The following is a 144179-nucleotide window of genomic DNA, read 5'->3' on the forward strand; positions in this document are numbered from 1 at the left end:
GTGCCTGCCATGGAAGATCTGGTTTTCCTAGTACAGTAGTGGTTTTCGCCCACCTAAATGTCCCTGCCTATTTGGCAGCGTCTGGGCAGTTCGGGTTGTCACATCTGGGGGAAAGGCGGTGTTCTGGCGTCTAGTGGGCAGAGGCCGGGAATGTTGCCCCCTTTATCCTACAGTGCACAGGACAGCCTCCACCCTAAGAAATTAACAGGTCCAAAGTGTCAACAGTGGCGAGATCGACAAACTCCGGTACAGAGAAAACGTCAAGGACAGGATCAGCAAGGAGCTTGTTGGGCTTGGGCAACAAACGCAAAGCTGGTGTGACAGTGGATGAGGATGAGGTGGCAGAAGTAAACTGGGCTGGAGATGGAGTGCTTTCTTAGTACTCAGTGAGGGATTCGGAACCGTCCCCAGAGCAGCGGGCATCCCTTGGGGCGTGTTCAGCAGGGAGAAAGGCACCCATGTGAAGCGCTCAGCACACACAGGCGCTCGGTAACGCTGTCTATTATTTATTACCACCATTGTGTCTTCCCTACTCCGCCCAGCCCGACCCAGCCTCGGCGTGGCCGCAGTGACTCCTCCTGGCCAGCAGAGGGCGCCGGCCGACACTTGGCCCGCGGCCGCCCGGGGCGGGCCTCCTCTTGCCGTCCCCCTTCGTCGTCTTTTCCCTTCAGGAGAAGTCGGGAAGGTGGCGGCGGCGGCGGTTGTCCCGGCCCGGCCGGTTGGTGTGGCCCGTCAGCGCGCGCTCCGCAGCGTCCGCGCCGCGTCGAGCCCAGTCGAGCCGAGCAGCGCCGCGGCCGCCGGGTCCGGCGCGGGCGGCGCGCGCTGACGGAGGGCTGCGGCCGCGGCCAGGGCGGCCCGTGGGACCGCGGGCCCCCGGCGCAGCGCCGCCCGGCTCCCGGCCCTGCCGGCCTCCTCCCTCGGCGCCGCGGCCATGGCGGCCAGCGCGAAGCGGAAGCAGGAGGAGAAGCACCTGAAGATGCTGCGGGACATGACCGGCCTCCCGCACAACCGAAAGTGCTTCGACTGCGACCAGCGCGGCCCCACCTACGTGAACATGACGGTCGGCTCCTTCGTCTGTACCTCCTGCTCCGGCAGCCTGTGAGTGCCGGGCGGCGGGCGGCGGGCGGGGGTCCCGCCGGGCCGGGGGACGCGGCGCGGGAGGCCGTTGGGGCGCCGGCTGGGGCGGCGGCGGGACGCGGCCGCGGGGCCGGGCGGGGCGGGGCGGGGGAGGCGGCGGGCGGGATGCGCTCGGCCCCGGGGCCGGGCCGGGATGCGCTTTCGCTTCGGCCGGGCGAGGGTCCAGTCGCGGGGCAGCCTTCGTGGGTGGGGCGAGGGCAGCGGCGGGTCCCGGAGGCGGCGGCCGGGACGAGCATCCCCGGTTCCGCTGAGCGGCCCCCGGCTCGGCAGCGCGGGCCCGGCGGGGCTGTGGGAAGACGCGGGGAGGCCGCGGAGGCCCACGCGGGTCCTTTGTGTGCCCCGCCTCCCCGCCGTCGGCGCTGCGGGTCCCGGCCCGGCACCTGCCGGGCGCCGTGCGGGGCTGAGGGAGGTGGGGTGGGGCCTCTGCTCGCCGGGAGCGCAGGCACCGCGAGTGTCCCGGCCCCGCAGTCTCTGGACGGCGGCCTGTGTCCCGAGGGAGGCCGGGGGCTCCTCGCGGGAGCGGGAGGTGGAGAAGCGGGCCGCGGTTGTGAGTGTTGAGGAGTTTGGGGAAAGTTTTAATGGAAATCAGGCACTGGTGGGGAGTTGTGTGATTTCTAAATACGGTTGGCGGTGTCTGAGACTCCTGGATCGATACGCAGGTGTCCTGGCTGCACACGCCAGTGGGGAGAGATGGCAAGACAACATTGTTTCCAAAAATGTCATTGCCGTCTTGAATGAGATGGTTTGTATCTTTTCTCTTTTTTTCTTTTTTTGCTTCGTTAAGCTTTAGTTTGGTAAGGTCTTTTTCCCCCTCCTGTGAATTATTATTATTATTATTTTTGCTGTGAAGTTTGATTTAGAAAGTTGAATAATTTTGAAACTGGTAAGATGCTTTTATATACTGATGATCTTGGATTCAAAGTAAGTTACTAACGAAGTGGGAGTTCTCGAAATAATTCTCAAAATCTTTGTAAGATTAGTAACTGAGATAAATAAATAGGAAGACGGGTTTCCTAAAAGTTGGAAAATGCAGGACATTCCAGTTAGTGTACACTTTGCTTTAGTTTTTAAATTTTATTTGGGCAAAGTGACATTAGTTTTCCATATTATTACAGACATTTTTTGGGGGTGTGTACAAGGTTTTCTGTGAAGCCTTAGGGTGTACTGATGAATACAGCAAAGTCCATACTCTTTTGGCACTTACATGCTCATGGCGAAATGGTAATACATAAATAAGAAAAGTGTCAGGGGTAAGTACTGTGCTCAGCATTAAAATAGAGTGATAGAAGAATCCCTAAAGTAACTTTTTTGTTGTGTAGTCAGGGAAACAAGTTGCCAGAGGTAGGTGATATTTAGGAGATAGTCTGGTTCATGGTTTTCATTTATAAATGAAGTAAAGCCTGGGAGTTAAGTAACTTATATTGGCAGCTTTGGTTCAGATATTAAGCTAATAGTCTGTTTATTTAAAGTGTGCTTGACTTTTAAAATTTTAATTGTGTTTATTTCCTTTTTGTGTGTGGTACTAGCAGTTGAACCTATGGCCTCATACATGCTAGGCAAGCACTGAGCCTCTGAGCCACATCCCCCAACCTTTTGTGAAAGCATTTTTACTGTGAAATAGGGTTCTGCCAAGTTGCCCAGGCTCGCTTTGAATTTGCTGTCCTGCTGCCTCAGCCTACCCAGTAACTGGGATTACATCTGTGCTCTACCACCCTTAGCCTGTATATGACTTAATAGGAGCTTAAGAAGTACACCTTGCTGTTACTAAACACAAGGTCCTTTGATACATTTAAAGTATTTGGTTGGAAATGTATGTTTATTTTTCTGTTCTAGGTTTCCAACATTTGTGTGTAGTCCTTCAAAAGTACAGAAAGTACTTTCCTTCCAGGAAACATGTAATGTAAAAGAAATATTTCCAAATTTCATCTTAAACTGTATGCTTTAGAAACATTCTGTGTAAAAGGATATCTCAGTATAATGATAATTGCTTATTTTAGTGGAACTTAATCTGTAACAGGTAGGACTTCATTTCTCCATTCTGTTTCACCTTGCCTGTTACAAACACTGTGGGAAGCATTGGAATTATTTGGATCATACTCTCCTTACAGAGGTTACATTCTAAGCAACTAGACATATAGTTACAATGCATTGTAATATTTCCTTTCTATGAGTGTACTGTGAAATACATCAATGGATGCAGAAGTCTTCATAGAAGAGTTGATACCTGAGTATAGACCTTTAAAGATAAGTTCCACAGAGCAAGCAGCTTTCTGAGGTTAATGGATCAAGTGCTTATGAGCTAGTTAAACCTGCTTTTGAATTGTGCTTCCAAGTAGTAGCTATATGATATCGAGAATGGTGTTCAATACTTGAGTTTGTGTTTTCTCATATATGAAATGGTGAGGATAAAATTCCCTTTAATTTTGGATGTAGATTTGTTTTAAACATCTCATACAATGCCTTGTGTGTAATAGGTGCCCAACTGACGAGAAGCCTTGGAAAAGTCTTTGTATGTTAAGAAGCATCCTAATTAAAAATCTGAGTTCAGAGTTTTTTAGTATAACCTGAAACCTGACTCAAACTGATGTAAAAATCTGAAGGAGTTTATTCATTGGTGTAAAGTGAGACTTAATCCAGTATCTTAATGATATTGATTAGATTTCCCTCATCCATACATGTTTGCCCCAGCTCCTGGGGCCACATACTGTCTTAATTATGTTGTTGGTCTACATTTTCTGAAGTTCTACCTTTCAGTTTGATTGGATTAGCTTAGGTCTTGTGGCTAACTTGAACCAGTATTCTGGTTGGGCACACTACTTTGCCTTCACTGGAACAAGAATCTCTACTTAGAGTTCCCAGATCAGGAATTTCAGATTCTTGGAAGGATACAGGAATCTCAACCAGCAGATGTCTTCTGCAGAAGTTGGGTGTAGTGGCATTCACCTGTAATCCCAACTGCCCTTGAAACAGGCAGGAGATTGTGAGTTGGAGGCCAGCCTGGGCAACTTTCTGAAAATCCTTACAGTGGGGAAAAAAAAATTAAAACCCTCTTTTTATCTATTTAGTTTTAAGAAAAAGAAACTAGGGCTGGGGAGATAGCTGGTAGAGTGCTTGCCTTGCAAGCACAAGGCCCTGAGTTCCATCACCAGTACCGCAAAAAAAAAAAAAAAGAAAGAAAAGAAAAGAAAAAGAAACTAAAATTCTTAGAATAAAGATTTACTATGATAGAATGCCCACAAAATTAATAGAGAATAAATTATTGTCTTACTGTGAAATTCCAGGTTGCAGAATATTGGGGGTGGAGGGGAGAATCTGCTGCAGAATATTGAAGAGACTGTAGCTCCTGAGAATTTCTGTCTATAAAAAACAATAATGCCAAAAAATGACTTAGGAAGTATCACAACTACCGAGTTTAATAATTATTATGCATTTATTGTATAGATGACATGACATAGTTGAACGAATAGGAATTTTAATGTCAGATTTTGACACTGTTACTAGTTTTGTGACTTAGGGCAAGGTATTTAAGTGAGGCCACTGTGTGCAGGTTGACTTGGATCTATCTCCTTAGTTTCAGTTTTTAAATTCCTGTTAAGAGCTGGGTGCTGTGCTCGAGTAATCCCAGTTATTCGAGAGGTTGAGGTGAGAGGATCACATGGCCAGCCTGGGCAATTTAGCTAGATCATATTTTAAAATGGAAAATAAAATTAAAAAGGGCTGGGAATGTAGCTCAGTTGATAAGAGTATTTTGCTGGCATGGGTGAGGACCCTGGGTTCAAATCCCAAGTATTGCAAAACAACAACAAAGGACTGTATCAGTTGAATACATAATATATTCCAGGATGGAACTCAGGTATAAGTATGAAGTAAGGCATGTAAGAGTACCCCATTTAAAAATGATTCATAAAATTTTCAGTGAGGTGTAGATAAAATAAAAAATGATGTTTGCAAAAGTTTGCCATTCTTAGTGCCAGCTATTTTATTGGCCAGTGTGTTCCAACTTGGAATTTCATAGGTGGTAAATGTAGCCAGATAGTAACTTATTCTCTATTAATTTTGTGGGCATTTTGATTCTTAAGGTGAGTCTTTATTTCAAAAATTTTATTTTTTTAAATTAAAATTGAGTAGATAAAAGGCATTCAGTATTTTAAAGGATGGATTCTAATCAAATAGTCTTTTAGAGCTCTGTTTATATTTAGGACCTCATGAGGTCATAGTGGGTAGGGATTTATAGTCCTAATTACTTTTTTCACTTGTTTTGATTCTCTGATATGACTGCATTCAGTAAGGTGTTTTGACAGTGTAGTAAAATTTCAGTTTATAATAAGTGGCAGAATCATTTGACACCTTTTTTAAACATCAGGACTTTTTTACTGAGTGAAACACTAGCCCGTGTTTTAGGATATAAGAGTTAAATATTATCAAAATTAAAAAAAAACAATAATAATAATTGTACCATTTATTAAATGCTGGCAGCAGGCATTATTCTGCCGATAGCCATATGAAGAAGGTACTGTTATCTGCCTACAACTTTAAATTGTAAAACTAGTGTACATTCTTAATCCTTTGCTGCAATACCTTGCTTGATGTTGGAATGCAGAACTAAAGTTGATTTCACTTGTAAAGGATATATAATTTCCAGACTGACTGTGGTAGTGGTTCATGCCTATGATCCAAGAGCCTGGGGAAGCTGAGACAGGAAGATCACAAGTTCCAGACCAGCCTCAGCTAAGCAACTTAGTGAGTTAGTGAGACCCTGTCTCAAAAATTAAAAAGTCTGGGAATGTAATTCAGGGGTAAAGTGCCCCTGGGTTTGATCCTCAGTATCCCCCACCATCCCCCACCAAAAAAAAAAAAAAAAAAGAAAAGAAAAAGAAAAGATGTAATTTCCTTGTATTATAAATTGTTTTGATCCTTTAGGGAATTTAAATGGCAGAACAGGTAGTTTATGGATGTGCATCATACATGTTTGCGTCTTTTTTTTTTTGTTTTTTTTTTTTTTTAAAGAAACTTAGTTCCAATATATGAGTTCTTTGGATTTTATTCAGAAACTCCATTGTGTATTCTGGGATGTAGTGGGAATATGGTGTTGCCTGTTCAACAGCAATTCTTTTAAATTTGACATATTCATACTACCATGTACTATGATTCATTTTCTTTACTTACACTCTAAATAAAACCCCTCATTCTGTGCAGTCAGGAATGATAGATTTGTCTAAGAAAACAAACATAAAAGCATATCTCAAGTGTATATATAGATAAATTTATTTATCAAGCTTAGTTTTTATTTTAACATATAATTTGCCCATGCTTTTATGGAACATCACATGTGACTTCTTTGAATATGAATCTGCCAATTTGATGCTTACTCCTTTTTCTGTTTTTGAGACAGGGTCTTGCTCTCTTGTACAGGCTGGCCTGAAACTCTTGGGCTCAAGGGATCCTCCTGCCTTAGCCTCCAGAGTAGATGGGACTGTAGGCGCATGCCATTGCTCTTGGCTCTTAACTTGCCTTTAGTAATTTGAATATTGAATTGTTCTAGATTTTTATGATAATTGAAAAGTCTTTTTACAGTTTTTGTCCACAGTTAAATAACAGCTTTTCCTAGTAACTTAATATAGGTGTCTCTAACATACTTTGTTTAGTTTATAGAAACAATTTTTACTTAGATTATTATTTTATATACTATTTAGTTAAGTTTTATATTTTAGCTAGTACTGTAACAGACAAGTGTAAAATACAGTTGGAAGGATCAAGAGAGAGTGACTTTCTAGCCATGAGTGTTCAGTTGCAGTGGGCATTAGCTACTGAGTTTTTCAAAGGGAAGAAGCAGCATGATTTGTCCAGCAGATGGGTTAAGAAGGGGATTCTTCTGTATAGTGCTATGAGTACTGGGAAAGCTTTTTGGCATGCAAGGGGTGGTGACATCATTTGACTTTAACTTGCTACAATAGCATTTCCATATTACCTTTGTTCTTTAGTCATTTGTCCATGGTTTTTGGCATAGTGCAATTACAAACACTTGGGCCCTTAGTTCCAAAGTAAAGTATAGTATATCTAGTTTACATTTGTATTAAAATTTTAAGTATTAATGAATTGAATTCTAAATGCAAAGAGTTAAGAAACATTGTTTTAAGAAACTTACTGACTGCTGGATCTTAATTTGAAAATCATTGCCTCTGTTTCAGTAGCATTATTTGGAAAACAAGCAGATCTCCTTATACTGATACTTTTTTAAGTTAGAACATATTTTGTATAAAGACTTCTGAGTAAGGTATTAATCTGTTTGTTTGATAACTTTTTTTTTTTAACAGAGAGGGAGGTCATACTTACAACTTGCTTTTATTATGATTGCTTTTTTAAAAGAATTAACTGGAGATCGTAGTAAAGAGATTTGAAACCCTGTGAGAGAAACTTTTGCTGGAACCAGAACTGTTATTAGGTTAAGAGAGAAAAGACAGGGAAGGTGGGGAGCAGTACATAATGATCACTGTCTTTGGATAATGTAAAGCCTGTCATTGAAAGAGATAATAGGTTTATTTTGTATCACTTGAGGGGGAGATAAGGCACCAGTGTATGGAAGTTGTAGAGAAACATGTTGAGAAAAGGAAGAGAAATTTTCCTTGTAATTGTCAGATTCTAACTTGTCCTTTCCTTAATTTTTGTTAAATTTTGTAAGCTCTTTGATAGGGGAAGTATGAAAATTAGTAGAGCTAATAATGGAAGGAAATGTAAAAAGTTTTGCTCATTTTTTCTCTTGAGACCTTTTTACCTCTTGGTGACTCTTGGTGGTCCTGACTTTGAACAGTTGTGTTTAGTAGATACTTTTTGAAAAAGATTGCTAGTGTATAGTAAAGAAACTTGATGTTTTTGAAATTTAAAAAAGTTCCTAAAGTATTGTAGGAATGTATTTTCATCGGTTACAATAACCTATAAATACATATTGTTTGAGTTTAATTTTGAAAAGCAAGAACAACTCATTTTCTGTTCTTTTTAATATTTTACTTTTAATTCAATTTTAACTTTTAATCAAAGTATACATGCATATAAACAGCAGTAACCTATTCTTTCCCCTAATTTCTGATTAGCATTGAAAGAGACTTTGAACTAGGCTATCCTCCTTCTATATTTACCTTGTTGTTTCTAACTAACATAGTATTACTATTTAAATTTTTTTAAATTTTGGCTTTTATCTATTGAATTTTTTACTGTAGAAGGAAGAGGATAAGAATTTGGTCCTTCTTAATATTCTTCCCCACTCTTCACCTATGTAACCTTTCAAATTTATAACTGTTAGGTTTTCTTCATTTGATTTGATTTCCATGTATGCATTATTAATCTATCTGTAGATAAAATATCTCTGGCTGAGGTTTAAAGTTTCTCTCAGTATGATCAGACATATCAGGTACCTTTATATTTCGATACTTCTTTTATAATTCTGTGTTCTGGAAGTGCTGCTTTCTGAGCCTCTGTTGTAACTGTAAACATTGGAACTTCTATCTTCACTCCCAGCCCTGGACTCTCTTTCCTAGACCCATCGCATCTCTGATAGCCACTGGATTAAACGTGAATGGGAAGTCAGTTTTAGAGCTCAGAGGCTGAAAATGTCTTATTCTGCCCTTATTTAAAAATTTGTATTTTATCTACATATACAAAGATAAAAATACTTTATTCTTGGAACTTTATAGACATTGGTTGGTTGTCTTAACCTTTAGTGTTGCTGTTGAGAAATCTAGTCTTATTCCTATTACTGATTCTTCATGCTCCATTGTCCCCCCCCCCCCCCTTTTTTGTGAGTATGATTTTATCCCAACTCTTCTGGACCTCATGGAAGTATTTTGGTGTAGGTCTTTTGTTCAACGTAACAGACTTTTATTTGTGTTAGTTTGGACACTTTGTTTTGTTTTTTCTTCTAGTTCGGAGATATTTGTGCTAATCTTTGTGGGGAGATTAAAAAACAAAAACAAAAAAACCCTGGCTTCCACTATTCTGAAAGCCAAGTTCCGGGAGGTTGACTGAGGATGACATACAATCTGTCATTCCGTGTGAAGAGGCTCACATAATCTCCAGTTTTTAGCCTGACACACAACAGTCTTCAGCTGTGCTTGAGTCCAGAGTCTCATTTTTATAACTTTCTTCAGACTCTGCTTAGGGCCTGTTTGTTGCAGGAAGGCTTGTGGCTGTTGAGGAACTGGGAGTCTTATGATTCTTGGCCCTATGTGAGTCCCTAACTGCATCCAAATCCTTCAGTGAATCTTTTCACAGGTATTGTGGTGGGAATTAACTTCCATTTGACTTTCCACATTCTGCAGGATCTTCTGTTTTGGCTTTCTCTACAAAGTCAGTTATTGCTGGCATATTCATTTTTGTTTGTTTTGAGACAGGTTCTCACTGTGTTGCCCAGGCTGGTCCTGAACTCCTGGGATCAAGTGATCCTCCACTTCAGACTTCTGAGTAGCAGGGTTCACCAGTCATATCACAGTTTTAACTAGGCATGTATTTTTATCTTTTAAATGTTTTATTAGAAAACTGTAGTGTGCTTTTGGGCTCCTTCCTTGTTTTCTGTCCGTGTCTCTCATTGGTTAATACTTTTTTATTCCTTTGATGTTATTTCCTTAGGGGATTAGAGATGTAGTGAAGACATTTTTTTTTTTTTTTTTTTTTGTCTACCACTGTTACTTGGAATTAATTAGGTTTAAATCATTACTTGAATATTATTTCTTAGTTGCTTGCCCTAAGTATTACAAGGACCTTAATGGTGTGGTGTTTATGGCTTTCCAAAAAAAAAAAAAAAAAAAAAAAACCTCAAATAATAACTGTGACTTATGTCTCTCTGTGTATATGTATAAACTCATGTGTACATACGTATGTATGTATATATAAAATTTATATATAACCTATATGTAGCAATTATCAGTATTTTAAGATGTGCCCTGGATAGACGAAAACATTGAACACTTCAATATATAGTGTTTTGACATCAAGAGTTTATAATATCTCGATACCTTACTAAAGTCATCTTCTATCTGTTCTAGATGTTAAGTTGTGTAATTTTCACAATATGAAGCATAATATTTTACTGAATAACTAAGATTGGGATAGATCTAATGTCAAATTAACTTTATTACTTTCTGCCAGTAGAATTAGTAACCACATAAATTTCCACAGCTTATTAAAATATTTTAACCAGCTTCTACCCCAGCAGGAGAAAAACAATTAATAAAACTAAATGATATAAGCTTTCTTAATCATCCAGCACAGATTGTTATTTGAATTGAACAAATGGCTGTTTGCAAGATTGTTTGAGGCCTGGTTAAGAGCAGCATACTTGTGGACATATGGAATGAGTCATACCATCTGGTTACAGTCATACCTGGGTGGTGGTCATTAAATGAAAACTCCTGGGGATCTGCATATTACTTAATTATACTGCAAAAACATATTGGACTGTACCAGTAGGTTACTTTGGAACTTGGAACAAATTAACTGGCGAACATACTTTCAAAACATTAATACTGCAGTTATTTAATGAGTCAAAAATTTTTTTGGAAAAAACTGAAAACTTAAAATGTGTATTTTAGGATTTGGAATGGGTGGTACCTCAGTATTGGCCCTGTAAAAAATGATGTGGTTTACTTGCCCAACACTTCCATCAAATAGTTATGACTAATATTATTACAGTAAGTATTTGTAAAACACTGAATTCTCATGGTAGCTAGTTTAGGCTTAGCCATGAAAGGAAGTGTCATCAATTTTCAGGATACACATTAAAAATAAACGTTTCATTTTTATTCTATTAAGAATGTGGTTCATTTAAGTGATTAAATTTGGTAGGTGAGAAAATAGTCCTCAAATGAGAACAAACTTTTATTACTGTAAAAATTTTACTTATTTTAGATTGTCAGTAATATGAAATCTGTGCTTGTGTGTGGTATGTGTGTGTGTGTGTGTGTTTTAATTTTACAATTTTTATAGCTTTTTGTGGTACTATAAATTGAACCCAGGAGTGCTCTACTGCTGAGTTACATCCCCTGCCCTTTTTATTTTTTATTTTGAGACAAGGTCTCATGGAATTACTCAAATTGGTCTTAAACTTGTGATCCGGCTACTTCAGCTTCCCAAGTTGCTGGAATTACACATATGCACCACCAGGTTTTTATGTCTTAAATTAGCATACATTAAAATTAACTTTTTTGTGTATGAATCTTAATAGATTCATGAAATTACCACTACAATCAGAACATGACGCTGTTAATCACCCTGAAAAGCTTTGATAGCCTTTGTTTTTCAAACTCAATCCCTGACAAAAACTATGGTTCTTCCAACTGTAGGTTTTTTGTCTTTTTTTCTTTATAAATGGAATCAGCCTTTCTAGATTGCCTGCTTGTACTCTGCATGATAACTTTGAGATTGAGTTAGTTGTTATAACTCAAAGTTTGTTTTTTCTTATTGCTGACTGGTATTTCTTTGTTCGCTTTATCCGTTTCCCTTTTGAAGGGCAGTTAGACTGTTTTTAGTTTTTCGATGGCATTTCAGTGGTGTTGCTATAATTATTTAAGTGGAAGTTTTGGGGTAAATATAAATTTTCACTTCACTTGAGTGAATACCTTGGAGTGGAATTGCTAGGTTATATGGCAAATATATTTATTTTTATTAAAATACTGACAATTTCTTGTTTTCTCATTGTACTGGTTTGGAAGCTATACATTCCATATTCTTTTATAGTCATCATTTAAATAATATCCATACTAAAATTTTAGGATTCATTATTATTTTAATAGCATAAGAGAGTTCTTAAAATAGAGTACCCTGCCAGGCAGGGTAGCACATGCCTGTAATCCCAGCTCTGGGGATGCTGATAACAGGAGGATTGTGAGTTCAAGGCCAGTCTCAGCAAAAGCAAGGCACTAAGCAACTCAGTGAGACCCTGCCTCTAAATAAAATACCAAATAGGGCTGGGGATGTGGCTCAGTGGTTGAGTGCCCCTGAGTTCAATCCCCACCGCTCCCCTATGCTCCCCAAAATAGAGTACCCTAAGTGGTGGTGTTGAAAAAAAGAGTTCAGTTTCTTCATTTTTCCTCCTACAAAGTGGACATTATTGTAATCAGATAATTGTTTGTTTAGATTTGCCCTTTGTGTTCGTCAGTTTCTTTGCTCACCCTTTTATATCTTAAGAACTTCATAGATATTTTTTTCTTCTTAAGGTACATACAAAATATTTTCTTTAGTGAAGATCTTCTGGGGTAGGCTCGGGTTTTTAAAATCTGAGACATCAATATTTTGATCTCATACTTCAAAAATAGCTTTTCTGGAGTTATAACAGTTACTCATACCACTTGAAGTTAATATTCTTATGTTTCATTGAGAAGTATATTTAATCTGTCAAATTTTGTTTCTTCTGTCTTTTCTTTTTTGATTGCTTTTAAGATCTGTCTGAAGTTTTACCAGAATGCTTCTATGAATTTTATGTATTCTGATTTTGATAAACTATACCTGTAGATGATATGTGCCTTTTGTTGAGTTTGGAAAATCTGTCACTTTTCTTCAAATGTTTCCTCTCTTTCATTCTTTCACTACTTTCTCCTATTCAGAAAAGGAATTGATTAGATACATGTTAGACCTAATTTTATCCTCCTTTTTTGTCTGTCTTTGCATTATTTTGCCTTTGTATTTACTTTTTTCTTTTTGCCTTCCAATTCATTTTTTCTTACTTCAGATAGGTCTAATTTGCTCTTTAGCTGATTTGTTGAATTTCCAATTTCCACATTTATAATTTTCATGTCAGAAAATTCTTGAGTTTTAAATTAGTCTCTTTTTCCTTTTGGGAAGAGGTTGGTCCTTAGATATCACCCTTACTTTCTAAAAAATCCAGAAAGTGTTAGCAGGTTTTTTTTTTTTTTTTTTTTTTTTATATAATTCATGAAAAAGTAGAGAAGCATTTTTAGAATATCTAGTCTTCCATATTGCTGCTAAAAGTAGAATATGATTAAATATGCAAGGTGCCAGTTGAAGTACTTTATACATTTTCATTTTCTTCTACCCTAGAAATTTGTTTTTGCCAACCAGTTGCTTTACATCATATAGTCCATTCTTGGTTATTGTGAACACTTTTCCTCAGACTAGTTTCTAATTTATATTATGTGCACTTATATTTTAAACTTGCATATTTGTTTTGTTATTTATGATTTTAGAGAGATTCATTCTGTTTTCTTTTATTCTGGACATAAAAGTTATGGAAAGATTGGGGGTTTTTTGTTGACTTTGAAACAAAGTGTAGAATGTTCTGGAGAAGACTGAACCTTGGTAGAATTTATATCTTGATAGAGATGCATGGTAATTTTTTTAAGTTTTTTTTTTTTTTTTTTTTGGCATGGTAATTAACATACTTGTATTTAGAGTAGTGATTCTCAGTTGGCAGGCTTTTTCCCTCTAGAGATTTTGGCAGTGTCTGGAAATATTGGATTATTATTAATTGATGAAGAACACTATTGATATTTAGTGAGTAGAGACCAGGGATGCTGCTCAACATCCTACAATGCATAGGATAACCCCATAAAATTAATCTGATCCCAAATGTAAATAGTGCCAAGGTTAAGAAACTGATTTAGAGCAGATAAGATAAGGTGTTGATGCTGGTGGATGGGTTTATGGGATTTGGGAGCAGGAAGGTTTTCCTTTAGAAAAATCAAAAGAGGTCCTTAGAAAGAAAGACCATGTTCTCTTTCTCATGTTTTTTTTTCCTCTAATTATTCAGCAAAGACACTCACATCCATAAAGCCAAGCCTTAAAGACCAAATTATTTGACTGCCATTACTAGCCAATTAGACTTTCCAACATTTCTTCGCATTTTTTCTAGTTATAGAATAGTACATATTCATTGTGGAAAACTTGAAGAGAATAGAAAATTCAAAAAAGAAAAAAATTACTTAATCTCATCTTCTGTCTGCAAAGGACTTAACATTTTGGAATATTTGGTTGGTTTTCTTTGAAGAGTATTTTTTTTTTAATGTAGTTCTGAAAGCACTATTAATTTTATCTCAAAAAATTAAAGCTTCAGTGTTCATAATGTTACAAAATTTCATTAATCTACCCTTTTGGTATTGAAGTATTTCTAATGTTTTCCTAGTATGAATAGTGTTTGGACAGCTTGTCCATAATTATTTACATTTCAGATACCTCTTTTAGAATAGCTTCCCCAAACTGGTATTGTTGGGTCAAATGACACACATGAGGTGGTTGGTACAAATTGGTGCATTTATCAGTGTATGAGGTTATTCATTTTCACTGTAAACTCGTCACTCTCTTACTGAAGAGATTAATAAAGTCAGTCTTCAGTTTTTCACCACCCTGTTTTTATAAACATTTGATAACCATGTACAAAGCTTTTGGAGGCTAAAATAAGAAATCCTTTATATTCTTTAGTTGGGGGGATATAGTTGATCTGCCTGAATGAATGGAATATAAAAGAACAATTAGAGAAAACAACATGAATACACGTTAAATCTCCTTAGGATTACTCAATTTATGTAATAAATGGGGTCTTGCAAAATTGAGGCTGCCATTTTTGTAAATTGAGTTCTGTTTTAAGTGTACTGTGAGTACTCATTTAAAGAAATTCCGTAAATGAGTGTTCTTATTAAAAATGTCCTTTCATAGTTTGGTTATGAGTACATTTTGGTTGCATTCGTTTCCTAAGTTGTTTTGTTCATTTATTTAGGTAGTATGAAAACTTTCTGGTAGTGTTAGGAGATAAGTAAATATACTATACATTGTTCTGCATTCATGGGATTACATCTATGTAATAGAACTTTAAAATATCAGCGTTAGCTTTGTGAATTGCTCTCTCTTTATTGAACAATTTGAGAGTTACAGAGGAGTGTAATTCTTTGCTTTAAAATTCCCGAAACATAACACCTTTATAGTACTAGTGTTTGATCCTCAAAGAAAGTTTTTCTTTTTGCCTTTTCTGTTTTTATAAAAGGTGCTATTACAAAGGAAATGGAAAGGTAAAACCTTTTCTAGAATAAAGAAAAGATATTAGGGAATGAGGAGACCCTGAGCTGCAAAGTGAGAGGAAAGGAATAGACACATTTGAGAAAAAAATAGTAAGATAATTTCTTAAATTGTTTTGGGACAAGGTAAGGTATTAAAATATATATGTGTGTATACATATGTATATGCATATTACGTTTATGAAATGTACTAATAAACTTCCTCCAAAGTGGTAAATTTAATCTTGTTCTTACAATACAGCTAGATTGGAAAAGAGTATAATGTTTTAAGTTAATAATAATGACTTCACACTTTTAGAAATTTTATAAGAAATTTTGAAGTTTAAAAGTAATCTCTAGAGCCTTAATTTGTGATTACAAATTAATTGTAAAGGTATTTGAAAGTTATTCATATTGAAGCTGTTTCTTCACAGTTAAATTTGAAAGTTTTACTAGAATTGCTGCTGTTTAGTGTCTCCCCTGTTTAGTATTCATTTCTGTTATTTTATGACCTATCAGGAGCTGGAAGGAAAACAAATGTATTAGTTAAAATTTAAAACAAGGAAAGCAAAAATAATATGGAAATCCAAGTTAACTTTCTCACCTCAAAATGTGAAATAGATAAAGCGTAGCTTGTCTTAATTTAGATCTTGACCTGAAAGGTATGTTATTCATCACTGACAAATGGTGGGGGTGGGGGAGAAAGAAGAAACAGGATATGAAAATTGAGGGACTTCTGTTAATTCTGAACCTTAGTGTTTTGATTTAATATATTGTGCATTTCTAGAACGTTATACACCATATTTAATTATTCAAAAATATTTCCAGAAGAGTTTTGGAAGACCTTTGGTTCACTTACATAGTTAAATCTCATATTTAATTAGCATGGCTGATTGCAAGTTAACTGACAAATTCTGTGAAAATATTATTAATCTGCTGTAGAACCTAGGTACCAAATAAGGCCTTTATCAAAGGACATGACCCCAAAGTAATTTTATGCATGAATTTATTTAATCCTAGTTCTTGTGGGTGGATTAGCCACTTCTATTCAGTTCTTCATGTGCCTGATGAAAGATCATCAAGATGAAGTCTTTGTAAGGCTATCCATGTGGAAAGGCTTCTAGGTGTAAGGACCTTAAATGTTGACGAAACATATATCCAATTGTTTATCAAATCCCTTCTCTATGACCCTGCTGTTCCCTCTTGAACATTTACTATCCCCTGAGGTGATTGAATGTGTTCTTTATTATAAATCCTTACTTGAATTGATGGAGAGATGGGACTGTGTACATATTTGTTAATTACCTCAAGCAAGCTTTCTTTCCTTAGCTTTTGTACAGTTTTCTAAATTAGCCTCAAACTTGCTTAAAGCTAGTAGCTCAATCTTAACACATTATTGTCTTTTTTCTTAGGAAGCATGAAATATTTAAATAATTGAATTTTAAATTCTTTACCATAGTGCTCTTCATATAGTCTTTTCCCTCTATTGGAAATACTCTAAAGCAGTTTGTGACTTTTCTAGATACCACATGTGTTATAGGTGCTATGTGTTCCTAGGTAGTTAATTGAATTTATCTTCAAATATATTACTTAATATCAGTCTAACTGAACTTATTTTGATATCTTTTGTGAAGATTATTACTTTAAAATAATTTTTAAATACTTTTAGTTTATGGAATGAGAACACTTTCTGAATTTCAATGTGCTAATTAAAATGAATTATTAGATGTCTCGTTTTAAAAATATAATTTTGTGATATATTTTATTTTTTAGGCGAGGGCTAAATCCACCGCACAGGGTGAAATCTATCTCCATGACAACATTTACACAACAGGAAATTGAATTCCTGCAAAAACATGGAAATGAAGTAAGTGTTTTTACAATTTTCAACTTTTTTGTTGGCAGACATATCATTAAGATTTAATAACTTATTTAAAACGGTGAATTTTACTGTCAGAGTGTTATTTTTGTATTTTATATTTAGGTATTTTAGAATGTACTCATTAATGTCATTGAAATTATTGTTTACTGTATCAATACTTTCCCTTAAACCTGAGATGAAATATGTTTTACATTTTACAGTTCAGCAGTGTTGAATATTGCTGGTGTTCTCAGAGAACATCTAGTACTGAAATTACTATTATTCTTTACTTTAAAAGTCCACAGAAAAAAACGAAAAGGAAGAGAATTAGCTCTGTGATACTGTGTTAAGCTTGTTAGATTGTTTTGCAGTTGACTTTCAGTCAAGGTTCTTTCCTTCCTTTTCTCTAAATTTTTAACTTAAGTTTGTGATGTTTAATGTTCATCAGGTGATTAGTTTAAAAGGGAATGAGATCTGAGGAGCAGCCTAGTGTCATGGGGAACCAGAATAAAGATTTGGAGGGGAACTTTTCCTTTTTGCTTTTATTAGGTTTCCAGTAATTCCATTCTTTTTGCTTATTTATTTTGGTTGTGTTTTGCCGTTAGTAAAAGTAGTGATGTAGTACTTTAGTGATCAGTAAACTAAGGAAGAAAAGTGGGTTATTTTTATAATCTTGGTAAGGATGAGATGATCAGCCCAATTGATGAATAGTAGCATTTTTATTTCATGGGAAAGTCTTATTTTCTAGAAAGGGAAGTATACTTCATTTGAATTATTCTGGTTGCATATGTTTGAAATTCTTAGTAGACTTTAAAAGAGGTTAAATGTTAAGATTTTATTTTTTCAATCTTCTCTTTACCCTTACAAAATGTATAAAAGCATTTTGTACTCTCACCTTCCTTCCTAATACTTTGTTAATATTTAAGATTGTCTATTTGTGATGCAGATGTTTTTGGTGCTAAAATAGTGAAGAAGAAAGTATAAATTGACAATGATGAAATATTATACAATGCATGTTTCAGAGAAGAAAGCAAATTTTAAAAGTCTCCAAATTGTGCCAGTGACAATTATTTTGAGTTCCAGATTTCCAGAATGATGTGGGTACAATATAAGAAAATATAAAATTGTATGAAAGGATAAGTTTTAATGACAGTAAACTTAGAATAATATATTTACTGATTTATATACAATTGAACTATTTGTATAAAGTTTGGAATTAGCCTAGCAGTACAGATTTGGTGTTTCTTAGAATGTTGGCTTTATATGCAAGATTTTGAAAATTCAAACGCAGTCAGAAATAAAATAAATAATATTCTTATCTTATATTAGAAATATAATAACAATAGATAAGGTTATAGTTACAGACCTGGAAAGGAAACAGTCCATTGGCGACATTGTAGAAATAAGTAGAACGATGCTAATATGTTCATATTTAATGTATGGTGGAGACCGGTCTCAGAATATTAAGATTGAACTCGTAAGAACACTTATGTGAGATTTACCCTCTTAATAAATTTTTAAGTATACAATACATTGTTGTTAACTATGGGCAGGCACAATGTTGTATAGCAGATCTCCAGAACTTATCACAACTGAAACTTTATGCTTATTGAGCAACAATTCCCCATTTCTTCCGTAGTCCCTGGTGTCCACCATTCTACTTTCTGCCTTTATTATTTGGCTATTTTGTTTTTGTTGGAAACTGAACCCAGGGACTCTCCACCACTGAGCTACATCCCTACTCTGTAGTTTGCCTATTGTGCCAGGCTAGCTCAGACGCAGGTAAGGACGTGGAGTCAACTCCCACCCGGGAGTTGGGTGGAAGCAGGCTTGTGGAGAGCAGCCTGCAAACTCGTTTATTGCAGGACTAGCTATACATTTTATAGGTTTCTTGCCCAATCACAATGTGCCACGGGGGAATCAGACCACCAGGTTCCTATATGGGTTCCCTTGGTAACACTGAGTCAACTTGGGGTAGTTATTTACTTTCCTAGGTAGGAGAAGTGGAATGCTCCTCCCTGCATTTTTCCTTACACACTTGAGACGTTCACTGCTGCCAGCCAAGAACTAGTATTTCTCCCAACACTACTCCCTTTTAATTTTTCTGTTTTGACATAGGATCTTGCTGATTTGTTCAGACTGGCCTCAAACTTGAGATCCTCCTGCCTCAGTCTCTAGAGTAGCTGGGATTACAGTCATGTACCACAGTACTTGGCAGCTTGACTATTTTAGAAACCTCATTTAAGTGGAATTATACATTGTCCGGTTATTGACTTGTTTCACTTAGCATAATTTCTCAAGGTACATCTTGGTCATATCTGAAAGAACATTGTTTAATATCAACATTTAGTATATACAAAAAGATGGGTTTCAAACTCAGCAATTCCCCCTCCAAAAAAACGAAAGAATTAGCATGGGTGAATGAATGAATCTAAAATCATGCACAGAGGCATGCAAGTTGATAGACTGCTTAAAGCACCATTACGGTTACTGTGCTAGGCATTATGGATGCAGTTATAGTTGGGTCAAACAGACTTACCCAACAAAGGGTTTACAGTTGGTGAGACAGACAGATATGTAACAAATAGTTGCAATATGGTATTAGATAAATAATGGCAAGAATAAATTTCAGAAGTAATATGGAAAAGAGACTCAATCTGTTGTTGTGAAGGAAAGGATTGGGAAGATAGAAGAGGCAAATTGCTGGTTTTTGAGTGTGGTTAGGACTAAGTTGTCAGGGAGAAATGTAGAATTGGAGTAAACACAGTACACAGTGAAAAAGGGAAATTTGCAATAGGAAACTCGAAAGTCATAAATGTTAATTAAGAAAAAAACACTTTCATAGTATGACTTTGTACATTGTAGAACTTAAAATATTGGACTAAATATATTTAGTTCCTTATAGTATTATCAGTATCTGTGTTTTTAAACACTTAAGAGATGTGTAGAAGGTGAGGATGAATATTATGAAGTGCAGAATGGTTGGTGCAACTTCATAACCCAGACTTCATGGACTTGAAGTGCAAGTGTTTTATTATCAGTTTATCTTAAGCATTTAAATCTTAATTATCATATGCATAGATAATTTATTTCATAAATTTCTTTCTTTTTTTTCCCCCTTAACATTTTGTTTGAATCAGACTCCAAGTAAGGCTCACAAATTATGAGTGGGTTAATATGGGGTTTAAAGTTCTGTACTACTTTTAAAGCCTGGATATTTCACATTTCAAAACATATTGCCATGTTTCTACTGTTACCTTCAATAGTTTAGAAAGAACCATACTCATATATTTAGGATTAAAATGGCACTAGTATATGTCTTGTTCATGAATGAATTAATGCCTAAAGATGAGTGTTTCTGAATTTAAAAATCAGAAAGTGTATTGACTTTGGCAGCAGTCTTGAATCTTCTGCCCTCATAGGGGAGTTTTGGTCTGCTGGGGGACATGTTTGATTGTTGTCGCCCTTGGAAGATGTTGTTGACTTAAGCAGGAAAGCACCATGGATGATGGATGACTGACTGACATGCATGCAGTCATTAAATAATGACTTTAAAAATGTTTGTATGTATGTATTGTAAAGGGGATTGAACCCAGGGGTGCTTTACCACTGAGTAATATCCCTAGCCCTTTACATTTTTTTTTTATATATTTTTTTTATTTTGAGACATGCAGAAAATATGCAGAAATGTTTCATGAAATAAGTTACTTAAGGCCTTGCTAAGTTACTGAGATGACCTCAAATTTGCAATCCTGTCTCAGCCTCCGGAGTTGCTGGGATTATAGGCACGAGCCACTGCACCTGACTGATGGAAGATTTTTCATGTGTTGAACAAAATTAATCTGTATACCACATGCTTTGAATGTTTCTCTAGACATTTATTTATGGGAAACATTTGCATACAATTATCTGCATATAAAACTTAATCATGTCTTGTATACATTACAGTTGTGAACATCATATTGCCAAAGAAAGTCATGCTTCAAGCCCAAAATCAGAGTGAATTACCAAAATACAAGGCAAAGATACATGGAAACCATTAATTGAGACCGTCAGTGCAATGACTTATCATGTGTGTGTAGCTCGGGGAGATTTCACTTCTGAACTAATATTAAAAATAGTTCACTGTTGTGGAAAATTGCAAAGTTGATGGCAGTACTAAAGGTATTTTGAGTCATCCATAAAGTAACTCCAGATTGGTCTGTGTTAGTAGCTGTGATAAGCAAATACTTTTTATTTATGATTATGCTTCAAGGCCATACTTTTTACAGAATATGTCATTAGTGTCTACAGCTTTGGTTTTACAGATTATTTGAATATTATTTTAGCATTTTCAGACTTCACCACCATGCTGCAAATATTGCAACAAAGTACTTTATTTGCTGAATAAGGTTTTGATCTTTTTTTCCAAAAGCAAATTATTTCATGAAACATTTCTGCATATTTTCTGTATGTGTGTCAGACAGCTTTTGGTCACCATGACAAAATAGTTGAGATAATTAATTTATAAAGAAAAAAGGTTTATTTTGGTTCATAGTTTGGGAGGTTCCAGCCTGTGATGATTGGTTTTATTGCTTTGGGCCTGTGACAAGGCAGCACATCATAGTGAGAATGTGTGGTGGTGCCAGCCTGCTCACCTTATTGCCAGCTAGCAAAAGAAAGTTAAGAGGGCTGAGTCTGAATCTGCAGTTCCCTTCAAGGGCATGCCCCAGTGACCTTAATGACCTCCACTAGGCCCTATGTTTCATAGGTTCCAGTATTTAACTAATTAATACCATTCTGGGGACTAAGCTTTTAATACTCGGACCACTAATGCTTTCTTTTGTATCAGGTTATTTTAAAAATTTTAATTTTCTAATGATTTCCTCTCTGTGTCCTTTTTTGTTATACTGTGGATAAGGCATGGTGTTCTAGTTAGAGGAATTTCACTGTTGGCTTCTGATGATGAAAATTAATGGAAGGAGGACCAGTGAATAGTGCTATAGATAATATAATAGAAAAGAAAAGGCAGAAATAAATTTATTTGGAAACATCTATAGATTTCCTTTTCTAGTACTAAATAATGTCCCTAATTATGTTTTAGGACTGAAGTGCTTAGAGTAAAAGCATTATTACTGTTTGTCCACAGGCATACAATCTACATGTAGAAATAAAATCATTCATTGCTCGCTACTATTTGATTATTTTTATTTTAATTCAAAACAAAATAATTACTTTAAAAATAAGCCCTTAAAGTTTACTTTTCCTATAATCATTCATGATTGATTTTTTTTTTTTTTTTTTTTTTTTTTTTTTGGCGGTGCTGGGGATTGAACCCAGGGCGTTGTGCTTGCAAGGCAAGCACTCTACCAACTGAGCTATCTCCCCAGCCCTTGATTTGTTTTTCTTGAAGCAAAGATTTATTAATCATCTCCTGTATGCTAGGTACTGTCCTCGAATAGTATGAATTCAATTATGAGCAAAAACATACAATAAAACTTGCAGTCCAAGGGAGAGAAAGAATTTTTGTTATTTCCAGAAACCCAGAGTGCTGGGGACTCGAACCCGGGCCGCCAGCATGAGGACTCGAACCCGGGCCGCCAGCATGAGAGGCTGGCACTCCACGAGATGTGCTCTATGGCCTGCACTGAGAAAGAATTTTTAAAAAGTACACGTACTTAGTGGATTTATAGCAAGATACCTGAGATAAAATTAATTTATGAAGAGAAAAGGTTAAGTAGATTTTTTTTTATGATACAGCTCTTCAAACTTTGAGGCAGTTAATTGTATCTTTGGGAAAGATTGTATTTATTTTATAATCAGAAACAAGCATTCCACAAATAAAAATATTTAAAAATTTAAAATTCCAAATTATTGTGTACTGGTGGTGTAGGACTATCCAGATGTCATTTTATGTTATGCTGAGCCTATTATAAGATGGAACAGGATATTAGTGAATATTTCCTAAATCATCCTGTCCTATAAATTATAAGTGGTATTCATTCCTCAATACAGACTGTTATATTCTTACAAGTATAAGTAAGACTAGTATGAGAAAGAGCCTATGGGACATGATGAGAGTGAAAACAGCAAATATTTGGATGAATTCTAAATCAGTGCCTGGAGTGATTACTTGGTATTAGTTTGTCTTATACATTTGATTAAAAATGAAAGAACCTTACCCATATTGCAGCTCTGTAAGGAAACTGGTGAAGTTTGGAGAGGACTTGTTAAATATTTATTTTCTTTTTTTCTTCTTTCTCTTTTTTTTAATGGTACCTGGGGATTGAACCCAGGTCCTTGTGAATATTAGGCAAACATAGCTCACCACTGAGCTACATCCTCAGACTTTTTTTTTTTGGGGAGACAAAGTTTTGCCAAGTTGGCCAGATTGACCTCAAATTTGCAATCTTCTGCCTCAGCTTCAGTCTCCCAAGGAGCGAATATTACAGGCATGTTCCTGTATACCTGGCTTGTTAAAAATTTCTTGAAATTCAATGATTTTGGACCAGAGGATCAGACTCAGAGGCTGCAGGTTGAGAACTTTGGACAAGATGTCACTGCACTTCAATTTCTACATCTGTAAACTAGAAACAGTATCTACACATAGAAAGGCTAGGATGCTTCAACCAACCAACTTGTGAAAATTCTTGATATATTTCTTGTCAAATAATATAAATACACAGATATTGATTATGAATGTAAGCTAGAAATAGGGATCATGAATATTTTTGTTCATTCAGATGATTTCATTAGGAGGCTTTTTTGGCAGTTTTCATAGAATCTGGTACTGTCATTTACATTTATATTTGTGCTACGTAATTAAATATTTAGAATATTTTAACTTTGATTTTACATTGACCTTACATAGTAAGTAATGAAAATCAACATTGATTTCAGTGGAAATATTGTAGTTGACAAATTGGTCTAAAGGAACACATAATATTGTTTGCTTTGTGAGTCTTTGTAGTCCTGTTGCATATCTTGTTTGGGGAAAAATTTTTTCTTTACAGTCTTTTAATTTAAAAACTATTCTTGATCAGGGTTGTATAAAAATAAAAGTGGTTCAGTTTGGTCTATAGGTAGTTGATTAAAAACCTTTGTTCTATATAATTCTATAGTTTCTAGCTTGTAATGTAAATTCGCCTATAATCTGACTGACTTTTTAATTTTTTTTTTTTTTTTTTTTTTTTAGTTACCAGGGATTGAACTCAGGGGTGTTTAACCATTGAGCCACATCCCCAGCCCTTTTTATATTTTCTTTAGAGACAAGATCTTTACTAAGTTGCTTAGGGCCTCGCTAAGGTTGCTGGGTCTGACTTTGAACTCCTGCCGATTCTCCTGCCTCAGCCTCCTGAGCAACTGGAATTATAAGCCTGTGCCCTGCCTGCTGCTGTTCTTAATTCTTCCCCAGAAGACATGTTTTAACCCAAAGATCTCTGCTTTGCTTATCATACATGCTGTTTTCTAATTTTCTTGCTATTTTGCTGATGTTATTTTTTTGTTTTTACGTGAATCTTCTCTTTAAACCCTATTGAATGTTGTTAATTTGTGTTGTCCAAGGTGCGCTTTTGACTGGGTTCAGTTTAGCAGCACAGTCTCTACCCTATGAACTTTTAGTGTCCTATTAGATTCCCAGCACCTTTCTGAGAACCAGTACTCCCCCACTGCTTGAATCCTAAACCATGAAGCAACTCAAAGTACAGCCTTCATTTTACCCACTGTCTTGAATCTCCTTTAATTTTTACTCCTGTGTCTTTCAGGAGTATTTTATCCACAGGGGTTAAAATGCCTAAATGTGTTTAAACTCTTGTTTGGTAGCCTTCACTATAAGATTTTCACAGTTTTTATTTAAAAACATTTTTCATCATTTCTTTTGTATTGTTCTCTCTGCTCTCAAAATATATACATTTCCATGACTGGAGATATGTACTTTGTTATTACACCTGAAGCAGTGAGAATATGCATGAATATATATATATATATATATATATATATATATATATATATATATATTTGTGTGTGTGTGTGTGTGTGTTTATATCCTGATGAATAGCAATCATCAAGAATACAAATGATATTAAATGTTGGTGAAGATGTGTGCTTAAAAGATACACTCAAATTATGGAATTGTAAATTAGTACAACTACTTGAGAAAGCAGTATGAAAAAGCAACTACTTTTGAAGCATTCCAAAAAGTAGGAATGGAAACATCATAAAACCCAGTTATCCCATTCCTTGGTATATATCCAAAAGATCTAAAATCAACATATTATAGGGATGCAGCTGGATCAGTATTTATAGCAGCACAATTCACAGTTGTCAAGCTGTGGAGCCAGCCTTGGTACCTATCAACAGATAAATGGATAAAGAAATGTGGTTTATATACCCAGTGAAGTTTTACTCAGCCATAAATAAGAATGAAATTAATGTATTTGCTGGTAAATGGGTGGAAGTGTAGAACATCATGCTAAGTGAAATAAACCAGATCAGAAAGAAGGTCAAGAACAAAATAAGGGGGGAAAAATATGGGGGAGATTTCCATGAAAATACAAGAAAGATTGGTGATATCCAGGAAAGGACAATTGGGGGGGGAGGCGGGACTGGAAGAGAAAAGGTGGAATGAATCTGACCAAATTTTCCTATGTACATATATGAATATATGACAGTGAATTTCATCTTCATGTATATCCATAATGTACTAATTAGGAAAATTATAAATAAAAGAAAGGCTTGTAGTAGAAAGGGAACTGGGAGGGGAGGAGAGAGGGGAAGTAAGTGGGACTGAATTGGAGCAAATCGTATTTCATGCTTATATAATTATGTCAAAATGAACTCCAACATTATAACTATAATGAACTAATTTAAAAAATAAATTTCAAACTTCATGTAAGTTTCATTAGAATTGTGGCAGTTTTGTTTGTGTGTTTTTGTTTTGCAAAAATTTATGGACTCTAATCCTTTAAAGATTTTGATCCTGGATGTGAGGGTGAGGCACAGTAATGTTTATCTGCATTTTTAACTAGAACCTATGGAATTCTGATACTGATTACTCTGGATCATCATTTGAGAAAACTGGCATAGTAACTAATTAAACTTTAAGGCTAGGACTGAGAAAAAAATCTGTGGTTTAGTTTTAGTACTACTAATTTGATGGGTAAAAGCCTGAGCCTCATTTTCCTTTGTAATACATAAGAAGTTCTGTTTTGCCTATTGCATGAGGTTTGAATTGAAGAAGAGTATTTGTGAAAACATTTAAAAATTAATGTAGATATAAGATGGTGATTTTATGTATAGGTACTTTTCTGATTGGTTTTTAAGTTTAGAAAATAAAGGATCATACAAAAACATGTACTTTGAACTGAATTTTAGGGAGAATATTTTGGAATTTCAGTCAGTATGATATTAATAAATATGTAGGAAATATCTTTTTATAAATTTTGTAATGTACATTTTTTTGAATGTTGACTGAAAACTCAAAGGATTATAAAAGCAGCTTAGATGTTAGTTTGTAGCTAGTGAGAGTTTACTTATTTTTTTGTTACATTGATATCCTAGGTCATAGTGTTTATTTCCTTCTGACCATTTGCCTTGACCATTCTAACTTCTTGTAATCTTTCAGCTTGCTTCTTTGTCATTAGGAATGTTTTCTTTTAAAAAAATTTATTTGAAACTAATTACAAATATAAATAACTATACTTTTGTTCCTTTTAAAAGCTATTTAGTATGTAGATAGATATTCATGTTTCTGTGCAAGTAGAAAATAATGTAATATACTTCTTTGAATCCCTGGTCTTATTTCTTTCTTATTTTGAAACAAATCCAAGACATATAGGTTTACCTGGAAATTCATCAGCTCATGTTTTCTCAACAAACAAGGGCTTAAACAAGTATAAGACAATACCATTTTCATGCCTATAAAAATTAACAGTAGTCTTCCAGGTACTGTTCAAATTTCTTTTTATTTCCTACATTTCTTTTTTTCCCCTTTAACGCTTTGTTTGAATCAGAATTCAAGTTCACACTTGCACATTATAAATGGTTAATATAGGTTTAAAGCTCTGTACTGCTTATAAAAGCTTGGATGCTAGCTGATTCATAGTCAGTCCTGCAAAGACCAGCTGGAACTGGGCAACTTCTTGAGGTCAGCATTGGTGGTCCGTGGGATAGAGCCTTGCAGGAGTTTGCATTCAGAGTGGGGGCCTTCAACCAGATGGCTACTGTGGGACTAGATACTTAACTTGTAAACTGGGAGGCTCTGCCTCCTAAGGTCCTGAAGAAATATTAGCTCAAATAACTTTCAGTGCCTTGTTAGGCAACTCAGGTGGCACAGGTGCTGCCTGGTATATCTGAGTTTTGTAGTACTTCCCCTGTGTCTTTTCCATTGCTCTGGCATCAGGTTTCTAAAAATTGATGCTCAGTTCTTTCTTCAGAATCAAGTAGTCTCGTCTGTCCCTCAGGAGAGCTACTGGCTTTCATCTTGGCAATATAGGATTCCATCTGGTTTGGGGTGCTTTATAATTTGGTAAGGAGCAATTAGAAACAAGCTCTAGACCCATGGCATTTTAAATTATGGCATTGATGTTCTGTTTCTTAAATTTTAAACCATTCTGCATGGCAAGATAACTTTAGGTACAAGTACTCAAAGGCTTCACCCACAGGAACTTCTTGGAGAGTTGAATATTTTTGTCAGTCTTCTATTGAACCATGGATTCTACCACTTTCCCAAGGATGATCTCCTGGTTAGGCTACCTGCTGTATTACAGAACCTCTGTAAGGTAAAGCCATGGAAGGATGCTGGTTCTGGGCAGGGGTTGCTTGAACCCAGAGCACAGTGGCCAGGTGCGTCTGTCTTCCCCTCTCAACCCAACATTTTATTATTAAAAATTCCAAACACATGTAAAGTTCAAAAATTACACAGGTGTAATAAACATTATGCTATATTTATTATGTCTTTGTTGTCCATCAGTCCAAAGTAAATTTCAAGTGCTAATTTATATCAGCTCTAGAATCTTTGCTGTATGTCATTAGTTAGAGCTCAATATTAGTTCAGTATTTTTGAGCTATACATACAGCTGAATTCAAGAATCTTCATTGTACCTTTGGGAAAATTTTTTGTTGTTGTGTTTTGCAGTACCAAGTGCTTTCATCGCTGATCTATAACCTCTAGTCCCTGAATGAGTTCTAATAATTACTTCCAGTTTGGCAATCCAAAAGCCTCTGTAGAACACATATCATTCTCTGATATCTGTTCTACCCCTTGCAAGAAATACTGTTTTGTTTTTTAATTTGTATTCATAAAAATAAAATAGTAAAGAATGCATTTTTGTGTAATACATTGAGAGTTATATGTGTGGATGCATGTATTTTTTTCCTTTTTATTACTGGGTACTATCCTATGAATATACTGTAATTTGTTCATTCTTTGTCAGCTATATATCCTTAGTAATATTTTCACCCAGCCTGTGACTTTATTTTTTTACCAATGTCTTTTGCCAAGGAGAAGTTTTGTTATTTTGATGAAATGTAATTTATCAGTTTTTAGTTTTCAAGTTAATACTTTCTCTGCCCTGTCTTAAGAAATCTTTTTCAAAGTCATGAGAATGTTCTTATTTTATATGGTTTCTCCAAAAGGTATTGGTTTTGTTTGTTTTTTGGCAAACTCTTGATTTTACTATGGTAGATGCCTACTATAATCTCTGCTCAATTTTTTAGTCCTTAATTGAACTCATGGTGTAAGTCAAGGGTGAGCCAGAGATTTGGGTACAGTTAATATGTAGGTTTGGTCATGCCTACTCTCATCTCCCTTCTGGAGATTTAACCCCCACTTTCCAGTTGCTGAAGTTATGGTGCACTCTTGTGTTTTAAGCTTTGTGGATTTCTAAACTTAATTTTAGCAGTCCTGCATAGTGCTACTGGTGGGAGTATGGGAAGGGCTGTTTTTAAGTGATGATCCTTTAAAAAACAGTAAATACTTAATTTTGCTCCAGAAAAGCCTTCTTCATTTTATGGCTGTCTTTTTAACTGCTTACCTGTGCACCCTACATCTGCTTCTAAATCAGATTTTAATTTTTATTCTATTTAAATCATTCTTATCCTTTTTAATTAAAGCATTATATTTATACATAGTATTTGGGTTCCTTTTGACAAAATTACACATATAAAGAATTTGATTTCAATTCCCATTCTCCCTGTCCCCTTTTCCCCCTCCTCCGTCCCCCTTCTTCCCCTCCTTCCTTCCTTTTTCTCTTTCTTCTACTGATCTTCCTTTCACACCTTTATTCATTTATTTTTGATTGGTACATTCTACATATACATAAAGGAGATATTGTCTTTGATACATTTATATAAGTGTATAACATGATTAAGTTAGATTCATTTCACATTTCTTTCCCTATCCTTCATTATTATTATATGCCGGGACGGTATTGCAGTAAGTCCATAGTTGCAACTGTGTTGGGAATTAGCAAATTTTTTGTGTGATACATCAGATTTTATGCTCTGCTGTCTGTATGGTTTTTGTTGTAACTACTCAGTACTGATGTCGTTCCCTAAAATGGTTAGTCACACAAGAGACAAGCACAGTATTTCAATAAAATTCTTTCTACAGACACAGACCTGAGGCCACATTTAGCCCATGGGGTGTAATTTGCTGACCTCTGGCCTATATATAATGTGAGCATTTGGTTCACTAAATTTATTATTTCTGACTAAATAAGTTGAGAAACTGAATGTTCTAGGTCAGCATGTGTATTTTAGATGGAACAAATGGAAAAAGGTAGTTTCTACTGTACATACATTTTAGGGATGTGAAGGAAGTTTCTTTCCCTCATGTACTAGATATTAAGTGCCTACTGTGTTTCATGTACTGAGCATACAAATAGTATTGATTAGAAAACATGTTCCTGTCTCATGAAATTTGTATTTAGAAATTGTGAATTAAAGGGCTTGAAAATAAACAATGTGTTGTGTTGTGTATATCTGGGCTTTGGTGTGGGACGTCTTGCCCCTTTAGATTGGATGGTGAGGGATGACTTCAGAGGGAGGGGACAGTGTGACTGGATGGAGTGATATGTAAGATAGCTTTGGAGAGTAAATTAAGAGTCAAACTTTTGTACTTAATTGACCAGGATGAAGAATTTTAATTTTAAAGAAGCCATTATACCTGTAAATGTATTCATTTTAATTTATGTAAGGTTTTTTGTACTCATTTCTTTACAAGGTGACAAATTCTTGGTTTTCTACTGTTATGTGAGAACATTAGACACCAGTCACACTTCATTGAGTAAGGAAAAATAAAGTGCTGTAGTACATGGAAGAAAAAAAAAAAAAAACCATTATAAGGTAGTTTGTGCCTAAATTAAAGGCAAAAATCCTAGGAAAAAATAAATAAGCTGAATTTGAACTCTCAAAAGTCTGATACTCTCTCACACATCCGTTTATGTGTGTGGTTCACCAGGGTTCCTGTGTCTTAGTGATGCACACATAGCTTGTGTGTACATAGTTTTAGTTATTTGGTTGCATATGTTTTAATTTTTGCTATCTCATTTTATAAAACCAAATGTTAAGATGAAATATACTATATAGTTTCTAAAAAGACATATATATATAATAAATATGGGACTGTCAGTTTCTCTTGCATGAGGCATGTGCCTAATTTTTTTGGTTTTGTTTCTACAAACATTATTGTTTAGATGTTCCTTCACTAAGAAATACCTGTTAGCTGGTGGTCTAGAAATATTAACATAGTCAAGCTGATGTAGGTTGGTTGGGTGGAAATGTTAATTGCATCCCTGTTTTTCCAGAATTTAGCTTTAAACCATGGCATAATATGTGCAATAATTTTCCAATTGTGAACTTACTCTCTGTTGTTTCTTTTAAGGCAAAATAATTTGTTGGTGATATGCTGAGGTTGTTAGGGTAAAAGTGCTTGCCTAGCATGCAAAAGGCAATGAGTTTGATCCCCAGCACCACAAAAAAAGAGGGAAAAAATGTTCATGATAAGAGTTTTGTACAGGCCTGTGGAAACTTGAGAACTTTTAATACTATTTCTTGTTTATCAGTTTTCTGTTCAATTTTTCTTTCTCCTTCTAAAAAGTGGATATTACTTGATTGTGAAATTTTCAGTTCTGGGCTCTCTTATTATTTGCTTTTGTGCTTTATGATAGTATTATTAGATGTTATGATTATATCTTACACACAGATGAAGGCAGTATTCATTCTTCCATCTCTGTCAAGGATAGAAATGATTAAAAAGAGTGAAATCTATTTAGATGTATATATATATTGGCTTAATGAAAAAAGATTCTCTAATTCTGAGCTTTTTTTCTGTTCTTACCTTATTCTTGTATATTTCTACTTAGACATTTTAAGTAGAATTATGTCACATGGTTTATTCTTATCTTTTTTAGGAGAGTAAGGGTTTGTCTGAGTAAAAATGAATATTATTTCAGCAAGTTTCTACTCTTATTTTGCTGCCACTGAGAGGATTACAAAGCAGTAATAAGTGATTTCTACGCTTATCTATTCTTTTTCTCAAGCTTTATATAATGGTTTTTCTTTTCATATACAAGTAATTGGGAATGAGTATGAATGTTTCTTCTTTTTTGGTGTTCATGATTGAATTTGTTAAATTGTTGCTCTGTATATATTAGCAAGATTTGAATGCTGTGCTGGATAACTTTCACCTGACCTTCTAGCTCTATCCTTTACCTTGTTCTGATTCTAGGTAGTTGGCTTATCTGGACATACAAATGAACTCTTGTCCCGTAGCACCTGGTTGTGTTCAGGTGATGGGGAACATTTTCATTAGCTAAAAGGAAGGAAGACGGGTGGGGGTGGGGCAGATGATGGGAGGGAGGAGTTAGGGTTTTATTTTTTGGGTGCTGGGGATCGAACCCAGGTCCTTGTGCTTACAAGGCAAGCACTCTGCTGACTGAGCTGTCTCCCCAGCCCCTAGGGTTTTAATTTTCTTGATTTCTTCCTTGAGATATTCTGCAGCCTAGCTGCATCCTTTTGTTGAATATTCCGGCTCTTAGGAAGCAGTCCTCTTTGTTTTACAGTGTTTTGCCCGCTTCTTCCTTTTCTCCCCCTCTTATTGCCAATGAGTGATAGTAAGCTCTGCTCTTATCAATCCTGGGATACTCCCTCTCACGTGTGATTTCCTTACAGTCTGCCTGTATTTTGTAACAGACTCTTAATCAAACTCTCCCCAATTTTTTCAAACTTCAGTGTACTTCTGTATCACCTGGAGGATTTGACAAAAACAGATTGCTGGGCATCACTTAAAGATCCTAATTTCATAGGTCTTAAGTAGCTCCTGAAAATTTGTATTTCCAGCAGGTTCTTAGGTGACCCTGCTGGTCCAGGGAATTAGAAAATCACATTTTGAGAGCCTCTTCATTTGAGTTACTGTTCAACTGCCAAGAGTGTCAGGAATGGTGAGGACTTTGAGCAATATAGCAAATAGCTATAGTGGAGTAACATAATAAGAAATAAGAGCTAAAGCTGCGTGCAGTGGCTCATGCCTATAATCCCAGAAACTTGGGAGACTAAGGTAGGAGAATCTCAAGTTTGAGGCCAGTCTCAGCAATTAGTGAGGCCATAAGCAACTTAATGAGATCCTGTCTCAAAAAAAAAAAAAAAAACAAGGACTAAGGATATATAGCTGAGTGGAAAAATGTCCCTGGGTTCAATCCCCAGTACACCCCCCCGCCCTGAAAAAAGTAAGAACTGAATAATAACATTGAAGAACTTTGATAGTGAGATTCAAGCTGTGGGTCCAGACAGTAGTTTTAATGACTTTCCCTAGCAATTTGATCTGTCAGATAGCAGGAGCAGAGCTAGCAGTTATTAGTGAAATTTTGGGTCACGTAGACTGCTGATGTCGGATATCTATAAAGTTGGCCATTAGGTACTCTGTCTTTGCTTTGAGTTACCATTCTGAGCACCAAGATGCAGCTTTAGATTTATCTGACCATATCCCATTTCTTTCACTTTTTATTCTATGCTTATTATTTATTGTCCATTTATTGCTTTTAGTTTAAAAAAAGTTATATGCTAAATATGAAGATTTAGATGTCATATAATCTAGATAATTTTATCAATTACAGTTATTAGTTCTGTGACTCGAGGCAAATGACTACCATGTCTCTTTGTTTTTTTGTTTGTGAAGTTTTAAAATAGAAGAATTAGAAACTTATGGTCCTCCTTTGTGATTGTAAGTATACATTTGTAGAATCCTAAAATATTACATTTTGGGAGAATCATTAGTTAGGTTTCTGCCTAAGGAGAGTCCTGTGTAGTTCTTTTTGTCCTGACTGGCTAAGAAATTATTAGACAAGCTAGAGTCTCTTTAAAATTTATAGTATTTTTGGCAGTCAGTCTCGTTTCCATTTCTGGTCTTTGGACTTTTCAGGCTTTGTCACTGAAATGTTTTTATAATGTGATTGTGGCCTTAAATGTGTTAACTGTTAACTGCCTTGCTGTCTTTGTAATTTTTGGTCTGTGCTTGGCATAGAAGAGAACCACAAGAAATGATTGTTTTTGAAACATGCTTGGAGATGTGATGGAAGAGAGGTTTGAATCCTTCTTCCATCCCTCCTCCTCTTTTCTTAACAATAAATTGAGCAGATATAACTAAAAAGCATGCTTTTCCAGAGCAACAATTTAACGAATTCAATCATGAACAACAAAAAAGAAGAAACATTCATACTCATTCCCAGTTACTTGTATGTGAAAAGAAAAACCATTATATAAAGCTTGAGAAAAAGAATAGAGAAGTCTACACTTATTACTGCTTTGTAATCCTCTCAGTGGTAGCAAAATAAGAGTAGAAACTTGCTGAAATAATATCATCTTTACTCAGACAAACCCTTACTCTCCTACTGATTTCCCAAGTATTTGTCAGGCTTTTGAAACCATACTCTGTGTTCCTTTTGCAGTGCCAAATTGGTTATTCTCTAAACTAATACAATTTTGGAAATGTTTGTGGACTTTTTTAAAAATAGATTTACTGAGAAATAATGGATTATAGTAACTTGTGCTTGTTTAAAGTATACAATTTGATGAGTTTTATCATGTATACACAATCTACCACCACTGTAGCAAGGTGACATAGATTTCATCAAGAAGGCCTTGTGTGCCTTTGTAATGATGTTACTCATCTGTTTTTATTTCCAATAGAGAATTTTATATTTCCTAAAATTTTAAATGAGTGGAATAATGCAGTATGTACTTTTTGGAGGAAGTTTTGACTTCTCTCATCACAATTATCTTAAGTTTTATTCATGTTTCTTGTTGAATAATTTGCTTCTTTTAATTGCTTAGTAAACTACTTTGACAATTCTACAATTTGTTTATGCACTCACCTGTTTATGAACATTTAGTTGGGTTATTTCCATTTTGGAATTGTTACCAATATAACCAATGAATATTTGTATACAGATTTGAGTGGACATGTGCTTTCATTTTTCTTGGATAATTAGAAGTAGAATTATTCCAAAGTGTTTGTTACCATTTTACATTCTGAAGAATTCTATTATTCTACATTCTCACCAACAGTTACTCTTTATTCTCACCAATAGTTACTCTTTATTTTTAGCTTTTCCAGTGGTATGGTCTGTGGATGTCTTTATCATGGGGTTTCAGTGTCATTTTAATTTGCATTTTGTACTTATTTGAAATGTGTAAATCTTTGGTAAAGTAACTGTTCAGATGTTTTGCCACCTCTTTATTGGGTTGTCTGTATTTTAAAGTTGAGTGGTAGGGGTTCTTTTATGTTCTGGATTCAAGTTCTTAACAGATTTTGCAAATACTTTTTTTGTCAGTTGATGACTTGCCTTTTTGGGTTTTTTTTCTTTCAAGATTGAAAAGTAAGCAGGTTTTCTTGTACCAGGAATTGAACCCAGGGGTGCTTAATCACTGAGCCACATCCCCAGCCCTTTTCTTTTTTTTTTAATTTTGAGACAGGGTCTCACTAAGTTGCTTAGGGCCTCACTAATTTGCTGAGGCTGGCTTTGAACTTGTAATCATTCTGCTTCAGCTTCTAGAGTTCCTGGGATTGTACATGTGCCACTGTGTCCGGAGAGTAAGCAGTTTTTAATTTTGATGAAGTCTGCTTTAATTTTTTCCTTTGTAGTTTGTCGTGTCCTATTTGAATTCTGCATCTTTTCATTTCTTTTTCAAAAAGGTTGAATATCTCAGATTCTCATTTTTTTTAGCCATTCCCCTCCCCCCCTCCCAAAAAAAAGGACAAGAGGCAATTACAAAGCTAGAGTTCTATTTGTGTTTATTATTGGTATACTTTAATAACAAATTATAATCCAGTGTTATTTCCTTTTGGTTGATTTCTAAACTTGCTGAAGGGTCTATAAAATTGCTGCTGATCAAGTTTATGTTTTATGAGTAAAGAAACAGACTTTATAGATTGTATGATTGTGCTAATAGTTTATAGTTTATGATCATGTCAAGACCAAAAACAATACCAAATCTTTGATCCTCTCAAATCTTGGCTTACTCTTCATTTTTTAATGAAGTGTCATCTTTCATGATTCTGCTAAAATTTTACTGTACACCACAACATATTAAAATAAACTCAGTTCTTTGCGATTATAATAAATATCCTCATTGAATGTATTATTACTGAAATTATTAATGTTTGCTTTCTGAAAGAAACATAATTCCCTCCTATGTCAGTAAGTGAAGATATTGAATTTAACACTTCTTTTAATTGTTTCCAAAGGTCTGTAAACAGATTTGGCTAGGATTATTTGATGATAGATCTTCAGCGATTCCAGACTTCAGGGATCCACAAAAAGTCAAAGAGTTTTTACAAGAAAAATATGAAAAGAAAAGATGGTGAGTGTATATTTTGTATTTCCACTAAAACCTCACAAATTTTTATTAATTATAGTTAAGGTTAGTCTGATATGACGAAGGAAGGCAGACAGGAAGAAAATAAAGAAGTAGGTAAGTAGGTAGGTAAATTCTCATTGTCCTTTGAGTTATTATTGGATTTGTTTTCCAAAACATATTACTTCTTATCTTACTTCACTATACCTATTAGCAGCCTTTTAATTATAATTACCAGGACTCAGTTTCTACCTGGTTAAGAAGAGAGCATTTATACTTCCCTAACTAGATGCATCATTCTAACAAGTTGTAAATAAAGCTAGTGTGTCCCTTACAGCACAGCAAGAACTGTATCCACAGAAGTAGTGTTCCGCTACCCAGGGCTCTTCATTTTTAGCTTTATGACACAATTTAGGTATAGTACTCATTAACTATCAATTCTTCTGGTCATTTCTTTAACACTATTGAATGATATGTTTACTGCTTTGGTGGTTGAGAAGAGGGAGGAGTCAAGAATGAAGGAATAGATAACGGGAAAGTAAACTGCCACTTTTTCCCAGCAAATGATAAATATATTCAGTACTTGTTTTGGTCCTGAGAGAGCACTTGCTATTGTTTGTGGGAGAGAGAGAGATTTACTCTCAGTCAGTAAGCACTTTAGCTCTGATTTATGTGTTCTGTCGGATTTGTATTCTTACTGATCTGTAAAACAGACTACTTTTTGCAAGGCAGGATTAACCAGGAGTATATTCACTGGTGCTAGGTGCATTGGTTATGAATATAGGTAGAAATATACCACTATAATTTTAGTTTAGAAAAGAAAAAAATATGAAAAGGCGATAATAAAAATACATTGGCATGAATGATTCTTTTAAAATGAAAGCGTGGTTATTACCCTTTTACCATTTATTCTTAACTTTCTAGACCTTCTGCTCTATAGTAAAGAGTGTTCTCCTTGCATAGTCTTGGTGTAATTTTTGGTTTTCTTATCAGTGTTACTTTTAACAACTGAGAAATTAAGTGAGTTTGGCTAGAATTTTAGATAGGGTAGTACTAGCCATGAAGAGAAAAATGAATGAATTGTGAGAAAATGTAAATAATGTTGATAGAATTAAAACCATAGATTTACAATCCTGCATTTATTACAATGTTATTCCTTCAAACCGCAAACTAAAGAACTAAGCCTCAAGTAATTATAAATCATTTTTTTCTTCCCCAAGAAACAGAATAGTAATAGAAAGAAAAACATAAATACATACTGTAAGTGGTAGGTGGAGAGGGGTGACAGTTATTTTCAAGGGCTAGAACCTACATACATCTTTAACTCTGTTCTTGATTGCACACTCCTAACATGTGCTTGACAGCTTTAGTGATAAATGAGTTTTAAGTAATACCTGAACAATTTTTTTAAAAAAGCTTCACACAATGGTTTCACCCCACTGTTCTTTAAAAAAATTTGGCATACGATCTACAACAATTATGCAGTGATAATGTGATAATTAGCAATGCAGCAGCAAGCTTTTTTGTTTCTTTTGGTAAACATGGTATGAGAATTATCCAAATCAAATCTCCCTAACACTTTTTAATATAGGAAACAGTGTTGTTGTTGTTATCCATAATCTTTTGAAATTGTTCTTTTGATTGGTGTGGGAATCACTCCTTAATCTTCTACAAGATTAGTCCCTTTACTTTAAGTGAGGTCTGTCTTTGAGCCGTAAACTTATTTGGTTTTGTCCTTGGATCAGACTTGGCTCTACTCAAGAATTTCTGTCATCAATGGATTGCCCAATTACAGGAAAGCATAGTTTCTTTGTATTCATTCTTATATCTCGTCATTTCTCCCATTTACTGAAAAAAAAAAAAAAAGCAGTTGTATTGCTTATGATTATTATATGTTTGGTAATAACTAGCACTCCATGTAGTTAATGTACTAAGAACTGTTCTGAGTGTTCTACAAATGTTAACTCGTTTAAACCCCAAAGCAACTCTATCTCCATTTTATGAAAATGAAGAACAGAGTTGAAGTTTGCCCCCACAGTTTCAAAGCCATTAAGTAGTGAAGCTAGGATGGTGTCTCTGGAATAGGTGCTCTTAACAATGCTCTTTTCCTACTTCTCCCACCTGTTTATTACAGGGGATGGAAAGGAGAGTGGGGTAGACCCATAATTGCAGAGAACAGAAGCTTTCAGTAATCCTATGTCTAGAAATAAGCCTCTCCAATTTTAGGGCATTTTTATCCTTTCTGCCTCTTTCTTCCCTTCATTCCCCTCCTCCCATGAACTCTGCCATGATGGGGTCAAATCTGAAATACCTGTCAAGGCATCTTCCCATGTCAAGCAGAGTTACTACATAGTATTATTACAGATTTTGGCATAATTTCTTTAAATATTTATTTTCTTGATGGATATATATATGGTTTGTTCCCAGTTTTTAATAAAAAAATTATTAAAATTGCTCTGATAACATGCATGTTCATGTACCTGCATACACTTATCAAGTTAATTCCTAAGGATAAGTTTCCGGAATGGGTACTTTTGTGGTACAGAGCATATGTTTGAGTGTGTTTCAGTAAATAGCAACTGAAAATTTATAAAGTTCACACGTGGATGAGAGATAGCTTAATTTTACATTTTTCTTTGGTTATAAGTTTTCTTATCCGTCTCCTTTTGTGAATTGATTTGGTCCATTTTAAAATGAGTTTGTTGATCTTATTATAGATTTATAATAGGTCTTTATATTTGAGACTACTAACTGTAATATAATAAATGTTTCTTTACTTTCTCTTCCATCTCCAAATGTTTTTAATCTCAATATATTTTTGTATTTAAAAATGAAAATACATACTATGTCCATGTAAGAATATACCACAGTGAATCCTTGTGTGTGTACAATGATAATGCACTAAAGTAATAATAATAAATAATAGTGAAGTCAGTGGAGTACAGCAAGTGAATCAGGGAGAGGAAAAGATTGAAAGGGAAGGTACCAAGGGAATGAAATTTATCAAATTATGTGCATGTACAAATGTGACATAATGAATTCCACTATTATATGTAATTATACACCAATATAAATAAATTAAAAAGGACTGAATAATCAAATTATATTGTAATAAAAATAAGCTGATACATTCAGTAAAAACAAAATTACAGTATTAACTATTCATCTTATATTTAACAAAAGAGTTGGTATATTGTATTTATTTTAAAAATCATTTATTATAAAAACCATTAGTAAATGATTGAAAAAAGTTTTTTGGTTAGTCTGTTATTTTATCTGGGTGTTTTGATTATGTGTAGTCTTAAGCTATCAATTTTAAGTGAGATTTTTCAGCTAAGATTAAGGTGGAAACAGTTTTCTACAAAAGTAGAATTGAACTTGTCTTTTAGTGTAGGATTCCTACTCTTTAAAAATTAACTACCTATTCTAATTTTCACGTTTTAGGTATGTCCCACCAGAACAAGCCAAAGTGGTGGCATCAGTTCATGCATCTATTTCAGGTTCCTCTGCCAGTAGCACAAGCAGCACACCTGAGGTCAAACCACTGAAATCTCTTTTAGGAGATTCTGCACCAGCACTGCACTTAAATAAAGGCACACCTAGTCAGGTGAGTAGTCTTTTAGTCTTGTAAGGACTTCCACTTAAGGAGGATTGAATATTAAGAATTTGAGAGGGTTTTGTGTGTGTGTGTGTGTGTGTGTGTGTGTGTGTGTGTGTGTGTGTGTTTTATTGTTTTGTGATGCTGGGCAAGCACTTGTACCACTGAGCCATATCCCCAGCCCAAGAATTTGAAGTTTTTTTTTTTTTTTTTTTTTTTTTTTTAAGAATTCTAAGACAGCAATATAACCTATGCCCTAATGGTTTGTAATACAGTAAGTGATTATTGGGTAAGTGGTAGGAATGTGGTTTTTTTTTTTCTGTTTATGATCGCTTTAACTTCTCTGCAGCTTTCTAAAAGTGTATGGGAATATTGCTAAAGGTATCGTGATAAATAGTGAAACATGAATCTGTGATGACAGAGCAGGATAGCCTCTGTGATGTACTTTAACAGGATATAGTAAGATTTTCCCAAATGTCTGATCATGTAGCATATTTATCATTGAAACTAAGACTGAAGTCTTCATAAGTTGATTTCTGAGGTTAGTATTTGTACTAGATGGAGTTAACGATAGATCTGGTACCATGTGGCATTGCAACTTCAATCCCATACAGCATTGGTTCTGAAGTATAGTACTGTGGATTACATCCTACCTTTTTTTCCTAAGGCTTTTGGATAAATTGCTTTGTTTTCACAAAAGGTCTGAGTGAAAAAAATGAAGAAAGGAGTAAAATCAGTATGCTATCTCTTCTTGGGTATAAATACTTGGTGTATTGGAGATAGTTTTGTATAAAAATTCAGCAGATCTTGCTGGAAAATCTTTATAGTTAACATGTGGTTTTTAGTCCCCAGTTGTTGGTCGCTCTCAAGGACAGCAGCAGGAAAAGAAGCAGTTTGACCTTTTGAGTGATCTTGGCTCAGACATTTTTGCTGCTCCAGCTCCTCAGTCAACAGCCACAGCCAATTTTGCTAACTTTGCACATTTCAACAGTCATGCAGGTATGTGTCTTTTCTCAATAGCTTTTGGATTGTATAGGTATAAAACACCAAGAAACATTCATTCTTCATTAAGCTTAAGTATCAGTTAAGTTGAAGGTGTTTGATCACCCTTAAATATTGAGGTATAATATATAACTATGTAACAGTGGTACTTTTTAAACACAGAAGAGACTATCTGTAAGATATTTACATGACCTCTTTTCATGGAAAAATGGCAGAAGACTTTATATATATGTATATATTATTCTTTTATTATGGAAAATTGCAAATATTTTGAATACTGATTAATATAACATTTATGTACTGATCATTCATGACTAATCTTATTTATCTTTCTACTCATTATTTTAAAGCAAAATTTGGACATTTATTTTTAAATATTTTATGTCTGTTAAACAGGACTTTTATTTGTTAAACCTCATAGTAGAATTATCATTGTTTAAATAATAATAGTAATAATTCATTAGTATTCAGATTTTCATTCCAGTCCAAATTTTTTGTGTACATAATATACATTATGAGTATGTATACACACATATTCTGACACACATGCATGTATACACACATGCTCATATATGTATATATCTAAATTTTGTTTGAGACAGGTTTCATATAAGGTGTACACATTGCAGTTGTGAGGTATGTCCCTTGGGTCTTTTAATCTACAGGTTCTTTTTTCATCAGTTTTTTTCTCCTGTGTAAATTGTTAAAGGTAGGAGCTTATTTGTCCTATAGAGTTTGCTGTGGTCTAAATTTGATTACACCATTGTGGAGCTATATAACAAGCTCCTCTTTCCTATATGTTTCTTGTAGTGGTTGGTAGTTGAATCTAGAGACTTGGTCATTTACAGGGTGTGTGTGTGTGTGTGTGTGTGTGTGTGTGTGTTGGGTTGCTAGGGAGTTATAGGTTCTTTATAGGAGGGATAACTAGGGGACTGACTACTTGGTATTTAAGAGGCACATAATTTTGGAGTCACTTTTTTTATAATTTTTTTATGATATTAACTGTTGATCATTAATACTTGGGTCCATTATGCCAAACAATGATAAGTCTAAATTTACCAATTGAATTTGTATTAGAAACTTTGTTTTATATCGAAAACATACATGGAATATATTTTGGATGCTAGTAAACCTTTATGTCTGTCACAGAAGGTATACCCATCTCCATTTATGAAGCATCAATTCAAATGTAAAATACTAATTTAGGAATTAATTTAGCCATTTAATATTTTTATTTGCTAATTCAAAACTTTGCTTTATATTATTTTCAAATGTGTGGATAAGGTATTGCCTAAAGCATATTTCTATAACTTTATAGATAAGAAAAATTTAAGACTTTTGTCTTTCCAAAACATGTTTCATAATTTTATGAGCATAGCAGAAATTTTTCAGTTTATTTCATTTTTCCCTTTTTCTCTGTATGCAGTTTGAGTATTTACAGATTATATTCTTGTACTTTTGTTTGTTTTGTTGTCTCCACGGACTAATTTGTACCATAATTGTTACTTATACTTTCAGTAACTCCCTTAAATTGTAATTTGAAAAAATAGCCATTGTGTAGACTATGAAAGTAAAGAAGAAAGTAACCTAGTTTTTACAAGATCTATAGAAGGTGATAGATTTTTAATAACTATTCTGTCTTTCTCATATATGGTGGAAATGGTAGATGAATATGAGGAAATATAACCATGTAGATGTGATATGTTGCTTAGAGTAGTCCTTTTTCAGCCTGAAGTTCTTCCTTATTTACAAATGCCTACTCAATTCTCCTCTTTTTCTTTCTTTTTTTTTTTTTTCCCTCCATTCTGTTTTTATTTGATTTCAGGAAAATGCTTTTTATAAGAAGAAGCTACTATATTACTGTGTTTCCTTCAGTATATTTGATATCATGTTGACATTTTGCCTTGGAATAATTTTTAGATGCAAATCAGTGTTATGATTCCACTGATAAATCATTTTCCAGAACCTTTGCAAACACTGTGGATTCTTATTTTTCCATATGTAGTTCACAAATAGTCTTTGATCGATGAGTTCTCACTCTGAAGTTCTCATAAAAAAAAAAAAAAATAGGTGAAGAATTTACCATGAAGAGTTTGACAGTATTTAATGGCAAGTGAAAATTATTCAAATATGCCAATCTGGTTAGCATCACTTGTTAGGAAACTTGTTCTTTTGTAGATAATTGAAGTGACTTAAAAACTGGATATCTATACCCTTCATAAGAACATTTGGCTGAGGTGAATATGTGTTGGTGGGTGGGGTCCTTATTGTGTTCAGAGAGTCATCTTCTACAGAAATATGAAGTTAGAAACATAATTCCTGTACAGAGTATTTTGCTTGGTTATAAACATTATCACAAAACCTGTGAACTATCATATGTTATGGATCTCAAACTCAATTACCTTGCGATGCAGAATGACACAAAATGAGTCATGTAATGCTGTGTGGAACTGTGGTGGCGCCCTTTTTAAATAAAAAAAAAAAAAAGAATGCTTTAATCTATTGCTGCATGGAAATATGGGCTCAGGATTATTAGGTATATTAATTTTCTTAAGGAGGATCAAGAAATCTGGTTTTGTTTCTTCTATGTGAAATGCCCTCCCTTTTTTTTTTTTTTTTTGGTACCAGGAATTGATCCCAGGGGTACTTAACCACTGAGCCACATCCTCAGCCTTTTAAAAAAATTTTATTTTGAGAGAGTCTCACTAGATTGCTGAGGCTAGCTTTGAAATTGTGATCCTCCTGCCTCAGCCTCCCAAGCCACTGGGATTATAACTGTGCACCACCACTTCTGGTGAAATGTCCTCCTTTTAAATGTCGGAATTGATTGAAAAAAATGCTTAGTACTTTATAGATGAAACAACCTTTATATGTTAGATGAATTTATTTAGGGTTTCCAGTTTACATCCTATGGTCTCTGTCTTCCTTTCTCATTAGTATCTGTTTCTAATTAAAGAGGAAAGACAACTATCAACAAAACTCAGGCTCATTAACTTGGTGCTTTAAGCCCCAAACAGAGTTGAATCATTTGTACTTTTTTGAAACAAGATTATTTAATAAACATCTGTACTATTTTGTCACATTTAGTTTGAATTCCTTTGTGCAGTTTGTTTGAGGGTATAGGGAGTAATTTTTTGTATTACTGAATTTATTAATGTTTAATTTCTAAAGTTTTGTTTTCCAAAGTTAGATTCCTCAGCACTTAATTGAGTTGTTGAAGATAGGAAATAGATTGTGTCTAGAAATAACTGAGATACAAATACTACAAAACCCTGCCTTGCCACATTGATTAAATATTTGATTAATGTTTGGATCTCTGGTTGGAAAACACTAGGAAAATTTAAATGTGATATTAAAAAAAAATGACTAACCAAAATGGTTTGCCTTGAATTGATTTGTTCTCAAATATATAAGCAAGTTGTTCAAAAACAAAGTAACTTGCCTTTGGAGTGTAACCCACTCTTAAATTTTAGAATTTCATGTACTATGTTTTCTCTTCATTGATTTATAGTTATATAATCTCTATATTACTTTTTTTTGGCTTGGAACTTATTTTATGTTTAAATAGAAATTTAGTATTTCAGAGCCCTTAAAGAATTTGTTCCTGTCTCTCAGAAGTTACAGAATGATAGTGGTGGGTTTGCAAATAGAGGTTAGTAAATCTTCCCATTTGAGTAAATGAGAGGACTGGGAAGACCAGAGCAATTGAAGGACTTGTCCAGCTTACTTACATTAGAACGTAATTTTTTGATTCCTAACTCAAATTCCCGTTTTACTAAATTGTACTAATACTAATGCTGGTGTTCTCAGCATTTATCAAATGGCAACTGTGTTCATACTTGGTTTTTATTGTTTAATTTTTTTATAGGTGTTTTTTCCAAAATATTTTTCAGGAAATTTATTTTTTAATTTATCATTTATCTATTATTTTCTAGAAAGTAAAACTTAAGCCTATAAAGCAAGTGATTTTTTGCAATGTTAAGTAAAAATAGTACAGAAGATTGCAAGGTATCCAGAACATTTATATTATAATTTAAGTATTTCTGTGTAGTGTTTGAGAGGGATGAAAAACATGAAAAAAAGGTTTTCAAGAACAAAGTATGAGCAGTGAGTGATACAGAGGGTATACTGCAGCCTGTATTTCAGAACATAGAGAGAGATGGCACAGGTACCTACCTGGTATAAGGGAATTTGCTTTAGGTACATTTTCTCCTCTACTTTTATATCCATTCAGATATATACAAAACAGTAATTACATAAAAATTTTCTTCCTAGAAGAGGTAGAAATATGTTTAGTATGTTGCTTTGTTGGTGGAAGAGGTTTTTGTTTAGTAACTCTTTTTGGTTTGTTTAAAAGTAGAATACATATTGTAAAAGCTCTGCAAACTCAGGCATACATAAAAGAAGAAAATGATATTGATTCGAAGTCCCACTGGGGTTAACTAAAATGCAAATTTTTGTTTTGAATATAATACCATGTTTGGTTGAACAAAATTGGCAGTTAAAAATGTATCTGGAGTTTATTAATTTATTTTTCTTGACATAAGCATTTTTGTCCAGAATTAAATATTTTTTATTTATATGAGTTTTAATAGCTGCAGTACAGTCTTATGATGTTTTATAATATATTTAAGTGATCCCTTTTTGGTGGTCATTTGAGTTTCTGATTTTTTTATTATAGAAAACATACTGTGTAGCTTTTAGATACAGCTATACTTATTTGCAAGGTTATTTCTTTACAGAAACTTCCTAAAAGTTGAATTGCCTGCAAAGGATTTAAAGTGGGTACCTTTTACTGTACTAATAATGTTTATCCTTTCTCCATCCTTTGGACATGCTTTTCATTTTTGCCACTGAGAATTCCTTTTCCCATGTCCAAGCATTTCTTATTCACATCGTCTTGGAAAATTCTTATTTAGCATCTCTTTTGGCCTTAAATTAAAAAAAATAAATCAACCTTTGAATTATTTTATTTATTTACATATTTAGATTTAGAAAAGTCTGGATGTTTTCTCCTGTGTTGAGGACCTAAGTTGAGAAATGCATCTAGATTTTTTTTTAACTGAATGTGATGTACAGTTATGTTCTAATTCCTATTATTTTTCATTGTTTCTTAAATCGTAACACGGATTTGAAATGGCAGACTTTTAATATAATGTGAATATATTATTATATCATGTCCTTACACATTCAAATTTCATATTCATATGCTCATGGTGTTACATAATTGTAAAATTTAAAGGAACCCCAAAAGAATATTTTATTAATGTACTTAAACCATCTGTATCATTATTTTAGATATTTATATTATTCCTCAGATTCACATAAGTGATTATCTCTCTAAATCCGAAATTTCCAGAATGTGTCCCACATTCTTGTTTGCTTTACTCTAACTCATCTATTTATTGTTCTGAATTCATTTTTCTTTGTTAATAGAGTCACTTTTATAGTACTATCCCTGAGGCTATTCAAAGGATATTATGTACAAATTATCTTTTCACACAGTATTTTTGGAAATTTCTTCAATACCCATTAGTAAATACTTATAATTGGATTAACTTCTGATAGGACTTAAAGTCTGAATTCTCTTTAATGTGAGTTTTGATGCCTTGACACTTTTCATAAATTCTTAAATTCATTTGTCATGAATTTTCATTTGTAGTTTTCATATTCATTAACATATGTTGTTCCTTGCCATTTACAGCTCAGAATTCTGCAAATGCAGATTTTGCAAACTTTGATACATTTGGACAGTCTAGTGGTTCGAGTAATTTTGGAGGTTTCCCCACAGCAAGTCACTCTCCTTTTCAACCCCAAACTACAGGTAGAGCTTCTCCAGAATTATGCTTACATGTTTACTTTTTAAAAAACAAAACTTTCTAGGTATAGTTTTGAAAATCAAATTCTATGATTACCTGACTTTAAAGTAGTTCTGTCTTACAAAGCTCTGGGGAAATCTGCAATCTTTATTTTTATTTTTTCTGTTCTTTTGCTTTTCTGAACTTCTTATTATATTGTCTAATTCACAACATTCATTCGCCTCCTTTTCCTGCACATGAATCTTCCTTAAATTTCCCATGCACAGGGGCATTAAATGTTTTTAGGTTCATGGAGCACATTGATTTAGGTTGACATTTTATGTCTGAATAAGGGAAGCTAGTTGCTTCCATAGAACTAAAAGTAGCAGTAATATAAGAGCGACAAGCTTGAGAAAAATTTCTAAATGTTAGTTAGTATAGATTATTAATGATCACTTTAGTCAAACATGGGAATTGTTTTCTGTGCAGGAATTGGTCTTTGGACATTTAATGTTCTCCCATAAACTGTAGTGTTTACCGATAGTCATTAAATCATTATTTAGATATTTGGCTGATTACTTTTCTTTCAACTTTTTAATCTGTATGTATCATCTTAAAGCCTTTTCTTTCAATTTTCTTTTTTTTTTTCTTTAACTGTCATCATTTACATAATTTCTGGCTGTCCAGCATTTAGAATGCTTTCATCTAGCTGCAGTTTTGGTGAATTTACTTCAGCTTTTCCTCTCCAGGCTTCCCACAGTAAGTTCTGTTGTCAAGTAGGCTTTTTTTTTTTTTTTAACTAATTTGTATGTTTTGTGCTATATTTCGTGGATGTTTTCAATTATAGATTGTCAATCATTTTTTAACGCTAATCCTTTATAAATTCACACTTTTACTTTCCTTCTCTTATCGAACTCAGTTAAAAACCACAAATATATTTAATAAAGCTTAATTGGTAGTTTTGAAATTAAATTTTTCATAGAAATTTTAGAAGTTTAGCATTTGTTTTGTTTTCTAGTTCCTTTAACAGCTCACTATCTTTTAAATAAAGCACACTTTTCTTAGCTTTAATTATAACAACCACAGTTTAATTCCTGAAGATTTTTTATCAGTATATTATTTGTTTAGAATGTTTAAAGAACTGACTGATAAAATGTTCATGGTTTTTGCATAGAAGCACCTTCTATCTGTTTTAAAAGTATCTCTAATTGTACTTTTCTATCACCTTGATATATAACCATAGGTATATGCCATTTTGATTGCTGAAAGTATGGTTTAGAAATGAAGAATGAATACATCAAAAGTTTAAAATCAAAAGCATAGAATGAAATATACTGACTATATTCTTTTGTCAGTACTTTAGGAAAGTTCTAATGTAGAGAACATACTTTAAAGTCTTAGCAGGATACATACTGTAGTGACCATTAGGTGAATTGTGCTTTATGAAGTAAAACATTTCTAAAATATAATATAAAAATTCAAATTATTTGGATAATAGAATTTTTGCTTTTTAGAAGTCTTATAATGGAGCTAGACCCACTGTTTTCAGGGAACTCTGCTATTACATTATGTATACCAGTCGTCTCTTTTGTCCTAACAGTTTTAACTTAGATTTATTCTAGTTAAGCCATTAAGTGTCAGTGTTTAAACTTGTTTTGTTTAAAGCATTTTTCTATCAAAAAATACAGTATAATTGTTATGTCTAACTATATGGGTTTACCGTGAGCATCATGATATTGAATGCTCTTTAAATTATTATGTAGAATTAAATAATAGCTCTTCAAGTGGAATTAAGTATAAAGCTCAATGGTTATCTTTTTAAAAATTCTTGATCAAAATAGTACATTTTAAATATTGTTAGTCTGTCCCTGGGATTTGTTTAAACTGTGTTGCCAATGGAGCTTCAAAAGCTTGAATCCTCTATAATTTTGCATCTTGTTGTATAGTCTGTTGAAGGAGAACTATTCAGAGATCATAGTATATAGTCAGATGTTCAGTGAAGTAACTGAATTTTAACCAGCCCCCCACCCCGCACAATGTTCTTCCCTCCAGGGTAGATGTTATCTTAAATGTTGCCAGGTTCTTTGAAATTTAGGTGCACAAATTATAAAAAGGCATACGATTCAGATGATTAAGGTTGAGTGCCATTTACCAACTACTGATTTTAAGAATGTTTATGAAGGGCTGGGGAGGTAGCTCAGTTGGTAGAGTGCTTGCCTTGCAAGCACGAGACCCTGGGTTCGATCCCCAGTACCGCAAAAAAAAAAAAAAAAAGAATGTTTATGATAAGGTCATATATGATCATATACCTGATTTTAAGAATGTATATGATCATAATATCATGTACATTATTATTAGAATATTCAATAATCTTTATAAGACAATTTAGGAAGAAATTATCAAATTATCTACCAAAGGTATTGGGATAAGTGTAGAAATTTCAAGCTTTTTGTTTATTTTGTTACAGGTGGAAGTGCTGGATCAGTAAATGCTAATTTTGCTCATTTTGATAACTTCCCCAAATCCTCCAGTGCTGATTTTGGAACCTTCAATGCTTCCCAGAGTCATCAGACAGCATCAGCTATTAGTAAAGTTTCAGCAAACAAAGCTGGTTTACAGACAGCAGACAAATATGCAGCACTTGCTAATTTAGATAATATCTTCAGTGCTGGGCAAGGTATCAAACTTTTTGTTTGTTTGTTTTGGTGGTTTGTTTGGTGCTGGGGATTGAATCCAGAGCCTTGGGTGTGTTAGGCAAGTATTCTACCCTGAGCTGCATCTTCAACCCTAGGTATCAAGCTTTAAACAAATCAAATACAAATTTGAATATCAAACAATACTTTAAATTTGGTTATATTTATTAAAATGTGAGGAAGTAATACTTTTCTCAGTTTGCATAGAAATCTTATCTATACTATTTTGAATAAAATGTTCACTTTGAGGTTTTAGACCCAAATTATCAACTGTAAAATTGAAGACTTAGAAATTAATTTATGACCTTATACTTTTAAAAGAAAATAATTGAGAAAAATTTTATTTTATCCTAGAAAGCATGCTTTATTACTCTGTGCCTCTAAGGAGCCAATAGGTTTCATTAAGAGAGCTGGCTGAAGCATTATTTGGTGGTTTCTGTATTTCGAACTATTTTCTGTTACTATTTGGTATTTTTCAAATTCTTGTAATAATATATTTCTATACCAAATTTTCATCTTAACATCAGTATATTACCTCTAAAAGTACATAGTGCAAAGGTGAATAGCAGGAAATCTGATGCTAGACTGGATTCCACATTCTGACCTCTGGGTCTGTTTCTTGTTTTCCATCTCCAAAGTGAGAATGATAATAACATTGAACTCATGAAATTGTGTTCTATGTATTACTGCATGTAAGGTATTCAGAGCAATGCCTAGCACATAATAAGTGCTTAATAAATACTTCCTATTTTAACTTTTTTTAAAAATAAAACATGGAAAACCTTGGGAAAATGATAAATAGTAATAGGTTGTTCACTTTAGATCCAGCATTTTATGAATTTATATGTTCACTTGAATGAAGTCCACCTGTCTTGAATTTGAGAATTTCTTCTCTATGTGTAATATAGGCATATAATGCATATTACTCTAGAGAAAAATAACATTCTGTCCTTACTGTAGCGGAATGTACAGCAACTAATCTGGTCCAGTATTGTGTAGATTGGTTATTAGACTAAGAGTCCTGTTCATATCTTTAATTTAATTTTTTTTTTCTTTTAAGCTCCAAATCAGTTTACCTGTGTTTCGTGGCAAATAGGTGAAAGTATATAACTTTAAAGTTTTGGTGTTTCTTTTGTTCATTCCTAGGTGGCGACCAAGGGAGTGGTTTTGGGACCACAGGTAAAGCTCCTGTTGGTTCTGTGGTTTCAGTTCCCAGTCATTCAAGTGCATCTTCAGACAAATATGCAGCCCTGGCAGAATTAGACAGCGTTTTTAGTTCTGCTGCCACCTCCAGTAATGCATATACTTCCACAAGTAATGCTAGCAGGTACTTTGTCTTAGTATTTCTTTGTGTTTTATCTTTTAATTTTTTCAACTCTGAATAATGTAATTTAATAATAGCTGTTTGGGGAATGTAATATAAAAATGATTGAATAGTTTTTAAATCTGAGGAAATTGAGTTTTATTTGTTAATTAGAATAGAATCTGTAATTGTCATAGTTTTATCCTTCATTGAACCAAAAGTTTTGTTCCTTTTCATCCTTGAGTGCTAAAATGTAAGTCAGAGATTATGTACACATCTTTAAATGGATGGTCACATACAGATTATATCATCATATAATCCATTTGTTAGTCAAATTACATAGTCATGTGGTGTAGTTTTCAATCAAAGACTAAACAGTGAAAACATCAGTTTGTTTTTTCAGTGTCATACTGGTATTTATAAATTCAGGGATCTGCTACCAATTTCATGTGTGTTTGACATACAGAAATTCTTTATAGTTGGAAGTTTAACCCATTTTAAAGATATAAAGTCTATTAGACTCATTTTAGGGTTAAGGAAACAGACCTGAAAAGAATTGCCTGTGCAATTTTAATCATATCTGCTTTCTATTCTTGTGGTTTGTATCTGCTTTTTTCTCTTACTTTCCTTTTGCATCCTTTCTAGAGAGATATTACAGAATTCTAACACTACCTACTTGGACTTTTTTTTAATGAATTTTTTGTATGCCAGATGGGAAAAAAATTAGGGGTATTTATAGATTTTTTTGCTCTATTAAGATTGTCCATATTGGATATTAGTGATGAACTGTAACAGGGTGACCATAAACTCTGGAAACTTGAATGAGTTATACATGACAAATGGTTTATTGATATTATATTGCTGTGTATTAGTCATGCATAGAGAGAAGTCCATTGTTGGGGTCTTTAGCCCCCTTGCTCTTCTCCACCAGCGACAAGGGAAGGTAGCACTCCCCAACAAGGCCAGACTGGGAAAGGTAGGGCCGGCTGACCACCCGCACCCAGCCCTCTGGGTGGAGGACCATCAGATGTGTCAGGGAGACCAGTCACAGCAAGAACTCGTTGTCCGATTTATCGTCATTAACTTTTGAAACTGCTTTTGAGGCCTTGATCTTGCTCACCTGCCAGGAAGTAAGGAGTCAGCCTGAGTTAGTTAACGTGTCATTAGTCCCAACAGTCCATAGGATATTTGGTGTACCTGAAATCATTTCATGGGAAACTGAGGTTAAAAACTTCCTGTAATAATTCTGAAAGTTTATTTGCTTTTTTACTAATTGACATTTGTATTGATAGTGTACAAATAATGGCAAGTGAAACTTACAGTTATCTTAACATAAATTGAGCTAGGGGTCATCCAGTAGTCACAGTGTTTCTCAACACCACACATTGTTTTATTTATGAATATTTCTGATCAGTGTTTTCTTATTAATATTCTTAAAATTTTATTAAATCTTTATCCTTAATATGTCTTACTGATTTTCTGTGTGTTGAAATAAGGTATACATGAAGTGATTCTGGAGCATGGAGTTGTCTTGAAAGAAATTACTTGTATAGTTGGTTGAGTTATGGAAAGAAGTAGCCACTTATTTTATGGAACACTATTTTTCTTTGATGTGTACACTAACCATGACTATTCAGATTTGAGTATTTGTCAGACATTTTCACAGATGGACTTTCTAGATCTTTCACTTTAAAGAAAACAGCTGATGAAATTGATGTTTTCCAGCAAATATTAGAACTTTGGAAAATTAATAGACTTATGAGCTTGACAGCTTCTCGTTAATTTTCTGATGTGATGGTTGGCCACATTAATATGATTTTTAAATTTTGTGTAAAGAAATAACCTTTGGAAGATTATCATAGCTGATAAAACAAGTGTTTTTAAATGACCAGTACATGATATAAAATTGGTAAAAGATTCATTTAAGGTGCAGGATAGACCAGTGAACTTTAGTTTAATGGAGTACAAAAAGTTCATTGATACAGTTTCAAATTCTATATTTCAATTAATTTTTAGGAAACTCACTATTTTTTGGTATGATTTCAAGAAAACATCTATAATTATCTAAAAAGGCTCTTAAAATATGTTAAACCAACCATTAAAGGAATTTTCAAAAATATAAAACAGTCTACTGTTCTCAAGTCCCTTTTATTTAAAAAGTTATTTATTACAAAAGTAATATTTGTGTTATATGATAACTTAAGATTATTTTAAACCTGAGGAATATTTTTCTAAAATTCTCTATTTTTGTATAATATAGTTGATGAATGTAACATACATAAAAAATTTTGTCTGTTATTGGGATAATGTATTTTAGAATGTAAACACATCTTGAGACTTAAAGTTTGAGAATTGCTATATCTGTGGTATGTTTAGTGTTACCTGTGTCCATATTCTGTGGCTACCCTGCAGGTAGATTACTCTTGCTTTTTACTTGTTTTCAGCAATGTTTTTGGAACAGTGCCAGTGGGTGCTTCTGCACAGACACAACCTGTTTCTTCAAGTGTGCCTGCTCCATTTGGAGGTATGTGCTCCTGATATATATAGATTGGTTTTAATAAAGAACCCAAGTATGTATTTATTGTGTAGCATTTTCTTAAGGGTACCAGAGGGTAGTCGAAGCAATGATTAGCACAAAGCTCATTTTTTCTCTCTTCATAAATGTAGTGAATAAATATTTAAAACCTTGAATACAAAATAAATTAGAATTTTATAGTATGTTTTATAATTTTTTAAAGCTACGCCTTCCACAAATCCATTTGTTGCTGCTGCTGGTCCTTCTGTGGCATCTTCTACAAATCCATTTCAGACCAATGCCAGAGGAGCAACAGGTAAGAAGAAAAAAAAAAAAAAAAAGAGTGATTATGAAACAGTAAACTTTGGGGAAAGTACTTATCAAAAAGACACCATGTAAATAACACTGCAAAATGGGGACTCTCTTAACTATGGTGAATGGAAACTGGAAATGAGTTTGTCCATAAAGACAAATGCTAGTGGGAAGTTTACACAATTTTGGAATTCAACAGAACCTTAGTAAAGATGTAGTATTCCCCTCTGGCCAAACCTTTCATTTTCAGGTAGGGAAGATCAAACAGGGAAATGAGATTTCCTAGAACCATACAGCTAATATATAAGAGGAGCTTGAACCCAGTAATTTTTGTTGGTCTGGATTTGAACCAAGTAACATTTGTTGGTCTGGATTTAGAATTACTGGCTATGAGTCATTCAATCTTAATAGAACATTTTATGAGAATTTTGTTTTTCCCCCAAGATCATATCAGAGGAATGGAATTTGTTACATCTTGCTCATATTGTATTTCTTTGAGTTTTGTCTTATTATGCTGTACATCAGAGCTATTTGCCATCACCTTGGAATGTCAGCAAGTACAGGTGGTATAACGGTATTCATTAATCCTAGAATTTGTAAACTTTGTTTTTGTGTGTATGTCCCAGTAGTTTTAGAACTAAAATTTTAATTCCAATTTTAGCAATTGTTGATATAAAATCTTGAGATAGTGGGTACTTATAACATTGAAATTAGATTAAATCATATAAAAATTAGTGATTATTAGTAAATCTTTTTGTCATTGGTAAGATTAAGAATTGTGATAGTATCTGAATAACTTCTTATTTTCCTCGTGCATAAATGTTTTTGGTTATGAATTTTTGGTATTTAACATAACAAGTGTTTAAAATAACTTTGACTTTCTCATCAAATTTAATTTGATTAAAAAATAGTTTATTTTTTAATTTAGGTCAACCTAATACAATTATTATTTAAAATTTCTATTGTGCTTTGGTTGTCAATTACTAATTCAAGTATACCTAATTAATGATTGCTTTAAATTTCTATTTGTATTTTTTATTTGGTATACACATCTTTCTGTTTCTTGGCATATTATTTTGATTTAGTGGAAGGAATCAATAAGCTTTTATACATTGTGGACACAATAAGCTTTTATACATTGTCTTGTTTAATTCCTGTAGCTCCCATCAAGTAAATATCTTAAATGGTTTAAAAGTTGAGTAAACTGAGGCTTGGAAAAGTTCAGTGGGTATAGCCAGCTTGTGTTCAAATCCTGATTTAGTATTTATCTGCTAGGTGGTGATACTGAAAATGGTTTTTATATTTTATTAATACATGGTAGAAGGATGATAGAAAGATGCACTAATATTTGTTAAAGTTGTTTGCAAGGTAATATTGATGAGTTTATAGCATAACTCATTTTTGAACAACTGAGGAATGAAAACTCAAACCTTGACTGAGGTTATATTGACTAAGTTCTTTGATCCTTATTGTTAGCTCTAGTTATAAAATGTGAACAGTATTCTCTGACTGGCAGGAGTGTTGTGAAATCAAATGATGTAAATCACTGTGTGTTCTTTGCATTATACTATATACTTAAAGCATCATCATATGTTAGTATTTTCTTCTCATGACTACCTCTAAGTTGGTTCTGTCCTCACAGTTAAGAACTCTTTAGCTTATTATACTTTAGAATATGAAAGTCTTTAAAAAGCTATGATTCTATATAGGATATAAAATCATATAAACTGTAAGATGATAAATTAGTTTTGGTATGAGCAAAGTTTATTAGGATCATAAATATACTATGTCCATAAACTTTCATTTCAAGGTAAAATATTTTTACATTATAGGTAATTTTGGATTCATCCCATCTTTTTTAGTTTATTATTGAATATATTAAAGCAAATGTTAGTTACATGTTTCTGTTGAAGCTAAAATGTGAACAGAAGTTTGGCTGATGGACTGTGATTATTACTAGGAATTTCTACTGCTTTATATCAACAAAATTGAGGTGACTTTTGAAAAAAGACATTGCAGAATAGTTCTGTGTGAAATTTTAAAAGTTTTACCAATATATTTTCTGGATATACAAGACTTTGGAGCTTTAATTTTAACATATTATGTAGGAACCTTCTCTAGGAGATTACCCTATATGACTTAAGAACCTTTTTAATTTAACTTTAGGATTTTATGACATTTAGCAGCCCCTCTACCCTAAATCTAATAGAATTAAGATAAGTTTCATTTTTAGGCAATTCTCTTACAATTTCTCTCCCTTATACTCTGCCCTTTATTTCAGAAGTCCTTTGTAATGACCTTTATTTTCTGTTTTAAAGAATTTTTTTCTTTCCAGGGAGATAAACTTGTAGAAAAGTAGAGCTGAAAGATTCAAGACACCACAGCCTTGTTGTATTACCTAGGTAGAAACCAGTTTGCCTTTAGGGTTCAATATTAAGTAATGGCTAATCTTGATACTAATATTCAAAATACTTCTAAACCAGCACTCTTTTCATTCCAGTATGATTTTGCATTTATGTAACATACACTGATAAGTGTTTTTTCAGTTGGCCCACCTCACCTGGCTAGTAGACTCTGGAAATGAGAATTTTTAAAAAGGGATAGGAGTAATTGAAGAAAAACAAAGGAAAGCGTTTCATTAGGTTATATAAGACATACTTTTGTAGTAGAGGAGCTGATTTTCTCACCATTTTCCCTTTCACCCTCAGATTGCTCCTAATGTTTGGATATCTCTAACATTTAATTTGCAGTTGGTACTTTTGACGACCAAAAATGAAAATTGTCATGTTTGGAAATGAGGGGGGTGGGTAATGGAGATAGATAGATAGCTAATAGATAGAGATATGATAAAAATGAATACAACAAACAGTTAAACTTTATAGCATACTGGAGAAAATATTTGTAAGTTGTATATCTGACAATGGACTTACTCATGTAAAGAATTCTTACAATTCAATAATAAAATGACAACCCAATTTAAAAATTGATCAAAGATTTTAATAGACATTTCTCCAAGAGGGCGCATAGTCGGTAGGCACATGAAAAGATATTAGTCAATAGGAGAATGCAAATCAAAATTACTGTGTGATGCTACTTCATACCTAGGATGACTGTAATGATTAAACAGTAATAATTATTAATGAGGATGTAGAGAAATGAGAAACTGCATACACTCCTTGTGGGTATGTCTTTGGAAAACAGTTTGACCATTGCTCAAAAAGGTCAACATAGAGTAATTCCCCTGTTAGGAATATACCCACAAGGAATGGAAACATCCACACAGAAACTTTCACACAAGTGTTCATATCTGTATTGTTCATAGTAGCCCCCAAAAGAAAATACATATCATCAGTCATATGTATCAACCCAAATATCATCAACTGAAGAAACCAAATGATGAATAGCCATATATAGAATATTTTTGATGATTATATGTAATGAAGTAATTATACATGGATGAACCTTGAAATTTTTATTCTAAGTAAAACATTAGCTACTACAAAAGTCTACACATTTATGGTTCCATTTGTATAAAATGCCCAGAATAATCATATCTCCTGAGATAGAAAATAGATTGATTTATTATAGTCGATTAGTGGTTGTTAGAGGCTGGGGTAGTGATAATGATGGGGCATTATGGGAAGAAGCAGCCTTTAGATATAGAATTTCCTTTAGAGAGGATAAAAAAGTAATCTAAAATTAGATTATGGTGATGTTTATACAACACTGTGTATATATTAATAATGTTGAATTCTGTACTTTCAGCAGAAAAATTAACGTGTGAATTATATCTCAAAAACTGTTTAAGGAAAATTTATAGCATTTTTGGTACTCCAGAGTTTAGGGGTTGGCATCTTTGTTCCAACCTGAAGTACAGGGTTAGTATAGATTCATAGTTACTGCTGACTGAAATGTAGCAGTATGACATGGAAAAGGATTCTATGCCTAAATACATACAGGAAATGCCAGGACTTCTATGCCTAAATACATATGGGAAATGTCAGGACTTCTTAAAGCTTTTAGAGTGCTCTAAAAAAGGAGGTTAATGTCAAGTGACCAGACTTGTTTAACACCGAACACTTCTTCAGTTAACCTTTTGTTGAATTCAGAACACAGTATAAATTTGATTTTCAACTTAGGAAGAAAAATACATTTGTTACTATACAGCACTGTGATTCATAGTTACATTTAATCTTCAAAACAGCATTGTGAAATATGTAGGTTCTACTTTGTCCTTTGTGCCCCCTATTAAGTAACATTGTGCTGCTGGAAAATGGCAGAACCAAGATTCATTCTCTTAATCATTCAATTTCCTCAAATTTATGCTAATCCTAAAAGTATTATTTTAAAATGCATAGAAATATATTTTAGAAACAATCCCTTACCTTATTGTTAAACAACAGTGAAAAAAGGTTTTAATGTTCAGCAAAACCTATTTGTCTTCTGTTAATTACATATCCTTATATGTAACCTCTTTATCCTCAAACATGCCAGGTATGTAAGATGCACAAAATATATTTTTCTTTTCTCTGCTTCAAGGTGATCGTATTTTAAACTGAAACTCCCCACTCACCTTTCTGATGAACCATATTTAATAATTTTCCCTGCGTGAAACTTAGCTCATTTGAGTTATCTCTGTGTATTTCTAATAAATGTGTTGAGTTGTAAATAAAATTATCTGGCATTTTTCAGGTGCTTTTTCTAAGACTTGGGGTTTTAGATGCTAAATAGCATTTTTGGGTGTAGCTCATGATGTGAACAAAACCTTTTTTATACATATAGTTGTATCTTCACCTGAAAATAAAGTCAGTCCTTTTTTAAAAATTTAATTTCATCAATGTTTCTTCATTTGGTATTTATTCTACTAAACTTTGCTTTATTTCAAATGGTATATTATAGTATGAATATAGTTGGAATAAAATTGTTCATTTTGTGATTGTGTTTTAATTCATATATTCTTATGCTACCCAGTTGGCAACAGCACATTCTAATTTGAGAATTCTTTAATGAAACAAATTTACTTTTATTTGAATAATAGTTATTCACAACTTAATTGACATTGGTCTCTCTATGGCTTTCCATAAGGCCTTTCTGGAGCAATGCATTCTCAAGTGTTTCCTCACGCTCATTTTGGTAGGTGGCCACAACTAATATCTAGATTTGTGTGGCAATTTGTCTACCTGCTTGTTGAAGCTTCTGCTAGTGTTCTGGATCCTTGCATGTGAAATTAAGTTTTTCCATGTTTTAAAATGGAGTGGGCATGGATGTGTGGCATCGAGATCATGTTGTATTTAAAGTTATATGAAAACTTTTATAGTGATTTATGTTTTAATGCTGAAAAGCATTATTGCTTACCTCCATGGTCACAATAGAATGTTAGTAGCTTTTTTGATTCTTTTTCTTAAGTTTGAATCCATAGTACTTTAAGTGATACCTATTTGATATACCAAACCATTATACCACATTTCATGGAGTTTGGTTTTGCTTAACTGTATCCCAGTTTTGCTTTTTAGTGCTTTCTTAAACAGTGATTTGTCAAAGTTATGTCAGTGCATTAATGTCTGTAATATCTTCCTGTTGCCCTCTCAGTGTGCTTATTATTCTTTCACTTACCTCCCAGTGGCCTATTTTCCTTTTTATGTTAGTAGTAATTAAATTTTAAAAGTTTGATGTGTAATTGGAATTAATTTATTGAACAAAATTGCATTGTTATAAACTTTAGAACTCTTGTATTTGGACAAAATCTATAACTTATTTTTCATTTTTCCTTAAAAAGAAAATTTGATTGATTTTTATGGAATATTTTTAGTTTTGTTTTAGTATTTTCTGTGATTTAAATCAGTGATCACGCTGGTAAATTTTTTAAGGTCAGGAAGTTCAGTGGGTTATTGTGTTTTGAGAGCTGCATGCTCACAATATTTCATTATGTAATTACTAGAAGTCTATATTTAAAACATTATTATCTCTTTTTTTACTGAGTTCTTTCTTAGAACCAGTAGTTGGAAGGTGCTGTTTTAAATATTTACTAGCAATGTTCTGCTGCTATATGTTTCTGTTGTGTGAATTAAGTCATAAAAAATTAGGAAATGGAGGAACAATACCATACATGTGGTGGTGGTTCACACACAGATCTCCTTCAACAGGTTAATGCTTTGTCTGTTAAGTTATAGCAGTGGGACTTGGAGCCAAGGAGGATTACATGGTATTGTTACCCACTTACTCTACGTTCTTTCCTTGCTAAGAGTGCCTTTTTCACTTCTTTTCCAATCTTTCTGCAGTTTGCTCTATTTTTTTATAGTTTAGCAATTCCCACGTTTCTCAGTCCTCTTCTAAAGCTATTTTTATTTACCTTTCTAAAAGGGTGGGAATTCTTGTCTTACTTAATTGATGTAGTAGGAACTTAATATGTCCTTTTAATTGTGTCAGTGTTTATTATTGTTTTTGTTTGAACCCAGGGGTGCTTTATCACTAAGCCACATACCCCAGCCCTTTTTTATTTTTTATTTTGAGCTACGTTGCTGAGGCTGACTTTGAACTTGAAGTCCTCCTGCCTCAGCCTCTCACGCCACTGGGATTACAGGCATTCACCATCTGCCTGGCTGTTTTTGTGTTTGGTTCTTATTTTTTTTTTTTCCTTAGTTACAAGCCTACATAGGTTTTAGTGGTCTCCCTCTAATCCTGTTTCTCCTATAAGTCCAGTTATTTTTAGTGAACTATTTTATGGAAAATTTAAAATGTTTTTCCAGGGACACATAGATTACAGTATAGCAGACACTTTAGTGACTAAAATTAAAATTTTGGTTATTTTATTGTATACGGCAAAACAAACCTGAAAACAAAATTGTCTACTCATGTACATGTGAATTGCATTATAATAGGCTTTAAAAAGTAGACTACTTTAGACTTTAATTTTATACAATTTGAGAAATTTGCGTGGACTTTCAAATGACAGTTTTAATAGTTTCATTCTGGTTCTTGTGTTTCAGGAGAACAAAATTTCCTAGGTTATATTAAACTGCATATCGTTAAAACTTGTTATTACTTTGTTGGAATTTTAAATGCCTCTAATGTATGTCTTAGTATTTTTCAAAATAAGCAATATGTATTCTACAATGTTGAGTATAAGAAGCATACTGTACCCTTTTTTGTGTAACTGATTGGCCCTTTTTCCCTTCTGTCAGCGGCAACCTTTGGCACTGCATCCATGAGCATGCCTGCGGGGTTCGGCACTCCTGCTCCCTACAGTCTTCCCACCAGCTTTAGTGGCAGTTTCCAGCAGCCCGCCTTCCCAGCCCAAGCAGCTTTCCCTCAACAGACAGCTTTTTCTCAACAGCCCAATGGTAAGATCTAACACTTGAATAGCTGTAAGTCCATTTTAGATATCCTTTATGTATCATAATATAAGGTGTTTGGAACAGAGACTTACCTAAAGAATGAGTCTTTACTACACAAAAATAGAAGCTTTCAGTGATTTTGATCTCAGAAAATGGAATGATTTTATAAGTTTCTATGCCCAGATTACAGATTTTGGGAAAATTAGTGACTATCTAAAGAATATACCCCTTCCTTCTCAAATCAGCCAGTATCCTTTTTCCTCTTTAATTCATCTTGTGAATTCTCATATGCTTCTTTATTTCAAAAGGAAACTATAGGGTTTTGAGTATTAGTTTGTTTTTTCTTATTATCACAAAAATGTTGCCCGGGTACTTTTTTGTATAAGGGTGTGTGTGTGTGAGTGAGAGAGAAAGAGAGAGCAGTTTTCTAAATAGAAGAGGTGAGAAGATAGAACAGTTTACCTATTTTTCTCATTTGCTGAAGTATGATTTTTTTTAATGATTATTGATTCACAGCATATTTTTTTTTAAAGTCAGTGATTACATAAAGGTCTGAAAATACGGTCTATGGAAGAGCCATAAATGATGAAGTATTTCCTAATAAATACTATGATTTATGTAGACACTTATCCACCCACACAGCCTCTCCCAAATAGTCACAAGTTATCAGTTAAATAATTCTTTGAATGTCAGTGATTTATACAGCTGGGGACAAGTTGGAATTAGCCATTTCTTTTATATAGTATTTGATTGTGTATATATACCACATTTTCCTTTTTTAAATTATGTTTTCATTAGTGCATTTTAATTATGCATAACATAATTTGCTTCATTTCATTCCCTAGTACTTCACTTTCTCCTTCTCCCAGTCACCTGAGCTCCTCCTTCTACTATATTGGTCTCCCTTCGAGTTATTTATTTTTAATTTGTGTATTATAATTATACATAAATGGAATTCATTATGCTATTTTCATATATATACATGGCATAGAAATTAATCGTTTCTGAAGGGCTCCATGAGAACTCTTTTAAGACATACCATAGGAAGTTTGTCTTTGGCATCTGAAAGAACAAGAGACATAATAGTTTAACTTTGGTTATTTTTATGTTTGCTTCTCTGGTAAGAACTTCTCTGAAAGTTATCATGAGAGTTCATAAACATTAGATTATCTCTTGTCGAGGTGTAGGTTATAATTGGGGGTTCTGTTTTCAAAAGGTGCAGGTTTTGCAGCATTTGGACAAACAAAGCCAGTGGTAACCGCTTTTGGTCAAGTCGCAACTGCTGGAGTATCTAGTAATCCTTTTATGGTAAGTGAAATTCAATTTTAAGTTGTCGCATCTTATTTCAAATAAGGAAAAACAGGATGTGAATATCCGTACATGCTGTTTTTGTTCTGATATGACAGGTTGTACAAATTGAGGAAGTCAATTATGCATGTTCTTTATCTGACCTTTCAAAATAATTAGTTGTAAGTCAAAGCACTGACAGATAAATTTTATAATATAAGATTTAATCTGCTTTGTTGTCACAATAACACTTTAGGACAGGCCATAGGATTTAATGAATCAGTATGAAAAGGAGTCTAACAATCAAAGACTTTTGCTTGAAAAACAAGTCCTTCTATTAAAGGACTGAGTCTCTTCTTAGATTATCTTAAAAGAATTTTATGAAATCATGGTTGTGAAAGATACAGCACAATCTAGGACACATAATAAAAGTGTTATTATAGTTCGTTGCTAGTAACCATTATGAAAAAATATTATTGCCAATAATAGTAAAATAATTCTAATCTAAATAAAATTTTATTAGATAAATATTAAGTACAGTATAATGTTTTCTTATTTTGCACACACATCACTTTTGTCTATTTTGTCTTGTGTTTTCCTTTAGACTGGTGCACCAACAGGACAATTTCCAACAGGAAGCTCATCCACCAATCCTTTCTTATAGCCTTATATAGACACTTTACTGGAACGAACTTATGTGGTCACATTACATCTCTCCGCCTCTTGCACTGTTGTCTTGTTTCACTGATTTTAGCTTTAAACACAAGAGAAGTCTTTAAAAAGCCTGCATTGTGTATTAAACACCAGGTAATATGTGCAAAACAGAGGGCTCCAGTAACAACTTTTAACCTGTGAATTGGCAGAAAAAGGTAGCGGTATCATGTATATTAAAAATTGGCTAATATTAAGTTATTGCAGATACCACATTCATTATGCTGCAGTACTGTACATATTTTTCTTAGTAATTAGCTATTTGTGCATATCAGTATTTGTAACTTTAACACATTGTTGTGTGAGAAATGTTACTGGGGAAATAGATCAGCCACTTTTAAGGTGCTGTCATATATCTTGGAATGAATGACCTAAAATCATTTTAACCATTGCTACTGGAAAGTTACAAAGTCAAAATTGGAAGGTTTTATTCGTTCTTGAATTTTTCCTTTCTAAAGAGCTCTTCTATTTATACATGCCTAAATTCTTTAAAAAATGTAGAGGGATACCTGTCTGCATAATAAAGCTGATCATGTTTTGCTACAGTTTGCAGGTGAAAAAATAAATATTAGAAAATATGCTATCGTTTTTGTGTTCTTGCTGCAATGCCTTTACCAAAGTGGCCTTAAATATGAGTAGTGAATTGAGAACATCTTGAATTCTTAAAAGACTTCTAGTGAATAACTTTTTATAAAAAGGCCATGTAGAAAATTTATTAAAACTACTAGGACTGCTATATTCAGGAATATGTCAGTGGTAAAGCATTTAAATGTAGCCTGTCAGATTCACCGTAATACTTCTACTTTCTTTGCAACTTCTTAATTTTGTGAAATTTGTATATAAAGAATTTGCATGTATGTGTTATTTACAAATTTTTTTAAAGATTTTGAATTTCTCAGACTGCAAAAGGCCTATTTTAACTATTGATTTTTTTAATTTTAATTGTCTTTGAATGTATTGAAAGCAGACATGCATTAACTGTGACATGATTGCACCTCAGTTTTCTTTCTTTCCCCCCCTTTTTCTGGACAAACTGATATTATCTATAGGACATATGTTTATGTTCATTTTGGGGGGAAAAAAAACTGGAACCCAATGTTACCTTAAAGTTATGGAATACTTTGTTTAAAAAGGCAATGATACTAAGTTTAGTTATATCTTTTTGTTAATATTCAAATGAACTTGTTTAAATATTTATATATAGTAATACTTCATTCATCCAGAGTAATCTGGCAGTCTCATCAAAATGGAACACAACCAAGAAACTTGGATTAATTTTTAAAAATATGTCTGAACAACTTATCTAAGTCATAAAATCCATATGTTAGAGCTTATGCATTTGTTTTTGTGTGAGATTTTAATAATTTTGATTATTTGGTTTCCTAGCTCATAGCATATTAGTTCAGAAGTGATGGTTTGAAAGGAAGAAGGTGAAGAAACTGAAGAGTATACACTGTTCAATACCATTCAGTGTAGGGGCAGGCAGCCCAGCCTAGAGAATATCAGTATATCATCTTCTGATAATTGTCTGTTGTTATAACTTTGTCATCAAGAAAAGGTGAAGTTACATACACAGATATGTAATATATATGAAAAGTTTTATCTTAAAACGATTAAAAATTTTTTTTAAAAGCTTTGGTATTAAAAGAAGTGAACATCAGTTTCCTCAAATATTTTATTCATGTTGAAAGCCTTTTGCAATGATGACTACATGAGTTGTTACCCTAGTGTTTTAAAATCTTTATAGTGTTGTGGACTTTTTAGAATATTGCTGTCCAGTGCACATCTAACTAAAAGGATAGTTTATCTGAATTGTTTTGGTAAGCAAAAAGACTGGGAAATCTCTGTCCCTTTCTGATCTCTATGCCTCTTAGAATTAAATAATTGCTGCATTTGGTCCAGGTACGTGTGGGTATAGTCTTAAAATGTTTCAACCCATTTTTCATGAAAGGAAAATTTAAGAAATGTTTTTGAATTTCTGTTTTAGATTGTATTGGGTCCAAATCAATTTCATATGTACAAAAGTTATGCTATATAATTGTAGGCCAGTACCCAAGTACCTACCAGGGTTTTCTTCTAAGAAGTATAATTAAACAGTTGTTATCAAAATAACTTTATAAAGACTATTTTTTTTTCTGGGTAAATCTTGAAATTTGTAATTAATGGGAACTTAAGGTTATTTTCAATGAGTGCTTATAAAGTCAAGACGGTTAGGTTAGATTAGATTAAGAAGACATCCAGCTTTAAAATGAATTTTCTCATGATCTTTACTGTTTATTATTTTTTTAAAAATCAACTTCATTTGATTTCTATATTCAGATTTGCTTCTAGTTTTATATAGACTATCAGAATGATGTTGACTACTAAAGTGAAAATTCTTGAAAGTGACACCACTGAAGACCTTCAAAAGTCCTGGCTCACCAGTTGAATCATCTTATTTCCTGTTCTTTGTTCAGGAAAGACATTTGTCATTTCTTTTAGGATGGTAAAAACTTAATTGGTATAATTTAAAAGCATATTTTATTGTTTTTTGAAATAAAGAATGTCTTATTCCCCTAATTTCTGTGAAATTAGAAGTTAAGGTTATCACTTTCCTTAAAATAGTTCCTTGTATGTATTTGAAAGAATTAATCTTTATCTGTGAGATCCCCTTGCCTCTAACCCATCCTCTTTGGTACAGTGCCTAAAAACTGGCAAAATGGAGAGGGAAAACTAACTGCTTTTTGCCACTACCAGCAACAGTTCTGAAACCTTTTGGTCTCAGAACCATAATTACATTTATCTAAATGTTTTAAAGATCCTCAAAGAGCTTTTGTGTGCGAAACATGTATCTTTCAGAATTTACCATATTAAAAATCAAGGTATTTAAAAAACATGTTTTATTCATACAAATATAACCATAAGACTCTCATTACTTAGTTAACATAGTTTTTGATGAAAAAAAGTTTTTATTTTTTGATGAAAAAATAACTATTCAAAACCAAAACAATGAAAAACAGGAGCATTGTTTTACATTTTGCATATTCTTTTAAGTCTCAGACTGCTTTTACATTCTAATTTTTCTTCTATTGCATAGCCTGAACACTGGAAAACTACATTATGCACTTGTGAAGTCATGAGTGTGAAAAAGGAATGTAGTATCTTTGCATTATTTTGAAAACAGTTTGACTTTGTATAGCTCTTCGCAGTGTCTTGGGGACTTTTCCTGGATCACACTTTGAGAACCACTATATTTTAAATTTGTACATTTTTGGAACAGTATTTACTTTTACATGGTGGGGGGTAAACATAACTACTTCCTGCCCTAAGATTTGTGTTTGCTTGGTGGGAAAAACTGAAATTGCAGGATTCAAACATTGTTAACAATTTCAAAGTAATAATAGTGGTTATATTATGGGGTGGGACTTTATTGGGCCTGTTAAGTATCAGGCACTTGCTAATTGCTTTTCTTATACTATCTCCCACAATCCTTAAAGTAGATTCACAAGGCATAGAAAACTTAAGCTAGTGACAGCTTTTGCTCTTGGAAGCAGATACTGTTTTGTTGGATTAAAATGCTGTTATATTTGTGTGTTAATAGATTCTTTTAAAATCTTTTGAAATTTCTAGAAAGTTACTTTCTATATCATGTACCAAAATTACTTGATCACTTAACTATGAAATTTGATGAAATTATACTCTCTATAGAGTTTTATTTAAAATTTAGAATAGGGTAAATATTGGAGCATATTTTAAACTGAAGACACATTTGAAGTATCACAGTGACTTAGGTTTTGTGATGCATTCCACCTTGATTGATTCAGTTTGTGCCCGGCACCAGTTTTAAAATTTGCTTTTAAAAAGAATAAAATTTGTATTACATTATCCTATGTATTGAATTAATCCGAATTTTACTTTGTATATTTTAAAAGTGTCATTAAGTTTTTTATGTGGTTGAATTTGAACAAGTGAGCATATGACCATGATATAATCCATTGTTATACTGGTGAATGTTAACAACCATTTCTTTTTTTAAAATTTTATTTATTTTCATTATTATTATTTTTTATTTTTAGTTATACATGATAGTAGAATGTGTTTTGGCAGAATGTACATATATAAAGCATAACTTATTCTTTTAGGTTCCCACTCTTGTGGTCACACCTGATTGTGGAGTTACCCTTGTCGTCTTTACAAAAACAAGGCTAGGAAAGTTAAGACCAATTAATAACAACTATTTCTTATGAAGAAAAAAGAGCCCTGTTTGTGGTGTTTACAGATACTTATGATAATAAATACTTTTATTATGACTGCTTTGACCTACCACTTTGATTCACAAAATGAAGTTTTAAAGAGATTTCCCAAACCTTTGCAGGCCATCTCCAGAATAGCACTGATGTTTATTTCCACAAATCATTCATTGAATTTATTGGCCCTTTGATGATTGTTATCAGGTATTTGAAAACAAACCATTTGTTTTATATTATTCATTCAGCAAGCATTTCAGCACTAATTCATTTCTAGAAGTATAACAGGCACTGAGATGTTTAATCTGGAAAGATCCCCAAGTATTGTGAACCCTGGGTTTTAAAAGTTCAGTCATTTTCCTATTTAGAGTTTGTACATCATGGTCCACACTGAATTCTGTCTGCTCTTTTATTTGACTAGCATAGTGTTTTAAAAAGTTGACTCTTGAATCCAACAAGTGGGACATTAGCCTACCACTCCCATTTGCTTAGCTTCACAGGCTTAGGTGCTTTTTAAGGCCTTTGAGTTGGCAATCCTGCATAGATAGTAAAAGTGGAAAGTGGCTTTTCCTGCGGCATCTTTTTATTCTGATTTTGGATTTAGTTTAAGTTTCCATTTGTGATGGTCTTTTCCAGTGAAGACTTTTCCAAGAATGTATTTCCAGTAACCTCTATTCATTGTTTATTTTATGCCAACAGTTAAAATTCATTATATATTTGAATGTATTTTTGAAATCTGTGTTATCTAACACACAGGACTCTATAGAGCTTAATGACAATAGAATATTGTAATTCAGCCTTTTTAAAGAGAAAAAGATAATTCTACGTAAAACATTTTGATTGTTGATTAAAATAACCATGAGTTAATTATTTTATTGGTTCTCTAAAATCTTATATAGTTGTTATCCAGGTTACAGAGTAAGCAATAAAAGATTTGAATTATAAATTCTTAGCATTTTCCCTCATTTTTGAGTAGAGTGACAGTAAGCAAACATCAAGGAGGCTTCTAATTTTGACTGTATTATCCTTAACTAAAGACAGCAAAGGGTTAAAAACTAATCTTATATAGTTCATGTTTCCTAGGATGCATTGGGTACAATCAGGTTTTTTAAAGACAGAGGTTTTTTTTTGCATATTCTAAATTAATATATGCTGCTTATTTTAAAAATTATGCAGTATACCCAGGTTATTACTCTGTGACTTTATTCCCTCTGAAGAAATATAATGTCTTGTATTTTTGTGTCATCTTTCAGAAATGTCACTTATTTTATCTCTCTCTGTATGCCTCTTCACTGCCCTTGTTTAGATATATAATTTTGTAACTTGATTCTTTTTGTCTGACATGGTTGTCTTTCCATATTTGGCAGATCCATCTCTAACTCATTGTTTTAATGCCTTCAGGGATTCCATTATATTTATGTCCCTTTGAAAGAACATTTTTCATAGACTTTTTAATGAAAAGCATTGTTACAATGAGAATATCCATAGGCCTGGAAACCATTGATAAAATAGATACTCTGTTTTGAGGCTCATCAGTCATTTAAGTGTGAGCTTATGCTTCCATTTAAGAAATTCTTCCATATAAGGAAGAAAAAATCCCTCAGTTGACTCTATTAGGTATTTTAAAAATCCTAGCATTTAAATTGTATTGTGAAGGCATTCAGTTCATTGAAAAGGGTGTGCAAGTTTACATCTATTTTCACCTTAGTTGTTTCCATTGCTCCCTCCTATTACACTTGGTGTTTCTAAGTGTGATTTGGGGCTTTATTTTACAATTTTTTTGGTATTGTGCCTTCCCTTATCTAAATTAGCTTAGAATAGACCTTATTTTTAAAGAAGAGAAAACACACATTAGTTATGGCAAAGGCTATTTTGACACAATCACATTTTTATTCATTATCTTTTCAAATTAGTTTCATTTGTTTTGGTAAAGATTTGAGTAATGACCTGAAATTTCTGATTTTTATTTCTCAGTTCAGAAATTTCTTGGTACGTATTTACATTATTTACTTCAGCACAGGGCTTGCTTACATGGAAAACTGTTCTTATGAGGAATACACTTGCCTTAATATCTTATTAATAAGTAACTTTGCACTTAAAGGCTAAAGCAGGGAGCAATTAATCTTACTGAGAAATTCAAAAGAAAGAATAAGAGGACATTCTAGTCAACAGGAATGCTTGGAAAATGTTAACATGCTGAGACTTTGAAGACCAATCAGTTCAGGAGATGGTTTTAGGTATGAAAATTTATGGACTGCTCTCAATTTTCATTTTTGAAATACTTTAGAGTGGCAGATGAATTTGGTTGAGTTTTTATTGTCAAATACTGTAGGAAGACTTTTTTTTAATAAAGATGTCTGAATTTGTATACCATTTGGAATATCCTCTTTGTCATGTAACAAGACATCTGGAATATTAGAAAAATTAAATTTAAAATTAAAAATTCTAAAAATATAGAATTTTTTTCCATTTACATTCTGTATTCCTGTAAAACAGCTTATGGCTCTCTCCCATCATAACCTTTTTTGTCCTGGTAACTATATATTAATAGCTGTTAGTGCTACTTTTTGTCTGCTTTTTAAATTACAAAACATTTGCATTCTTAAGAAGCTGGATATGTTTGTTAATTGCACATTAATCCATTTTTTTTCTGTAAGCAATGACCACCTTTCTTGAGATACATGTTGGAATAGTTTGGTTTTACCACAGACAGCATTGAAATGGGGATTTTCCCTATCCCACTTAACTATAGAAATTGAAAAGGGAAATACTGAGTTACCCCAGGTCTTTACCTGCCAATCTTTGTTTTTCTGTAACAGTCACTGTTATTTGTTACAAATCTATCCCAATTATTTTGCACTTTTTCGTTTTAAATTGTTTTCAGTTAACCAAAACCAGTACCAAGAAGAACATTTAGTTTCCTTAGAGTATTTCCACCTCTACCATCCCTTGAGGAATTAAAATGTTGTCTCTTTTATGTAAAAAGATAGAAATTCTTCTAATTCAGTTGTTTTGTTTGTTTTTAGTAAATGGCATTTTAATTATTTTTTTTTAAATAAATTCTAAGGATTGGGGCTCTTTGAAACTTTAAATCAGAGTTTCCTATGTTCAAGTTCTGCCATTAACTGGTGTTTGGAAATTTAGATGCTTCTGTTTCTCTAACTTTAAAATGAGATCTCTTCCAACTATTAAAACAATGTTCTCATGAGCCATTTGGAATATATATTTAAATTGGAGAGTAAATATTAGCTTTGGAAATTGGAATGAAACATTTCAGAATAGTAAGTGTTTGAACACAGGAAACTAGTGTTTTTTTTAGATCAAAAACAACGGTATAACTTTGTACAATTTGAGCTACTAGTATGAACACCATGCTGTGCACCTTAAATAATTTGATCTTCACTGGACACTGAAACCCCTTAAAGAAATATTCATTTCAAGAAAACTGATACTTAGGTGTTCCTTTAGCCAAGATTGCACACCTATTTATTAAGTGACAAAAGTAGAATTCTGATTTTAAAATTTGCCCTCTCTATATTATATTCCTACTTTGAAGCTCCAACTTTGACTAGTTTTAATAAATAAAAGTATAATTTTACAAACACTATTTGTACTATTTAATATTGCACTATTTAATACTGTTAGAAGTCAAAATTCACAACTGTCCTACCCCAAATGATCCAGCTTTGCTTTCACCCATCACATTTTCTTCTTGTCCACATGAAATTTTGCCTTTGCAATATTAATGTTTAATACTACAATATTCCCACATAACAATTTTCTTTCTGATTTTGTTTTGTTTGGTGCCAGGGACTAAATCCAGGGATGCTTACTCACTAAGCCACATTCCCAGATGCTTTTCTTCTTAATTTTGAGACAAGGCCTTGCTAAATTCCTGAGTCTGACCTTGAATTGGTAATCCTCCTGCCTCAGCCTCCCAAGTTGCTGGAATTATAGGCATGTGCCACCACACCTGGCCACAAGAATTTTATTGCAAACAGAATACATTTATTTTCTGATGGTGAAAGTACATGCTCATGCAAAGGACCTGAAAATACAGAAAATATTTTTATAAAAACTTAATGGTCCTGTGCATGTATATTTTAAGTACTTTTAGATTTTTTTTTCATATAGATGGAAAAAGTAAATGTAAAGACCTCTTATAGGATGGGAGCATACCATACTTACTCTTGTACTTTTCCCCTCAATACATCATGGGTTTCTTTTGTTGTCGAACACAGATCTACATACTTTCCCAGTGGTGTGTCACTATACAGAGCTCTCATAATTCTCGTGATAAACATTGAGATTGTTTCCAGTTTTCAACATTGAAATATTACCTGTGCTTTTGTATAAATAGTTTGGGGGTCTTGTGTTCTTAGAAACAAAATTGATGAGTGAATTGTGTACATATTAACATTTCAGACATACTCTGTATTGCTATGTGTAGCATTCATGGTCATATGTCATTTTTCAGAATGTTAATTGAATATGTCAATGTACCTTTCATTTGGAACTGTCTTGGAATAAATTTTATAAATCATACTATTGGCTTATAAAGATTAACTTTATCCTTAAATAACTAAAGGAATTATTCAAATTTTACAAACACCAAAAAGGACATGTGGGTCACTTTTTTTATTCCCAGTCTCCAGTTGTCTGAGTGAATTTTTAGTGATGCTAATTTAGATTTAGGAGATACGAAATAATGTCTCATCTCTACTTTTTTTTTTTTTTTTTTTTTGGTACTGGGTGCTTAACCACTAAGCCAAATCCTCAGCCCTTTCTATTTATTTATTTTTTAAATTTATTTGAGTCAGGGTCTTGCTAAGTTACTTATGGTCTTGCTAAATAGCTGATGCTGACTTTGAACTAGCAGTCCTGCTTCAGCTTCCCAAGCCTCTGAGATTATAGGCATCTCTCCTTTTTTTGATTACTAGTAAGGTTTAGTATCCCCAGGATTTCCTAGTTGCATTTTCACATTAATGAATTGTCTTTAAAGCTAATTTTAAAATATTAATTGAATCACCTATATTGTATTTTTATTCATCACATATTTGGGGATTATAAAGTCACAAACTAGGACTACTCTATTGCTAATGTTGTCATTTAGACTAAATTACCTTATCTGTAATGAGGGGATTTAAAAACCTAAAAACCACAGTTGATAGAGAATAAATCTAGTTATTTTTAAGTTTCTTCCTCATCCCATTATTGTCAAAGAAGGATAACTCGTTCAAATCCTCTAGTTGACTGATTATTTTGCAGGTTTATAGCCCAATGCTATATATCTACTTAGAGAAATGGCTAACCTTCAGTGTGTTAATTTCACTGTGATGTTGCTAGATATGGGTCTTCCATATTTTGCATGGAATTTGATGTGCCTTGAATCTGTGTTGCTATTTTTACCAGTTTTTTGCTCCATTCTCTTCTGTAGTGACCTTTAAAGTTTATAAACATTTTAAAGAAGAAGTGAATATGTAAATTTTTTTGGAATCATTGAAGGATTTTATGGTTACCAATACCAGTTCAGGCTAAATTCCTGTAAAGGTATCATAGAATTTAAATTTAGAATACGTAAGTCATAATGTGATTTTGACAGTACAGTTTCAGCCTAGTTATTTCAGTTACTATATATATTTGGGGAGCTCTCATAGAGAAGAGATGATATAGGCCTTCCTAATAAGATAAGCAGCATCCTAATTTTTGGGAATTTTAGAGAATCTTGAAAATCCTAGGTGGGCCATTCAGAGACTTCTGATGTCTTTTTTAGAAATAATACTTATAAAAAAAGAACAGCTTTAACTTTTTAAGTGGTATTCTGAAAAAAAAAAGTCATATTAAATGCTGTGTATCATTGTCATAGTAGCTTCCATTTAGTAGTACTTAATATGGTGCCACTTTGCAAGATGACTTTTAAGCATTTCCTGTAATTCTCAGCATAATGTGTAGGTATGGTATGATTACTATTTTGCCAAACAAAACAGGTTTAGGAATGGTGATTTACTTAGTCAAGTAAATTTAAGTGGCAGAACTGAGCCTTGAACCCTGCTTACTCTGAAGCAGATGCTTGGAATCCACCACAGTGCCTTCAAGGGACCAGTAATTTAGATGAGGACACTATGATGTATATACAAGTGCAAATCAAATGCAGTGAAATGGGACCCTGGAAGGGTAGAAAACATCTCCTCCAACCTCATGCAGAGGTACAAAGGAATAGTAGAATTTGAGTCTGAGGGTTGGGGTGAGCAGAAGTAGATGGAAGCAGGAGGAAGGAGTCTGTATTGTGGGTATGCAATATTGGTGGCTAAGCGGCTATTCAAAACATTGAACAATTCTCTTCCTTGGGGTATTTGATTGGGGTGTTTATGGCTGGGCACAGATGATGCATGCCTGTAATCCTAGGGACTTGGGAGGCTGAGGCAGGAGGATCTGAAGTTCAAGGCAAGCCTGGGCAATTTGGTGAGAACTTGTGCCCAAATAAAAAAGCCTAGGGATGGAACTTAGTGGTTGAGCACCCCTGGAGTCAGTACCCAATACTGGAGAGGAAAAAAGTCAATAATTTTAAATCAGTGCAAAATAATATTAGATTGGGATTGTCTGCACACATCTATTTCATCTAAGGTTTTGAAGGTGATTGCAGTTATTTCATACTCAAAATGTGGTCTGAAGACCTGCATCCTGGTTGTGCCTGCCTGGGAGCTTAACTGCACAGTCTCAGGTGCCATCTTGGGATAGTAAATCAGAACCTATATTTTGACATAATTCCCATGTGATTTGTATGTAAATTCAAGATCTGGAAGCACTGATTTAGGATCTATCTATATTATATAAATTTTAAAAATCTGTCTCTTGAAATATTAAAGTTAATTAGGTTGAAATCACTGGACAGTCTTGGAAAAAAACCTCATCAAAAGCAATTCTGTAAAAGTGCAATTGTTAAAGTTCCTTTTCAGTGTTTGTACTTTTAGATGTGTTTCTAGGAATCAGCAGTCCTTGCAGAATACTGTTAAAAAAGTAGTAAACTTTCCAGTGTCAATCTTGAGCACAGATTAGGCAACACTGTACAATTAGGAATAGTTGGCTGCAGCATTTTCCTTGGTGCATATTGTGGAACAGGGAAATTGGAAAAGCACAGGTCTCCCTTTTGCTGTAAAGCCATTCACACAACAGGAGGCCCTGCAGGTGACAATCGGCTGGGAATACCTGAAGAAGTATATCTGAAGTCTACATTGGAGCACTATGTGAAAGCATAGCCTTAGAGGAGCACAATGTTTGTCATGGACTCTGCATTCCTGAAGGATGGCCCAGGTTATGCAAACTGGCTAAAAAGAGACAGTATGTGTGAGACTTTTTTTCTTAGACCATTTTCCTCCATGAACCTTCCTAGGTCTTTTGCTTTGCATTTTTGCAAATGTGTGTTGATTGAAGAAAAAGAAGTACCCAACTCTAAATTGTCCTTATCCTCAACACTCTTAAGGCCACCAATGCAAACATTTTGGTGTTTAAGTGTCCTGACTATATAGTGTGTGTGCATTTTGTAGAATTTTTTTTCTTATATACAATTTATGCAAATACTGTGTATATCTTTTTAAAAATCATTCGTAAGTTCCTTTTCCCATGATGAAATAGTGTGCAAAGTCATATTAAATGGCTGCACTCCATGTCTCTTTTTGGTCAGAACATAAATTTTCTTTACTAGTTCTGTTGATCAGAGGTGCACAAACTTTGAATATTTAAATGACTAATGACTGTGTGTAGAGGGTTATTGTTATATGTAATGGATTCATTATGACACTCATAAATGTGTATAACAGTTTGCTCCATTTCAGTCCCCAGTACTGCCTCTTGTCCTTTGCTTCTCCCTCCCGCCTTCTCCTTCCTCTACTTTCTTGATCTTCCTTCTATTTTTTGTAATTGGTGTGTTACATACAAAGTTGGAATACGTTGTGATACATTCAAACATGCACATAGCATAATTTGATCAAGTTCATTCCATAGTTCTCTTCATTCCCTTTTCCTTCCCTTCCTATCCTCCCTTTCCCTTAACCCCCCACTTCTACTCAATAGATTTCTCTCCTGTTTTCACAAGATCCCCTTTGCTAGTATATATTTTTAAAGAGTAGTAAAGGAACATGCTGCTATCAGTCTCAAACTCATAGAGGCATGCATATGTTCTCCTTGTACCCTGGGTCCTGGGGAAGCATTGGGACTGCCCTTACTAATCTAGAAGAATTTAGTCATCTGTGTGAGGAAACTTAAGGGATTAAAATTCTCTAGATAAGTTTGATAATTTGGTGGGGAGTTTATATGAGGAAGAGCCAGGTGGGGTTACCCATTTAAATGCTCTAGAAAATCCTCAAGAAAATGTATTAGGGATCCTTATAAAGTCATGTTTTGGCTACAAGTACTTGATTCTGGGTCCACAATAGGTACCAGGAAATAAGTAGAAATCACTTATTTTTAAATGAAAATCAGTTCATAAAGTGGGCGGGGAATACAAAGAAGATTAAAATTGCCTGCCCTGAAGGAGGTTATGATGCATTTAAAAGGAGTAACATATACATGAGAAGATAATTTAAAATTTCCATTTAATTTTCCCTAAGCTTGTAGAATCATTCAAAGGAATAATTACATAAAATTAGTACACTTCCATGCTGGATCACAGGTCAGTTAACTGCCATATTACCTGGTGGCTAAATCTGACTCCACCTATTTTTATAAATAAAGTTTTATTGGAATTTTGTCACTTCCAATTTTTGCTTATTTTCTATGTTGCTTTTGCCTAGTGGCAATGAGTTGTGTAACTGACAAAAGACCTATGACCTACAGAACTCAACATTTCCTTACAGAAAACTTTGCTGACCCCTGCTCTAAATAATTAGATAAAAAAAGAAATATTTGTGTTTTGTATGTGAGTTTATATGTAGTACATCTTATATATCAAAATGTAAAATATGTATTGTTATGTACACATTTTTTACCCACAAATTATCTTGTTAAATATTGGGGAAAAAATTGTTTTAGTGTTGTCATAGATCCACAACAATTTACTAAACATTATCCCTTTTTTTTTCTTTTGTGTCAGTGCGTATAATATTTTAATAAATATTCTTATACATAAATCTGTGTGTATAGTGCTTTTGGAAAATTTCTAGGTGTATTCTTACTGAAATTAACCTTTTTAATTTTAATTTTATTTTTAAAATGTTTTACAGACTGCATTTTGATTCACTGTACACAAATGGTGTACATCATTTCGTTTCTGTGGTTGTGCATGAGGTAGATTCATACCATTCGTGTAATCACCCACCCTTTGAAATTAATCTTTCCAAGGCCACATTACCAAAGACAATGTACTCTACCATTAGAATATGAATGTTCATTTTCCTTGATCCTTACTGGTATAGGATGTTTAAGTGATCTTGGGCATGATAAGCAATCAACAATGTTTCATTGTCATTAAACTGCTAAATGAAGCTTTTTTTTCCAAATGTTAATTTGCTTGTTCTAGGTCATCTTTTTAGATTTGCCTATTCTTGTCCTTAGCATGTTTCTTAATTGTTTATGTATTACAACATTTTTCTATACTGGAAACTTTATTCCCCCAGTGCTCATTCCAAATGTAATTTTATTACTGTGAACTATATTTGTAATTACTTTATGCAGGCTTCTGATTTAGCATAATATTTATTTATTTATTTTTAATATTTTTAGTTGTAGATGGACACAATGTCTTTATTTTTTCATGTGGTGCTGAGGATCGAACCCAGTGCCCCACGCATACGAGGCAAGCGCTGTACCGCCGAGCCACAACTCCAGCCCACATGATATTTATAATTTATTTATTCATTTGGTTACCTTTTAGACAGTGAAGTCTTGTGTAGCAGTAGCTCTGTGGTACTTACTTCTGGATTACTATGACCACCACTAGGCTACATATGCTAAACACTCAATAAATGTTGCTTGCATGAATTAGTGTTTTTGTGGCTCAACTAATAGGAAAGTAAGAGTTGGCACCTTTAAATAAAAAGTTATTACTCCATACCTTTTGAAAATTTTATCTTCATCAGCATAAATTCTGAGTATGTACCATGAACCAGTAACCACATGAGGTACTCAGTTGAACAATAAAGGAAATATAGTGCCTTTTGAGAAAACTAGTGGGAAACTTGGAATTCTATTGCAATGTAAGTTAACAGTGTAGTGAGGGATGTAGACACAGTGCTTAATGGAACAACTATGATAGGTGCTTTGAATACAGATAGGAAAAACCCCTAACCCAACTAGAGTACTGAGAAAGTTTCTATAAAGAGAAATAATCAACTGAGACTTGAAGGATAAAGAAGAATTACCTAATTCAGAGATAGAGAAATACAGGCACCGATGTACTTAGTGCAAAAATCTAGAACTTTCAGAAACTGAAGGCCTTAGAAGAATTTCAGAGTTTGGAGAGAATGTAGACTGTAACGGTTAATTTGAATTATTAACTTGATTGGATTAAGAGATGCCGATGATTAAGAGGCTTCTGGGTGTATCAATGAGAACATGTCTAGGAATGGTTGGAATATGGGATAGTGAACTGAAGTGGAGCCCCTCCTTACACATGGGCAGCACTGCCCAATAGGATGGAATAAAAGTTGGAAGAACAAGGAAGCAGATGCAGGTGCAAGCTCGGCTCTTCTTGAACAGGTCTTGATTGCTGCTTCGATGGTCTGAGGATATTGGACTCTCGCTTCTTTACTCTTCCAAAGTGGACTCTGCCAGTGATTCTCCAGGGAGTTTCCAGAAGCCTTGTTCTTGGACTAGGGTAGCACTGCTGATCCCTCTTGTTCTGGAGCTTCCACCTCTTGGACTGTACAGCTACTGATTCTTCCAGCTCTCCAACCGGCAGACGGCCATTGTGGACTATCCAACTTCTGGTCATGTAAGCCAATCTAATAAATCCCCTTTTTATAGTCATACTTCCTGTCGATTCTGTTCCTCTAGAGAACCCTGACTAATACAGAGACTGAGACAAAATGATGAGTGATCAGGCTGAACAAACCAGATGATGAAGGGCCTCCTGTGACATTTTGGGGCCCCTGACTTGTTTTAGAGCAGTGTGGAGAATAAGAATGGTTAAGCACTGAAGGACTTTTTAAGAAGTTGGATTTAATCATTTACAATTTTGAAATATGATCAAGTGGAAAATAGACTTAGTGAAGGATCGTAAGAAAAGGCAGGGAGATAGTTATGAGGCCATTACAGTAACTTTCATGAAAAATGATGGAGAGCTGAGCCAGCACAAGAGAGTTTGCAGGTAAGGGAAAGTGCAATTACTCATGACTTCTGGTTTAGAGAGTTGGATGACTGAGAGTGGTGTTAATATAGGAAAGCAACTGGATGATGTGAAGACATTGAGTCAGTTTTAGACTTGTGCCTGCAAGTCCTGTGTGTAGATGCAACCAGCAGTCAGACAGACTCAAGTACTGAGTTTCTTGTTTTTATAGTTTATTGCCTGAGCACAAGCCCCAGGTAAGTTCATGTGAGATAACTCAAACTTGACCCTAACAAGGCAGACTGAGCCAGCCAGCCAACACTGAAAGAACTGAACAGAATTGCTGCTGCTGCTGCTGCTTATCCCAGGGGTGGTAGACTTTGAAGCTGAGACCAGCAAAGTTAACTTCTTGGTAAAAAAAAAATAGGGTAATACTTTTCAGAGGACTTTAATAGAATAGAGCAAATCAATACAATATGCAAGATTTAATAATAAAAAAACTGCTAGATATCTTAGGGAACACTTTTTATTTCAGCAATCATGTAGCAAATATTTTAGGTATAACAGTCATATGGCCTCTGTTGAAACCATTCACCTCTGCCAGCGTAGCATAAAAGTTGTCATGTATAACATAAATGAATGGATATGGATGTATTGTAATAGAACTTAAAAAAAATGGACCATGTATAAAAAGTCATAATTTGCCAAACAAGATGAAATAGGAAAATTTGACCCATACTTAAGAGAAAAGGCCAACTGAGAATAATTCAGACAAGGATCTTAAAACAGCTATGCTTAAGTGTGTAAAGAAAAATATTAACATTGATTTTTTTTAAAAAATTATACTATCAAAGGGCTAAATAGAAATGACTGAGTTGAAAAATGCAAGCTCTGAAATAAAAGCATTGATAGATTTAATAATAAATTTGAGGTGACTTCTGACTTTGAAGATAGTCTAATAGAAATTATCCACAAATAAGAAAATGATGTAAAAGAAAAGAGTCTGAGTACCCATGAGGCAGTATCAAAAGGTCGAATTTTATGAATAAATGAGTTTCAGAAGAAGGGAGAAAGAGCAGAAAAAAACGTTTGAAGAAATAATGGTTAAAAATGTGCAAAAAGCCCTACATATGTGGGTCCAAGAAACCCAAGAAATCTCAAGCGGAGTAAGAAAAACTTGTGGCAAAACTATGAAGACAACAAAAGGATTAGCGACTCTCAGGAGTTAGCAGGTATGAAGGGATGAAAAGGAGGAAGGCAGGATTCTTAGAGTAGTGAAATCATCCTATATTGTAGTGGTGGATACAGGTAATTATGCATTTAATATACACCGTAGACTTTGGCTGCTAACCTGTATCAGTGCAGATTGTGCAATTTGATTGTAACAAATGTACCAACATAAGTGGAGGATGTTGAGAGTGGAGCGTGCTCTGCCTATGTAGGAGTTGGGGGTCTATGGAAATCTCTGCCTTCTGCCTGGTGTGTGTGTGTGTGAACCTAAAACTGCTCTGAGATGTAATGTCTATTTTTAAAGTTTCTTAGCATATCATAGACAAACTGCTGTAAAACAAAGTTAAAGAAAAATAGTATTGAAAGCAGAATGAGAAAATGACACACAGTACAAAAAAATCAGTTTCATTATCAGAAGCAAGTAGAGCCCAGAGGGTGGTGGACCAATGTCTTAAACGCTGGCGAGAAGACTGGCAAATGTGAAGATATCATTCAGAAACAGGCAAAATGACTACTCATGTAAATGAAAAGTATATAATTTGTTGCCCCTGAACTTGCACTGTCAGAAGTGCTTGAGACTGAAGGTAATGGTATCAACTAGATACTTGGATCTTCAGTAATGAATGAAGAGACCAGAAAGGGTAAAGACAAAAAGAATATTCTTAAGTACCAAGGGAGTAGGTATTTAAAGTGAAGTGGGTAGACCTGGGTTAAAACCTCGGAAAACATTAACATTTAATAAGCTATCAGAGGTAAGGATCCACATCTCCTGAGAAGTTCAGAGAGTTGCTGGGAAAAATCATAATCAGATTTGAAGGGAAGAGAACTTTTGAGAGACAGAAGGCATAGTCAACTTCATCAAATTCTTTAAGGTAAATAAAGAAAACTTGGAAATAAAATATTTTTTTAAATGCAGTGGGTCAAATAATGAGGAGGATCTTAGTAACTAACATTAGCAAGAGCACATTCAGTGATACTGTGGGAGCAGAAGCCACCGTAGTGGGTAGAGACAGGCGAGAGTAGCAGGTGAGGCCATAGGGACCACAAGCAGAGACTAGTTCAGGAAGTTCAGCCTGCAAACGAAGAGCTGGTGTAATTGCTAGAGAAGAAAAGTCTTAAGAATGGGGGTATATTGTTGGCATTTTTAAGCATAAGCATACTTATGAAGATGGTAAATTTTACCTATTGAAGATGGTAAAAGAGAAGGGAAAACTTTAAATGTCAAAGGTCCTGAATTATGGCTTCTATTCTACCTCTGAAATGATTATATAATCCAGAGAGAATATGGAGATGGCAAGGATGTCAAAGATGTAAAGAAAACTGGGAGTGATCCAGGGAAAACACAGAAGGATTCTGAATGGACTGAATCTGCCCTAGCCCCACCTTCATGTGTTGAAGTCCTGACCCCCAATGTGTTGGGTTTAGGAGGTGGGGCTTCGCGTCAGTAATAAGTCATGAGGATGGAGCCCTCATGAATGGGATTAATGCCTTATAAAAAGTCCTAGAGAGTTCTCTCACCTTTTTTTGGCGGGGGGAGGGTACCAGGGATTAAACTCAGGGGCACTTGACCAACGAGCCACATCCCGGTCCTATTTTGTACTTTATTTAGAGACAGGGTCTCACTGAGTTGCTTAGTGCCTCGCTTTTGCTGAGGATGGCTTTGAACTCGCGATCCTCCTGTCTCAGCCTCCTGAGCCATTGGGATTGCAGGCGTGCACCACTGTTCTTTCAATTTCTTTCTGTCACGTGAGGATACAATGAGAAGTTGGCAGTCTGCAACCTCAGACTCTGCATGAGGGCCCCAGACCAGATGGTACCTTGAGCTGAGTCTTCCACTCTCCAAAACTTTGAAAGATAGATTTCTGCTACTATAACAGCCTAAACTAAGACAGTTTCTTTACTTTCTTCTCATCTTCTTCCTTCCTTCCTTCCTTCCTCCCTCCCTCCCTCCCTCCCTCCCTCTCTCCCTTCCTTCCTTCCTTCCTTCCTTCCTTCCTTCCTTCCTTCCTTCCTTCCTTCTTTCCTTCCTTACTGGGGATTGAACCAGGGGTGCTGTTCCCCTGAACTATATCCCTAGCCCTTTTTATTTTTTATTTGAGGCAAGGTTTTGCTATGTTGTCCAGACCGGCCTCCAACTTGTGATCCTTTTGCCTCAGCCTGCTGAGTGGCAGGTATTACAGGCATGTATTACCATGCCCACATTTTCTAACCTAAAAATATCAAAAGCAGCTTTACAGTGGAAATGTTGTATTATAAATATGGAGTATTACATTGTGAGCAAAAAAGACATGGACAGATTTCTAAGCTGTTGAGATTCAAGACCATACATTACAGTGGTACCAGTCTACAGTGTGTGTGAGTTTTCTCCTATTATACATGCATCTCAAACGGAGAAGACAGGAACTTGGATTAACTGGGGTTGGAATTTTTCCAGGCATGTGCCATGAAAGAACTAGTTGAGGATATTGGTTGGGGAATGGTTGTCCATGGACTGAAAGATGAATAAGGAAAGAATAAAGAACAAAAGTGATTTCTCGAGTCCACAATAAGAGAGTTCCAGTTGATAGGAGTTTTTCTAACGACGTGGGAAGAATGGATGAAAGAAGAACATTCTGAAAGTGTTCAATGGATATGAATTGTCCGGAGTGTGATGCTTGGATTCGATATGTTAAAGTAATTTTTTTTGAAGGGGAGAGGAACGAATAGAAGAGGTGAAGAAGACTAGGCAGTTTAAAGAAATCGTAAGTGAGGACCAGTCTGGGGTCTGACTCTGATAGGTGAAGTTAAAATCCAGTAGAGGTGTTGACTGTTGAGATGCCTAATTGCTCATGAAGATGGAGAATCCTCTGCTCACCACCAGTCTGAAGAGGTCCAGTGACAACTGTCAGTGGATTGGGAGAGTTACCACCAGAGGTTACTAAATGAGAGAGAAGCAATTTCATGAGTAAAATCTGGCAGAGGCAATGGAGAATAGGAAGAGCCCAATGGTGGGGTATATGCAGTATGAGGACATCATCAGTGTCCCCTGGGAAGACAGTAGAAAATGTGCTCATCCTCCAGAGAGTCAGATTCCAGTGGCACCCCAACTGCAGAGTGGGTGGGGATGCACAGTGTAAGCGTGGGCTACGGATATGTAGGCGAAGCCATCTCTGAAGTCCCGAGTCAGGTTCCCTGGAGGGAATGGAGCCTGGGAGGCAGGTTCTAGAGGCCAGTGATAGAAATTTCACAAAAAAAGGAAGTAGGTGAGGTTAAGTCTAAGAGGGACCCTTGGAATAGGAGGTAGGGGATAACGTGAGAAGTGTCATCCTGGCCAGTGGTGTGAAGCATGATGGTTCTAACTGACCATAATTCGCAAAGAATGCAGCTCAGCATGGCCACAGGGGCTGCAGGTGCAGGCAGGGCAGGAGAGGATGGGCCCCTTCCTCTGAGACAAGTCACTGAAGGCCCAGTTGACTGTGTTTCCAAAGGGTCCTATTCCGACCTTCGTCTTCTAGCTCTGGCTCTCCACGCTGGGCAAGAAGTTCAGGAGATGTTCGCCCTCCTAGCTTGCATCCCGCTTCCACGCCAGGCCGCAGGCAGGCGGGATCTCAGGTCCGTCCAGCTTCAGGAACACTACCAGGTGTTTCCACCTCATTTAGATCCAAAGCCCAACCTAGTGATGCTGTTTGCCTTGAGGTGGGAGTTCGTATGTAGATGGATCCTTAGTTTCCTCATCTGCAAATCAATAATAATGAAATAAACATGAAACACAGGGCCCAGTTTTCTTTGAATTTCAGATAAACCACAATTTTTAAGTAAACGTTTGTTTCACAAAATCTTTTGAACATGCATGCTAATAATTTCCTCATCGTTTATCTGGATTTCATACTTAACTGGGTGTCCGGTCTGTTTGTTTGCTAGATCTGACAACCCTGTTCTTTCCTCTTACATGAAAAATACAAAGATCACATAAACTGATTAAATGATTGGCTCACATAACTTTCAGGCTGTGTTAACTGCCTGCACTACACGGAGTGAGAATCCATGCTTACGTGACAGCTGTGGGAGCATCCACAGGTCTGCACATGTAGCTCTTCTGTTTACTGATGAATTGCTCAGGTCTCAGCACTCACAGATGGGCCACTTCTCCCCAGGACCCTCGGTGTATATAGGTGAGTACTCTCTTTGTAGCTTGCCTTTCCCCCTTTTGGGTTCCATCTTTACATTCAGCAAGTATTTGCCGACTCTCTACCGCATGCCTTCATTAAGCCACATGATGGAATAAAGAACAGCAAAGACGAGAAGCCAGGTCCCTGCCCTTATGAAGCTCAGTTCTGGCAAGGAAGGGGATTCCCGTCCGTGATCACCCTCACTTTGCCCTTTTAGTTGGGCATATGCCTTCATCTCTTTTGACTTTTATCGTGGCCTCTGTCTAGCTGTGATGTCCTAGGCTGTGTACATTCCCAGAATCTACTGGGCCAGGCATGGTGGCACACATCTATAATTCCAGTGACTTGGGAGGCCGAAGCAGGAGAATTGCCAGCCTCAGCAACTTAGGGAAATCCTAATCAATTTAGTGAGACCCAATCTCAAAAATTAGAAAAAAAGAAAAGTAGTAAGTGTTGGGGATGTAGCTCAGTGGTAAAATGCTCCTGGGTTCACTCCTCAGTACCCCAACAAAGATCCTTTTGGGATGACTTTTCTCCTGTCTCAATAAGACTCTGAAATGGGTCTCCCTGATCAACCTTTGCTTTTCCTTGTCTGGCCTACCTCAGTAGCCAGGACTTGGGCAGTATATTTGCTGCAGAAACACTCAACTATTTGGGGTAACTAAACGTTGTTTATAGACTTAATTATAAAAAATATACTTGAGGTTATTAAAATAAAAGTACAATTTTAAAACCTTGAAATCGTTTCTGCTAAACTTCCAAGATTGGACAATATCTCACATATGAAAGAGAGATGTTCAATCTCCTTGGAGATGAAATTGTCACATTTCTGAGGAGACATTATAGTGTATTAAATAATAAATATGCACAACATTTGTTTTGGCACTTTTAGAAAAAGTTTCCATTTCTTTATAAACATGTTTGTAGCTTTAAGTATATGAACTTATTAATTGTTGATGGCGACTAGATATTTAATTGTTTATCACTAGAAAAAGTCATGTGGCCAGTTTACAAATGAAGAGCTTAATAGATGACTGGATATTATGGCTGCTGAGAAATTAGTTATTCTCCCATAGTAAAATCTAAATTAATTTGATTTTTTGTTTACTCTATTTAAGAGTTGGTAGAGCTTATGAGCACTTCTTATGTTTTCCCTTTGTACGGTAACTGCCAATAGAGCTGAATTTCCTAAGTATCGATTTCTCAATGATCCAAATCACAAGACAAAAATATTGTATATTACAATAGTGTTTATAGATTAGGTATATATTTCAAAATTGGGATAACATAATGTGTAATATATTCCTTTTTATACATTTAACTATATGAAACAATTCTTAAAACAATAAAAAGACTAAGAACTTAAATGAGCCAAGAACCTGAAAAAACATTTCTCCAAAAATGATATTCAGGGGTCAGTAAGCCTATGGCAAGGTGTTCCCCATCATTAGTCATTAGGGAGATACACTCAGAATCACAGCAGAGACCACTTTGCACCTATTGGGATGACTATCATCCAAAAGATGGACAGTAACCAGGGTCAGCGAGGATGTGGAGAAACGAATTCTAACACATCACTGCTGCAGATCTGAAGGATGAACTGTTTTGGAGAACAGTTGGGTAGTTCCTCAGAAAGTTAGACAGAGAGGTACCTCACAACTCAGTAATTCAACTGCTAGGTATATACACAAGAAAAATAAAAACTTGTCTATAAAAAAACTTGTACACAAATGTTCATAACAGCATCATTGGTAAGAGCCAAATAGGAGAAACAACCCAAATGTCTGTTTACTGATAGACAAGTAAAACGTGGTATCTCCGTGGGATGGAATATTATTCAGTAATAAAAAGGAATAAAGTATCAACTCATGCTTCAAGATGGATACAACTTGAAAACATCACACTCACTTGAAGAAGTTAGACACACATGGCCACTTTTTGATGGTTTGATTTGTGAAGGGTTTGGAATAGGCAAATGCAAAGTGACTGTAAAGTGAAAGGGGTTGCCTAGGGCCTCCAGAAAGCAGAAATAGGAAGTGACTACTGACAGACAGGGTTTTCTATGGGGTGGAGAAAAGTGTTCTGAAGTTAAATAGTGAATTTTGTGACTATATTAAAACTTGAGATGTAATTCACATACCATACAAAATTTAATGCAAAAATAAAATAACTACTTGTCAATAAAACATCCAAATACTTATTATTCTTTATTGGACTGTGGTGACTTTGCCTGACCCCCTGGCACAAAATCAGTGCATGGCAATTGTCGGGCAGGCACTTCTTTTTGTTTTTTCCCTAATTCGACAAGAGTCGAGTGAGCTAAATGCAGATACCTTAAATAAAATTCCCTTGACTCATTTCCCCCGGGGAGTGAAATTGAGTTTCTATGACTCATTTCCCAGGGGTGATGTGCTGCCATTGCAAGTGGTTCTTTGGTTTCCCTTCCCGGAGTGGCTTTCGCCATCAGCCATTAGCCAACAGGATCCACTTGCTCAAGGGCTGTGACGAGCAGCCTGGCCTAGCTGACAAGTTTCCAGCACTTCGTTGATCATTCTAGGATTTGACAGAGCACACCACGATAAATGACGTGGATCACAGAACCAGATGGCTCTGTTCCATCTCAGATGTGGGAGGGAGGAGAAAGCAAAGACACAAATGGCAGCAAGGACACAAATGGCAGCAGAAAAAGTAGTAGTCAAGAGACAACTGAAAGACTGTCATGCCCCCGTTTAGAAAGGACTTGATATGGATGGTTTTTTTTTTGCTATTTCTTAAGTAATAATAAGCCGATGTCGCTTGAATCCCCATCTCAGGAAACACATGAAAGACAAGTCTTCCATGTTTCCTGGGAAGGCGATTCTCCTTAGAAAGAACGGACAATGGCAGCGGCTGCTGCAAAAATATACAAAGGTACCACCCCTCCCCCCACCCCCCTGTTTCTGTGGCTCTGCTGGTATTTGCAGTGCAGTAACTAAAAGGACAGTCCGTAGCATCTCTTAGATCGGGATTCAAATCCCAGCTCAATAACTCAGAAGACTTGCACCTTGGGCAGCTTATTTAATTTCCCAAAATGTTAGGATTTTTTTTTTCTATTTGTAAAATGTGGATCATGATATTGATCTTTTATGGGTGCATCACATTTAAATTAATTAATGCATGTATGCCTCCCTAATATTAACTATTAACCCTATTCCTAATTTGTGGTGGGGAAGAGGATTGGGATTGAATCCAAGGGTGCTCTACCACTGAGTCACATCCCCAGTTTTTTTTTAAATTTTGAGACAGGTTCTTGCTAAGTGAGTTAAGTCCTCGCTAAGTTGCTGAGACTGGCCTTGAACTTGTGATCCTCCTACCTCAGCCTCCCTCGATGCTGGGATTACAGGTGTGCACCACCGTGCCTGGCTAATTCCTAATTATTAACATGAGTTTTATTTTCAAGTTTTTCCTCATTCAGAATCTAAATTTCCTTTAGGTGTGAACTAATTTGGTGTGTGGGGGAGGGTACCAGGGATTGAACTCAGGGGCACTCCACTACTGAGCCACATCCCCAACCCTATTTTGTATTTTATTTAGAGACAGGGTCTCACTGAATTGCTTAGAACCTTTCTTTCGATGGTACTGGTTTCGAACTTGAGATCCTCCTGGCCTCAGCCTCCTGAGCCACTGGGATTATAGGAGTACACCACCATACCCAGCTTAAGTGTGAACGAATTTTTTAAGAGTAAGATTTGAGGGCTGAGGAGATAGCTCAGTCAGTAGAGTGCTTGCCTTGCAAGCACAAGGCCCTGGGTTTGATCCCCAGCACTGAAAAAAAAAAAAAAAAAAAAAAAAGATTTGAGCTTTATATACTTAATTAAAACTACAAGTCTAACACTAGCTGTTAAACCTCTCGTGATAAAAACAAATTTCACTGAAATCACTTCACACATTAGTTTTATGCATCAAGTTAAGACAAATCAATAATTCCCTTAATGAGCAAATATCTAGGAATATGCCTTTGGTTAAAAAGGATCATTCTGTATTACCATTGAACTCACTTAAGAATTTAAAAGCTAAAAGGGGCCCTGCAGAGAGTCTGCCCTCTGATACACACAAGGGAAGTGGAGGCTTGCAGAAGTCTGGGGATTATCCATAGACAGTTGCACAGTGACACGGACCAGACCGGATTGCACTGTCCCTGCCCCCATTTGATGCTCATTCCATTCCTATAAGATGAATCATGAGCTGGGCCACTTACATAATCTGTTCAGTTACCTGTCTGCACCCTGAATGCAGATCATCCATCTCACACGTCCTTCCGACCTATCCACCCAGACTCTTTTCTGACCTCAAGTGCAGAAGGTTTCTTAGAGCTGCCAGTGGTAATCATAGCCTCCCACACAGCGTTTCCACAGTCAGATAAACAATTACAAGCTGGTTATTCTGGGCAAAGTATTCAGCCCCATATCCTCTGGTTCTCACGGAGAACTGTTTGATCAAAATTTTGGTCCTACCTGCTGTGTTGGCAATGTTGCTCGGGCACCTGTTTTATGTTCCTTCAATGCCTCTGAGTTTCTAATTCTTTATTCTGTTCAGTGTCAGAATAACTCAAACAGAAAAGAACATCCATTAACATCTTCCTTGAAAACTAGTCAAAAGCCATTTTGAAGACCTTAGGTCCCAGGGGACAGATGTACCTCTTTGTTCTTGCTTTGGTCCTGATGGCAGAACTTTTTACCCCAGGATCAAGAGGCTGGTGGTTGAACTGAACAAAGGAGTTGCCCCTTGGGGCTAGTGTAGTTGCCCAGCAATTCCGTCCTGGGCACCATGCAGATGCAGACTGGCAAGCAGGTCACTCTGGAGGCTGTTTCTGGTCTCCTGAGAACTTGTTGAGACAGTTAGATGGAGGGCGTATAAAGCATCCACATTGACTAGATATTTTAGGTTCTTCTTTGCAAAGGTTTCTTTTTCTTGCCCAACTGGTTGACCTGGGTTTTAGTCATCTAATTTTTTTTTTTTTTTTGTAGCTAGTTTTGTTTGTATCTAATTATGCTTTTTGGATAACAAGCAAGAAGAGTTACAATAACAAAAACTGCAGATGAATTGAGGTGTCTTTTTGAAGTGCACTAGCAGAAATGTTTAAAAGGAGTCTGCTTCTGAGGTGATTTTATTATTTGCATTTCTATCAGCTGCTGTTGACCTCCTGGAAGCTTGGTGGACCCCAGAGGTCACTTGGCCATCCCTTCATTATGAAAACTACTCTGTTTTGAATGAAATTTCACTGGATAACTTTCTGAGATTTATCTTTCCCTACTGTTTGAGGGGTGTGTGTGTGTGTGTGTGTGTGTGTGTGTGTGTCTGTTTTAAGTTTCAATTCAAAACATTTCTAGAAGATTGGGTTTGTAGACTTGCAGCTGTGACGTTCGCGTGTGGAATGCAACAGCCCAGGCCGGTGCCACAGCTACGCTGCATGTATAATGAAGTTTTCTGCGTCTGACCCATTCACCTCCCGGAAGACACTGTTCAATATCCATCATCGCTGGCCTTATAAATGGCATTAAGTGGATTCTTGGTGACATGACCACCTGGTGTCATCCCCTAGAAAGAGGGTGAAGTCATCCGCTCATCAAATTTTAATTGATGCCATCTACTGTGAAAGGAGCTGGGAACCCAAGACCCAAACCACATGGTTTCTCTCAAGAATTTCAAGGGCTTGTCAAGGGGCACAGGTGTCACAGTGTCTAGGCAGGTGCTGCACAGCCAGAGGAGTATCAATGAGAGGAGGGGAGCTGGTGAGAGCGCGTGCTGAGATTTCCTTGACCTTACCGTTGTCATTGATCAAGTCTGTTCCTGGCTCTGGGGAAGGCGCCGGGAACACAGCACTGAACACAGGGACAAGCAGGTAGGAGCCAATGTCACAGAAAGACGGAGACGGCAAATAAGGGCAGCAGGTGAGCAAATAGCAGGTGTGTGCAGACAACCTGACCCTGAAAGGAATTTCTGACTGAGCCATCCGCAGAGAGGACTCTGAGAAGGTTGTATTTCATTTTAGACCTGAAGCCAAGCAGGAGTCAATGGTGCAAACATCTGGAAAGATTATTCCAGGCGGACAGAACAGCTCCGCCATAGACGGGACGGAAGGCCCCCGCTCTGGGTGCTTGAGAAGCGGGAGGAGGAAGTGTGGCTTGGGTGGGGTGGGCCAGGGGCACGGGGGTGGATCAGGTAGGGTCTGGTGGGGTTGGAGAGGGGACAGTGATCCCAGGCGTGGGGAGGAGCCCTGGTGGGCGTGATGTGGTCCGAACCTGAGCTGCCGTGTGGAAAGTGGGTTCAGCAGGAGCAGGAGGGAGGCAGGGAGGGCCGTGGGCAGGTGACTCAGCTGTTAGGAAGGAGGAAGGAGGGACGTTTGCGCAGGAGGAAATGAATTCGCGAGAACCCACAACGAAGGTAGGATGGTCCAGACAGAGCAGAGGGTGTGAGCGGATTTTCACCAATTAGTCACAGTCAGAGCTGAGCACAAGAGAACGGAGAGGCCTGAAAGAAGGAGAGATGACCTTTGGGCAGCTCCCTTTGTCCACATGCCATATTGAGGTACACCTCTCCCTTGACATTTTTCTAAATCTGCTTTTTTGACTATTTTGAGATATTGCAGACTCATGTGCAGTTTTAGGAAATAACACAGACGACCCCTGTATACCCTTTACCCAGTTTCCCCAGCCTCACATCTTGGAAATGAACATTGCCCCACCTGTATCCATGCACACATCTGTGTGCATTTACTCCTATGCAGGTTTATCGCAATGGAGATTTGTGAGGCCAGCACCACATCAAGGCACAGAACAGTCCATCCCAAAACCCCTTATGCTTCTGCTCCCCTACCTCTAACCTCTAGTAATCTCTAATCTGTTTTCCATCTGTGTATCTTTGTCATTTCAATGATGTTATATAAATGGAATTACATAACACGAATCCTTTTGAGAGAGGTTTTTTCATTCAACATAATTCCCATGAGATCATGCAAGTTCTTCTGTGTTTGTTCTTTTTCATGCCTGAGTGGTACTCCATGGGGCAAACATACCAGAGTTTGTTCAGCTATTCATCTGTTGAAGGATATCAAAGCTGCTTCCGATTTTAGGCAGTTATGAATGAAACTGCTAAAAGCATTCATGTAGAAGGTTTTTTGTGTAAGCATAATCTCACATTTCTCAGGAATAAATGTCTGAGAGTCCAATTGCTGAATTGTATAGTAAGCATGTATTTGATTTTGTGAGAAACGACTACATACTTTTCCAGAATGGCTGACTTCAGTTCTTCAGTATAAATACCAAGGAATGGTATAAGTGGGTCATCTGGTGGTTCCATGCCTAGTCTTTTTTTTTTTTTTTTTTTTATTTGCCGTGCTGGGGATTGAACCCAGGGCCTTGTGCTTGCAAGGCAAGCACTCTACCGACTGAGCTATCTCCCCAGCCCCCATGCCTAGTCTTTTGAGGAACCTCCATACTGATTTCCATAGTGGTTGTACAGTCCCACCCACAGGGTAAAAGTACTCCTTTGTCTCCAGGTGCTCTTCAGCATTTGTCGTTATTTGTATTCTTTTTTTTTTTTGGGTACTGGGGATCGAACCCAGGGCCTCATGCTTGCAAGGCAAGCACTCTACCGACTGAGCTATCTCCCCAGCCCCTATTTGCATTCTTGATGGCTGCCATTCTGACTGGAGTGAGAAGAAATCTCTGTAGTTTTAATTTGTATTTCCCTAATTGCTAATGATGTTGAACATTTTTTTAATATACTTGTTGGCCATTTGTATTTCTTCTTTCAAGAAGTGTCTGTTTAGTTCATTTATCCCTTTATTAATTGAATATTTTGGTGTTTTTCGAATTCTTTATTAACCCTTGGCATGATTGCCTGAGCTTTAGGTGTCCTATTGAGAAAATCTTTGCCTGTGTCTATGTGCTACATTTTCTTCTTGGAGTTGTATCGTTTTGAGTCTAATTCTGAGGTCTTGGATCCATTTTGAGTTGACTTTTGAGCAGGGTGAGAGAGTTTAAGTGTCTAGTTTCATTCTTCTACATATGTATGACCAGTTTTCCTACCTCCTTTTGTGGAAAAGCCTGTATTCTCACTAATGTCTACTTCTGGCACCTTTGTCGAGGGTCAGATGACTGTATCGATGCGGGTCTGTCTCTGTGTCTTCTATTCTATGCCATTCGTCTGTGTCTGTTTTTATGCCAGTACCTTCTAAACATAGGACTATATCATCTACAAACAGTGATAATTTGACTTATTCCTTTTCTATTTTTAACCCTTTTGTTTCCCTCTTGCTTAATTGCTCTGGCTAGAATTTCTAGTGCTATGAAGATTTTGTTACTACAGTTCTATAATATAATTTGAAGTCTGGTATACTGGTGCTTCCAAGGTTGCATTTTTGGCTTAGAATTGCTTTGGCTATTCTGGATCTTTTATTCTTCTAAATAAATTTTAGGACTGTTTTTTTCTAGTTCTGTGAAGAATGCCATTGGTATTTTGATGGGATTGCGTTGACTCTGTATGTTGCTTTTGGTAGTATGGTGATTTTGACAACATTTATCCTGCCTATCCATGAGCCTGGGTGGTCTTCCCATCTTCTTGTGTCTTCTAATGTCTTTCTTCAATGTTCTGTTGAGGTCTTTCCCCTCATTGGTTAGATTTATTCCAAGGTGTTTTATTTATTTATTTTTAGGTTACCGTGAGTGGGATTATTTTACTGATTTCTTTCTCAGCACATACATCATTGGTGTCTGGGAAAGCTAGTGACTTTGTATGTTGACTTTGTAATCTGTGACTTTGCTGAATTTGTTATTAACTCTGGCAGTCTTTTGGTGGAGCGTTTTGGAACTTCTAAGTATAGGATCATATCGTCTGCAAACAGTGATAAATTGACTATTCCTCTCCTATTTTTATTTCTTTTATTTCCTTCTCTTGCCTAATTAATCTAGCTAGAATTTCTAGTGCTATATTGAACAGGAGTGGTGAGCGTGGACATCCTTGTCTTGTCCTGGATTTTAAAGGAAATGCTTTCCGTTTTCCCCCACTGCTATGATATTAGTTTGGGGTTTGTTTCATATAGCTTTTAAGATGCTGAGGTAGGTTCATTCTATTCCTACTTTCTTCTTCTTCTTCTTTTTTTAATCATAAATCGTTGCTGAATTTGGTTGAAGGTTTTCTCTGCATCTATTGAGATAACTGATTATTTTGTCTTTAATTATATTTATTTGATGAATTACATCCCTGGGGTAAAACTAACTTGGTCATGATGTACAATCTTCTTAATATGTTGTTGAATACAATTTGCTAATATTTTATCAGGAATTTTTGCATCTAAGTTTATAAGGGATATAGGTCTGTAATTTTCTTTCCTTGATGTGTCCTTATCTGGTTTAGTATGAGTGTGAACTGGCTTCATAGAATACATTTGAAAGTGTTCCATTCCTTTCCATTTGGTGGAATAATGTGAGAAACATTGGTATTAATTCTTTAAATATTTGGTAGAATTCATCTGAGAATTCATGTGGTTATGAACTTCTCATTTTTAAAAATTACTGCTAATATCTCATTGCTAGTTGTTGGTCTGTTTAAGCTTTCTGTGTACTCTTAATTCAATTTTGGCAGGTCATTTGTGTATATAAAGTTATCCATATCTTCTGGGTTTTCCAATTTATTGGAGTATAGGTTTTCAAAATAGTCCTGAATGATCCTCTGGATTTCTGTGATGGTCTGTGGTGATCTCTTCTTTTTTTTTTTTAATTACTAACTATGAATTTGGATTGACTTTCTTTTTCTTTTGGTTAGTTTGGCTAGGGTATTAATTATCATTTTTCTTTGTTGTTTATCTTTTCAAAGAACCAACTTTTTGTTTCATTGATCCTTTGTGTGTGCGTGTGTGTGTGTGTGTGTGTGTTGTCCTTCTCCTTCTCCTCCTTCTCCTCCTCTTCCTCCTTCTTCTTCTCAATTTCATTGATTTCAGCTCTGTTCTTAGTTATTTCCTTTCTTCTACTGGTTTTGCAATTGGTTTTTTTTTTTTTTTTTTCTTCTTCTTCACCCAGGACCTTGAGATTCATCTTTAGGTTGTTTATTTGGTATCTTCCTGATTTTCTTAAGCAGGTACTCATAGCTATAAACTTCCTTCTGAGAATTGCCTTCAGAGTGTCCCAGAGGTTCTGGTATGTTGTTTCACTATTTTTATGTTTTTAAGCATTTTTAGATTTCTATCCTGATTTCTTCTGTCATCCATTCCTCATTTGGATGTGCGTTACTCAATTTCTATGTGTGTTTATATAGATTCTGCAGGGTTTTGTGGCATTGATTTCTAATTTCATTCCATTATGGTCTGATAAGATGCAAGAAATTACATCAATTTTTTTTTTTTTTTTTTTTTTTTGTATTTGCTAAGAGTTGTTTTGTGACTTAAAATGGTCTATAATGGAGAAAGTTCCCTGAGCCACCTCCTGGCTTTTAGAATTTGTACTGAGAAATCTAAAGTAACTCCAATTGCCTTGCCTCTAAATGTGACCTAATGTTTTTCTCTTGAGGTTTTTAGAGCTCTATCCATGTTCTGTATGCTAGCATTTAAATTTAACATGCACTGGGGAGGTTAATTTTTGATCTTAACTATTTGGGGTCCTGGATACATCCTGAATCTGGATGTCCATAATAACTTTCTGTTATTATTTCCCTGAAGAGGTTATGCAGTCCATTAGCCTGCATCTCCCAACCCTCTTCAATTCCTATGATTCTTACATTTGGTCTCTTAATGTTGTCCCAGAGTTCTTGTATAATCTGATCATTTTTACTTATTTTCTTTTCTTTAATGCTGTCTGAATGTTCAAGGTCAGCCACTTTGTCTTCCAACTCTGAGATTCTGTCTTCAGTATGGGCTACTTTGTTAGAGAGACTGCCAACTGAACATTTTATTTGATTTATTGTGTCTTTCATTTCCAGGATTTCTGTTTAGTTCTTTTTCAATATCTCTATCTTGTTATTGGATTTCTCAGTCATATCCTGTTCTGACTTCTTTAATTTAATCCCTCCTTTACCGGTGTTCTCTTGGAATTCACTGATCATTTTTATAATCATTTTTTTGAATTTTTTATCTGATGTTTCATCCTTTTTAATGTCTTCAGAGTCTGTTGCTGTTGAACTTTAGGAAGCATTGTGTTACCTTTTTTTCATATTTTTTTGTATACCTGTGTTTGGTTTTATGCATCCGTTGGGATGGATTTCTCTTCCATGCTTATGTGTGGGCCTCTTTAGGGGTTGACCTTCTTTTGTCCAGATTGAGACCCCTTGTAGGTGTGGCAACCACTTTTTTTATGTTAATTCTCTCTGTTTTTTGCTGTAAGAGTGAATGTGTGTGAGTGGGACCTGAGGTCTCTCCACACCAGCTGTTCCTACTTGGGGCCTGGCTGTTAGTTTGGGGTTTCCATTTTTCTATTCTTTGTATTAAAGTATAGCTGAAGTTTGAGTGTTACTGATTTGGGTATGGAGGAAGGTACACTGTCTTTTGACTGGGTTTAGTCAGCAGCATAGTACCTACCCTGTGAATTAGCAGCATCCCTGTAGATTACCAGCACCATTCAGAAAAGGGGGAAGCAAACAATAGGAACAACTGAAGCAAACAGCGTACAGCATTAAAAGGCCTGGTGTCTACGATGACATCTGTAACACTAATGACCACAAAAACAGGCATGGTGGGGTCAGCAAGTTGCCAATAGCAAAAGCAACAAACAGCTATGAACTAGATCTGGCAGTACAGTAAACAGCAGGTGTCAACTATGTCATCCATAGTAATAATAATTTCAACAACATGAATGATGGGGTCAGGAGTTATATAAACCAAATAGTTCTAAAAGATGTTAAAAATACAGAAACCAAAATGTGATGGGAAGGTAGAAGAAAGTTTAGAATGTTCACAGTATGAACAGAGGGAATGCAGAAGAGATGTAGCAAGTGATGTTTGTTAAGAAGAAGGAGAAAAATAGGAAAAACAAAAGGAGAAAGAACAAGAAACTTTAGTTGTTACTGAGAGAAGAGAGAAAGTGAAACAAGAAAAAAAAATAAGACATAACAAAGATAAGCAAACTTCAAACCCTAACCCTCAAAAGACACCAGGAAAAATATCATTTAAAAATGCTAAAAATGATAAAAAAAGAAACAAATATGTATCTATATCCATGAACTACTCAGCAAAGCAAGAAAAGACACACACACACACACACACACACACACACACACACACACACAAATATTCTTAATGAAAAAAATGAAAGAATTGTCTCCTTGGAGGTGGTTAAAATAGCAAGAGTGCATGGTCTCTAACTATGCCCAACTGTCCTTCTTTCCATTCCTTCTTGGGTTATGTGCCCAGAAAGAGAGGTGGGGTGAGCAAGTGAGCAAACCTACACGAGGAGCAGGGGTTGTTAATCCCTTCCTCTTTTTGTGTTGCTCACGCAGCCACCAGCGGGAGTGGGCTTAAATTGAATCTGGTTGGAGTAGCTCTCAGCTTCCCTTCTCACCAGTACAAGGTAGGATGGAACGGGAAGGACTGTTGACTGGAGTTTTGCCAGACAGGCCAGATTGATGCACTCCCGGGTGGTGCTGCTGCAGAGTTCTATGAGGGGAGTTCGTGCCTGGGACTTAAGTCTAATCAGGCCTTAGAGGCTTTGTTGGATGGCATCTGCTCTAGAGAGATTAGGCCGACACATCCCTAGGGCCAGACAGAGGCAGATCTTTGCTGGGAGTCTAAATCTCATAAGCTGCCCAAGAATTCTGCTCATGGGGCAGGGGAACAAACCCTCCCCTCACTCTGCTGCCCACAAATATGGCCTTCCCAGGCTGAGTCCCTGAGTATATTCATGCCTGCCTCTTCAGTTTCCTGACCCTATTCAGCTGGCCACATGATCTGCCAGACTGACAGGGAAAGCCATCTGCACCTCCCTCTGGTTTTTTGACTTGAATCTCCCTAGGTACCATCCTCGCTGTGATCTTTACACTTGTTCTGCCAGGTGTGCCCTAGGTCACATGTCATACACTTGCTGGTGCAGTATTCTGGATATAAGTCCTTTGCTGGAGACATGGCTTGCAAATATTTTCTCCTATTCAGTATGGCAATGTTCACTATAATTTCCTGGGTTCCTGCAGCAGCAAGCCACACCTGGCCTCCTCGAGGTGGCTCCTGCTTCACTCTCTGCTTGGCAGTTGAGAAGTACAATGCACTTTTCAAATGCCAGTTCACTGTGCAGTCTGGATCAGCTAAGTTCAGGCTACTTTTCTGATTTACCGGGTTTTCCATGCTAAATTTGTAGGTTATGTTTCTCTCCTGTGTTATCCTACGAAACTTGTTATGCCACAACCAACTTGGCTCCAATGAATTCTTTCTTATTCTTTGTTCAATGCACCCAAGTTTTTGAGACAAGACTGTCTGATATTGGACGTAAGTGAATTCCCTCTTGCACCCACCTCACTGAGAGGCAGTACTCCTGCTGTTTGATTCTTGAGCCATGGAGCGACTAGAAATGCAGCCTTTGCCTACTCCGCCATGTTGAATCTCCCACACTATTTTTTTCTTTTAACCATTCTGATAGATCTGCAGTGGTATTTTGTTGTGATTTCGTTGTGTGTGTTATGTTTTTACATAATATCCAATGATAATGAATGTCTTTTTGTGTGCTTATGTGCTGTATATCCAATTTGTGAAAGCACAGTTTCTGTCTCTTACCCATTTTCTAATTGGCCATTTTTACCGTTGAGTTTTGAGAATTTTTGATGTATTCTGGATATAAGTCCTTTACTGGAGACATGGCTTGCAAATATTTTCTCCTATTCTGTAGCTTGTCTTCTCATCCTTTCAACAAGGTCTTCATAGAATAAACATGTTTAATTTTGACGGAATTCATTTTTTTCAGTTCTTCCTGTTATGATTCTTGCTTATGGTGTCAAGTCTGAGAACTCTTCTCCTAACCTTGCATCTTAAATATTTCTTCTTTGTCTTTTCTAAAATTTTTATAGTTTTATGTTTGGCATTTAAATAAGTCATGCTCAATTTGGTGTTAATATTTAGATGTGAGGTTGAGAATTAATTTTATTTTTTTGCTTATTGTGTGTTCAATTGTTCTGGCTTCTATATTGAATGATCTATACTCCTCCAGAAAATTCTTCTTGTTCCCTTGCAAAAAAAAAAAAAAATTAAAAGAATCATCTGGGCATTATGTATATTGGTTTGTTTCTAGATCTTTTATTTTGTTCCATTGATCTCTATTTATATCTCTCTTTCTACATACCACAGTCTTGATTGTTGCATTCTTTTTCAAAAATTGCTTTAGTTAGTAAAGATCCATACAAATTTTAGAATACATTTTTCTATGTCTACAAAAAATGTCTGGGATTCTAGAATTACATTAAACCAATAGATCAACTTGGGGAGAAATGGCATCTTATTTATGTTCTGTCTTCCAATTTTCAAAATACGATACATGTTGGTATTTATTCAGGTCTTTAATTTCCTTTTTACCTTATTTATTTATTTTTGCATCACTGGGGCCTGCATCAGCCACATGTCGTTGACTGCTTTCATCTGTATTTTGCAATTTCAAGATCCAGTTCCTGTATATTTTGTGAGATTTATCCTTAAGTATTTCACTTGGCATTCAAGTGGCATTGTTTTAAATTTCTCTCTATAGTTTGCTGTTATTATGTAGCTTATTTTTTCTTCTTCTCTACCCCACATCTATTCTCAGGTGAAAGGTTGTAACTTGTGAATCTACATTATTAATAGAATCACCCGTCAAGAATAGTGATTTCCCAAACATAATTCAAATCCTGAATTTCTGGGACCTTTATCTGGGAAAGGGTCAGAATACCTCTGCATCCCTGGAGCCTCTGATGTTTGCTTTGGGCTACTATGAGTTTGTGTGTGTTGAGGAACAGGGAGTGGGATTTCCAGAGGAAATGACTACTCTACTCTCTGCATTAACTCTTTTTGATCCTTGTGATCTGTCTAGAATTAGGCAACCAGCCTAAAAGAATGATTCAGACCAGCTAAATTTCTTTATTAACGTTTTTACTCTTTGATTTTTGTATTCAGTTGGGAAATACTAAATGCATTTTCTATAAGACATTCTGTATTTTCTTCACTTATGAGTTTAAGAGCCAATGGCAAGATAAGTAATCTGGGGGTGGCTACTCCACCACTGAGGGTGGGGCCAGTGTTACAATTCACAGTAGCCGTGAACCCAAGGACTGTAATTATGCTCTTTGTGTAATTGACAAGACGCAAGGAATGTTCAGCCCCTGACATTGCTAGGGTGATCACACCTCACATCTCCAAACTGAGCATCATAGTGGAGTAAATGTGTTCTGAGTTATTATTTGTTCACATGAAAATTGCGTGTCGGTTGAGACACAGGTGTTCACATATAAGCCTAAAGGACAGGGTCTGCGGTTTGAGTTACGGCTGTGCAAATTTAGAAAATGATACGGTCTTGGAAAAGTTGCTGTTTTCAAAATAATGAACTTCCTCAGTGCACAGGTCTGAGAAGATAGGGAAAGAGAATACTGGAGCAAGCAGCAGAAAAGAGGTGGAGACGGGGAGTAAGAAGGAGAGAGGAGGAAAGGAGAGAAGGCACAGGACCATAGGACCACGCTGCGCTGCACGAGGGACCAAACAGGCCGGAAAAGGTGGTGAGGCCCAAAAGATGGACAGATGCAAGCAGATCAGAAGACGAAGCTCCCCAGGCCGCCACCAAAATCCAGGCTAGCTTCCGAGGACGCGTAAGGAGGAAAGGGCTCCAAGGGGGGAGGAAGGGCGATGCCCAAGGGGCGGAGGCCCAAGCGAAGGAGGAGGAGGAGAGGAGGCCCCTGCCGACCCAAGGACGCGGCCCCAGCCACTGGTCCCCAGGCCCACGAGCGCGGCAAAGCAGGAGTCGCCCCTTCGGAGAGAAGAAAGGTGGAGGGCGCGCCCAGGCTCCTGCCCCCTGGGAGGAGAAGGCCGGCTCTGCGGGGGCAGAAGGTGCGGCCCAGCTTCCACCAGCACTCGGTCCTCCACCCAGAGCCTCCACAGCCCCCGTGCCTGCTGCTGTCACTGCGGCCACCACCCCTGCTGCAGAGGATGCCGCCCAGGCCACAGCCCAGCCGAGAGCAGGCGGAAGCTACAGGTGAAACCAAACCTAAGTAAGTGACCGAGGCTGAACAGGGACAGCCTGAACTCCAAGAATGGCTTTCCAGTCCCCACCCTCCCCTCTCCTGAGCCCTGTCTCCCTGCCCTCTCTCAGCTCCTCTCTGAAGTTTCCCTTCCTGTTCTGCTCATCTGTCCTCTCCCACCCACTAGCCCTCTTTTTCTTTGTGTGGCCAACATTAAAAAAATGAAGGAACAAACGAAAAACCAGCAGGAAAGATCCCAAGTCAAACAGTGTGGCTTTAACATTTTTGTGTCTTGGTGTTGTTATGGCGAGTTTTTGGTAATGATGATCCAATCATGGTGGGAAATTCTTGCACTGTACCCCAGTTTTTTGATCTGGTGCGTGGGACTCTTGGGCATCCACTTTCCTCTTTCTCTGTTCCCACTGTGTGTGAAATGTTCCCTTTGTCTGAGAAATCCAAAACATTGAGTGAATTCAAAACCATTTTTGTTTCCCTCCTTTACAATGTGATGTAATGAACAAAAAGGAAAAAAAAAAATTCAGAAACCCAGTTTGTTTTAAACATAAATAAATAAAGTAAATGTGTCGATTAGTGTTAAAAAGAAAAGAAAAAACTGAAGCAAAGCAAGCATAGGAAAGTTCTCTGACCTAATGCAAAAGAAGTGTAAAAAGAAATCTCCTCTGGTTTTTAAAATCTCCACTGGGAGAATGAAGTGCAAGTAGTTAGTGAGTTGCCTGCTATAAATGGTGTGGTTCTCCCAACCTAAAGTGAAAGATAGCCTCTTACCTTGTATTGATTCAGTCCCATGATTCTCAAACTTAAGCATGCCTCAGAGTTTCCTGGAGGACCTAACAGAACATCCCACCCCATAATCTATCAGAACCTTCATTTCTAACCAGGTTCAGGTGGTGCTGATGCTGCTGGTCCCAGGGACCCCACTTGAAATTTAAAATCTAGTTTATTGCTAATTCCACTAAAAGCTAAAAAAACTAGGGTCATTGGATATTGGGGGGAAATGGATAATGACTGTCCTTAGGTCTGTAAAGAGTTTTTCTGAGCAGACATCTACATGCTGCTCTTGGGTCTACAGTGAACAAGATGCAACATGTAAGGAAAGGTTTTAGTTGTGCACATGGAAGGCCAACTGAGTGGGTGTTAGGGCATTGGGATGGACTTGTGGATCTCCTACACCTAAAGTCTTTCTAAAGAAAACAGGCCATTGTTCGTCCTAAATTATTTATAACTTCTCCTTCTTAGAGGTAAATGACCAAGTTTCTAGAAGGGTAGGCCATGTCACAGATCAGTAGAGATTAGTTATTTCCACTTTCTTAACCTACTATTATAGTCATTGAAGTCTTCAATTATGTAGATGTTTTCTTTCTGTGACTTGTATTTTCATAATTATGCATGAGGGGCATCTTCCTGGGTCTTGAGCAATCAGGCACTCATACCATATTCTTAGCTTGGCTTGGCTAAGAGTCACCTCAGTCTTTATTCTAAACTTTGCACAGAACTTAAATATCTTTACCCTCTCACACATGAAAGTTCATTAGTAGTATGGTGGTCTTTGATCAACATCACAATCCATTTTTTTACTTTGGTTTTGCTTATTCTTCTCATCAGATTGTTCTCATGTAGAATCACTCTCAGAAGCTGGCAGATATAAAATTAAGGTTTTATGTTACTGATGATAGAGTAAAAACAAGGAGATTGGGGACCTAGCTCTTTGGGTGTGGGACTAAACTGATGTCAGTGAATTTGATAGCATTGGCTCCTAATACATTTCAATCTACCTCAAAATGGAAATACCTGCTTGCCTGATCTGTTCACAATCTCTTTGGAAAAATTCATCTTTGTGACAAGTATTATATATCCAAGGTCATATATTTCCAATTGGGATTAGAAAGGGAAGAAGGCAGAGTTGAAAATATATTTGTTTTAAGATTATCCTTTTCAGGGATGGGTTAGACTGGTTTGGGATAAAATGCCTGCTATTTTTCTGGTGCAGGAACAATCCAAGTTGGGTTCATGCTCCTTTTACCCTACCCAGTGAGTGGAGGGGAGATGCAGGCATTTTTGAAGTGAATGATAACATTTTTATTGACTTCAAAAAAATGAGTGTCACAAACAGTAAGATGGAGAACTTGAACTTGGGCATATAAAGTTGCTCTCAGATCTGTTCCTACATGTGACCAGTGTTTCCACACTGTGTATTGGGTCCACAATGCATCTCAGCATGACTTTGGACATAAAAGAAAGAAATGCAACAGTAGAGGAAATTCTTTCCCACAAGGATTTCTTTATTTAACTTGGATGGATTTATAGAATACAATTATCCTTTCATAGCAAGACAATAAATAAAAGTATAAAAGAGATCTTCACCCCATCAATAATGGTACATTATTCTGCACATTAGATTACTGTAGTCCTGGATATGAGAGTATAGTAGAAATGGCCGATAGTTTACAGCACAAAGAAAAGAAGTACGGACACTGAAGGTGTAGGAAAGGATTTCAGAAAAAACAGAAAGTTAGTTACTCTGATTCCATTTTCTATTAGACACGTTCATTATTTTCCCATAGCTTAGCTGCCTCTGGTCTTCACAGTTCTGATCTTCCCCCCACATACGTCAGTATTTAGAAACTAGATTCGTGATGTGACCCAGAGATGGGTATCCGTTTACAATCCTCGAATGCACACTGGCAAGTGCAGGTCACGGGAAGAGAGTTGGAGGATGGAGAAAGACTCACCAGTGTGCGAGGACGTCCCAGCAGCGGCCCGACCTGGGGCGCCTAGCAGCAGCACTGTTTCTTGCAGCAGCACTTCTGGCAGCACTTCTGCTGGCAGCAGCCCTTCCCGCAGCCGCAGCCACAGGAGCCGCAGCCACAGGAGCTGCAGCAGCTGCGGCGGCAGCAGCAGACCACGGGGGTGCAGCAGCCACAGCAGCCGCAGCAGCCGGAGCAGCAGCCCCCACAGCCACCGCACCCACTGCTGCAGCCGCCGCAGCCACCGCAGCCACCACAGCTGCCGCAGCCACCGCAGCCGCCGCAGCCACCACAACCTCCACAGCCACAGCAGCCCATGGTGTCAGGAGAGAGGACTCAGGTGCAGTGAGGAGAGGACTCAGGAGAGGACAGGAGGTCTGGAGCCTCCTTCTGCCGGGGCCCTTAAGTACCGTCTTGGGAGAAGGAAAAGGGAAAGGCCGGGGCCGCGTGGTCAGCGCTCACTTCCTTGTTATCACAGTGCCCACGATGACACTGTCCAGGCCTCGCCCTGTTTACATCCTACGGGCTTCATTTGACCCAATGCATTGGCGAATATTAACTGGCCTTTTTTACAACCATTTCAGAAGCAAGCTAGCCAGGAGATGGTGGCATCTGGGAGGGGACCTTCCTTTCCACAGCAGCACAGTGGAACCTCTCAAACTTTGAATGAAGAGAGGCCCAGGGCTCCTGCCAGCCTTTTCCCTATTTCTCTTCAGTAGTCTTCTCTGCATACATCCAAGTGAATCTCCAAGCTCAACAGGAGCTCTCAGGTGCAAAGAGGAATCATGGGCCCCAAATGGAAGGCGTCTCCTTTCAGTAATGCTCCTGAGTTCCACCTCGAGATACTTATATATCATTCCCTTATACATCATTACATTGACCAATCGTCTTCTTGTGAGTTTGCATGATCCTAGCTATATTTCCAAAAGAATATTTATAGGAAATGACACCCTATTAAAAAAATAAATGAATATAAAATAAAAATAAAAACCTTAAATTGCCTATTGAAAGTCTTGAAGAGAAGTTTCTGTCTCTCCTCACCCTGTGCACCCTTCCTGGCTGCTCACATTACAACCATGGGTTGAATTTGCATGTGAATTTTCCCTGAGTTTTCCTCAAATATGTGTCTCCTGTTTAGACTCTCCTCCAAACACTTAATTCATGCACAGCCAACTCTCAATTCTATCTTCTCCACGGGGGTCTCAGAGGCACCTCCAATGTCACATGCTCCAACTCAAGTCAGAATTTTTCTGCCAGATCACCAGCCCTCATCAACGTGTTTCCCCGATTCTATTTTATCCATTGGTTCTCAATGCATGAAAAAGCCATCCTGGACTCCTCCCTTTCTCTCAGTCCTGTATCTGTTCTCACCAAAGTCTTTGATGCTGTCTCCTTAAAAGCTGCACAACCTATCCACACATCCATAGTTCCACGGTGACCCACCACCATTTCAAGCAACCCCGGAGCCCTTGCAAAAACTGGCTCTGACCCAAAGACCGGGGTCACTAATCTGCTGGGTGTGGTGCTGCACACCTATAGTCAGCCAGCTGGAGCTGAAGCAGGAGGATCGCTTGGGCCTGGGATTTGAGATTGGCCTAGGCAATAATGCAAGATCCTGCCTTAATTTAAAAAAAAGAAAAAAAAAAGAAAAAACCATGTGTGCTGGGGTGTTGCTCAGCTGTGTCAGTGGCAGAGCCCTTGCTTAGCTGTGTGAGGACCTGGGTTTCATCCCTAGCAACACACACACACACACACTCACACACACACACACACACATATACTATATAATACAGACATAGATTTGGAGGGTTTCAGGGCTACACAGTTAGAATTTATTGGATCCTTCATATCTAGGCATTCTTCAGTATCTTATATGAATGATTTATTTAGTCCTTACCACAAATCTTTGAAAGGATATTGTTATTATTCTTATAAGTACCGCGTGCTAACCGATTGCGCCACTGGAGCTCCTGTTATTATTCTAATTTTAAAATTCAAGGAAACAACCAGCGGCCTATTCATACTCTCTCAGCCAGTAGTAATGCCTCATGAGGTACCCTCAGGGTCAAATATCCATTTTATGTGAGTCACTAATAAAATTTTTTTAAGTTTTTAGTTAATGGAAGAAGTTATTTCTGTATCATTGCTGGACTTTTCCTAATGAAAGCTTTTACACAATCGAGTCAACCAATGTTGGGGGTGGGAATACAGTTCTACCACTGTAGAAGCTGAATGAATGGGAGGAATCCATTCCCGCCTTGAGCCCAGTGACACAGGTCTCACCTGGCACGGAGCCAGAGGGCAAGCTAGGCTGACTGAAAATATGTGGTGCTGAAACCAGGTGGTGTTTTAATATTTTGTCTGTATGTTTTAATGATGGTGAAATTACTGCCCCTTGGTGAAGATGAATGCAGGCAACTCATGCTGGATCAGCCAAGGTGAGGGCATTCCTGACCGCCATGGGCAGAGGATGGAGAGGGAGGATGGATGGGTGGGGTTTAAGAAAAGGTATAGAGACAGGGATCAGAGCAGGATACACAACTTTTTTTTTTTAAACTGGCTTTGAAAGGGATGAAGAAATGACTTAACCTCAAGCATAATGTTAGGCAGATCAATCTGCATCAGAATGTCTATTGTATATACACACTGTTTAAAAAAAAGTAAGACTAGATTTGTGATCACGAAGGAACCAGCAAGAAGTTTCAAACACAGGCATTTCATAGCATAGTAGACATAGGTGTTAAAATAGAGCAAAAGACTAGGCTGTCACGAACCTCTTCAAACCCTCAGCTCGTGACCAGTGAGCTGGGTGCAACCAAATGAAGTAATGGGCCCAGATGGCTACGTGGCCTCAGTGAGCAACTGGAACAGGAAATGGGGTTCAGCACTTGCAGGTCCACCCCAAACAACTTGGAAATCAAAACAGTAGAGACCAGGAAAGAGCAGAAGACTGAATACTCTGGAGTGAATGACCTATATGAGCCCTCTGGGATCTACCTTATAAAAGTGAGATTTGATTTGATTTCAATTATAGATAATATATTAAACTTCTGGGCCCTACATTATAAAAATGTGATTTGATTTCAGAAATAGACAAAGAAGTATATAATGCAGATCTAACACAAGCGAAGTGGTCAATACATGATAGCAATGATTATTATATTTATGTTGCATATCAGCATAAAAGTTAGAATGGATACAAATGTTTAAGTCCCATAAACTGAAGCAAAAAACAATGCAAAGGAAATTTTTGAGTTAAATTTTACCATGACATTGCATAGAATGGCTAAATATTATAATAATTTCAATTCTCAGATCAATTTAAAAGTTTAATTCACTTTGTAATAGTCAGTTTTATGTGTCAACTGGACTAGGCTACAGGCCTCGTTTACTCAATCAAGCACTAACCAAGGTGTTACTGTGAAGCATTGTGCAGATGTGAGTCCATAGTTAGCTGACTCTAACTCAAAAAGATAATCCTGTCATATCTGGGTGACCTGATTCAGTCCACTGGAAGGTCTTTAAGAGATAGACTCAGGCTTCCCTGAAAAGGAGAGACTCCATCTGTGGACAGGAGCTCCAACATATGCCCCGAGTACTACCCAGCCCCACTCTGATGGTCTGCCACATGAATTTTGAACCACCTCGCCAGTTCCTTAATCAAGTGACTCATGAAATAAACCCCTTCATCTCTATGTCCTCCTGGTTCTGCTTCTCAGGATGAACCTCGCTCATGGAGATGTTGATGGCAGTCATGTTGCAGAGGAAAGAATCCTAGCAAGTTTTCTGAATCGTTTCAGGGTTTTCTGGAATTGGTCAACTAATCTGGTTATATTTAAAGCCACAGTGAATCTGTTTGCAGTCTTAAAGAGGGGACTAGTCAGCATGGCATCATGTGGGTGTAGACACCAAGCACTGCCATAGAAATTGTGCATGAATAGATACTGTTATAACAGAAGCATGTTCTCTCCCAGTCCTGGAGCCTAAGTCTGAAACCAAGGTGTTGACAGGACCATGTCATCTTTGAAGGCACAAGATGGAGAGTCCTTCCTTGCCTCTTCCTAGTGTCTGATGGTGGTCAGCAACGCTTGATATTTCCTAGCTTGACAACACTCCAATCTCTGTCTCTGTCAACTCATGAATGGAATTTGTTGCTCTTACCTACTGGAACTAGGAGAAGGGAGAAGGATGAGCTCAGGGACTTTGGATTCCCAGCTCAAGAACCACATAAATGACTTAAAAGCCTGCATTTGACCTGAAAGAAGGTTTTATCTCCTACAGTCATGAACGTGAGATCTGAAAATCAAACCCAAGATTTCATCCTAGGATGTAGGTTGAACTCTGAGTCTTGCTAGGCATTTTGATTTCAATAGTAGAAAATATATTAACTTTTGGGCTCTACCTCATAAAAAATGAGATTTGATTTGATTTCAGTAATCTGTGATGAAGTCAGACAACCTTTGGAAAGGAGAGGAATCATGACAATGGAACCCAGACATGTCAAGTCCTACTGACGCTGGGCTACCTAACCCCAATTCCGCCCCATGTTCTTTGCAGCAGAGGCAGCTCTTCCACAGTTACCTGTGGAGGTTCACCCTCCTCTACCTGCAGGACAGGCACTGGCCTCCTGGAGCAGGTGCTTTTGTGGGGACTGCAGATGACCCTGCCTCCTCTCTGCTGGAGGCTTCAAACTGCACTCAAGTCTCAGCAGGCCCTGAAGGGCGATCTACGAAATGTGACCAGTTAGGTGGGGCGCTCCCCATTAAAAGAACCCCATGATCATTCACATTTTATGAACACAAATTGGGAGAAAGCGTGTAGGAAGGGATCTCACACAGTGTGGAAGGAACACGTATTGGGACAGGCCAAGTTCACTAGCATGGGTCACCTAATCAGAGATTCTGGATTCCAACCAGTTGTGGAACTACGTATTTTATTATTGTATTTAGCTAAATAAATTATGTAAAAAGAACCTCAGCAAAACCCAAATAGGCCCAGTCTGCCATTCAGTGGTATACTTGGATCTTGATAGGAATACCTGTGTTTGGTATGTGGGGCTACAGCTCAAGGATTATGTCATATTAGGTCAATAAAATAGGGACTGTGAATCTTCTGGGGGAATTGGCACTGAGTGCATGAGGGAGGTGGAGTTGCAGAGACTACTGAATGTCTTGTTGGGGGAGGAGTGTGGCTCTCACAAGGCCTAGTTAAAGTCCTGTTTTATTTTGTTTTGTTTTTGGTACTGGGGATTGAACTCAGGGGCACTTAAACCACTGAGCTACATCCTTGGTGTTGTTATTTTTTATTTTGGAACAGGTTCTTGTTAAGCTGCTAAGGGCCTCTCTCAGTTTCTGAGGCTGATCTTGAACTCTCGATCCTCCAGTCTCAGCCTGTCAAGCCACTGGGATTTCAGGCACGTGCCCCTGTGCTCAGCTGGTCAGAGCTCCTTCTGTGACCCTTTGCTTGGGATACCACCAGTACAAGTGTTTCAAGGTCTTTACTCAAAATAAAACATCCCTCAAGTTTCAGAACACACAAACAAGGATCCGTGTGGACAAACAGAACACAGGAAAAAGAGTACTTTCTATGTGCATATATTTTATTAGAAATTTTAGCCACTATTACACACTAACTAGGATCACCAAGGCACAAAGAAACATTGCTTGTAAAAGGGAAAGTAGAACAGAGAGGGAACAAAGAGGCAGTGATCAGCCATACCGAGGACCACTGGGGACAGCAGTCCCACTTAGCAGAGGTCGGGGACCTGCAGCCTTACTCAGGGGCCAGGATCAAGCAGAGTTTGTCCCTGAGATGTTCCTATTAGTTTGGAAACTTTTCAGCCAGAAAGACTCCAAATACCAAGGAAAAACGGAGACACGGTGCAGGTCCCGAGAGAGACTGAGGCCATACGGGAAGGACGGGGGTCTTACCGAGAGGGCTCCTGGCCAGGCCGGCGGCCGCCTAGCAACAGCACTGCTTCTGGCAGCAGCACTTCTGGCAGCACTTCTGCTGGCAGCAGCCCTTCCCGCAGCCGCAGCCACAGGAGCCGCAGCCACAGGAGCTGCAGCAGCTGCAGCGGCAGCAGCAGACCACGGGGGTGCAGCAGCCGCAGCAGCCGCAGCAGCCAGAGCAGCAGCCCCCACAGCCACCGCACCCACTGCTGCAGCCACCGCAGCCACCGCAGCCACCACAGCCGCCGCAGCCACCACAACCTCCACAGCCACAGCAGCCCATGGTGTCAGGAGAGAGGACTCAGGTGCAGTGAGGAGAGGACTCAGGAGAGGACAGGAGGTCTGGAGCCTCCTTCTGCCGGGGCCCTTAAGTACCGTCTTGGGAGAAGGAAAAGGGAAAGGTCGGGGCCGCGTGGTCAGCGCTCACTTCCTTGTTATCACAGTGCCCACGATGACACTGTCCAGGCCTCGCCCTGTTTACATCCTACGGGCTTCATTTGACCCAGTGCATTGGCGAATATTAACTGGCCTTTTTTACAACCATTTCAGAAGCAAGCTAGCCAGGAGATGGTGGCATCTGGGAGGGGACCTTCCTTTTCACAGCAACACGGTGGAACCTCTCAAACTTTGAATGAAGAGAGGCCCAGGGCTCCTGCCAGCCTTTTCCCTATTTCTCTTCAGTAGTCTTCTCTGCATACATCCTAGTGAATCTCCAAGCTCAACAGGAGCTCTCAGATGCCAAGAGGAATCATGGGCATCCAAATGGAAGGCGTCTCCTTTCAGTAATGCTCCTGAGTTCCACCTCGAGATACTTATATATCATCACCTTATACATCACTACATTGACCAATCGTCTTCTTGTGAGTTTGCATGATCCTAGCTATATTTCCAAAAGAATATTTATAGGAAATGACACTCTATTAAAAAAAAAAAAAAAAACTTAAATTGCCTATTGAAAGTCTTGAAGAGAAGTTTCTGTCTCTCCTCACCCTGTGCACCCTTTGGCTGGTCACATTCCCAACCATGGGTTGAATTTGCATGTGGACTTTCCCTGATTTTTCCTCAAATGTGTGTCTCCTGTTTAGACTCTCCTCCAAACACCTAATCCATGCACAGCCAACTCTCAATTCTATCTTCTCCACGGGGGTCTCAGAGGCACCTCCAATGTCACATGCTCCAGACTCAAGTCAGAACTTTTCTGCCAGATCACCAGCCCTCCACCAACGTGTTTCTCCCACTCTGTTTTATCCATTGGTTCTCAAAGCATGAAAAAGCCATCTTGGACTCCTCCCTTTCTCTCAGTCCTGTATCTGTTCTCACCAAAGTCTTTGATGCAGTCTCCTTAAAAGCTGCACAACCTATCCACACAGCCATAGTTCCACGGTGACCCACCACCATTTCAAGCAACCCCGGAGCCCTTGTAAAAACTGGCTCTGACCCAAAGACCGGGTCACTAATCTGCTGGTGCTGCACACCTATAGTCCAGTCAGCGGGGAGCTGAAGCCGGAGGATCGCTTGGGCCTGGGATTTGAGATTGGCCTAGGCAATAATGCAAGATCCTGCCTTAAAAAAAAAAAGAAAAAGAAAAAAAGAAAAAAAAGAAGAAAAAATCATGTGTGCTGGGGTGTTGCTCAGATGTGTCAGTGGTAGAGCCCTCGCTTAGCTTGTGTGAGGGTCCCTAGCAACACACACACACACACACACACACACACACAGATATTGCCAATCAGCAATATCTCCAGCATTTCCCCTCACTCAATTTCTATGAACAGTTTACCAAGCCTGAAAAGAAGGACCAGGGTTGTGAGCCTTTCACAAACTGATCGGTAAGGGTCTGAGCAGCAGCCAAACCTGAGCCCTGCTCTAGAACTCCCACTCATTGATGGAGCAGCTCCTGCGTAAGAGCGCCGAGAACAGCCCACTAGCCTTCACATCTCTTCCCTTATATTTTTATGGTCTCCTGCAGGTCACTAACTGTCAAACCCAGCAGGACCCAGAGTGTCACTTTCATCTCAGAGTCGTGCGCTCCTTTTCTCCCTTGGTCAGCTGCACCCTCAGTTCTTCACCTACCTCCAGGCTTCTGGATCATGCAGGCCGCAGGCGAGCCCAGGCAACCTGCCATCTAGAGGGCTCAGGCCAGCCTCTTTAGCACGGAGGCGCTTCTCTCCCCTCTCAGTTGATATCATCCAATCAAGGACAAAGCTTCTTCCTCACCCAAAGCAACACGCAGCAAGAATTGCGTCGCTAACATTCGAACTTCTATAAAGATTTATTTCTACTTTTAAAACCATCATTAAGGCCTGGGTGTGCAGAACAGAAATCACAAGGGCATGCTTCGTATGAAGTGGCTACTGAGGAGTAAAGCCTCCCTCAGCTGACCCGCTGCTCCACACAGTGGTGACGGCTTCTGGCCTCGGTAGTGACCTTACTCCGTTGCCATACCCTGTTCTCCGTTGCCAGTGTTATTTTGTGTAGGCCCTGAAGTCTGGAACGGAGCCTCACACCTCACTCGTCTGCATCTCAGAGGCTCACAGCCCTGGCTCCACCCGCCACCCCGCAGAAGGAGGCATGGACTCTGCCTCTCCTCTCCCCAGTCCTTCCTCCTCACTGCACCTCTCTCCTGACACCATGGGCTGCTGTGGCTGTGGAGCTTGCGGTGGCTGCGGTGGTTGCGGCGGCTGCAGTGGCTGCAGCAGTGGTGCGGTGGCTGTGGGGGCTGCTGCTGCCGTCGCAGCTGCTGCAGCTCCTGTGGCTGCGGCTGCTGTGGCTGCGGCTGCGGGAAGGGCTGCTGCTAGGCGGCCGCCAACCTCTGTTCCTGGGCAGGAGTTGCAGGGGACTTTGTTCCAAACTCTTTGCCAGCGCTGCCCGTCCTCTGGCATCCTGAGACTGTCCCCCTGGCCTGTGACTTTGTCCTGCATCCTAGGCCCTGACTTTCCTACTTTGGTGTTCCCAGTCCTCCTGTCTGAGGATTCTCCTATCTAATAGCAAACAGCCCACACCGCGTGACACAGTCCGGCTCCTGAAGGAGTCCACCGCATTGCACTGGACCAGGAGACACGGCCTCGCATCCTTTTTGATGTGTGTGGTTGTTTCCTTCTCATTCTCACGCTTTTATCTTTGCACCTTTTCTATCTGCATTGTAGGTGTCAATGCCTATTTTAAAATTTCCCAATAAAACACAAATTTGTCATTGAACACTTCTCTTTGTCTTTACACATTTGGTGTGACATATCCCATTTTCTGAAAATCTCAATCCTCAAAAGGTCTTTAGTGAGCTGGGCACAGTAGCACATGACTATCATCCCAGTCACTCCCCAAGCTGAGGCAGGAGGACCTCAGGTCTGAGGTCAGCCTCAGCAATTTATAGAGCCCTTCGGTAACTTAGCAAGACCCTGTCTCAAAATAAAAATCAAAGAAGTAAAAGGGCTGGGAATGTAGCTCAATGGTAAAGCACCCTTGGTTCAACCCACAGTCCCAAAAAGAACAAAAGATCTTCGTTGGACGGCAGTGGTGGCAGAGTAGTCAGTGACCCTCAGTAGCCCTCCTTCCTCTGCTGTCCACGTGGTCCAGATGGGACTGCAGACCCAGCATTCGAACCTCTGGTCTTATCTGTCACCTGAGTTCAATTCTGAGGCAGGTGTTTTGGTCACAGAGAGTCAATTTCTGCAAGTGCTTTCAAAATCCTGTTCTGTTCACAAAGACACGAGTCAAACAGATTTCCAGAGACACATTGATCGTCAAGCTGTAGATCTCCTTCTGCTGGGGCCGCATGCTTTCGGCCTAGAGGGAAGATTCTCTGGGATGGCTCCTATTTTGCTTTGACTCCCCGCCATAAATTCAGTCAGTCATGCACATTTAGAACTTAGACACTATTTATTTAGCTCTTCCATCTCCCTCACTTCACAATTAATGCCATCAGGTTGTGCTAAATGGGCAGGCATCAGTGGACATGGGATGGATCTGAGTTCTCATGCTTGCCTTGAATTAGCCTCTAGGCTCACTTCTTGTGTTCATGAGAACTACTGTTTGCTTTTGTTCTGCATCAGTCTAACCATAATTACAGTACTGTTAAGACTTGAGGTTTCTTAAACTGTGATCTATAGTTTTGTTCATTTTTTTCCCCCCATTTTTTTAGACTCATGGGCCTGGAGGGTCCTTGATCAGTCCCATCATCTGTGTTCTTTTGCCACATTGGGGGTGGAAATCCTGATAGAACCGCCTCTCTAGAAATGTAAGATCTATTTCTTTTATACCTAAGAGGAAACGGGACTGCAGTTATCTTCCAATAGCTATCAGTCACACTGATGATTCAAATGGAAAGGCAAATGAAGTCTTATGACTCAGACCATGAGTTGTCTTTGGAAGCATTAAAAATTTTCAGAAGAAAATTGGTTGCTGTCAATGAGTGTTCATTGAGAGACTCTTAGACACAAGCAGGTCTGGAGGCCTGAGACCAGTTCAGTGGTGCAGCAGACCGTGCTGTGGGGTGACTTTGGTGGGGAGGGCCAAGCATAAAGATACCTCCTAGGCTAAGCGTGGTAAACGCCCTGGTACTCCCATCAGAGGTGTGGATATTGTTCTCCTGAAAACATCCAGAATAGCTTCCAGGCACCGAGTCTGTGCTTCCCCATTCCTTACAGACTTGCCAGTGTGGGTTCTTTCTGTCAAGTTCACCAGTGTTGCCAAGGGCTCCAAGCTGAGGGCTGTGTGGTGGCCTGGCAGGAGCTGTTCCTGTGAGGCCAAGGTCAGCCAGCCCTCCTGTGCAGGGGGCTTCCTCGTCCCTGCGCCTCCGCACGTTCACATGGTCTTCCCTCCCTGTGGGTCTGTGTCCTAATCATGTCTGCAAGGGGAGCATCGGTCGTACTGGACTAGGACCCACCCTAAAGACCTCATTTTAACCTAACTGCCTCTTTAAAAATATTACCTTTTTTTTTTTTTGCCATACGGGGATTGAACCCAGGGCCTTGTGCTTGCAAGGCAAGCACTCTACCAGCTGATAGAATGAAATAGACAGTATTACCCTATGTATATATTTGATTACACGAATGGAGTGAATCTATATTGTCACAACCATAGAAATGAAAAGTTGTACCCCATTTGTGTACAGTGAATCAAAATGCAGTCTGTAAAAATAAATATATGTTACCTATCTCCAGTATATCCATATACAGTGTCTCTGGTATTTGGAATTATGACTTCATATAGGAATTGGGGTGAGGTAGATTTAGCCCATGAGTAAAGACCAGCAATGAAGAGACTTTTCATCTTTGTCCTTTGTTTACATTTTGCTGGTGACCTACATTTAGTCTAACGTGCCCTTTTCTTTTGTTTTGATATGGTTTGGATATGAGGTATCCCCCAAAAGTTCACATGTGAGACAATGCAAGAACGTTCAGAGGAGAAATGATTTGGTTGTAAAACTCTTAACCTAATCAGTGATTTAATCCTCTGATAGGGATTGACTGAGTGGTAACTGAAGTGGTAGGTGTGGCTAGAGGAGATTGGACTTGAGGTGTGGCTTTGGGGTATATATTTTGTATCTGGAGAGTGGAGACTCTCTCTCTCTCTCTACTTCCTGATGATGCCAGCTTCTTCCTTCTACCACGCTCTTCAACCATGATGATCTGCTCCACCTCAAGCCTTGAGGAATGGAGCTGGTCTTCTATGGACTAAGACCTCTGAAATCATGAGCCCCCAAATAAATTCTTCCTCCTCTCTAGTTGTGCTGGTCAGATCCTTTAAGTCACAGCAGCGAAATAACTGACTAAAACATGTTTCTAGTAACCATTATAGATTTGTACCTTTTTCCATAGCAAGTGGTCACCTATTTAGCAGAAAGAACTGAGTCTCAGTGTCCCCAGTAGGACACAGAACCATGTCTGGGAGATGCATGTTCAACAAACAGCGGTGGAGCACTGTGATATAAATCCTGAGTGTTCCCCACTGGTGGCCAGGTGCATGATGACGTAAGGGAGCCTCACCACAAGTTCCCCGCTTTGTCCTTCCTGAGTGACACCTAGTGACACTCAGAGGCACCTGTGAAACCCCTTCTACCTTTTGCTTGAAAGCCCCACCCTGATCCCTAGGAACAAGCCTGTGAGTCTACCCTCCCTCTCCACACCTTGCTTGACCGGCTGAGCCCTCTCCCAGTTCTTTCAACCAGTGACCCCCTTTTGTCACTTAGTGACTTCATCCCCCCAGGACCTGTGAGTCGAATGAACTCCTTCCCTGAGCCTTTCCTCTGTCTCCTCTCATGACCATCCCTGACATCTCGTTTTTAAAATAATGAAGTCCACTCAACAACACCTGCTGGGATTTTTATTTTCCCAGATCCATGTCAACACTGGGTAATGACACCCAGCAAGCACAGCCCACATCTTCTACTTCCACTGACTGAGCACGACCTCACGTTTCCAGCGAGTGCGATGGGGAAAGCAGGATCCCAAGCAGCGTTGGGTCTTACGTCCTAGAGGGGACTCCACGTCCCAGGACTCTGTGATCAACGCTGCTGGGTGGAAATGAACTCAGTGGGGAACAGCTGCCTTGGGGAGAGATGGGTGAACTGGGGATCGTCTCCTGACCCTCCCTCCTGCATAAGGACACCTACTGCAGGTAGAGGCACTCGTAAGGATGCATATGGGAGGAAGAAGGTGAGTCAGAGGGGGAGGCTCCGGGCATGAACCCCAGATGCTGAGAGTAGCAAAGGACCTCTGGGTAGCCTGAGAGCACCGGAGGCTCAGCGCTCTGGCCAGGTAGGAAGGAAATAGAGGGGGACCAGCTGACAACCTTGTCAACGTGGGGTCCAGGAGGCCCATCCACATGCCCTCCTCAAGCCCGTCTCCTGACTTCCACAGGAAAGAGATTAGCTTTCCATGGACTCTCATTTGGAGGTCTTTTGGGAGGTGGTTACTGAATTTTTGTTTCCTTTGTTCATGTTATTCCATGGGGTCGGTTCAGCCTGCGTAAGCTCTTATCCTGTGCCTGGCTCTGCATCGAGGGATGAGAACACACCCCACCTGAGCCTTGTTGGGTTGGTGCAATAATGTCCTCCTGGGGACACCCAAGGAGCTTGGTTTCCCTTGGTCCCAACCTCACTGCCCCGCCCCAGCTGGAGGCCCCATCTGCCTCCTTTTACTCTCACTTCACTGCTCAGGAATCTGGAGTCTACATAGAGAACGCCCAAGGAGGAGGATTTGACATTAGCAGAAGGGGTGTTTGGGGACACACTTTTTGTGCATGTGGACATCAGGGAGTGGTTATATTGTGATGATTCTAATGCTGATGTCATGCTACATGCAACTAAAGCAGATCCTCTGGCTTAAAGCAATTGACAAATGGACTCCCTAGTACCTGACGTGGCAAGAGCTCTGCTCAGACGTCTGTGTCCTGGAAAGATGAGTCAGACAATAGAGAGGCTTCAGAACGAGTGACAGCTGGTGGCTAGCACAACGTGGACTACAGAGCTTGTGGACGAGAAATGTAGCCAGACGCGAGTCCTCCTGCTATGTTGCCTTTTGGAGTATTCTCAACGATGACCACAGGGCCACCAAGAAGAACATGTGGTAGAGAGGAGCTCTAGGAGTAGACAAAAGGGGACCTTCAAGCGTTTTAAGGTGACCATGCTCCTACATGATCTTATGACCATCTGGGGACTGATAGACGATTTTTGCACCAGATTTTAGTTGCAAAGTCTCCAGGAAGGGAGAGATTTGGGGATCCTTTTGGTTTATGCCGTTGAAGTGCCAAGGTTGAGCAAGTGCCCCCATCCCTCCCTTCTTAATAAATTCACAAAGTATGATCATTCCCTAATCTATCTGTGCCTACTGCAAGCAATTTTTCTCAATTATGGTTCTTTGCCCATATAGCATTGGCCTTATCTGTTAAGATAAAACTCGTTTCTCCCCATGGACACTTTAGCAACTGGAAAGAGAATAAGAGACAACTCTTTGAAGCTGATTTAGTATAATTTATTAAGAAAAGAATGACTTGGTGTATAAAATATGCCAAAGTAGCGGTAAAACCAGGACATAAATAAAGACCTTTAGAGGCATTTAAGGAAGCACGGCATTAATTATCTTTCTGCACTGTGCTGAGGCCATGATTTAAATGGCAATTGACAAAAAAGACAGTTTTTGTTATTTTGGTTGGTGATTAGGAACTGGACAGGAACACAGAAACTATGGAAGTGTGGGATTTTCAAGAGCCGGTGATAAGCTCAGGTCAAGCTTGCGACCTACAAGCCAGAAAGGAAGGGACTGAAAGAGGAAGCTGGCCCACCGCAGTTCCTGCAGCACCTGCCCCGGGGGGCGCCTAGCAGCAGCACTGTTTCTGGCAGCAGCACTTCTGGCAGCACTTCTGCTGGCAGCAGCCCTTCCCGCAGCCGCAGCCACAGGAGCCGCAGCCACAGGAGCTGCAGCAGCTGCGGCGGCAGCAGCAGACCACGGGGGTGCAGCAGCCGCAGCAGCCGCAGCAGCCGGAGCAGCAGCCCCCACAGCCACCGCACCCACTGCCGCAGCCACCGCAGCCACCGCAGCCGCCACAGCTGCCACAGCCACCGCAGCCACCGCAACCTCCACAGCCACAGCAGCCCATGGTGTCAGGAGAGAGGACTCAGGTGCAGTGAGGAGAGGACTCAGGAGAGGACAGGAGGTCTGGAACCTCCTTCTGCTGGGGGTGGGGGCTTAAGTACCCACTCTGGGGGCAGAATTAACCTAGAGCAAGTGCCACTTCCCTGTTGCTGTTATGCAAACATCGACAGCAGAGTCTCACGTGGCCTTTGGGTACTTCCTTCATGGGCTCCTGGAAAAGCTTTTCCTCATGCCTTCATCTGGTGTACATTTCTCCCCAGCTCTCTAATCCCTAGGCTTTGTCTGTTTTTATTTAAAAGGGCCTGTAAATTTCCACTTTGATTTTTGTAGCTCTTTTCCATCATATAAACTTCACTGGGGAGCAGTGTATTCAACTGAATAAGCTGTGGTTGAAGTGATGAGGAAGTGGCTCTGCGGCCCCGTGAGAACATAGCAAGAGGAATTCACAGGCTCCTGGCCTGGTGAGAAACTTATGGAGAAATGTCAATAAGCAGCTGCAACAAGAACCAGCACAACCCTGCAGATGGACACTCAGCTGCAGAGGGGGAAATAAGCCAACTCTGAGGGTACGAGGGAGAAAGGGAACCAGGAAACACAACAGGGACTCTGTCACAGAAGGGGCTTTCCATATAAGAGCTGCAGGAAAGATTGGAGATGGGAAACTTCCAGACAGTCAGGACAACTGGGTGGGCCTTACACAGGTAAGACGAGGGAGGTGTGGAGCCCATGGATAGTCAGAGCCACCCCTGAAAACCTTGAGTCAAAATGTGCAAATCCTTGGGTACCCAGTCGAAGAAGCATTTGGAGTGTGCAAGTCAGGGGAACGGTGGTCCATGTTTCAGGAAGGTAACCAACAGCAGAACCAGGACTTGGCAGGTGAGAATCCAAAAGGGAACCAGTTAAAAGGCTTTTGCAAAGCTTTGGCCAGACTGAATATAGCCCTCAATGAGCCAAAGGCTGGGTTAGTGAGAGAGGGAAAGAGTGACGAGTTGGTCTGCAACATTCATAGGGAATCATGGGGGTCTCTCAGCCACGTCCCATGTGGCTATACATCAATCAATTACCCATAAACTTGACTAATCAATAAACACACAAGAGCCAATGCTCTTTTTAATTGAGATGGGGCCTGACGAGTCTGGCCATGCCAGCTCTGGCCTCTCATAACATGGACTCGCCCAACTCTCCTTTATTTATAGCCACACAGGTAAAGGGGCCTAGAATGGGAGGGGCTTCTTCTGTGATGGACAGGATGGGGTGGAGTCAGGGGAGACATTTTCTCAGGGAAACTATCATAGAACCTGACAGGGAGCCCCCTCCCACACAGTGATCTGGGACATTACTCAGTGGTAGCCAGTTCCTAGAAGTCAGGCCTCTGTGTCCCATGATAAGGATGGTTCCCCACAGGGGGCATCTCTGCAGTGGAGAAAACAGGGTCCTGGAAAGTAGCAACTGTTAGTCTTTTTTCTGGATCTGCTACTTAGTCATTTCATAAGTGGTCCGTGCATACTGGCGTGTGGTGCTAGGGATTGAACCCAGGACTCTGTGCCTGTTTGGCAAGAGCATCAATACTCGTTGACTATTTTGATGAACTAGTAGATAAATTGAGTTATCCACCATGATTTACTGCATGGGTCCACTCACTTCCTTTGGCGCCCTTCCACCCCATCATTCATTATTCTGAGAGTCCAGAGAGGGGTCAGTGTGCTCACAGACCCACCTCTCTCTGCTGCCCTGTGGAGCAGCTCTTCCACTTGCTGGGTTCCCAAGCCCAGCAGGGATGCAGCCCTGAGGCGTTATGAGCAGAAAGGCTATGTAGGCGCCTCGTGGCTGCCGCCTCCCGCAGGTGCTGCTCGATGGTCCCATGCCAAAGCCATGCCATGGGAGAGCTCATCACTGTCACCACGCCACGTTGTGGCTCTACCATTGCCAACACTTCTGATCATGTCTATGCTAATGTCACCCTGCCCTGATGTCCTTCTGCTGCAGTGGAAAGAATGTCCTTCCCCTGCCTTTACCACATTCCATTACTTGTTCCCAAAATATTGTGCTGGACTTTCCACGTCTTCAGGGATTTTTCTCATTGTTTTCTCTCCACGTTCTTCAGGCACAAATCTACAGTGGTATACAGTTGTTATGACCCATGACATGGACCTAGAGCTATCTTACCCCATTTATAATCATATACATATGAACTCATAATAATAAACACTTCTCCAAGAACTGAAGCATTGGTATAGAACCAAACTTCATTGTTTGTCTTCTTTCTCTTAAAATGATTTTGTTGTTGTTGTAGTTGGGATGTCTGCTGGTCTTAAGCTCCACTTCACGTGTTTCCAAATGTAATGAGACATGTTAGAATTCCCCAGGCCAGAAGTGTTTCAGTCTCAAGGTGGGACAGTCACTCCCAGGTATAAATGACATCTTTGAAGTGGAACTGATGAACTTTTGTGGCCACCCGTACAGCTTTCCAAATCCTCTTTCTAGTTTAATAGCTAGTCAGTCCACTTTCCACCTTCTCCCTACATAATAGCTCCTGCCCACTCTTTTGGTATAATCCTTCATAAATTAGGCAACAGTTTACATTTCTATGTGCCATTCTATGCTCAGAGTGTATTTGTGGAAAGTCAAGTTGAAAAAAAAATATAGAGAAGTGCTTCCTTGACTTCCCCATCCTACAAGCCAGGTTTCAAACGGGACATTCAGATAATGGGTAAGGCATTAACAGAGTCCAGATGTGTGGAAGCTGCCATTTGGAGGTGCTACTTGTGATTGGACTGCTAAGGAACACATTAACAGCAAATGAGTTTACGGTTGTCTCTAAAGGAAATGGAATTATTTGTTTTAATTTTCAAGATTGTAACTGTGCATTTTTCCTATATTTTGCAAGCAGATAGATAAAAGAGTACTTTTATTTTAAAAGCAAAACTACTTTGCTTCTTTCCTTCTTAGAGGAAAAGATAAAGTTTTGTGTACCCACTGGTGTTGTTGCCCTAGAGAAAAAAACAGATGTCAATGAATGTGGCAAAAAGATTTGTGTTAGGGACATTTCACAAAGGGAGGAGCCGATGGAAAGGTGGTCAAGCCAAGGAAAAGCAGAGAGAAGATGAAGAAAGCAAGACTCAGAGCACCCCAAGATCACCCACAGATCCTAGACCACTATTCTGAATTTAAACAATAAGATTTTCTGTTGTGAAAAAAAAAATGTAGGAGTCCCTAAAATTACCCCCAATGCTAGACTCCTACATAGATATCAGCTAATGGGAAATTTTCTTTTCTTGAAAAAAAAAAATTAAACCAAAATCAGATAAAATAAAGCAGGCAATGATTAAAATTCAAAGTGCATTTGCATTCAAAAATGTCTACCTATAGGCAGTCAGCTCAGCTCAGCCTGGGGATAAACAACCCAACACCCATCCAGGCAACCTGTAAGACCCAGGTCACTGGAAGCCATGTGGCATTCCAGTGTGGAACCTATCAGTCAGTTTGTAGTAAAATTCCTACATAAAACCTGGTTCGAATCAACATGCTAGCTACAAACAGCCAGGTGTTGCTGTCCTAAATACAGAGGATGCAATTTGGTGCATCTATCAATTAACTTCCTGCTTGTAGCTCACTGGCAAAAGATAAACAGCTGAGAAAAATGGGACCAAATCAACATGCATTTGTTGAACCCTTGTTATGTGCAGGGCAATATGGGTGAACCAAAGAAATGTGAGTTGAAATGACTCCAAACCCACAAGAGAGATGAGAAGAAATAATTAGGAAAAGAGAGAAAAAATAATTAATTATAGTTCAACAAAAGAAGCGTTGTCTACAAGCTGTGGCTGGTAAGGTTCCAGCTGAATATTAAGACTTTTATGAGGAGTGACAAATCACTTGCAATTACACAGTAAAGGAAGGACAGCTTATAAAGATGAGAGAGCGGGAGCAGGACTGGGGGTGGAAAACCAGACTTGAATAGGTGGAGAGGAGGGAGGAGCAGAGGGCACAGGACACAGTCTGGGATCATCCTGCATGAATTGATCCTCCGCCTCAAGAAAAATGTGACCCAATATTTCCTTAATTTCCTGATGGAAATAATAACACCTATATCATAGGCTCTTGTGAAATATGCATTTGATAACACATCTGAAACTCTCAGTAGAGCTTGTGACAACAGAAGTCAGTTGTTACTAGTATTTCAAGGTAGGCTAGGGAAAGGAGAAGGCTTATTCAAGTCACAGAAAGGAAGCAATTTGCCGACAGAGGAAAATGTATTCAAGGTGGAAATAGAAGTTGAGACAGTAATGAACTTTAGGCCTTGGAGACATTGATGTTTCTTTTGCAAGTGAATTATATAATACAGTTTTTAAAAAATGGCATTTCAGGAAGATGGATCTGACAGCAGCTTGTAGGATAAATTCAAGATGAAAACCCAGAGACAGGCCAGTGGGATAGCTGTAGGTCTGGAATTTCACCCCTATTCAAAATTCTCAAACACAAGCAGTCTTCTTAAAAATTTTGTTCATAACACGTTACACTAATAAATACAATAAGGATCACTCTCCAAAGCAACTACAGTCGACACAGAAGCCTAAGCTGAACGGGTTCCCTGTTATTCCCAGCTGAGAGAAAGAAAAACCAAACCATGCTGTGCACATCTTGGCTAGGTGTTGTGCGGGGTAAGGAACTTGACTGGAGAGAGGGTGATCAACCAAAGTGTCCAGGATGGGTTCCGTTCCTGTGCTTCTGTCACATCAAAGGCTGAGGGGAAACCGATGCTCTTAGCCCAATGTCAAAGGGTTTACGTGAGGGACCATGGGTCACGGGAAAAAGTAGCGGCAAGGGCCCAACTCCGAAGGGAGGTGAGATCAGATCTAAGGTGAGAATTTGGTCCCTGAAAGGTCTCAGCTGCCCCATATAGTCTGGCCAAGATCAAGGTCTGCCAGTTCATCAGAGCACATAGAAAATGTTCCCCAACAGCCAATCAAGTCAAATCTGTATTACATGTCATTCCTCCCACATTCTACAATGCCTAAACCCTTTCTGCTTCTCTTTACTTTTTTTTTTTTTTTTAAACCAGGGATTGAACCCAGGGGTACTTAGCACTGAGCCACATCCCCAGACCTTTTTATTTTTTATTTTGAGACAGAATCTTGCCAAGTTGCTTAGGGCCTCACTAAGTTGCTGAGGCTGACCTTGAATTTATGGATCCTCCTGCCTCAGCCTCTCAAGCCACTGAGATTGTAGGGCTGTGCCACTGTGCCCAGCAAATGGTTTTCTGAGCAAATATTTTTGAGTTCTTAAAATGCTCCAGGCGTCTGAACATCTTATAATGTTCTCAGTATTTTACATGTGGCATTTAAGTTTATTCTTGAAATAATGCTCCAAAGAATATAGGAATGTTAATTATCTAAGATCACAAAGAAGTTGGAAAGGTGGGAAACAAGCCCAGGCAGCCGACCTTGGACCGTTGTATGTCCCGGGATTTCTTATCTTCAATGTCTAGATCAGAGTCAACAAACAGGCCCGCTTTTGGCCTTCCTGTTGTTTTGTAAATAATATTTTATTGGAACAGGGCTGCTCTGAAGTATGTCTGTTTCAAGTTAGAAGGCAGCACTGACAAGAGCCTTTAACACACTATCCAAGAGGGCTGGACCAGGCAGCACCCTGGGCCAAAGGGGCTTTCCCGTGTGTGTGGAAGGAGAGAAGGTCAGCACTCCCCTGACTAGGGTAGAAGAGCCCTTGGGTCTGACAACACACACGTGATCCAAGCCCGGCCACCTGCCTCCGAGTGTCTGACCTTGTTTTATTTTCTGGTGCGCTGTTGCACAGTGGGCTAGCTGTAATATAATATCCATGTACTGTGCACTTCAAAAAGGGACTTAAAATTAGCATACTGCAGTAACGCAACCACATCGATGTTTATAGCAGCTTAATTTCACAATAGCTAGATTGTGGAACCAACCTAGATGCCCTTCAACAGATGAATGGATAAAGAAGCTGTGGTATATAGACACAATGCAATATTATTCAGCCATAAAGAAGAATAAAATTATGGCATTTGCAGATAAATGGATGGAATTGGAGAATATCACATTAAGTGGAATAAGCCAATCCCAAAAAACCAAAGGCCGAATGTTTTCCTTGATAAGTGGATGATGATATATAATGGGGTGGGGATGGGGAGTGATAAAGAATGGAGGAACTTTAGATTATGTGGAGGGAAATGAGGAGGGGGGTATGAAAGATGGTGGAATGAGACAGACATCATCACCCTGTGTACATGTATGATTACATGAATGGTATAAATCTACATGGTACACAATCATAGGAAGAAAAAAGATGTACCCCATTTGTGTATAATGAATCAAAATGCAGACTGTAAAAATAAAAAAATAACTTAGAAAAAAGCTGGAAGAAAGAACTTTCAAAGTTTTCACCATGTAGAAATGATAAATGTTTAAGGCGATAAATATGCTGGTTTAAACGTTCCACAATGTATTCATGGCTCAAAATAGAACATGGTGCCCTATCCGTATGTATAATTTTTATATTTTTATTTACAAGTTAAAATAGACTTTGAAAAACATTCTAAAGGAGGATTTTTTTTTTTTTGACTGTAAATAAATTACATTGGCTGGACACGCTGGTGAGGGAGGTACAGTCTGAGGCTGGAGCTCTTTGTCTCTCACACACTTGGAATGAGCCTCAGAGCTTCCACAACTGACTTCCCTTTGAAGGGGAATCTGTCTTGTCCCCATTACCACTGTGAGGACCAATTTTCTCATTAACGTACAAGCTCTTCATGGTCACTGTTGCTTGGTCCCAGTCTGAAGTGGGACTAACAAATATGCATTACTAACAAACATATTTGCATTTCTAACAAATATGCATTACTCCAGGTCAAACATGTATTTAAATCTGCATGGAGCTAACAGCCGTGGGGAATATCTGGATCCAGGGCTAAAATCAAGTGAGTGAGGCGCTTTCCTGGACTGCAAAATGTAAGCTGGCACCAAAAACACAAGTTAAATTATCAAGATAAACCATACACTTAAAAGTCAAAATAAGTATGAAAAAAATCCATGATGAGCAAAATATCAAAATTCTGTAGAAAGACAGGATTGGACCCTGTCCTTGCCTGACTCAGTCTCTGTGCCTCGCCTGGCTTCTTGCTTTGAAAGCGCCTAGCCGTGTGGCCCTGACCAGGTTCTTAAAGGGCACCACGGTTCCACAAACGCAGACATGGCTCTCGCTCTTTCCTGCGTGAGACTGTAGGAGGGAGGACCCACACGACCAGGAATCCAGAGAATCCAAGGTCCCATCATTTCCCATCGAGCAGAGTTTCAGTCACATTCACTCCCAGAGACCTCTCTGGGAGGCTCCATGTGAGCACTGTACCAGGCTCCCAAAGGCCAGAGAGAAGAGCCTGGCGTGACTTCCTGCCCCACTCCTCTCTGACAGACCGGAAGTAAGAAAGTGAGTTCGGTGTCAGGCAGACAAGATTTGGATCCATCCCCACCATGCAGTGGCTGAGAAACGACCTCTCCCCACCTCCATTTTTCATAGGAAATGGGTGGGGTGACGCTTAGCCTTGCTGTAAGGACTGAATGAAATGATACTCACTGCCCTGTCCCCGCTGCTGTCATTGTCGCCAGCTCCGGGGGTGACCAGGTGATGGATTTGCCCCGCGGCCCCACCTGCCCATGCTGGATCACGCACCTTCGTTCCTGGACTCTCCTCGGGTGCACTTAGCAGTTAGTCCAGCAGTGAGTCAGCGTTTCTCCAGTTTCTCCACTGCACTGCTGCACTTCGGAACCCCGTGGATTAGTCCCCTGATCGCTGCCATGACTTCTTATCTAGTCTTTCTGCCCCAAGACTCACCTCCCTCCAGTCCATTCTCCCTGTGCTGTCAGATTGGTATTTTCTATAAGGCTTGACGCTCTCCCTCTAAAATCCTTCAGTGACCCTTCCATGGTGCAGAGCGTGACGTCCAAACTCTTGAGCGAGCTCTTCTCCACTGGGGACCTTGCCCGCCTCCCCACCTCATCTCTCACCACACTGGGCTCTCCACTCCTGGCAGCTCACACCGCCTCCGGTCTTGGCTCATAATTGCCTCTGGCTGAAATAGCTCTCCCCAGTCATGTCCTGACTCACTCTCCTCCCAAAGCTTTTAAAGCCTTCACCCTTCATGACTCGGGCCTTGTCACCTCCTCCATGTGGCTCTGTATGCCCTCTCATCCCACCCAAATCCTGGGCAGGGTACCTTGCCTGCATTTCCAAGCACCCTAGGGTGCTCTCAGCCGTAGCCCTCGTTGCAGTATACAGTAGGTGTCATTTACTTGCTTGTCTTCCCCATCAGGCTGTGAGCACCGCAGGACCAGGAGGCTTTACCTACCATCCTCCATCCCCAGCATTCAGCTGGTGCTTGCAGTGTGTGCAGATTCCTTCTGGAGCCTGAACACATAGAGTTACAACAGTTGTAGAGAACAGAAAAAAAAATTGTGTGTGTATGTGTGTATGTATGTAGAATTTATGAAGAGAAGGATACCTTTCTCTATTCTCTCCCATCCATCAATAATAATAGTAAAAGATAGAATATATTATCTAATGCTAAAGAAACAAGTATTAATAGATCTCAGAGACCTCCTAACTTCCCTGGGTAAGTAGAGGTAGGGGAGGCTTAAGGGGAAAAGAGGGAATTTGGAAAGTCACGCCACCTCTAAATGGCCTTGGGCAGACTCGAGAGGTGTAGGCATAAGACTTGGAAAGTAGCCAAAGTGCTTTCATCTCGGAATGTCTCCCATGTAATCTATGCTGGAATCCAGAATGAATCCAGCAACTTCGGAAACACCACCTTCCAGAGCGAAGCGTCAGGAGACATTTACATCCCACCAGGAATGAGCTCCCAGCTGCACCTGGCAAGCAGGGCCCTCCCGTGTCCCGCCCAGCAGTGAGGAGGCCGAGAGGGATGACACCAAAATGTGGCTCCTAGGACTCTGTACCTAAGGCCCACCTGGCAGGGCGGGAAGGGCCATGTGACAGCACGTGCCTCTGTGAACTTGGGAAGTGAGAAGGGAGAAGAGGAAATGGAAAAGGGAACAGTTCTAAGCTCTGAGTCTCAGCCAAGTAGAACAAGAGGTTTGGAGTGAGATGTGAGTTAAAACAATCTATGTTAGGTTTAAATCTTGAGTTACTAGTTGTGATTCTCTGGGTGAGTTTCCTAACGGCCCCAACTTCGGTCTCCAGTTGTGAAATGAGTGTAAAACCTCCCCCTCCCAGGTTGTCCTGAGGAATGGAAGCCTTCATGTATCCAGAGGGTCCAAGGAACATATCAGCCATGCCTTCCTTTCTGAATGGGCAAAAGGGAAGAGGGCCACTCTGCACATTGCTGGTGGGGTTGTGCTGGAAACTAGGGTTTGACATCGGAGTCGGCCTCCCGGGCCAGGTGTGGTGGCAGGCCTGCAATCCCATCAGCTCAGGAGGCTGAGGCAGGAGGATCACAAGTTTAAAGCCATCCTTGGAGATTTAGCAAGGCTCTGATCCACTTAGCATGACCCTGTCTAAAAATAAAATATTAAAAGGGATGGGGATGTGGCTCAGTGGTTAAGCAGCCCTGGGTTAAATCCCAGGTACCAAAAAAAAAAAAAAAGAAAAAAATTTTAAAATGGGGCTTCCCATTCTGCCTGCGGAGGTGAATTAACCTGCCTTGTTAGCAGCTGGGGAGGGCCAGGCCTCTGTTCCCCTGGGGCTGCCTGGTGAGATTCCTGCATGCAGGACAGGAGTGCAGGACACCCACAGCCCCCAAGCCCCCTGCCCAGGCAAGTTTTCCAGCCTCTTTGGACCTCAGTGGGTACCACAGCCCAGGGGCTGCACGCCCCCACTTTTCCCTTCAGTCCATTTTTCATTCTTAGTTAAGGTCCAAGAAACAACCCCCCAACACCAACAATCCCACCACCCTCATCATGGAGATCTGGCAGAGGTCTGACCCCTCAGATAGAATGTTATTTTAGGGAAGCAGCTCAGGGGCTGTGTCCCCTCTAACAAATGGCTATAGGTGCAGGGTCCAGGTCCCTGGCCAGCACTGGGGGGATGTGGGACTGTGAGCCAGAGCTGGAGTCGCAGAACAGGAGGATCGCGAGCAAAGCAACTGATGGACACGCGACTAACGCAGAGCTTTTGATCGTCTGAAGTCATTTTATTAGGCAATTGAAAAGGGGACACATAGACGAAAGCAGGAGAAAGACCGCACACAGCCGCACACAGCGGAATGGCCAAGGACAAGTCGGGGTCTTTACAGAACACGCAACATTTTAAAAAACAATAATCTATTGGGGTTCCCGCGGGTCTCCAACTTTACCCGGGTATCTTACCGTCAGCTCTTCGCCTCGGACTTGTTTCCCGACCTGTGGTTTGGGCGAGCCTGTGCCGTGTGGGCAAAGGAAGATCTCGGAAGGACACGGCAGGAGACCCACACAGCACAAGGGGACGAGCTGGTGACGGGTGCGGGAAAGAGTGGAGAGAACAGGGTGAGTGGAGTCTTAGCAGCAGGAGAGAAGGTGGGGCCAGCAGGAGAGAAGGCAGGTCCTGCAGCCGCGGGGCAGGGGCCAGTTCAGGCCGCCTAGCAGCAGCACTGCTTCTGGCAGCAGCACTTCTGGCAGCACTTCTGCTGGCAGCAGCCCTTCCCGCAGCCGCAGCCACAGGAGCCGCAGCCACAGGAGCTGCAGCAGCTGCGGCGGCAGCAGCAGACCACGGGGGTGCAGCAGCCGCAGCAGCCGCAGCAGCCGCAGCAGCCGGAGCAGCAGCCCCCACAGCCACCGCACCCACTGCTGCAGCCGCCGCAGCCACCGCAGCCACCGCAGCCACCACAGCCACCGCAGCTGCCGCAGCCACCGCAGCCACCACAACCTCCACAGCCACAGCAGCCCATGGTGTCAGGAGAGAGGACTCAGGTGCAGTGAGGAGAGGACTCAGGAGAGGATTCAGGTGAGGACAGGAGGTCTGGAGCCTCCTTTTGCTGGGGCCCTTAAGTACTGTCTGCAGGAGGGAGAGGGTGGCACATGACCACTTCCTGTTGTTTCAGTTTCTGTAGGAAAACCTCAGACTCCTCATCTTCCTGCTGGACCCGTCGTCTCACTGAGTCACGTATTTGCAATTAGGAGATATTCACCTCTGTCCCACGTGCTGGGGATATTTAGCCAAGGTCTCTCCACATGTGTAAGTACAGCCAGTCTTGGACTAGCTGCGCCTGCCTTTGGATGTTTTCCTTGCTCAATTTGTTTTCCCAGGAGAATCCTATATTTCTTTTGACTCCTGTCCAGGGAATATTCCTAGGGGTCACTTCAGCACAAGGAGGACCTAACCTAAAGGAGGTATGTTCCAACATCTGCTGCTTTCATCGCTGGTCTTCACGTCACAGTTCAAAGAGGCCCCACACGTCAAGATTAGTGGCAATGCTGTTTGTCCCCAGGAGGGACGCCCTTTCCACAAACACTGGACCCCTCAGGTATTATCAAAATCACCCTCACTGGGGAAGCCCACGGTCCTCAGGTCCATGTTCCCACATGTGAACTTCCGTCTCATAATAAATTTTTATTGCATGAATCACGTTTACAGATCCAGTCTTACTGATAGATGTGGCCACGAGGCAACCACGAGGTGGGGTTTCAGAGGACCCAGGAAGCTCCACTGTCCCCCAAAAGACAATCCTTCTCTGGCACCTAGATTGGCAGGGTTAGCTCAAGACTCAGGAAGATAATTGTCTGCCAAGGGGGAATCATCAATCTTGAGCTTCCCAAATTTTGTTTGACACAACCCTAGTTTCACAGGATATATTGCACAGAAAAGGTTCAAATGCATTTGAGAAATGATTGATTTAAACAAAGCCAAACAGGCCTTTTAACTCCATTCTTCTCAGAGGCCTTCATTTGTCACATCCTCTGTGACTCTCTGAGGGGAAAGGGAGAATATTGCACCCCAAACTATTTGGCCTCTGAACTGACTTCCAATCTCTAAAGTATTGCTTCCCTCCCTCCTTGGGAAGCTTGTGCCCAGGGCTGCCCCACGTTCAGATTTGAAAAGCACATTTACACATTTATCATAGACAAAGGATAGAGAAGAGATTCTCAGATTTCAGTCTCGGGAACCCTGTGCTCATAAAAATAATTGAGGCCTCAGAGAGCTCTTATTAATTGACCGATAATTATACATATTGACTGCATTCAAAATTAACACTGTTATTTTACAAGTATTTAAGAATTGATTTTAAAATAATAATATAAGCCTATTACATGCTCACATTAATAATATATTTTGTGAGAAAATAGCTGCATTTAAAAAAATGCAGTGAGTACAGTGGCATTGTTTTCTATTTCTGCTTTAATGTCTGGTTAATCAAAAACAACAGGCTTCTCATATCTACTTCTGCAATGACTCTATTACACTATGCTCCTTCAATTGCAGTACGTGAAAAAAATTCAGCCTCCTGCAGATATGGAGCTGGGAAAAGAGTATTATAATAATCTCAGGGCCTCCAGAGACCCTGGGCCACACTTTGAGGACTTCTAGGGCAGAGATTGGGAAGCTGCTGGACCCTGAAAAACAAACTACTTTAAATTGTTTCTTATTATTGACTTGCATTCCCACTTTTTAAAATCTCTGTACACGGTCTTAATGTGGGATATGGATACTTGGTGCTTCCATACTTAAAAAGCTACCCTAGCCTGGGGAGGTATGTGCTTAGTGGTAGAGTGCTTGCCAAGCATGCATGAGGCCCTGGGCCCCATCTCCTGCATGAAGAAAGAAAAAGCCAATGTGCTGCTGTATTTTCTGGTGGTACCTGTTTCACCCCTACATAACAATGTAGATTCAGTTGACATTAAATGCCCTCAACAATGGGGTTTTTCTTGGCCATTGCAGGCTGGTCTTCCCACCAGGGTTCCAGAGTAACCTAAGGAAGGCTACTGGAGAAGGCGGAGTTTGTGATGAGCACCACTACTCTGGTGGGTCAGGGTTACGGTGCAGCTGCTCACCGACATGCTAAACCCTTGGAAATGAGACAGAGACAGAGACAGGCAAGATCCAGCAAGGACACACCAGCCAGCCAGGAACAGCACCCATCCGCAAGGACACAGAGACAGAGACAAGGAGACAGGCAAGATCCAGCAAGGACACACCAGCCAGCCAGGAACAGCACCCACCCACAAGGACACTTGGAAGGGAGATGGCAGGCTCAGGGCTACCACCAGATTACTCCTCTACCACAGGCCTTTGCTTTCACAAAGGAAGCGCCAGCCACACAATCATAACTCGATTTTCATACCTCCCTGCCTCCCTGTGGCCATGCCTTAGCTGAAAGCTCCTTCTCTCACTGCCACCTCTTACTCCTCCTTAAAGACATAGTCCAACGTCCTCCGCTTCTGATGGCTCCAAATGGAATTTATCTTTCTCGCCCTCCCACCTCTGATTTAGTCGTATGGTGATAACAGAGGAAGGAGAGAACAAGGCAGAGACAACAAGAAGGAAATGGTGTTGGGCTAGAAGAATACAGGAGAGACCAGAGGGAGCTCAGTGAGTCAATGGCCCCAGAAACGGCATCCATGAAGCCCAGCTGCTCCTCAATTCTGCTCCTTTCTGTGCCCACGCACCCCTTTCCTCTCAGCTGCTGGATTTCCCTCTTCCTGCAAGGACTATCTCAGATCTTTCCCCTTTCTTCATCTGAACGCCTCCTCCAACCTCTTCAACCCTGAGAAGGTGGCACTTCCTACCACGGCGTTCATAAAATGGCCATGGATCTGCCCAATCCTTCTCTTTGCCTTGGGCTAACAATTGAGAGACTGTGTGAGATTCTGTCCTCTGCTACTGCTGCCATCGAAGGCTGTTCCCTCCATCTGTCCTCTCAAAACCACCGTTCCCTAGCCTTTGGAATCTCCTTTCTCATGGGTTTTCTTCTTCTTGGCTCCCATCCCCCTTGAGCATCTGTGAGGCGCGGCCCCTTCTAGACGCTGCAAACAGAGCAATGATCTCCCCCAGCGATCTGCAGCCCTCTCAGCAGCATCGAAACCATTTCCATGACATGTCTTCTACCTTCAGCCAGGAAAGTGTCTATTAAACCAGGACCCCTCCAGCAACGGCTGCCTTCTGTCTTTCTTCCCCTTGACAGCCACTCTTGCAGGAGGAATTGTCAAAAAGAAAAAGTTCCCTTTACATGGCAGAAATGAGAATGGTAACATTAAAAAACAGAAGCACTGTTAGCATAAATGTGGGAAAAGGGTGATTAGCAAAATGCATAAGACCATAGGCAATAAAATGGGTATTTATGTCTTCTAAACATAATTGCGTAGATATCCACATGCACAAGAACAAAACTAGAATGCTGTCTCTCACCAAATAACAAAAATTAACTCAAAATGGGATTGAAGTCTTAACTGTAAGACCTGAAACTCTGGAACTACTAGAAGAAAACAGGGAAATGCTTCAGAATCTTTGTCTTTTAGTAGCAGTTTTCTTTTCTTTTTTTTTTTTTTCAAGAAGATTTGTTAAAAATATCTCAGTGTTTTTAATAAAATTGCAATTAATTCATCAATAATTTAGGGAAGGACTGATATTCTTAGACAGTGATATTCGCCATCCATAAACCTATATTTTAGATTGTATCTTCACTTATTTGTTCTTTTCTATCCTTCAATGCAATTTAACAATTTTCTCCATAAAGATCTTCTAAGTCTTTAAAATTATATGCTGTTATATTGTAATTTTGCTACGGCTTTGAGTGGGTTCTTTTTAAACATTTTCTACTTGACATGTAACAATTTCTTTATTTCTGAATATTGATTTTTAAGTCCCTCTGGGACTTATTACCTTTAATACATTTGTTATCTTTTAAATATTTAATGTTCCCCAAAAAGCTCATATGTTAGGCAATGTAAGAATATTCAGAGGTGAAATGATTAGATTATGGGTGTCATAACCTCATAGGTGGATTAATCCATCTGATGGATTAATAATTTGAATGGGTTACTGGTTGTAACTGGGCAGGTGGTGTGTGTCTAGAAGAAGCAGGTCGCTTGGGGTGTGCTCTTGCGGTTATATCTTGTCCCTGGCTTTCCTCTCTCCCTCTCTCTCTTCCACTCCTCTCCTCTCTTCTCCTCTCCTCTCCTCTCTTCTCCTCTCCTCTCCTCTCTTCTCCTCTCCTCTCCTCTCCTCTCCTCTCCTTTCTTCTTTCTCCCCCTCCTCCTCCTCTTCTTCTTTTCCTCCTCTGTCTCTCTCTCTTTCTCTCTCTCTCTTTCTTTCTCTCTCTCTCTGCCATAAATTGAGCAGTTTCCCTCCACCATGCCCTTCCAAATGTTCTGTCCCAACACACGCCTAGAAAAGTTAACGCCAGCCAACCATGGACTGAACCTCTGAAACCCTGAGCCCATAATAAAATTTTTCCTCCTCTAAGTTGTTCTTGTTAGGCATTTTGGTCACAGCAATGAAAAAACGGATTAATGCAATAGTAATGTGAATTTCTTCAATGGCAACATGATATCCAACATTTCCTAGGCTTATTGGATTTTAAAACCCATTTTCATAGATAATCTCTGATGATTAATCTGAATTGTCAAATTGATTGAATTAAGAGACACTCAAGAGTAAAAGGCTTCTGGGTGTCTAAACGAGCTTATTTCTAGAAGTGATTGGCATGTGGGACAGCAAGCGTAAGCAGAGACCCACCCTAAGTGTGGGCAACACAGTTCAATAGGTTGGAGCTTTGGGTGGAATCAACAATTTGGAAGGACAAAGAAGTAGAGCTGATGCAAGCTCCATTCTTCTTGAGCAGGTTCTTGAGTGCTACTGCTATCTCTTGAGGACATCAACTCCAGTTCCTTCACTCTTCAAAGGGGACTCTGATCAGAGACTTTTCAGGAAATTTTCAGGTCTTCCGTCCTAAACCCGGGCCATATCATTGATCTCTCTTGTTCTGAGGCTCCAGCTTCTTGAACTGAGCAACTACTGGTTCCAGCAACTCTCCAGTTTGTCGACAGCCATTGAGGGGACTATCCACTACTTCTGGGGTCAAATTGGTAAGCCGATCTGGTAACTCATATGTATGTTGGTGCTGTTCCTATTGAAAACGCTGCCGAATACGCTCCAAATACCTAAATCATTTTTAAAGGTGGTTAAAGAAAACGTACCTGAAATGTATAGACAGATAAAGCACAAAGGTCGGACTTGGCACCTTTCTTCTGTAAGGCTAGCACTGCCCTGTGAGAGAAGAGGGAGGCTGGGTCTCCAGGGCTCGGGGAGTGACCACTAACTACAGGAAATGTTCCCTCCGCAGACACATGGGGAAGTGCAGTGAGTTACTAAACACTCCATGCAGTCAGTTCCGATCCCATCGTTGAACCAGAGGAGAACCTATCAAAACAAAATCTACCGTGTGCACAAAAACAAACCAAAACAAAAATCAGGTCGTGTGCACCATGAGGAAGTAACTAAGAGGAAGCAAGTGTCCACCGCAGACAACGGCCTAAGCAACAATGAGGAAGTGACCCTGCCACGTGCCAAGTCCCACCAGCATATTTAAAGGCCCCTGGCAGAGAAAAGCTCCAGACCCCCTCTCCTCTCCTGAGTCCTCTCCTCACTGCACCTGAGTCCTCTCTCCTGACACCATGGGCTGCTGTGGCTGTGGAGGTTGTGGTGGCTGCAGCAGCTGCGGTGGCTGCGGCGGCTGTGGTGGCTGTGGTGGCTGCGGCGGCTGCGGTGGCTGCAGCAGTGGGTGCGGTGGCTGTGGGGGCTGCTGCTCCGGCTGCTGCGGCTGCTGCGGCTGCTGCGGCTGCTGCACCCCTGTGGTCTGCTGCTGCCGCCGCAGCTGCTGCAGCTCCTGTGGCTGCGGCTCCTGTGGCTGCAGCTGCGGGAAGGGCTGCTGCCAGCAGAAGTGCTGCCAGAAGTGCTGCTGCCAGAAGCAGTGCTGCTGCTAGGCGGCCGCCGGCCTGGCCAGGAGCCCTCTCGGTAAGACCCCCGTCCTTCCCGTCTGGCCTCAGTCTCTCTCGGGACCTGCACCGTGTCTCCGTTTTTCCTTGGTATTTGGAGTCTTTCTGGCTGAAAAGTTTCCAAACTAATAGGAACATCTCAGGGACAAACTCTGCTTGATCCTGGCCCCTGAGTAAGGCTGCAGGTCCCCAACCTCTGCTAAGTGGGACTGCTGTCCTCAGTGATCCTGGGATGGCTGATCACTGCCTCTCTGTTCCCTCTCTGTTCTACTTTCCCTTTTTACATGCAATGTTTCTTTGTGCCTTGGTGATCCTAGTTATTGTGTAATAGTGAGTAAAGTTTCTAATAAAATATATGCACATAGAAAGTACTCTTTTTCCTGTGTTCTGTTTGTCCACACGGATCCTTGTTTGTCTGTTCTGAAAGTTGAGGGATGTTTTATTTTGAGTAAAGACCTTGAAACACTTGTACTGGTGGTATCCCAAGCAAAGGGTCACAGAAGGAGCTCTGACCAGCTGAGCACAGGGGCACGTGCCTGAAATCCCAGTGGCTTGACAGGCTGAGACAGGAGGATCAAGAGTTCAAGACCAACCTCAGAAACTGAGAGAGGCCCTTAGCAGCTTAACAAGACCCTGTTCCAAAATAAAAAATAACAATGCCAAGGATGTAGCTCAGTGGTTTAAGTGCCCCTGAGTTTAATCCTCAGTATCAGAAAACAACACAAAATAAAAGAGGACTATAACTAGGCCTTGTGAGAGCCACACTCCTCCCACAACAAAACATTCAGTAGTCTCTGCAAACTCCACCTCCCTCATGCACTCAGTGCCAATTCCCCCAGAAGATTCACAGTCCCTATTTTATTGACCTAATATGACATAATCCTTGAGCTGTAGCCCCACATACCAAGCACGGGCATTCCTATCAAGATCCAAGTACACCACTGAATGGCAGACTGTGGCTATTTGGGTTTTGCTGAGGTTCTTTTTACATAATTTATTTAGCTAAATACAATAATAAAATACGTAGTTCCACAACTGGTTGGAATCCAGAATCTCTGATTAGGTGACCCATGCTAGTGAACTTGGCCTGTCCCAATACGTGTTCCTTCCACACTGTGTGAGATCCCTTCCTACACACTTTCTCCCAATTTGTGTTCATAAACCTTGAAAGATCACGGGGTCTTTTGTTGTGGAGGGCACCACCTCACGGGTCACATTTTGTAGATCGACCTTCAGGGCCTGCTGGGACTTGAGTGCAGTTTGAAGTCTCCAGCAGAGAGGAGGCACGGGTCATCTGCAGCCCCCACAAAACCAACTGCTCCAGGGAGCCAGTGCCTGTCCTGCAGGTAGAGGAGGGTGAACCTCCACAGGTAACTGTGGAAGAGCTGCCTCTGCTGCAAAGAAGATGGGGCGGAATTGGGGTTAGGTAGCCCAGCGTCAGAAGGAATTGACATGTCTGGGTTCCATTGTCATGATTCCTCTCCTTTCCAAAGGTTGTCTGACTTCATCACAGATTACTGAAATCAAAACAAATCTCATTTTTTAAGAAGTAGAGCCCAGAAGTTAATCTTTTATGTACTATTGAAATCAAAATGCTCAGCAAGACTCAGAGTTCAACCTACATCCTAGGATGAAATCTTGGGTTTGATTTTCAGATCTCACGTTCATGACTACAGGAGATAAAAGTTTCTTTCAGGTCAAATAAAGGCTTTTAAGTCATTTATGTGGTTCTTGAGTTGGGAATCCAAAGTCCCTGAGCTCATCCTTCTCCCTTCTCCCAGTTCCAGTAGGTAAGAGCAACAAATTCCATTCATGTGATGACAGAGATAGAAATTGGAGTGTTGTCAAGCTAGGAAATATCAAGGGTTGCTGACCACCATCAGACACTAGGAAGAGGCAAGGAAGGACTCTCCATTTTGTGCCTTCAAAAATGACATGGTCCTGTCAACACCTTGGTTTCAGACTTAGGCTCCAGGACTGGGAGAGAACATGCTTCTGTTATAACAGTATCTATTCATGCACAATTTCTATGGCAGTGCTTGGTGTCTACACCCACATGATGCCATGCTGACTAGTCCCCTCTTTAAGACTGTAAACAGATTCACTGTGACTTTAAATATAGCCAGATTAGTTGACCAATTCCAGAAAACCCTGAAACGGTTCAGAAAACTTGCTAGGATTCTTTCTTCTGCAACATGACTGCCATCAACATCTCCATGAGCGAGGTTCATCCTAAGAAGCAGAACCAGGAGGACATAGAGACGAAGGGGTTTATTTCATGAGTCACCGGATTATGGACTGCCAAGGTGGTTCAAAATTCATGTGGCAGGCCATCAGAGTGGGGCGGGGTAGAACTTGGGGCATATGTTGGAGCTCCTGTCCACAGATGGAGTCTCTCCTTTTCAGGGAAGCCTGAGTCTGTCTCTTAAAGACCTTTCAGTGAACTGAATCAGGTCACCCAGATATGACAGGATTATCTTTCTGAGTTAGAGTCAGCTAACTATGGAGTCACATCTGCACAATGCTTCACAGTAACACCTTGGTTAGTGCTTGATTGAGTAAACGAGGCCTGTAGCCTAGTCCAGTTGACACATAAAACTGACTACTACAAAGTGAATTAAACTTTTAAATTGATCTGAGAATTGAAATTATTATAATATTTAGCCATTCCATGCAATTTCGTGGTAAAATTTAACTGAAAAATTTCCTTTGAATTGTTTTTTGCTTCAGTTTATGGGACTTAAACATTTGTATCCATTCTAACTTTTTATGCTGATATGCAATGTAAGTATAATAATCATGGTTATCATGTATTCACCACTTCGCCTGTGTTAGATCTGCATTATATACTTCTTTGTCTATTTCTGAAATCAAAACAAATCACATTTTTATAAAGTAGGGCCCAGAAGTTTAATATATTATCTATAATTGAAATCAAACCAAATCTCAATTTCATAAGGTAGATCCCAGAAGGCTCATACAGATCATTCACTCCAGAGTAGTTCAGGCTTCTGCTCTTTCCTGTCCCTACTGTTTTGATTTCCAAGTTGTTTGGGGTGGACCTGCAAGTGCTGAACCCCATTTCCTGTTCCAGTTGCTCACTGAGGCCACGAAGCCATCTGGGCCCATTACTTCATTTGGTTGCACCCAGCTCACTGGTCACGAGCTGAGTGTTTGAAGAGGTTCGTGACCACCTAGTCTTTTGCTGTATTTTAACACCTATGTCTACTATGCTATGAAATGTCTGTATTTGAAACTTCTTGTTGGTTCCTTCGTGATCACAAATCTAGTCTTACTTTTTTTTAAACAGTGTGTGTATACAATAGGCATTCTGTTACAGATTGATCTGCCTAACATTATGCTTGAGGTTAAGTCATTTCTTCATCCCTTTCAAAGCCAGTTTAAAAAAAAAAATTGTGTATCCTGCTCTGATCCCTGTCTCTATACCTTTTCTTAAACCCACCCATCCATCCTCCCTCTCTGTCCTCTGCCCATGGCGGTCAGGAATGCCCTCACCTTGGCTGATCCAGCATGAGTTGCCTGCATTCATCTTCACCAAGGGACAGTAATTTCACCATCATTAAAACATACAGACAAAATATTAAAACACCACCTGGTTTCAGCACCACATATTTTCAGTCAGCCTAGCTTGCCCTCTGGCTCCGTGCCAGGTGAGACCTGCGTCACTGGGCTCAAGGCGGGAATGGATTCCTCCCATTCATTCAGCTTCTACAGTGGTAGAACTGTATTCCCACCCCCAACATTGGTTGACTCGATTGTGTAAAAGCTTTCATTAGGAAAAGTCCAGCAATGATACAAAAATAACTTCTTCCATTAACTAAAAACTTAAAAAAATTTTATTAGTGACTCACATAAAATGGATATTTGACCCTGAGGGTACCTCATGAGGCATTACTACTGGCTGAGAGAGTATGAATAGGCCGCTGGTTGTTTCCTTTAGTTTTAAAATTAGAATAATAACAGGAGCTCCAGTGGCGCAATCGGTTAGTACACGGTACTTATAAGAATAATAACAATATCCTTTCACAGATTTGTGGTAAGGACTAAATAAATCATTCACATAAGATACTGAAGAATGCCTAGATATTAAGGATCCAAGAAATTCTAACTGTGTAGCCCGGAAACCCTCCAAATCTATGTCTGTATTTTATAGTATATGTGTGTGTGTGTGTGTGTGTGTGTGTGTGTGTGTGTGTGTGTGTTGCTAGGGATGAAACCCAGGTCCTCACACAAGCTAAGTGAGGGCTCTGCCACTGACACAGCTGAGCAACACCCCAGCACACATGGTTTTTTCTTCTTTCATTTCTCTTCTTTGTTTTAAGGCAGGATCTTGCATTAATACCTAGGCCAATCTCAAATCCCAGGCCCAAGCGATCCTCCTGCTTCAGCTCCCAGCTGGCTGGACTATAGGTGTGCAGCACCACACCCAGCAGATTAGTGACCCCGGTCTTTGGGTCAGAGCCAGTTTTGCAAGGGCTCCGGGGTTGCTTGAACTGGGAGTGGGTTGCTGTGGAATATGCAGGTGTGAATAGGTTGTGCAGCTTTTAAGGAGACAGCATCAAAGACTTTGGTGAGAACATATACAGGACTGAGAGAAAGGGAGGAGTCCAGGATGGCTTTTTCATGCATTGAGAACCAACGGATAAAACAGAGTGGGGGAAACACGTTGGTGGAGGGCTGGTGATCTGTCAGAAAAATTCTGACTTGAGTCTGGAGCATGTGACATTGGAGGTGCCTCTGAGAACCCCTGTGGAGAAGATGGAATCTGAGAGTTGGCTGTGCATGGATTAGGTGCTTGGAGGAGAGTCTAAACAGGAGACACATTTGAGGAAAAATCAGGGAAAATTCACATGCAAATTCAACCCGTGGTTGTGACTGTGAGCAGCCAGGAAGGGTTCACAGGGTGAGGAGAGACAGGAACTTCTCTTCAAGACTTTCAATAGGCAATTTAAGGGTTGTTTTTTGTTTTTTTGTTTTTTTGTTTTTTTTTTTTTAATAGAGTGTCATTTCCTATAAATATTCTTTTGGAAATATAGCTAGGATCATGCAAACTCACAAGAAGACGATTGGTCAATGTAATGATGTATAAGGTGATGATATATAAGTATCTCGAGGTGGAACTCAGGAGCATTACTGAAAGGAGACGCCTTCCATTTGGGGCCCATGATTCCTCTTGGCATCTGAGAGCTCCTGTTGAGCTTGGAGATTCACTTGGATGTATGCAGAGAAGACTACTGAAGAGAAATAGGGAAAAGGCTGGCAGGAGCCCTGGGCCTCTCTTCATTCAAAGTTTGAGAGGTTCCACTGTGTTGCTGTGGAAAGGAAGGTCCCCTCCCAGATGCCACCAACTCCTGGCTAGCTTGCTTCTGAAATGGTTGTAAAAAAGGCCAGTTAATATTCGCCAATGCATTGGGTCAAATGAAGCCCGTAGGATGTAAACAGGGCGAGGCCTGGACAGTGTCATCGTGGGCACTGTGATAACAAGGAAGTGAGCGCTGACCACGCGGCCCGGCCTTTCCCTTTTCCTTCTCCCAAGACGGTACTTAAGGGCCCCGGCAGAAGGAGGCTCCAGACCTCCTGTCCTCTCCTGAGTCCTCTCCTCACTGCACCTGAGTCCTCTCTCCTGACACCATGGGCTGCTGTGGCTGTGGAGGTTGTGGTGGCTGCGGTGGCTGCGGTGGCTGCGGAAGCTGTGGTGGCTGTGGTGGCTGCGGTGGCTGCGGTGGCTGCAGCAGTGGGTGCGGTGGCTGTGGGGGCTGCTGCTCCGGCTGCTGTGGCTGCTGTGGCTGCTGCACCCCCGTGGTCTGCTGCTGCCGCCGCAGCTGCTGCAGCTCCTGTGGCTGCGGCTCCTGTGGCTGCGGCTGCGGGAGGGGCTGCTGCCAGCAGAAGTGCTGCCAGAAGTGCTGCTGCCAGAAGCAGTGCTGCTGCTAGGCGCCCCCGGCCTGGCCAGGAGCCCTCTCGGTAAGACCCCCGTCCTTCCCGTCTGGCCTCAGTCTCTCTCGGGACCTGCACCGTGTCTCCGTTTTTCCTTGGTATTTGGAGTCTTTCTGGTTGAAAAGTTTCCAAACTAATAGGAACATCTCAGGGACAAACTCTGCTTGATCCTGGCCCCTGAGTAAGGCTGCAGGTCCCCGACCTCTGCTAGGTGGGACTGCTGTCCTCAGTGGTCCTGGGGAAGGCTGATCACTGCCTCTCTGTTCCCTCTCTGTTCTACTTTCCCTTTTTACATGCAATGTTTCTTTGTGCCTTGGTGATCCTAGTTATTGTGTAATAGTGGCTAAAATTTCTAATAAAATATATGCACATAGAAAGTACTCTTTTTCCTATGTTCTGTTTGTCCACACGGATCCTTGTTTGTGTGTTCTGAAACTTGAGGGATGTTTTATTTTGAGTAAAGACCTTGAAACACTTGTACTGGTGGTATCCCAAGCAAAGGGTCACAGAAGGAGCTCTGACCAGCTGAGCACAGGGGCACGTGCCTGAAATCCCAGTGGCTTGGCAGGCTGAGCCTGGAGAATACAAGTTCAAGACCAGCCTCAAAAATTTAGTGAGCCTCTTATTAGCTTAGCAAGACTCTGTTTCAAAAAAGAATAAAAATAAAAAGCATGAGAATGTAGCTCAGTGGTTTAAGTGCCCCCGAGTTCAATCCCCAGTACCAAAAATCAAACCAAAAAAAAAAAAAAAAGCTATGACTCGGCCTGTGAGAGCCACACCCCTCCCTCAGCGAAACATCCAGTAGTCTCTCAAACTCACCTCCCTCATGCACTCAGTGCGAACTCCCCCAGAACATTCACCATCCCTATTTATTGACCTAATATGACATAGTCCTTGAGCTGTAGCTGCACATATGAAACACAGGCATATCAGGATCCAAGTATACCATTAAATGGCAGACTGAGCCTATTTGGGTTTTGTTGGGGTTCTTTTTGCATTATTTATTGAACCAGATATAATAATAAAAAATGTAGTTCCACAATGGTTGGAATCTAGAATCTCTGATTAGGTGACCCATGCTAGTGAACTTGGCCTATCCCAATACGTGTTCCTTCCACAGTGTGGGATCCCTTCCTATACGCTCTCCCAATTTGTGTTCATAAACCTTGAAAGATCACGGGGCTCTTTTAGTGGGGAGCACCACACCTCACTGGTCACATTTTGTAGATCGCCCTTCAGGACCCAATGGGACTTGAATGTAGCTTGATGTCTCCAGCAGAGAGGAGGCAGGGTCATCTGCAGTCCCCACAAAAGCACCTGCTCCAGGAGGCCAGTGCCTGTCCTGCAGGTAGAGGAGGGTGAACCTCCACAGGTAACTGTGGAAGAGCTGCCTCTGCTGCAAAGAAGATGGGGCAGAATTGGGGTTAGGTAGCCCAGCGTCAGTAGGACTTGACATGTCTGGGTTCCATTGTCATGATTCCTCTCCTTTCCAATGGTTGTCTGACTTCATCACAGATTACTGAAATCAAAACAAACCACATTTTTTAAGAAGTAGAGCCCAGAAGTTAATCTATTATGTACTATTGAAATCAAAATGCCCAGCAAGACTCATAGTTCAACCTACATCCTAGGATGAAATCTTGGGTTTGATTTTCAGATCTCAAGTTCATGACTGCAGGAGATAAAAGTTTCTTTCAGGTCAAATACAGGCTTTTAAGCCATTTATGTGGTCCTTGAGCTGGGAATTCGAAGTCCCTGAGCTCATCCTTCTCCCTTCTCCCAGTTCCAGTAGGTAAGAGCAACAAATTCCATTCATGAGATGACAGAGATAAAGATTGGAGTGTTGTCAAGCTAGGAAATATCAAGGGTTGCTGACCACCATCAGACACTAGGAAGAGGCAAGGAAGGACTCTCCATTTCGTGCCTTCAAAAATGACATGGTCCTGTCAACACCTTGGTTTCAGACTTAGGCTCCAGGACTGGGAGAGAACATGCTTGTGTTTTAACAGTATCTACTCATGCACAATTTCTATGGCAGTGCTTGGTGTCTACACCCACATGATGCCATGCTGACTAGTCCCCTCTTTAAGACTGCAAACAGATTCACTATGGCTTTAAATATAACCAGATTAGTTGACCAATTCCAGAAAACCCCGAAACGGTTCAGAAAACTTGCTAGGATTCTTTCCTCTGCAACATGACTGCCATCAACATCTCCATGAGTGAGGTTCATCCTGAGAAGCAGAACCAGGAGGACATAGAGATGAAGGGTTTATTTCATGAGTCACCTGATATGGGACTGGCAAGGTGGTTCAAAATTCATGTGGCAGACCATCAGAGTGGGGCTGGATAGGACTCGGGGCATATGTTGAAGCTCCTATCCACAGACGGAGCTTCCCCTTTTCAGGGAAGCCTGAGTCTGTCTCTTAAAGACCTTTCAGTGGACTGAATCAGGCCACCCAGATATGACAGGGTTATCTTTTCAAGTTAGAGTCAGCTAACTATGGACTCACATCTGCAAAATACTTCACATTAACACCTTGGTTAGTGCTTGATTGAGTAAACGAGGCCTGTAGGCTAGTCCAGTTGACACATAAAATTGACAAGTAAAATTGAACTAAACTTCTAAATTCATCTGAGAAGAATTGAAGTTGTTACAATTTTTATCCATTTCATGCAATATCATGGTAAAATTTAACTGAAAAATTCTTTTCATTTTTTTTTTCTTTGCTTCTGTTTGTGGGAATTAAACATTTGTATCCATCTTACCTTCTTATGATGATACGCAATGTAAGTATAATGATCATGGTTATCATGTATTGACCTCTTTGCTTGTGTTAGATCTGCCTTATACGGTTGTTTATCTATTACTGAAATCAAAACAAATCACACTTTTATAAAGTAGGCCCCAGAAGATTAATATATTTACCTATTACTGACATCAAACCAAATCTCACTTTTATAAGGTAGATCCCAGAAGGCTCATACAGATCATTCACTCCAGAGTAGTTCAGGCTTCTGCTCTTTCCTGGTCCCTACTGTTTTGATTTCCAAGTTGCTTGGGGTGGACCTGCAAGTGCTGAACCCCATTTCCTGTTCCAGTTGCTCACTGAGGCCACGTAGCCAACTGGGCCCATTACTTCATTTGGTTGCACCCAGCTAACTGGTCACAAGCTGAGGGTTTGAAGAGGTTCGTGACCGCCTAGTCTTTTGCTCTATTTTAACACCTATGTCTACTATGCTATGAAATGTTTGTATTTGAAACTTCTTGCTGGTTCCTTCGTAATCACAACTCTAGTCTTACTTTTTATTTTTTAAACAAACAATGTATGTACAATAGGCATTCTGATACAGATTGTTTTGGCTAACATTATGCTTGAGTACAAGTCATTTCTTCATCCCTTTTAAAGCCAATATTTTACTTTTTTAAAGTTGTGTGTATCCTGCTCTGATCCCTCTCTCTATACTTTTTCTTAAACTCCACCTGTCCATCCTCCCTCTCCATCCTCTGCCCATGGCGGTCAGCCATGCCGTCACCTTGGCTGATCCAGCATCAGTTGCCTGCGTTCATCTTCACCAAGGGGCAGTAATTTCACCAATTAAAACATACAGACAAAATATTAAAACACCATGTGGTTTCAACACCACATATTTTCAGTCAGCTTAGCTTGTCCTCTGGGTCCGAGCCAGCTAAGACCTGTGTCACCGGCTCAAGGCCGGAATGGATTCCTCCTATTCATTCAGCTTCTACAGTGGTACACCTGTATTCTTTTTCCCCACACTTGACTGAATGGATTGTGTAAAAGCTTTCATTAGGAAAAGTCCAGCAATGATACAGAAATAACTTCTTCCTTAAACTAAAAACTAAACAAAAAAGAAAAATTTATTAGCAAATCACATAAAACGGATATTTTACCCTGAGAGTAACTAATGAGGCATTACTACTGAGTGAGCGAGTATGAATAGGTCGCTGGTTGTGTCTTTTTATTCATAAAATTAGAATAATAACAATATCTATTCACAAATTTATTATAAGGATTAAATAAATCATTCATATAAGACATAACTAAAGAATGTGTAGATTATAAGAATCCAATAAATTTTAACTGTGTAGCCCAGAAACTCTGCAAATATATGACAGTATTCACATAGCATATGTGTGTGTGTGTGTGTGTGTGTTGCTAGGGATGAAACCACGGCAATCACACGAGCTAAGCGAAGGCTCTACCACTGACACAGCTGAGCAACACTCTCAGCACACGTGGTTTTCTCTTCTTTCTTTTCTTTTCTTTTCTCTTTTTTATAAGGCAGGATCTTGAATTATTGCCTAGGCTAATCTCAAAATCACAGGCCCAAGCGATCCTCCTGCTTCAGCTTCCTGGCTGACTGGACTATAGGTGTGCAGCTGCACACTCTACAGATTAGTGACCCCGGTCTTTGGGTCCGAGCCAGTTTTTGCAAGGGCTCCGGGGTTGCTTGAACTGGGGGTGGGTTGCTGTGGAACTATGGATGTGTGAATAGGTTGTGCAGCTTTTAAGGAGACAGCATCAAAGACTTTGGTGAGAACAGATACAGGACT

General features: G+C 38.7%; 1 protein-coding gene and 1 non-coding gene across 8 annotated transcripts; both read left to right on the forward strand.

Moving 5' to 3' along the window:
• The first annotated feature begins 664 nt into the window (after window positions 1-664).
• Agfg1 (ArfGAP with FG repeats 1) lies at window positions 665-70499 on the forward strand. 7 transcript variants are annotated; one of them, XM_047544242.1, is made up of 15 exons: window positions 665-1098; window positions 16902-16995; window positions 35711-35826; window positions 39265-39427; window positions 40264-40417; window positions 46125-46244; window positions 46906-46977; window positions 48686-48895; window positions 50058-50238; window positions 52659-52738; window positions 52953-53045; window positions 58127-58174; window positions 60223-60381; window positions 61592-61683; window positions 62267-70499. In XM_047544242.1, the coding sequence occupies exons 1-15, from the start codon at window positions 932-934 to the stop codon at window positions 62324-62326; spliced, it is 1809 nt and encodes a 602-aa protein (XP_047400198.1). In that variant the 5' UTR covers window positions 665-931; the 3' UTR covers window positions 62327-70499. The 7 variants fall into 7 exon arrangements, with proteins under 7 accessions (XP_047400198.1, XP_047400199.1, XP_047400200.1 ...); XM_047544243.1 differs by lacking the exon at window positions 58127-58174; XM_047544244.1 differs by lacking the exon at window positions 46906-46977.
• A 51861-nt stretch (window positions 70500-122360) lies between these two features.
• Window positions 122361-122483, forward strand: LOC124981575 (U6atac minor spliceosomal RNA). The gene has a single exon (XR_007108080.1). It is a non-coding gene; the product is annotated as a U6atac minor spliceosomal RNA (small nuclear RNA).
• Window positions 122484-144179: the final 21696 nt, after the last annotated feature.

Source organism: Sciurus carolinensis, chromosome 3, assembly GCF_902686445.1.
Source record: "Sciurus carolinensis chromosome 3, mSciCar1.2, whole genome shotgun sequence".
Taxonomy (NCBI): Eukaryota; Metazoa; Chordata; class Mammalia; order Rodentia; family Sciuridae; genus Sciurus; species Sciurus carolinensis.

What these genes read in the sequence shown, in the direction of transcription:
- Agfg1 (XM_047544242.1), top strand. Translation starts at nt 932, where the DNA reads ATGGCGGCCAGCGCGAAGCGGAAGCAGGAGGAGAAGCACCTGAAGATG. An exon ending in AAATATGAAAAGAAAAGATG is followed by an intron (nt 35,827 to 39,264) that starts GTGAGTGTATAT and finishes TTCACGTTTTAG; the next exon opens with GTATGTCCCACCAGAACAAG. An exon ending in TATCTTCAGTGCTGGGCAAG is followed by an intron (nt 48,896 to 50,057) that starts GTATCAAACTTT and finishes GTTCATTCCTAG; the next exon opens with GTGGCGACCAAGGGAGTGGT.